The sequence below is a fragment of the Podarcis gaigeae genome (genome assembly GCF_964106915.1).
Source record: "Podarcis gaigeae genome assembly, chromosome: 2".
Lineage (NCBI taxonomy): Eukaryota > Metazoa > Chordata > Lepidosauria > Squamata > Lacertidae > Podarcis > Podarcis gaigeae.
Genome location: NC_139679.1, coordinates 14,578,392 through 14,698,818, shown reverse-complemented (window position 1 = coordinate 14,698,818; position 120,427 = coordinate 14,578,392). Strand labels below are relative to the sequence as shown.

At 46.6% G+C, this 120,427-nt stretch overlaps 2 protein-coding genes, 1 long non-coding RNA gene and 1 pseudogene across 8 annotated transcripts; 1 reads left to right on the top strand and 3 right to left on the bottom strand.

Moving 5' to 3' along the window:
- Nucleotides 1-6,034: 6,034 nt before the first annotated feature.
- AMHR2 (anti-Mullerian hormone receptor type 2) lies at nucleotides 6,035-33,876 on the bottom strand. 2 transcript variants are annotated; one of them, XM_083728914.1, is made up of 10 exons: nucleotides 33,259-33,876; nucleotides 26,520-26,669; nucleotides 22,822-22,902; nucleotides 20,487-20,626; nucleotides 19,491-19,718; nucleotides 18,730-18,844; nucleotides 17,284-17,444; nucleotides 15,898-16,045; nucleotides 9,157-9,293; nucleotides 6,035-7,381 (listed from the first exon to the last, which is right to left on the bottom strand). In XM_083728914.1, the coding sequence occupies exons 1-10, from the start codon at nucleotides 33,512-33,514 to the stop codon at nucleotides 7,253-7,255; spliced, it is 1,545 nt and encodes a 514-aa protein (XP_083585040.1). In that variant the 5' UTR covers nucleotides 33,515-33,876; the 3' UTR covers nucleotides 6,035-7,252. The 2 variants fall into 2 exon arrangements, with proteins under 2 accessions (XP_083585040.1, XP_083585041.1); XM_083728915.1 differs by having other exon boundaries at nucleotides 26,583-26,669; nucleotides 33,259-33,875.
- Nucleotides 33,877-37,206: 3,330 nt separating this feature from the next.
- On the bottom strand, nucleotides 37,207-67,549 carry SP1 (Sp1 transcription factor). 4 transcript variants are annotated; one of them, XM_083728859.1, is made up of 6 exons: nucleotides 67,377-67,549; nucleotides 64,813-64,901; nucleotides 62,546-63,983; nucleotides 47,741-47,909; nucleotides 46,066-46,265; nucleotides 37,207-44,443 (listed from the first exon to the last, which is right to left on the bottom strand). In XM_083728859.1, the coding sequence occupies exons 1-6, from the start codon at nucleotides 67,381-67,383 to the stop codon at nucleotides 44,130-44,132; spliced, it is 2,217 nt and encodes a 738-aa protein (XP_083584985.1). In that variant the 5' UTR covers nucleotides 67,384-67,549; the 3' UTR covers nucleotides 37,207-44,129. The 4 variants fall into 4 exon arrangements, with proteins under 4 accessions (XP_083584985.1, XP_083584986.1, XP_083584987.1 ...); XM_083728860.1 differs by lacking the exon at nucleotides 67,377-67,549 and adding an exon at nucleotides 66,823-67,052; XM_083728861.1 differs by lacking the exon at nucleotides 67,377-67,549 and adding an exon at nucleotides 66,913-67,006.
- Nucleotides 67,550-67,696: 147 nt separating this feature from the next.
- Nucleotides 67,697-89,215, top strand: LOC310840017. The gene is made up of 3 exons (XR_014561762.1): nucleotides 67,697-67,743; nucleotides 75,031-75,108; nucleotides 89,082-89,215. It is a non-coding gene; the product is annotated as an uncharacterized lncRNA (long non-coding RNA).
- A 3,778-nt stretch (nucleotides 89,216-92,993) lies between these two features.
- LOC310835532 (myosin light polypeptide 6-like) lies at nucleotides 92,994-94,539 on the bottom strand (annotated as a pseudogene). Its single transcript has 2 exons — nucleotides 94,215-94,539; nucleotides 92,994-93,565 (listed from the first exon to the last, which is right to left on the bottom strand). The product of its transcript is annotated as a myosin light polypeptide 6-like (transcript).
- Nucleotides 94,540-120,427: the final 25,888 nt, after the last annotated feature.

The following is a 120,427-nucleotide window of genomic DNA, read 5'->3' as shown; positions in this document are numbered from 1 at the left end:
TCTTACAGATGTTTTCTTAATTGCAAGCGTAAGCCTGGCAGCATAGACAATCTTTGAAGGTTAAAATGCAAGATGCCTGCTGAAACATTACTGGGAGCGCATTCCTCAGGACTGGGCAAATGACGCTAAAGACTTGGTTTTCTGCTGATGTGAAATGAGCTTCACCAACTTGTGGGATGGCCAATGATGCTCCAGATGGTTTCAGCAATTGAGCTAGGATATAAGGGCTCAGGCAGTCCCTAAGGTACCCCGGACCTAAGTTGTTCAGGGGTTTGTAAATTAATACAAGACACCCAATTGCAGGGCTCATGGGATGGCAGTTGAGCTACTTTGCATCTGGCTCAAAGCCCAGCCACTATTTTGCATGTGGGTGATGGGTGGATCTCTATTAAAAGAACAGGGACAAAACTGGTTTTGCAATCCTGAAGTCTATCCAACTCTCTCATGTTGCTTTCAGGATGGGCAGCTGTACACACCAATATTTGTTTGTTTCTTTCTTCGTTTAAAATATTAATAAACTACCTTTTAGAGTAGCTACCATAGAAGGTAGCTTCTAAAATATAACCTCACAGAACCAAACAAATAACAGGAAGCAGATAACAAAAAGCATTCTACTAATTATCCAGAAAAATAAACAAAACCAGTCATAATAATACTATTAAAAAAAAAATATTCCAAGTTAAAGCGTTACAGAACCACAGTAGCTTTTGCTATAAAGCCACCTGAAATAGATTATTTAATGTAGTGGTTCTCAAAGGGTGTGGCAGGAAAAGATTGCAAGTGTGGTGGGAATACTCAAGGACAAATAAATATTTAAATATTTCAGTTTAGTCTAGTATAGTATTGTGGGATGTGGGTGGTGCTGTGGGCTAAACCACAGAGCCTAGGGCTTGCCGATCAGAAGGTTGGCGGTTCGAATCCCCACGACAGGGTGAGCTCCCATTGCTCAGTCCCTGCTCCTGCCAACCTAGCAGTTCGAAAGCATGTCAAAGTGCAAGTAGATAAATAGGTAGTGCTCCGGCAGGAAGGTAAATGGCATATCCGTGCGCTGCTCTGGTTTGCCAGAAGCGGCTTAGTCATGCTGGCCCCATGACCTGGAAGCTGTACTTTGGCTCCCTCGGCCAATAAAGCAAGATGAGCACTGCAACCCCAGAGTCGGTCACGACTGGACCTATGGTCAGGGGTCCCTTTAGTTTTACCTTTAGTATAGTATTTTAAAAATTATTTTCAGAATATGGATAGATATCATTTCAAAATGAGGGCAAGAGCAGCACACTTAGCTCAGTCAACACAGTATGAAACTCTTCATCTCAGGGTTGTGGGTTCAAGTTCCACGTTGGGCAAAAGATTCCTGCATTGCAGAGGGTGGACTAGATGAGCCTCATGGTCCCTTCCGATTCTACAATTCTATGATTCTAAGTGGTACCGAGGACACTGACATTAAATGAGGAGGAGGAGGAGGAGGAAATGGCCTGCGTAAGTGGGAAGCATCCTCCAAATGCCCACACTTCTGCTCTCTCTTCACTACATACGAAAAAATACTGTAGCCAAAAATATCCACAACTAGAATTGAAGCTCTGGGGCCAGCAGGAGGTTGGAATATGCATTGCTGCTGCACTACCCCACACGCCAGCTATTAGGTGGGGAAGCACAGCAGCCTAAACCAGGTGTGCTGGTCCCGGGGGAGGTTTCCGTGGGGTGAGGTCCAGGACCTGAGTCGAGGTCGGCAGACAGTCCTCCACGGGCGAAGCGGGGTCCAAAGTGAGGAGCCGGGCAAGGACAGGAACTCTGGAGGAACCTGACTGGGTGCTGGCCGAAACAGCTCTTCAACGACGTTGCTCCCGCAACCTGGGACCGGGCTGACTGGCCTTTATCTTCTCTGAGGCCAGGGGCGGTCCCGGCCCCCAGGAGACCCGACTCTCCTGGCCTTAAGGCGAGCACTCCTCCTGGGAGAAACCAGTTCCCTCCGCCTCTCTGCCCTGAGCCTCTGCAGCTCAGGAGAGGCTGGAGGGTTACTGGACCCAGGGGGAGACTCACCTGTAGACACTGAGTCCTCAACCACCTCCGGAGCCAGAGTGGATTCACCTGGTGCCTGCTCCTGAGGATCCGGCACAAGTGCAGGCGCTTCAGAATCAAGGCCCTGCCCCAGTTCAGCCGGCCCTGGAGGCGGGGACTCCTGTGCAGGCTGGGATTCCTCTGATTCAGCCTCTGAATCGGATTCCCAGGCCATCACACCAGGCTTCCTCAACCTCGGCCCTCCAGATGTTTGGAGACTACAATTCCATCATCCCTGACCACTGGTCCTACTAGCTAGGGATCATGGGAGTTGTAGGCCAAAAATATCTGGAGGGCCGAGATTGAGGAAGCCTGGCCTAAACAAAACTCCACTGTACCTCTGGCCTTTTGGGGGTTTCCTCTGCCCTCACTGATGTCCTCTTCAGGCTCCTATAAGGGTCTTCTCATGAACCATGAGAACTCCCCAACTCTTTCTTGCCGTTTCCTGGTTTGAATTTAATTAATTCCCAGCACCAAGCGTATACGCAGTCGCACACCAGTTGATCACATGTAAGTTGGGGGGGGGGAGGACACCCCTGTAATAATAATGCAAAAGTGGCTCCCATGTTAGGAGAGGACTCAAAAGTGGGTCCCAAGTCTGAAAAGTGTAACAGGGTGCTGCAGGAAAGGTAACTCCAGGACAATCTTCCCCTTCCTCTATTTGTAATGACATGACATCATCACACTGTCCCAATTCCTTGTGGCCCACTAGGGCTGGGCGATATATCGTCTAAAACCAGTTTGAAGTCCATATTGTGGTATCAGTTTCATAATTTTTGACCTGGCAATACACCACAAATCATGGTTGGTATGTGTGTTTGTGTGTGCGCGTGCGTGCGTGCGCGTGCGTGCGTGCGTGCTATGCAAAAATGACAATGTGGGGAAAACCATACAGCCAGCCAATGCTTCCCTTGCCTTGATTCCTGCAGCCCCCATTAGCTCTGTCGACTTAGCTCCCCCCTGCCTTCTGCAGGGGCCGGTGAATCACAAGAGCAGGTGCTGGCAAAAATCACAAAGCAGGGAAAAATATGAAGCCACCCATGCCTCTTCTTGTTGTTTAGTCGTTTAGTCGTGTCTGACTCTTCGTGACCCCCTGGACCAGAGCACGCCAGGCCCTTCCACTGCCTCCCGCATTTTGGTCAAACTCATGCTTGTAGTTTCGAGAACACTGTCCAGCCACCTCGTCCTCTGTCATCTCCTTCTCCTTGTGCCCTTCATCTTTCCCAGCATCAGGGTCTTTTCTAGGGAGTCTTCTCTTCTCATGAGGTGGCCAAAGTATTGGAGCCTCAGCTTCAGGATCTGTCCTTCCAGTGAGCACTCAGGGCTTCAGAATGGATAGGTTTGGTCTTCTTGCAGTCCCTGGGACTCTCAAGAGTCTCCTCCAGCACCATAATTCAAAAGCATCAATTCTTTGGCGATCAGCCTTCTTTATGGTCCAGCTCTCACTTCCATACATCATTAGTGGGAAAACCATAGCTTTAACTATACGGACCTTTGTCAGCAAGGTGATGTCTCTGCTTTTTTAAAAAAAATTAAAATAGATTTTTTATTGGAATAATTCAACATTGATAGATTTATACATACATATTATGGATATACAAACAGACATACATTTCATACAATCCTTAAAAATATCCACACATACCCATATACAATCCCGCACATACTTCCTTTTCCCACCACCGTCCCTGACCCCTCACCCCACCCTGTGCTTGACTTCCAATCTACTCAGTTGCAATTTCTTTCCATTTCTATTACTTTCTTTCACACACTATTAAACCAACTTTCTACTTCTTTTTCTGTTACACATTGTTATCCATATTATTGGATATTTCAGTATTTATAGTGGAACTTGCTTATTCTAATAGGAGTTCTGGTTTTTCAATATGATTTTGCAAATATTATTTGAACACAAGATGTCTCTGCTTTTTAAGATGCTGTCTAGGTTTGCCATCACTTTTCTCCCAAGAAGCAATGCCTCTACATAGCTCCATCTTTATTTCAGACATTGTAATATATTGGCATATCACAACCTTTACCTGGTGATACATCACAATCTTGAGAACCAGATATCGCTCAGCCCTCCTCCACGTCATCAGCTGCAGAACCAGGTTGGGGGAAAAGAAATGGGTGACATAATGATGCCAATTCGCATGTTTCCCTAAGTTCACAGTGCGGGATGAGGAGGGAGAACATGACACAGGGCTGCCATTTTTAGTAGCAACCTTATGTTCGTTCGTCACTGCGTCTAGTTATGCCCTTAGAATATGCCCTCTACATCACTCTCGATCAACTTCCTTAAAAAAATGTCAATATACAACCTTTAAATAGTGTTTGCCAAACATCGTCCCAAATAGCAACCATTGGGGGGGGCGGAAATCACTGTGTAGAAAAGGCTCTAAGTCAAGTTTCGTTTAAAAAGTGACTAATCGACCTTCCCAGCTATAAATAAGACACCAGGCTCCAGTGTGCAGAGCCCAGCCTGTGTGTGCAAGTGAGCACCTGTGCCAAGGACACAGGCCATGCACTTCTGACAGATTCTGGCATGCAGCCAAGCAGCTTGGTGCATAATGTAGGAAAAAGCCACCCTTTCTCTTCTGATGAGGCTGCAGGAATGCAATTCCGCTTGACAGCTGAATGTCAAAAGGAGAACATCGCTGAGCAGCAGAAGCTTCTGCTCTCTTTATTTCAAGCGCTTGAAGGAGATCACAAACAGATCCTTTATTTGATTCCATTTGTACCCCCATCCTCCCACCAAGGACACATTTTTATTTGCACAACAACCCTGAGAGTCAGATTTATTGCAGATATTAATATTACACACTTTGATGCATGAAAACAGACTCGTTGTGGGGAAATAAAACATTGCCAAGGCCCATAAGTTTAATTAAAGCTTTATTTGCAGAACATTCTTCATAACATAACAGAAACATCCAAATACCTCCCTAAGACATATGCCAGTCCAAGGCATAAACTCAGCATCTTCTTACAAAATATGAAATAATTCCAACAGACCTAGAAGCAGAGGTCTGTCTCTCCCCACAGCCTGCACCTTGACTTAGGCTGTTTACCTGGAGAGCTTCATTTTTACCTACACTCTCACAGTCTGGGAACCAAGAACTCCTTCCAAGATGGCGAATTTGCAATTTAATACCTTTCATGTGATCTAAAGTTAAAACACCATGTCATAGCTACCCGAGAACAATAATAGTTAAGTATCAACCCATCAATGAGTTCAGAGACTCCTTTTTGTTCTTAATTTAGCTGCAATGGAATCTTCCAGTTAAACTCTTTCACCGATATACATAGCCATTCCCATTTCAGTGTGAATTAAACCAATTATACTTACCAAGATTACGTTGACCTTCCCATAGCTACTCCAGTGTGGTTCTTGAATGTGTGAGGATTCGAACCCAATTATTTCCTTTGCAAGTTTAAAACTCAATCCAGCACACCAGCTTTTACCCTGCCTTGTGTATGGACACAGGCAAAATAGATCCACTTCCATTAGAGTCCATCTTGAAAGCAACTGAATTTCCATGTAACAGGGCTGTCTTTGGGGAAATGCTTATTATATTTGGCCCACTTATTATGTTTATTGCAATTACTGTATGGAATAGTCTTGTACAAGTGCCGCAGCCACTTATTGGCTAGTGCCTGTAACATCAACATGACAAGTTAGCACATGCCCACACCATTTTACGTATATGTGTATTGTCATTGTGAATGTAGTATAGTGGTGGTGAGACTGAACTATGAACCAGTTCCAGGCTCATCTCTCTCACGAACCCATGAGCAGGCATTAGTCTCTCTGTCACAATCTGTATTATGGGGATAATAGCACCGACCAACCTACAGTACAACGCAAGGAATGCGTTGTAATTTCATTACTTAATTTCATTCAGGGAACATAAGCTACTATCTGGCCATAATATATATATATATATATACTTAAATAATTAAGATGATGCATGTGAAGGACTTTGTATATTTAATATTTTATTGATTTTGTTTTAAAAAGTGCAAACATTACAAAAAGAGAGAGAAAACAAAGAATAAAAAATGTAAACCATAAAACGTCACAGCCAGGAGGGACAAAAGCACAAAGATACAGCTCAGCTTCAGAGGGATAATAACAAAGTACTGACTCATAGAACGATTCCCTTTACAAGATATATAAAAATAAAAGTATTCTCCACCTGGGAGTTCCATCATTATTAAGAATAAAGATTCCACAAAGTCTCCGATGAGTCAGGCATTTTGCATATACCAGTGATACTGGGGGACAATGTGCCTCAATATTTGTGTAAGAAATAAAATCATGCCGTATAGCAAAAAATGGTCATTCAAGCTCTGCCCTTTGGACATGTTTAGTTTACGAGATACCTGTTCAAAGAGGGCAATTTGTCAAATCTTTGAGTACCAGCAATATGTGAAGGACTCTGAAGTCCTGGCAGCAGTTATCTGGGGTATCAGGCCAAATGCCTTGTATAAACTTATTTTGTTTGTGGCAAATGTGCATATATTTGTTTTATTGCTGCTGGACAAAGAGCGGCAAGTAGCTCCACTGAGCACTGAAGCCCACCCATCAGCCCTCCCTTAACTAGCCATTGCACATATCCTTTTAAGCCTATTTTTACTGCATAAAAGGATAGGGACTTGTCTTTTGCTTGACAGAAAAACAGACATTATTAGGATACTGAATTTTGTGCCCAGTACCAGTTTGGCATCTTACACGGCAGTCCTATGTAAATCTACTAAGAAGTTAAGTCCCAGTGATCCTTACTCCTAGGAAAATATGCCTGGGTTCCCAGCCCAAATCATAGTATATAAATGGCTTTTGCAGTGCTGCAGGAAGTGATGTAGGAATGGGAAGATTCAAGTGATGGAAAGCCCAAGAATGGCTAGATGAAACGAGAGGAAGGTGCAGGTTGGGACCCACTGGTAAACAAGTGCAATTCAAGTTGACTAAGTGGACAGAGCTCATTGAGTTGATTAAGTGGACAAGGTTTATAAAAACAAAGGAAACGAAACACATCTATTCCACTCTGATGAGGTCCAAAATCATGGTGAGAAGCCATGCATGGTGGGACTTTCCTTCATGGCTGCTTATTCTTGACAAAAGGCAAAAGAACTATTTAAGCAAGGGCTGATGTCTAGGTAAACAGACTGTGAAGCATGATGTGTTTCAGCCTCGTCATAACTCTTTCACGAGGCCCTCAGCATACAGCTTCTGCAGCCTCTGATGGGCACATTCAGCTTGCAAGCGAGCCTCTGGTTCAGGATCCCAGCAGTCCTCGAGGAGCTCCTGTAGACAGGCAGCAGCCTAGGGAGAAACACAGAGAAGCGGCAATGGGTGTCAGGAGACACAGAGAACTGGAAGATTCATTATAGTGGGAAGCTATAGCAGGGGCAGATGTTTGGAACTGTATGAAATGTTGGCTTTAAAACAGGTCTGCAAAAACAAACAACCCACTTGTCTGCAAGTGAGATGGGCCTCTTCTCATCCCTCCACTGGCTTTCTTCCTCCTCTCGCCTCTAGCTCTACAGTCCTTGCTTTTGCCTTCAAGGTTTTCCTCAGGCTCGCCCCACCCTCTTCCCATTCTTATCTCCTTACATATCCCTGCCTTAGACCTTTGCTCCCAGATCTCTGCCATCTTCAGCTTCCGAAAGGTCTCTGGCTGTCTTAAATGCTCTTATTCTCTTTTGCTGACCTCAAGCTGACTCCAAGGTTTTGTGTTGGCCCCCCTGCCAGGCAAAAGGCTGGAACAGGAGATCGCTGAAATGTCTGGGAAAATCTGGACATATGGCAAGCGATGTCAGAAGTCTAGATGTCTAGGCTTTGGCGGATTTCGAGTTTTGCTCAACAACTTTGTGTCCGGATTTTCACTTTTTGAAATATGACAACCCTATTTTAATGGCTAGCAAGCAGGCTTCTAAGTAACACAGTGGCTGCCATTTTATATATTTAAAAAGACTGGCAGCCATTTTGTCACCCCCTTTGCAGTACCATAAACGACTGACATACTTCCGTGTGGGCAGACAATGTTTTCATTTCAATCATCTGCTAATATCGGTAGGCTGATTCGCAAAGTTGCTATAAACTGCGAAAGATTATGCGTCTTTCTCCCTCCATATTAAAAACACTTCCCTCCCTCCTCTCCCACCCGCAGTTCGAGTTTTCATTATCATTCCTTAACCAAGAATGACTGCAGCACTGGGGCAAGATTTGTTGCCCTAGAATGGCAGAGCTCTTTGAATCCACTTTAACTGTGCAAACCCAAAGTTCTGGTTCGTGAGTGAATCGCTCCCACAAAATACTGACGTTTTGCAGGCGCCCCAAGATTTCAAAACCCTTAGCAGATTCTCAAGCAGGACCCTTTGGGAGAGTGTTGTAAACAAAAATTGCCCTTTTTCCTTATGGGGTATCCAAGAGCCCATATAGAGTCCTTAAATAGGTTCCCTATTGGTAGGAGAAGATAACAGAGGCCAACCAGAGAATATTGAGAAGCAAAGCAGCTAGTAAGCTTGATCTTTATTGATCTGTTGCAACAGAGGAACCCAGAAAAATGGAGCACAAGGCCTTATAAAGACTTTTGAAATTGCCACCCTGTAAATCAAGACCACCCCCAGAAACATCATACATACATCACAGAAGGGGTGTAACCTAAGACCACCCCTCAGATACATCATACCTACATTACAGAAAAGGCGGTCTTAAAACAGAAATTTGAATGTTGTTTTTCTCCTGTCCTTGTTTATCTCCTGTCTGGCAGGTTACTTGATTGGATTGCCTGGGTAGCCTGGCCAGTCTTTTGTAATGATAAATACTTAGTTCCTGGGCCAGGTCACAGACTCACACCCTATTCATATCTTAAATGTGCCCTTAAGACAGGATTTGTGAGGAAAGAGACAATGGGAGGTTTCCCACTTTGACCTTGCAGAGAAAACATTTGCTCAGTTTAGGAATCAAAATGGTTCCAGGTCAGTCTTCCTGTGCTGATCTATGTACGTGCTTGGTTGGTACGCTTATGAACATTTAACATATATCTAAGACCTCAAAATTCCTATCACAAGAGCAAAGACCTTTCTTCACCTTACCTGCCCAATTCTCCTCCAAGCAGCTGGAATGGCCGGCCGACCCCTTTCCACCACAGCCAGACTCCGCAGTTGACTATATGTAGGGTTGCTGCCCAGTTCTGCTTCATAGGCTAGCTGGAAGTCAGGGACCCTGTTTTCTGGAGAGAGGCAGAAGCTGGTGAGGTTGAAGATAGGGGATTTCCATCTTGTCAGCACAACAGGCTCACTGCACTACCAGCACCCCACAATCTAGAACCTGTTCCTACTTCAGAGGCCCCGTTCAGAGACTGCTAAATATTATTTCCGCATGGCAGCTGTAACGTCTGAAACGGCTTTCAGTGAGCTCAGCCTAGTTGTGTGGGGGCGAGTGTCCATGCCAGCATCTCTCAGCCCTGCTGTGAGTTAGGTCAAATCACAGAGATTATCCAGTGTTATAGTTACTGTGTTGAGTGCCACCAAGTGGATTTTTTTTTTAAGCTTTCATGCAGGAGCTCCATAAAGTGCCTGTAGCCTAGATTTGGAGGCTTAATCACTCTGCTAACCCAAACAGCAGTGATAGGTACAGGGCCGGATTTAGGTTTGATAAGGCCCTAAAGCTACTGAAGGTAATGGGGCCATTTATATGTCCAGCTGTCCTTTGTCAACAACAAATTGTGTTGAATACAGTGGTGCCTCGCAAGACGAAATTAATTCGTTCCACAAGTCTTTTCGTCTTGCGAGTTTTTCGTCTTGCGAAGCACGGTTTCCCATAGGAATGCATTAAAAATCAATTAATGCGTTCCTATGGAAACCGCCTTCAGACCAGGTCCGGGGACAGTCTGTCCCCCGACCTCTTCTGAAGGCCGACGGGGGGCGAAAGTCTTTGCTCCCCGCTGCCTGCCTTCCCGGGAGAGCGGAGAAACGCAGCGCTGTTTCAGTCCAGGACCTCTTCTGAAGTCCAGGACCTCTTCTGAAGGCGGGCGGGGGGTAAAAGTCTTTGCTCCCCCCCGCCTGCCTTCAAAAGCCATCCAGGATAGCGGGAAGCGCTTCCCTGCTATCCCGGACTGCTTTTAAAATGCTGGCGGTGGGGAGCAAAGCCTTTCGGCCCCCGCCGGCCTTCCTGGACCTCTTCTGAAGGCCGGAGGGGGGGGAAAGGCTTTGCTCCCCACCGCTAGCATTTAAAAGAGGTCCCCAGAGATTTCCCTATGGGCTTTCTTATTGCGAAGCAAGCCCATAGGGAAATTCGTTTTGCGAAGCGCCTCCAAAACGGAAAACCCTTTCGTCTAGCGGGTTTTTCGTCTTGCGAGGCGTTCATCTTGCGGGGCACCACTGTATATGCTATATGGTAATTTATGGACCTAATAGGTATCTAGAGCCATTTGCACACAAAAAATAATATGTATTTGTAATTGTTGAACTGAAATACAATTGGAAATGTGCATCCAGTTTCTTTTCCTTAATTTTTTTGGGGGTCCCCACGAGAGTGGGGCCTTAAGCTATAGCTGGTTTAGCTGATATGTAAGTCCAGCACTGGGTAGGTAGACCCAAAAAACAGACATCCCCTCACAGAAGCACTTCAGCTTGGAGGATACAGCATGTTCCCAGCATTCAAGCTACAACATATTGGAGAGGGGGGTTGGGGAGTCCTTCTTTGCCCAACTAGTGGAGCTGCTGTGTATTGCGGTTCCTGTCTTGAATATCCTTGGTGAGTGTCATGAACAAACATTGGATGGTACCTTTGATAGTTGTGGCCTGAAGCAGGGTGGTGTTGCTTACTGCTGGTAACCAAGAGGTAAGGAATCCAGTGCGGTGTGGACACAGCAGCAGACCCAACTAGGTACTCCTGCCACTGCGCTCACACCACACAGACACCCCAACCGCCACTGCTTTTGGGCCCTGATCCCTCTTAGCTACTGGCAGCAACCTGAACATGGGGAAGCTTGATGAGCACTACCATACGACTGGCCTTTGACATCACTGATGGCATCCCTGCCCCTCCTGGCTACACACTCTGGGCCAGCTCCAGTTTTGAGAGGACAAAGTGCTCTCTTGGGATCCCTCTGCTTTGCCAGTGAGCAGGCCCAATGGCAGGCTTACCTGGTGATGATGGGCAGCAGCTCATCAATGAGAACCAGGTAGTGTGGAGCTGCCATTTAAATCTGCTGCAATGCCCTTCCCATAGCAATCATTCTGGGTCATTGTTGGAAATTTAAGAGACCTGCAGATATAGGGCAGTATAGAAATTTAATAAATAATAAATACATTTAAATGGTGGCTCCACGCTTCCTGGTGCTCCCTGTGTGGGATGGGTTTTCATGGGCAGAAGAGGATCTCTTAATTGCAACTTATCCCTTCAGGCACCTATGTGTGTGGGTTGAATAGTTTCAAAATCCCATCCTTGGCAGCAAAATTAAAAGCACAGGAATTGTTTTGAGCACGTGAAGCTAAGAAAGTAATCTGGTTTCCTTCCCCCTTCTCACCCTGCTTAACAAAGAATCAGGCAAAAACTTGGAGGGACTGGATAATCGATTTGGAATTAATTAGAAAGGCATTATACAATGTATGGACTAGATACAAAGATCTCTTAGTAAGAAAAACACCAAAATGGATTTCACCAATGGAAGTACAGGCCCAAAAAAAGTTAAATATGGAAAACAAACGGTTGAGGTGTTCAGATTTGTTGTTAGAGAATCAGGAAGGTTTTAAATTAAAACCATTTGAACAAATTAAAGATAAAATGAATTGGTTGCAATATTATCAAATTAACGAATTATATAAGATGGATAAGAGAAATGGTTTTGCAACAGAAAAAACCAAATTGGATACGGAGTTGTTAGATACTAATGATAAGAATATGTCTAAAATGTACAGTTTGTTGTTGGAGTGGCATACAAAGGATGAACAAGTTAAATCGGTCATTATTGATTGGGCAAGGGATGTGGGACATAATATAATGATGGAGGACTGGGAGAGGCTATGGAGGAAAGGGGTTAAGTTCACTGCATGTACGATGTTAAAGGAAAATATTATGAAGATGATGTATAGATGGTACTTGACCCCTGTAAAATTAGCAAAGATTTATCACAAAAGTGATAATCTTTGTTGGAAATGTAAAAATGTAAAATGTAAAAAAGAAGGTACTTTTTTCCATATGTGGTGGACTTGTCCCAAGGTGAAAGACTTCTGGGAGAAGATTTATAATGAACTGAAAAAAATGTTGAAATATACATTTATTAAGAAACCAGAGGCCTTTCTCCTTGGAATAACAGGTTTAGAATTGCCCAAGAAAGATGTTAAATTATTTTTGTATGCCACAACGGCCGCTCGAATATTACTTGCTAAAAATTGGAAAATACAAGAACTACCAACAGTGGAAGATTGGCAGATGAAGATGATGGACTTTTCGGAGCTAGCTGACCTGACTGGAAGAATCTGCGACCAGAAAGAAGAGGAGTTTCAAGAGGACTGGAGGAAATTCAAGGACTATTTGAACAAATATTGTAATATAAAAAATTAGAAATTACTTGAAAGAAACAAATAGGCCTAGGACAAATTAAGTTATAATTAAATAAATGGGATTCAGAATGTCAAGAAAAGTGAATAAGATGACTATAATTGGAAATTGTTTTAGTTTAATGATGATATTGGAAAGCTGTTACTTTTAAATTACAAGGAAACTCAGAGGGGCGGGATTTGAGGAAGTCAATCAAGATGTTTAAAAAGTTGGATTTGTGAAGAATTAAGTTTGTTATTATTGTTTATTTGTTTATTGTCCCCCCTTCCCCCCTCCCTTCCCCCCTTTCCTTTTCTTTTCTTTCTTCTTCTTCTTCTTCTTCTTCTTCTTCTTCTTTTCCTTTTCTGTTTCTGTGTATTATTCTGCTTTGTGGCTTGTGTTATTATGGTGGAAAAATGTAATATAAAATTATTTTAAAAAAGAAAAAAGAATCTGGCAAAAACTTGTAAAGTAAGTTTAAAATTGAGATTTACTTACTAATGTTTTTAGAATGTTGAACTATTTTGATTGTTGTTAGCCGCCCTGAGCCCAGCTTCGGCTGGGAAGGGCGGGATATAAATAAAAATTATTATTATTATTATTATTATTATTATTATTATTATTATTATATGCATCGGTTCACAGAAATGGCAGCAGTAAAACCTATGCGGCAAAATACTTATGTTTACAGTATAACCAGGGTCAGGCATGTGCCAGGAGATGGAGCAAGCACAAAACATGGCTGCCCTCATGGCTGGTCAAAAGGAAGTGAGAGAGGAACAGGAAGCACTATATGCTCCTTCTTTTCCAGGAGAGAAGGGGAAATGACATCACACAGAGCCCTCTCTACCAATTGTATTTCTATAGTCTGAGTCTATATATTATAGTCTGCCTATCAGCAATACAGCTCTGTAGAACTAACTCCACCTCATGCTAACTAGCAAAAATATGCATTTCTTAGGTTTGGCTGCTTCCACACTTTAAGCACTGTAAAACTGTTGCTCAGGGCAGGCTTTAGCGGTGGGGCCCCAGGGCCCCGGGCCCTAGCAACAGGCCGGGGACTCCAGGTGCCAGCCATGTTGTGACTCAGCAAAGCCATGACTCACAAGGCTGATGAACAGGACAACTCTCAAGGCAAAGTGAGAAGGCTCTTGTCAGGAATATAAATGTCTGAAGAACAGAAAGAGGGAGACGATCAAGGAAACTGTGCGAGAATGGAAGATAGCATGAATACCAAGATACAGTCATACCTCGGGTTGAAGTTGCTTCAGGTTGAGTGCTTTCGGGTTGTGCTCCGTGGCGACCTGGAAGTAACGGAATGCGTTACTTCCGGGTTTCGCCGCTCGTGCATGCGCAGACGGTCAAAGTGACGTCACGCGCATGCGCGGAAGCGGCGAATCGTGACCCGTGCACATGCAGATGTGGGTTGCGTTTACTTCAGGATGTGAACGGGGCTCTGGAACAGATCCCGTTCGTATCCAGAGGTACCACTGTATAGGGTTGCCATATTTCAAAAAGTGAAAATCCGGACACAGCTATTTTAAAGGAAATTCACCAACTTCTGACATGGTGATTTCCGATTTCCGCCTGAACACTGTTTCCGGCTATGTCCAGGAAATTCTGGGCATATGGCAACCCTCCCAAGATACCCTCATGCCAGGAGCTCAATCTCACCCCAAAAGCTGAGTGCGTGAGCAGAAAACGCTTGTTTTTCATCAACAGCATGCCATGCCCTGGAACTGTCACCAGGTGGTAGCACAATCCACACCATCACCCTCACTTCAGAAGCCATCCTGTTTCCCTGCATCTGGCAGTGGGACCTTGAGGTGGAAGTTGAGGCCACTGTCACAAGGCGGGAGCATCTGCAAACCAGGTGGCAGTATGCCTCAGGGAGCAGAACCACCTTCTAACAGTGCCAGCGGCTCAAATAGCTATAGATCAGGAATGAGGAATCTGTGGCCCTCCGAGTGTTGCTGGAGCCCATCATTCCTGCCCATTGGCTCTGCTGGCTGGGGCTGATGGGATAAGGAGCCCAACAGCATCCGGAGACAGGGCCGGCTCTAGCTGGAGGCAGAGTGCGGCAGCTGCCTCAGGTGGCAAATTTTGAGGGGTGGAAAGTCTCTAGAAAGGTGCATCATTGTGGTCTGCCCTGCAGCCCCTAAGCTAGCTTGCTGCCCTGGCATGGCCAGTGCACCAATGAAGCAACCCTCCTCGGGCAGCATACTGCTCTCACCCCACCAGGGCGTGAGCCCAGATCTTGGGGGCACCAAAAGGTCTCAGGCCGACCCTGTCTGGAGAGCGCACAGGCTTGTCACTGACACTGCTGACGGCCAGTGTGCAAGAGAGCCAGACCACTCTGCAGCCATGGGCAAGGGCTTTAGGAGTTAAAAGAGCACTTGTCCCATGAGAGCTTTTTGAACTCCCCAAGGTGGAGCAGGAGGGGAGTGAGCCAGAAGCTGCCAAAACTGCAATGCTCTGTGTTCAGCCTCACCATTTGTTGGCTTGTTGCATTTGTGAAAAGCTAAAAACATTTTTTGTGGAACGACAGAGGCTGCTTCCAGATGACCTGTTCATTGGGCCTTCACCCAGACTTGTTTGCAGGGAGATTAGACAACAGTCAGCTATTGGATTTATTTGCAGTGAGGTTAGACGATGTGTTATCCTCCTTATTGCAAAATGTCTAGTGTTTTGGTAGCTCTGTTGTGACATACCCTCCTCCCCAACTCTAACTGCACAACCCGAATTTGGCGGTATGTGACCGAATCCCACCCCAAAATAGAGACAGCCTGGAAGCGCCTAGAAATGGGAATAATGTTGATAAAAAGATGCATGGGGTGATGAAAAATGGTAAAGGACCCCTGGACGGTTAAGTCCAGTCAAAGGTGACTATGGGGTTGCAAGGCTTTCAGGGTGAGGGAGCCAGTGTTTGTCCCCAGACAGCTTTCCAGGTCATGTGGCCAGCATGACTAAACCTCTTCTGGCGCAACGGGACACCGTGACGGAAACCAAAGCACACAGAAATGCCATTTACCTTCCCACCGCAGTGGTATCTATTTATCTACTTGCACTGGTGTGCTTTCAAACGGCTAGGTTAGCAGGCGCTGGGACAGAGCAACGGGAGCTCACCCTGACATGCAGATTCGAACCGCCAAACTTCTGATTGGCAAGCCCAAGAGGCTTAGTAGTTTAGACCACAGCGCCACCCATGTCCTATAATGGGGTGATGACCTTTGGGGCTGTGGATGAGCAGTGCTAGGCTGCCTCTTTCATCCTCTCTCTCGTTTGCTCACCTGGGAAGAGTGCAGAGCATCTCATCAGGCTTTCCCACAGCACCAGTGCCATGGAGTAGACGTCAGCCTGCCTCAGCGCCGAGCCCAAGTCTTGCAGGTTCAAGCTCTCGTCCAGAATTTCAGGAGCCATGTAGCGTGGAGCCCCTGCCTAGGGAGAATGTGGGTGAATTATGGCACCAGCTGCTTAATGCAAGCTTTGGATAGGAAATGGTTATGCTCAGAGTGGGCACATCCTGCCTTTGTACACCCTGGGCCAAAGCTAAATGGAAAGAATTGAGGGGATGCTCATCAAATTTGCAGGTGACACCTAACTGGGAGGGGTAGTTAATGCTGCAGAAGACAGAATTAGAATTCAAAATGACCTTAACAGATGGGAGAACTGGGCGCAAGCTAACAAAATGAATTTCAATAGGGACAAATGTAAGGTTCTGCACGTGGGCAGGAAGAACCAGATGCACAAATATAGAGTGGGGGATACCTGGCTTGCTAGCAGTACATGTGAAAAGCATCTAGGGGGTTTGGTGGACCACAAGCTGAACATGAGTCAACAGTGTGATGCAGCAGCAAAAAAGGCTAATGCTATTCTAGGCTGCATCAACAGAAGGATTGTGCCCAGATCAAGGGAAGTAGTAGTACCGCTCTATTCTGCCTTAGTCAGACCACACTAGAAATACTGTGTCCAATTCTGGGCACCACAGTTTAAGAAGGATGCTGACAAGCTGGATCGTGTGCAGAGGAGGGCAACCAAGATGATAAAGGCATCGTGTTTTAGAGTTCTGTCTTCCAGCCAGAGAGAGACTTGACTTCAAACCCCTGCTGAAATGAATCACATGGTGATGATGGGCTGTTCTGCTCTCTCAGCCTAAACTACCTCACAGGGTTGTTGTTGTTGCTGTTATCACTACAATTTATTACCTGCCCTTCACCCTAAAGTCCCTGGGCAGGTTGCAGCAATTAAAATACAACAGGAGAGAAAACTGAGTGGCTTGGAGGAAAGTTGGGGTGTAAATGTGAAAAGGAAATACATTCTGTGAACTGAATAAAGGAAGCAGACTTTGCATATTTTGAGCAATTTCCTTAGCCAGAGCAGCAGGCAGTAAGTTTTGCAAAGCACTGAGGACTCCCTTGCCCTACGCAGCCCAGTTCCAAGGCAGCTTATAGAATCAATATTTATGTCACGTGGCACATAGCTGTGTCCTCTATCGCTCTGCGGCTGCTTCGTCCCCACAACATCTCCCGCATGAAGCAGCTCCCTCTGTCTAATGGTTGAGCAGCCCTGCAATTGCCATCCCCACTATCTTCTTGTGTCCCGATATTGCCAAGCCTTGGTGCTACCCCTCTCCAAACTGCTTCTTGTTCTGTTCAGTCCCTTAGCGATGCAGGTACCTTGCGGACAATGCCTTCTGTGGGACCCTCTCTCCACGCCTCGTGGCGCCCAGGCAGAGTCATGGCGAGGCCGAAATCCGTGATGACGCAGGTCCTGTCCTCCCGCACCAGCACATTCTGGCTGCTCAGGTCTCGGTGTGCCACCCCAGGTTTATACAGGCCTGGTACCAAGAGGAAGAGCGTTAGCGGTGGCATGGCTGACCCAAAGCTCAGGCTTCATCCACCATGAACTTATCAAGACAATGAGCAGCGGGGAGAAAGCAGAGAGAGGAAGAAACAGAGCACAGGGTTGCATGGGAAAAGGTTTGACCCCCAAGCAGATCTCAGGTAGCAGGGGAGGGGAATTTTCTTTCTCCTAGATGGGCTACTTTCCCAGGTTGACGAGTCCCATCCGACTGTTGTAAGAATTTTAAGGTCCCAAATATAGAATATTCATAAATGCACACATATCTAATAAAATGAACCATGTTTTTGAAATAGCATGGGAGAGCAATCCTGAAGCCATTTTGACTCTCCCAATGACCTCAAATATTCCTCTGCAGTAAGGGAGGCAAATGGGGAAAGCCTTCCCATTGTCTTTTTTGCTTTTGTTTTAAGGGCGTATTTGCGTATGGGTAAGGTGAGTCTGTGACCTGGATTCAGAAGCTAAAGTATTAGACATCACAAAAGAATGGCCAGTCAGCCCAGGCAATGCAATCAGTGACCATTATCAGGTATCTTGGCAAGCAGGATTTCTGCTGTAGACCGCCTCCTGTGATGTATTTCTGCTGTAGACCACCTCCTTCTGTGATGTATGTATGATATTTAGGGGTGGTGGTCTTGGGCTACAGGGTGGGCAATTTCAAAAGTCGATATAAGGGCTTGTGCACCATAGTTCAGGGTTCTCCTCCCTCCTGCGTGTGGTGAGTGGGGACCCTGTTGCAACAGTCCCTTGAGTAAAGATCAGGCTTACTAGCTGCTTTGCTTCTCAGTATATTCTGGTTGGCCTCTGTTATTTTCTCCTACCGATAGGGAACCTACTTAAGAACTCTATATGGGCTCCAGAATAGCCCATAAGGGAAAAGGAGCAGTTTTTCTTATAACATGACCCTCTACAGCTCGTGCAGAAAGCGCCTTCTTGTCCATTGGGCCCACTATTGGTCTCGCCCGCTCCTTCCACTGGAACCTGTCCTTGCATGCAGGGGAAGTCCCTAACTCACTGTTTAAGACCCATCAGCTGCCCTCACCTGGTTTAGCCAGCTAGTCACAGATGTTCCCACGGGGTGGCTGCTGTCGCTCACAGCTTCTTGGAGCCACAGATTAGAGCAATGAGAACATTGGTGGACGAATTACCCAGAAGGAGCACAACATGTTCCCCACCAGAGGTACCACCCCTTCCCATACATCTAAGGAACAATAAAACACATAATGGTGATGATGAGCACCCCTGAGCCCACTGCCTCTTACCTTCCTTCCACAGCTCCTTGTGTAAGAAAGCAAGGCCCCTGGCAAGTGAGGACCCTAGCTTGAGAGTGACATCCCAGGAACAAACATGTTGCATGAGGAAATGCCGTAGAGACCCCTGTGAAGAAAGCACTATGCAACTCAATGCACATAAACTAGAGCAGTCTGACAACTGCAAGCTTGTGAGAATTGCAGAACTGAGAAGACTGCTGACTGTGAGAATAAGGTCTTAGTTGTGGAGTACTGTACTCCTTTAGAGAGATGCAGGTGGCGCTGTGGTCTAAACCACAGAGCCTAGGGCTTGCTGATCGGAAGGTTGGTGGTTTGAATCCCCGAGATGGGGTGAGCTCCCGTTGTTCAGTCCCTGCTGCTGCCCACCTAGCAGTTCGAAAGCACGTCAAAGTGCAAGTAGATAAATAGGTACCGCTCCGGCGGGAAGGTAAACAGCGTTTCCGTGCGCTGCTCTGGTTCGCCAGAAGCGGCTTAGTCATGCTGGCCACATGACCTAGAAGCTGTATGCCAGCTCCCTTGGCCAATAAAGCGAGATGAGCACAGCAACCCCAGAGTCGTTCCAACTTATAGAGCAAGAAGGCAAGCACATAAAATGCACCGTGCTGTGCTTGTAATCAGGCAAATAATGTTTGTGCATTATTATATGCAGGCAAATATTTGCTCCAGACACACACGTATAAATTACCACTTGTGTGCACCATTGCCTGGGCACAACCTGAATCATATCACTAGTTCCTGCATGAGGCACTCACCAGAGGGTACAGCGTCAGCACCAGGAGGCCGCCCTGTTCCTTGTGTGGTCCTCCACACCCGGCAGCCAGAAACTGCACAACGTTGTCATGGCTCATCAGCGGGAGGCTGTGCACAGCCCACTCGGATGCAAATTGCCGGTAGCACAACGCAGGGAAGGCTTTGATGGCCACAGGCTGCTGGCGGAATGTTCCTTGCCACAGCTTGGAGAACTGCCCCTCATGAAGAACCTGTGGGGCAAAAAGAATTTGGGTGAAAGAGCCTTTCCCAACCCGGCGCCCTTCAGGTGCTTTGGAATACAATTCCCACCACAACCATCTGGCATGAGCAATAGTAAGAACCGATCCAGACCTTGCGATCATCATCGGAGGCCCTTCTTTGTGTGCCTCCTCCTGCCTTAGGGCAGCAACAAGAGAATGGGCCTTATCTGTGGTGGCTCCCTGGTTGTGGAATGCTCTCTCCAAGGAGGTCCACTCGGTGCCTTTGTTAGATATTTTTAGGTGCCTGGCAAAAATATTCCTCTTGAAGCAGTTAGGATTGTAAGGAGAAGGCAAAAACGACACAGGTGTGTGTGAGAGATGTAGCAAGGTCAGATGCAAAAGAGAAGCAGGGCCTGCCCACCTATGAAGCAAAGTGAGGCAACTGCCTCAGGCAGCAAGATCCACATGAGCAGCAGATCTGGCCTCCAAGAAATGCATGGTGCCAGCAACAGCTGCAATGCACTCCTTGGAGGCTGGATCTGCCGTCTCCTCAGTAGTGCTCCCTCCTTTTGGAAAAGAGGAGATGCTACTGGTCTGCTCCCACCCTGTTCCTCATGTTTATATTTACTGCGTGCTTGTTACTGACGTAGATCTTCCCTCACCCCTTCTTCCCCTGTGGGGAGGAGCGCCATTTTGTGTTTCGCCTCAGGTGCCCAAATGCACTGGGCTGCCTCCGAAACATAAAGCAAGCAAACTAGGGTGACTCTCAGTGGGCTCAGGGTCCCCCACAACTGATACCTGAAGGAACTGGAGATCTGGAAGCTCCTGTGTGGGCAGTTTCCTCTCGGTTTTTGGCTCCGAGCTCGTAGTGACCTTGGTGAGCTCACCGCTTTCTTCTGGGCTCAGGAGCACAGCGAGGACTTTCCACTGCCTTAGAACTGCAAGGAAAGAAAAATATATTTGCTCCTGCAGTAAGACAAGCGCCCCAAAATTATCAAAGTCCTGCAGAAATTATGCAGGTGTTCACGTGTTTGCCTAATTTGTATTGCTGGTCATGGGGAGGGGTGAAGGCAATGAAGAGGCACGATCTCTGGCCACTAGAAATCCTGCTCAGCCTTTCCTCACCCAAACTTGAAATTTCAGTGAGGTATGTAGTGGTTTCGAGATGCGGGTGGCGCTGTGGGTGAAACCATAGAGCCTAGGACTTGCCAATCAGAAGGTCGGTGGTTCGAATCCCTGCGACGGGGTGAGCTCCCATTGCTGGGTCCCTGCTCCTGCCAACCTAGCAGTTCGAAAGCACATCAAAGTGCAAGCAGATAAATAGGTACCGCTCTAGCGGGAAGGTAAACAGCGTTTCCGTGCGCTGCTCTGGTTCGCCAGAAGCGGCTCAGTCATGCTGGCCACATGACCCGGAAGCTGTAGGCCACCTCCCTCGGCCAATAAAGCGAAATGAGCGCTGCAGCCCCAGAGTTGGTCACGACTGGACCTAATGGTCAGGGGTCCCTTTACCTTAACTTTGATTATTGCTTTCATTTTATGGCTCAATGGTCTCGCTAGATAGTAAAATTGCTGTTTAATTGCTGTTTTAGGGGTTGTTTTTAAAAGCCTGGAACGGATTATTCCGTTTTGTATTATTTTCTATGGGAAAGCGTGCCTTGGTTTTGGAACGCTTTGGTTTTGGAATGGACTTCTGGAACGGATTAAGTTTGAGAACCAAGGTACCACTGTATTCAGAAGCATTGCTGCCTCCCATAGACTTCTCTTCCATGCGTTTGCCTAATTCTCTTTTAAAGCCATCCAAGTTGGGAGTCATCACTGCCTCCTGTGGGTGGGAGTTCCATAGTTAAGCCATGTGTTGTGTGATAGGAATTTTGAGGTCTTAGATATATGGTAATGTTCATAAGCGTACCAACCAAGCACATACATAGATCAGCACAGGAAGACCAACCTGAAACCATTTTGATTCCTAAACTGAGCAAATGTTTTCTCTGCAAGGTCAAAGTGGGAAACCTCCCATTGTCTCCTTCCTCACAAATCCTGTCTTAAGGGCACATTTAAGATATGAATAGGGTGTGAGCCTGTGACCTGGCCCAGGAACTAAGTATTTATCGCTACAAAAGACTGGTCAGGCTCCCCAGTAACCTGCCAGACAGAAGATAAACAATGACAGGAGAAAAACAACATTCAAATTTATGTTTTAAGACTGCCTTTTCTGTGATGTAGGTATGATATATCTGAGGGGTGGTCTTAGGTTACACCCCTTCTGTGATGTATGCATGATGTTTCTGAGGGTGGTCTTGATCTAGAGGGTGGCAATTTCAAAAGTCTTTATAAGGCCTTGGACGCCATTTTTCTGGTTTCCTCCTCTCTCCTGAATGTGAGGGGAGCACCCTGTTGCAACAGATCAATAAAGATCAAGCTTACTAGCTGCTTTGCTTCTCAATATTCTCTGGTTGGCCTCTGTTATTCTCTCCTACCAATAGGGAACCTGCCGTATTTTTCGCTCTATAGGACACACCAGACCACAAGACGCACCTAGTTTTTGGAGGAGGAAAACAAGAAAAAAAAATATTCTGAATCGCAGAAGCCAGAACAGCAAGAGGAATTGCTGTGCAGTGAAAGCAGCAATCCCTCTTGCTGTTCTGGCTTCTGTGATAGCTGTGCAGCCTGCATTCGCTCCATAAGACACACACACATTTCCCCTTACTTTTTAGGAGGGAAAAAGAGAGTCTTATAGAGCAAAAAATACGGTATGTAAGGACTCTATATGGGCTTTTATCCAGTCCATATCACCAGCCCAATTTGCATTGCTACGCAGGAGACGGCAAAGCCGAAGTCACTGTTTACATGTTTGGAGAGAGCTGGCAGGAGGAAGTGTAAGGCCAATGGGTTTGGGGGGTCATCATCGGAGCCCCTGCTGAGTTTTGGGCATCGGCTGGTGCCCAGCAATGCTGACTCCTGCCACCCGTTCTGTGTGTTTGGGTTTTCTATGCAAGGCCAGCAGAGAGTCTCCTGTCGCCGTTCTATGAGCAGCCTGCAGATGTGCTCCCTTCTTCCCTCGCCTCTAGCTGAATGATGCCGTGTAGCAACCCTTATTGCAAATGCCTTGCCCCCACCCCCAAAGTCACAATACCTAGAAACGCCAGACAGCCCAGGAAGAGCAGAAGAATGCAGGAGGTAATGATCCAGATGTTCCCGCTGGGCAGTGACGCAGCTGCAGAGATAAGAGGGGAAGGTGATCACAAACATCTCCACTGCAGTGGGAGAATCGGTTCAGCGCGTTCCACATTTCGGAGGAGGAGGAAGGAGAACAATCTCTTGCAAACCCCTTTCCCAGGGTGTGCACTCCCAAGCATCTTGGCTTCAAGCCTTGGGCTTGGATCCCACCAGCCACTCCTCCCTCCCTCCAGGTGCTCGCAGGCCTCTGGCATGTCCTTCTCCAAGACCTCTTTGCCCAACCCTGGCATCAGCTTCCCTCCATCTCCACGGCACTTTCCTCTGATGTTTTAATTAAAATTAAAATTGGGCAGGGGCGGGAAGGACATCTCCCACTCCATAGGCAGCCCCCTTCTCATCTCGACAGCCAACATTCCTGCATCCTCCCCGTTGCCTTCCCATGTTTGAAGGCCTTGCTGTGGTAACTGCAGTGTTCTGGCGGGGGGCGGGGAGGAGAACCGAGAAATGCAGTCACTGCAACACTTTGTGCAAAAATGTGCAAAAGAAGCAACAGTACAAGGCCCTTACACATTCTGTCTGGGGCTGGCGGGAGTTGCGCATGGCCCCAGATAGCTGAAAGGGACCTGCTAGCAAAGGCTGCAATCGATTGTAAAGCTTCGCGAGGGCAGGGACCTGCCTTTTCCTTGCGCTATTCTGCAAAGAGTAGAACATACGCCAGGGGTCAGCAAACTTTTTCAAAAGGGGGCCGGTCCACTGTCCCTCAGACCTTCTGGGGGGCCGGACTATACAGTGGTACCTCAGGTTACATACGCTTCAGGTTACAGACTCCGCTAACGCAGAAAGAGTGCTTCAGGTTAAGAACTTTGCTTCAGGATGAGAACAGAAATCGTGCTCCGGCGGCACGGGGGCAGCAGGAGGCCCCATTAGCTAAAGTGGTGCTTCAGGTTAAGAACAGTTTCAAGTTAAGTATGGACCTCCGGAATGAATTAAGTACTTAACCTGAGGTACCACTGTATTTTGGAGAGAAAAAAATGAACAAATTCCTATGCCTCACAAATAACCCAGAGATGAATTTTAAATAAAAGGACACATTCTACTCATGTAAAAACACCAGGCAGGCCTCACAAATAACCCAGTGATGCATTTTAAATAAAAGGACACATTCTACTCATGTAAAAACACACTGATTCCCAGACTGCCTGCGGGCCGGATTTAGAAGGCGATTGGGCCGGATCCGGCCCCTGGGCCTTAGTTTACCTACCCATGATGTACACTGTATAAAATAAAATGCAGCCTGGGTTGCACTCACTGCAAAGCTATCTTCAGTTTCGCAAAGCAATGCTTAGCTTGTTTCCTTTCTTTATCTCGCCAAGGCCTAGTGTAGCACTCCTGAGGGGGAAAGAGTGCCCTGTGTAGTCTAGTTTCTCTGAGGGAACATGGCTGTTTTCTTTTCTCATTCTTTTGTCTCTGGGGATGTTTGCAAAACAGATTGCTTTCAGCAAAGCTAAACCGCCAAGACGAGAGAGCCAGGTTCAGTTTCTCCCTCAGCCATGACACTCAGAGGATGGTTTGGGGTCAAATCTCAGCCTAAGCCAGGAGTGAGCAAAATGTCGATCTGCTGCTGACATATTTCAGGGTGATTCGTGGTCAGTGCTTTTTTTCTATGAAAAAGTGTTTAGGGGTACTCTCATTTTGACTCAAGAAGATCACCACTTTATAGTTCAAATTGGGGGAACATAAATACAGTAACTGGACAAAAGTACAAAGATTCACAAAATGTTTAGGGGTATGCGTACCTCTACGTACCCCCCGAAAAAAGCACTGTTCGTAGTAGTAACTGTTTCTGCACTCCCAATTGTTTAACAATAGCAACAACGAAAAGATTGTTTCCCCCCCGGAATTAGGTGGCTGAAAAGCAGAAAAAATGGGAAGTGGAGAGGGAGAAGCAGGAGTGGTTTGTGTGTGAAAGGGCTGGGAGGTCATGTCTGGTTGCAAAAATAAATTCCTGGGCTGAGCATGTGTTGTGAGACACCTTGAATTCTAAGCATGCAGAGCTCCCCTGTTCCATTGTGTGGCTTCTGTGACTGGTTAGTGGGTTTAAGAGTTTTAGTAAAAAAAAAAATGTAGGTACGTCAAGCCTGAAATCTGCCTACTCCTGGCTGAACCCACCTCACAAGGTTGTTGTGAGGATAACCATCCACCTGCTTTGTATCCTGCTGCCACACTTCACCTTGCCTCATGTCTGGGCTGACCCAACCATGGTTCTAGGTTCTAGGACTCAGGCTTAGAATGTGTGCTTTTGTTGTGCTTACCCATAGACACCCCTGTGCTTCCAGTGCTAGAAAACCAGAGAATTAGAGCCAGTTCTGCCCTCCCTTCCATTTGAACCCCCATTTGGGTTCAGGACATTTTTTGGAGGAGATGTTTTGGAAGGGAGCCCTAGTCCTGCAATCTGATAGTTCCCATCGGAGTAAGCAGCTCCTGCTTCTCCAAACTGTACTTATCAGTCTGACTCAGAAATGTGGTGTGCTCCCTCCCTGCGAGACTCTCAAGGTCTTTGCTGAGTGAGTGGGTCACCCCCACCCCTGATATGCAGGAGTGCACCTGTGGGTGGGATGTGGGAGGGGAGACACAACTCTTCTCACAGGGGTTTGGAGGAAGCCTGGGCAGGAAACAGGAGCGAAAAGAAAATAGAACTGTGAGGGAGGAAGAAAAGACATGGGAAGGGAATACAGTGGTTTTAAAACCACAGAGCCTAGGACTTGCCGATCAGAAGGTTGGCGGTTCAAATCCCCGCGGCGGGGTGAGCTCTCGTTGCTCGGTCCCTGCTCCTGCCAACCTAGCAGAAAAGCACGTCAAATTGCAAGTAGATAAATAGGTACCGCTCCAGCGGGAAGGTAAACGGCGTTTCTGTGTGCTGCTCTGGTTCGCCAGAAGTGGCTTAGTCATGCTGGCCACATGACCTGGAAGCTGTACGCTGGCTCCCTCGGCCAATAAAGCGAGATGAGTGCTGCAACCCCATAGTCGGCCACGACTGGACCTAATGGCCAGGGGTCCGTTACTTCACCACAGTATTAGAATTACACCCCTATGGTTGCAATCCTAACTTTTCCAAAAGAATTCTGGGAACTGTAGCTACAATGTCAAGCATTCTTAACAAAGTATGTTGCCTGGTTTTTTTTATAGGGTACACAATGTGCTTTAATGCATGTGGTTAGGATTGTGCTGTTAGTTTCTATTCTAGGGTTGCCATATGTCCGGAATTTAAATGATGGAAGTAGTATTTGCAGGAGGGGGGGACTGGGAAAATGTCTGAATTTCCCCCCCAAAAAAGCTCAGCAACTTCCCCCCCAAAAAGCTTCTTTTGTGCCCGGATTTCTCTCACTTTAATGGTCCTAACATTTGCCGATCAGTTGCGATCCATGCCCTGCCTCCTCCTCCTCCTCCTCCTCCTCTCGACTTTCTATCCCAGGCATCCCCAAACTCCACCCTCCAGTTGTTTTGGGACTACAACTCCCATCATCCCTGACCACTGGTCCTGTTAGCTAGGGATGATGGGAGTTGTAGTCCCAAAACTGCTGGAGGGCCAGGTTTGGGGGTGCCTGTTCTATCTTGTAACTCCCCACTGACCCCTGACCCCATAGACCTCCTTACCCTTCCTCTTTCCAGGCCCAACATGGCTGATGTTAGCATTACACAAATCAGATCTGCACCTACAGGACAAAGTAACCGTTTTGGCATCCTCAGAAGATCGAGACTCACAGGCTGCAGAATCGCAGGCATCTTTTTCACTGATCCAGCAACCTGGATGGGCAGAAGACAGGGATGGGGGACAGGGAAAGAAGGGAGTTCAGATAAACAGTTTAATCAGGGGAACATCGCATCTCCGTAACCTTGAGAGCTAGATTCCAGGCACACCCTCCTTGTGTGCCAGTTTTATCTGCTTTGTTTGCATAGTTTAAATGTTATTTTGTTTTTCTGCTTTTCACGGATTTGCAAGTGCCCCAGACAGCTATAAATTTAACAGATGGAAAGGGGGGGGGGGGGGGGAAGCAGCATACAAATGCAGAGAACAATGAGCAGGAAAAGAGGCTTTAAATTCAGCCTGCAGGTCCTTCAGTGTCTTAAAAATATATGTGCCACTATGAAGTTAACACCGTAGTAAATAGGAAAGGGACCAAGAGAGAACAGTTTCTTCAAGGCTGTCCCAGGAAGTCCATAATCGTGCTGGGATTTGAATTCAAGATCTGATTTCCACCGTTCCTCCCATTTTCCTCAGCCAACCCTCACTTAGTCCTTGTGGGACCTGGGGTCCTCCCCCCCCCCCCCACATATTTTGTAGGGACTAGAATTCAAATATGATGATAAATTGAATTTTTGCGTCTCGGTCCTGTATACCTGAAGGAGCGTCTCCACCCCCATCGTTCAGCCCGGACACTGAGATCCAGCACCGAGGGCCTTCTGGCAGTTCCCTCATTGCGAGAAGTGAGGTTACAGGGAACCAGACAGAGGGCCTTCTCGGTAGCGGCACCCACCCTGTGGAACACCCTCCCTTCAGATGTGAAGGAAATAAGCAGCTATCGTATCTTTAAAAGACATCTGAAGGCAGTCCTGTTCAAGGAAGTTTTTAATATTTAACGCTGTACTGTTTTTAACACTTGATTGGGAGCTGCCCAGAGTAGCTGGGGAAACTCAGCCAGATGGTCGGGGTATAAATAATAATTTATTATTATTATTACTATTATTATTAACCATTGGTCCATATCCTGATTCTCATCCTGCATTTGGACACTGCATTGTGGGCATGCGTCTCTCATCTCCAAGCATCCACACTGGTTTGCCCTGAATTAGTGCCCAGCCCACACTAAGAATCACGAGAGAAGCTTCCGACTTGAAAGAACCCATAGCAGCATTCTATGGTAACCAACAGCTATGGGCCAAAGAGCGGTGGGTGCAAAGTTGTGCTCAATATCGGTCTCCCCTGAGCTACTATTCTACCTTCCTTGGGTTGCTGCCAGGGTCTTGCAGAGACAGGCAGAGGCCCAGGCCAGGTAGATAATGTGCCCCCCCCCCTTTTTTTACCCTGGGGATAACTGAAAACTTATAAATAAGTAAGTACAGTGGTACCTTGGGTTACATACGCTTCAGGTTACACACTCTACTAAGCCAGAAATAGTGCTTCAGGTTAAGAACTTTGCTTCAGGATAAGATTAGAAATCGTGCTCCAACAGCACGGCAGCAGCGGGAGGCCTCATTAGCTAAAGTGGTGCTTCAGGTTAAGAACAGTTTCAGGTTAAGAACGGACCTCTGGAACGTTAAGAACTTAACCCGAGGTACCACTGTATATAAATAATTTCCACAAAAGTTATGCTAACAAATACTGTATTTTTTGCTCTATAAGACTCACTTTTTCCCTCCTAAAAAGTATGGGGAAAATGTGTGTGCGTCTTATGGAGGAATGCAGGCTGCGCAGCTATCCCAGAAGCCAGAACAGGAAGAGGGATCGCTGCTTTCGCTGCGCAGCGATCCCTCTTGCTGTACTGGCTTCTGGGATTCAGAATTTTTTTTTTTCTTGTTTTCCTCCTCCAAAAACTAGGTGCGTCTTATGGTCTGGTGCGTCTTATAGAGCGAAAAATACAGTAATTTTATTTCATGGCTTGAACCGTATCTGCATATAAAATGGAAAATATAGATATACAATAGGGCTTTTTAAAAATACATAGGGAAAATATTATTTTAAGTATTTACATTTAAAAATGCTTTCCTAGCTTTCTTTTCTGCGAATTCTTGAATTACACAGGAAAAATCAAGCAACTTCGTCTTGAATATGCTGACCGAGGCCCCCTTTGGAATCGGAGGCCCGGGCCAAGTGGCCCATATGCCCCCCCCTTTTTTTGGGTCTGGTTGCTGCTGGCCCATAGCCTGCAAAATCTGCCTGTACTTTTAAAATGTGTTGGGGAGGAGGGGGGATAACTGGGTGGTTCTTGTTCTTGGTCTTATTATGCATTTTGTGTTTTAATTTTGTGATTTTATCTTGTGAACCGCCCTGAGATCTGTGGGTATAGGATGGGATACAAATTAAATCAATCAATCAATTATAGTAATAATAATACTTTCACTACTGCCCCCCCATGGATGCTAACAAAAAACAAAACTAAAAAAAAGCTCAACAACTTTGGTGCCTCCCCAAAAGAACAAAAATCCTGGCTACACCCATGTTCCTCACTGGCCCTATTTTGCATTCTGTATATTTTTGCTTGGCTGGAATGCGCCCTTGAACTCTGATAGTGCCTTTTGCTTCTGTGGATGGAGGTGGGATGGAGGAAGAGAAGAGAGACAGAGAGTGGTACCTCGGGTTAAATACTTAATTCGTTCTGGAGGTCCGTTCTTAACCTGAAACTGTTCTTAACCTGAAGTACCACTTTAGCTAATGGGGCCTCCTGCTGCCGCTGCACGATTTCTGTTCTCACCCTGAAGCAAAGTTCTTAACCCGAGGTACTATTTCTGGGTTACTGGAGTCTGTACCCTGAAGCGTCTGTAACCCTGTAACAGTGGATGTACCACTGTAGTAGTCTACTGAAAAAAGATATAGAGCGGTACCTCGGTTTAAGAACACTCCGGTTTAAAACAATTTGGTTTACAAACTCCGCAAAACCGGAAATAGTGTCCCGGTTTGAGAACTTTACCTCAGTCTAAGAACAGAATCCGAACGGTGTAAGGGCACCGGTGGCAGGAGACCTCATTAGGGAAAAGTGCACCTCAGTTTAAGAACGGACTTCCGGAACGGATTAAGTTGGTAAACCGAGGTACCACTGTAATTCGCACCTAGTGCTTTGCCCACCGATTGCCTCTGGCCCCACTCACTACTGGCATGTGGCCCCTGGAAGGCTGCCTAGCAAGAAATGTGGCCCTCAGTTACCCAGCCCTGACGCAAGGTTTTCCTTCAGGCCTGCTCTGCCTCACCTGCCATCAGCTTTAGGGAGGTGCCCCTCTTTCCTTGCAGCGGTTCTCAACCTGTGGGTCCCCAGATGTTGTTGGACTACAACTCCCATTATCCCTAGCTAGCGAGGCCAGAGCTCAGGGATGATGGGAGTTGTAGTCCAACAACATCTGGGGACCCACAGGTTGAGAACCGCTGCAAGTCACATGCTCTCCTTAACATCCTTGGGAAGCCTGGGGTTGTGTTTTTTTTTTTTTTTTTTGCAGAGTTGAGCAGGAGAACATCACAGCGTAACTAGCCAAGGAGTGGAAGCGGGTGGGATTCTGTGGTGAGTTAGGGAATGCCAGGCTTCCAGTGGGGAAGTCTGCGACTGGTGAGCTCCCACTGTGAGCCACAGGTAGTTGCACGTGTGGCAACGAAAAGGTTCCTCTCCCGGCCGAACTGCAGAGGGAAAGGTGGGAGTTGCTGCTTTTTTGGTACACGCTCGCGCAAGGTGCACCCTGACCTCATCTTCCTCGTCTCTCCCCATAGCAACCGCCAGCTCCTCAGCCCTCTTTGGAAGGGAGGGAAGAAGGGTCAGCGTGTGTGAGAACGCCAGCCGGGAGCTTTCTCTTCGTCTTTTAAAACTTCATTTTTATCTTTTCAAACAGCTACAATGAGGGACTAAAGTCTTGCAGCGATACATTTAATAAGCTGGGGTCTGATATATGTTGGCTGGGAGCGATTTCTAAGGCAAACACCCCCCAGCTATCTGTTCTCCACTAGTTTTTTTCTTCTCTCTCATATTCTGAGGAACGCAGTAAGTGTGGCATAGTGGTTAAAGTGCTGGACTACAGCAGAGGAGAACCCAACTTCAAATTCTCACTCAGCCCTGAAGCTCAGTGGGTAACCTTCAGCCAGTCACTGTCTCTTAGCCCATAACAGGGTCGTTGTGAGGATAAAACGGAGTAGCTGAAGAAAAATGATGTTCTTGGAAAATAATGGGATGGAAAATGCAATAAATAAATAAATGAGGGCTCCAAGTGATCATTGGGCAGATCCACACCACACTTTTAAGGCTCCATTCAAAGCCTGTGACTTCCCACAAATATTTGTGGGAACTGTAGTTTCCCCTCACCCTCCCCAGCACCCTTAACAAACTACAGTTCACAAGATGTTTTGGGGGAAGCCACATGCTTTAAATGTGCGTTGAATGTGCATTAAATGTGTGGTGAAGTGCAACTCTCTCTGAGCATGACGTGGTTCAAGCAGTTTGTTTTGGGAAGCCTAGGTACCAAAATCACCACACAATGTAAAACTGAATACGCAGGAAATGTTTGGCATGCTTGTAAGGTAAAGGGTAAAGGGACCCCTGACCATTAGGTCCAGTAGTGACCGACTCTGGGGTTGCAGCGCTCATCTTGCTTTATTGGCCGAGGGAGCCGGCGTACAGCTTCCGGGTCATGTGGCCAGCATGACTAAACCGCTTCTGGCGAATCAGAGCAGCGCACAGAAACACAGTTTACCTTCCCGCCGGAGCGGTACCTATTTATCTACTTGCACTTTGACGTGCTTTCGAACTGGTAGGTTGGCAGGAGCAGGGACCGAGCAACGGGAGCTCACCCCGTTGCGGGGATTCAAACCACCGACCTTCTGATCGGCAAGCCCTAGGCTCTGTGGTTTAACCCACAGCGCCACCCACGTCCTTGTTTGTGGAAGCCTAGGTACCAAAATCACCATACAATGTAAAACTGAATACGCAGGAAACGTTTGGCATGCTTGTAACCTGCCATATGTCAGGGTGGGTGAGTCCAGCCAAGCATGTATACAAATTGAAAAATACTTTTCACATTTTTTGTTAAACTGAAGGCTCTGCCTTAGCCCCTCAGCTGTGTTCAGTTGCACCGGCAAGCCGTTATGTGACAGTACACATTCCTACATTGGATACTTTGGCTGAGATTCCTGCTTTGCAGGGGGTTGGACTAGATGACCCATGGGATCCCTTCCAACTCTACAGTTCTATGATTTCATATCTTCTCACTTATTATCAAGCAGAGCACTTCGACCAGGTGGTGGTGGAAGCAATTCACTCATTCGGCTGCAAATCATCCAGCAAATGAGACATCAGATGATGAATGTGCTTGCAAATCAGCCAGTAGAATCTACCGTGTACACACAGAAACAGGCTCCATACACACCATACATTTGAAGTGCATTCCCCAACCCAAGACACCTGGAAATTGTAGTTTTACACACAGACCTGAGCAGTGGCGTAGCGTGGGTTGTCAGCACCCGGGGCAAGGCAAGTAATTTGCACCCCCTAACCCATGGATTTGCGCCCCCTAACCCGTGGATTTGCGCACCCTAACCCCCAGATGTTGCGCCCGGTGTGGCCGGCCCCCCCTGCACCCCCATGCTACGCCACTGGATCCAAGCTACAGTTCCCAGCACCCAGCCACAGAGCTATGGTGCAGAGCTGTTCCTCCACTAGCCCCTCAACCCCTTCTCCAACAAATCAACCTGGGAAATCCATCAAACCGGATTATCCCGGAAGCAGAAGGCAGCACAACCCTCTGAAGTCACTGTAAAAACTCTCAGATCATTTGTGCTACACTCTATGCTGCTAGGAATCACTTTTGATGAATCCCCGTGCCTTTTAATTTGGCAGAAATCAACAGCAGCGAGTAGAGGCTGCTGCTCAGTTTCTCCCTTTCTCATGGTGCTAATTTTCCAGGCTTTGTTTCCACCCCGGTGCCAATATATTTCTGCTTGAACATTCAGTCTAGCACAGTAGTTTTTAAGGGATGGCAGGGAAGAGAGCTTGCATTAGGGACACTCAGGTATACTTGACGACCCTTTCATCTCTCTTGCAGGCTTATGGATCTAGAGATGAAATGTGTGCATTGCTGGGGAAGACTGTAGCTCAATGATAAGAGCATATGCTTTTATTGCAGAAGGTCCTGGGTTCAGTTTCCAGGATTTCCAGGTAAGACTGGGAGAGAACTGTGTCTGAAATCATGGAGAGCTTCTGCCAGGCAGTATAGACAATACTGAACCAAATGGACCCATAATCGGACATGGCATAAGGAAACCCCTTTGTTCTAAGCTTGTAGAGTCCCCATCATCTCATTCCCATGCAGCAGAGTCCTTGTCTCTAAAATCTACGTGCTCTAAAATCCCACCTCCCTTTGGATCCGAAATCATGTGAGCTTTGGGCGTTCCGTCTTCCTGCCAAACCACCACATCCCATCCTGCCTCCCAGTGGCGTAGCGTGGGTTGTCAGCACCCGGGGCAAGGCAAGTAATTTGCGCCCCCTAACCCGTGGATTTGCGCCCCCTAACCCTAACCCCCAGATGTTGCGCCCGGTGCGGCCGCCCCCCTGCACCCCCCACACTACGCCACTGCTGCCTCCTTTCCCACCTAACCCCCTAAGGAAGAATTGTAGCAGCTCCTCCGTCCACCTTTGGTCCTCACCTTGCAACTTGGCTTGGAGATGTCCTTGGGTCAGGTTCCAGATACCAAAGCAGCACTGGTTGTGAGGGCACTGGATGGTTCTGTTGTGGCCGTCCTCCGAAATTAAGCCCTTGAGATGCTCCATGCCTTCCATCAGGGCATTAGATCCATAGGAGACGCAGCTGCGGTTTTTACTCAGGGCACTGGTGCTCATCGCTTGGCATCTCAGTAGTATTAGCCAGGCAGACAATCTCCAAAGCAGCCTGCAGGGCCCCATCTACCCTCCAAGAGCACCTGAACTGGATATGCAAACCTAGCTTGCCCGCCTAGGAGTTCCTCCTCCGGGCCCAGGTGGGAAGGACTTGGCTGGCTTCAGCGTGTGGGATGGGGCTGGTTGCTGTCAGCGAGTGACCGCAAGCGCTGAAGCAGGGGAGGGAGACAGCACATCTAGGCAAGGAGGGACAAGACAGATTTCCAGTGGGTCTGCCTTCATGCCTAAGCAGATTGGGTATAACAGCTTCCAATGCCACCATACAAAAACACCTCCCACGAGACAGCAAAACAACTCCCTGCAAACTCCAGGAGGGAGATCTTAGATGCCCTAGCCTGGGGTGCCCCCCTAGGCAGCTCAAGGACAGAGTTTCAGATTTGAAGAATATTGTTATGGGAGGAGGGGGGAGGGGGAGAGACAAGGAGGTTTGAAGTGGGTGGAACAAGATTCTCAGCAATATTCATTCAAGGTCCATTCAAATGGGTATGTTCAACATCAAACTGAATATGTGCAAAAGCACTCAGCACTGCATGCCGAGATACTGTTGGGGTCATTTTTGTGCTTTGTTAAAAAAACACAGAAATGAGATCACATCAACACCCTCCTCCCCCACTCCAAGGGAAGGGATCTGTGCTATAGGCATTAATATATAGTGTGGGTAATATATAGTGTGGGACAGAGGTGGTTAATTGGCAGAATTGTGTACTTACATCCCATTGAATTTCCAAGAGGAGAAAAACTTTAAATAAGAACGGGGGGAAATAATATTTTATTTAAAGAGACCACTGCAAGCAGATGAAAACATTAGCAGGATTTTAATCTCACTTGTAATGTAACAAAATTATGGACAATATGGATTAATATAAAATATAGATTATGGAATAAAATGCAATTGTAAATGTTGACAATAGGACCCATGAAGGGGATGGGGGGAGGGGAGTCCCAAGATTCAGAGTAATCTCTGTATATGGATATGCATTTGGATAGTTATAAAATTATATTTGTAAAATCAAATAAAAGTGATTAAAAAAAATAATTTCCTTTTGTGGGGTGGACATATCAGCATCCTTGAAGCCTTCCTTCCAGATGTTCAGGAGAGGGTTTACTTTTCATTTGCGATGGTATGACAGCGCTAGGAGAGAGCGCATGCTTTGCATCCAAAGTTCAATCCTCAGCATCTGGAGTTCAAGGATCTCAGGCAGTAAACGAGGAAAAGATCTTGAGAACTTATGGGAACTGCTACATGTCTGAATCAACAGTCTGACTCAGCAAATCACAGCTCCATATGATCACAACACAACCCACTTGTAAATGCAACCCAATGAATGAGTGGGCTAAACGTTTGTGGGCTAAGGGACCCAGGGGGCAGTGGGGTGGGGGACTCACATGGGGCCCAGTAGATGGAAGCTTATATCTCATGCAAAGTGTCTTGCCCTCTATGTCACCACCCCTGGGCTGGCTGCAGGCTGCTGTTTTGTTCAGAAGACCACCTTAAAACATACTGGTGTCTCCACCAGACTAAATATCAAGCAGATGAATTGATAAAAGCTTCTGTTTTGACGGCAAAGATTAACAATCATTTTGCCAACTTTCTCACCCGGGGCAGAGCAATTGGAATATGCAAAAGCTCCTCAGCCTTCCGCTTGAATATAGTTCAGTTGGTAGAACATATGACTCTTAATCTCAGGGCTGTGGGTTTGAGCCCATTGGGCAAAATATTTCTGAATTTCAGGGGGTTGGACAAGATGAACCCTCATCTTCCCTTCCAACTCTACCGTTCTTATGATTCTATATTTAACTACCACCGGTACATGTGAGCAGCACTGGCAGTACTTGGATGCATACGGTAAACTGTTCTGCTGGTGGCATTGAGACTGCCAGCACCACCGCCAGGACTGCAGCTGACAACTTCAGTCTTGTTTTCAACAACCAGGCTGATAAAGGACTCTCTCTGTAGACATAGCAAAGTCCACTTCCTGGTTGCCTCTTATCTGCTCAGAAACAAGAGATGTCAAGTAGGTACAGCAGATATAGGCTAGACTCTCCCCCTTCATAGTCCATGACTGTGCTGTAAATTTCAAGCAGGAGTGTAGACTCAAGATCTTTGGTCACAGATTATCTATGCTTTAGCTCTTAAGTGACCTTGCCTGTGCATTCTTGCTTAAAAGCATTAGCACCATGCTCATGCATACGAAGACATCTCACATATTATTATTATTATTATTATTATTATTATTATTATTATTATTATTACCCAGCCCAGCTGGCTGGGTTTCCCACTCTGGGCAGTTCCCAACAGAACACTAAAAACAGAATAAAACTTCAAACATTAAAAACTTTCCTAAACAGGGCTGCCTTCAGGTGTCATCTAACACTCAGATACGGTAGTACCTTGGGTTAAGAACTTAATTTGTTCCGGAGGTCTGTTCTTAACCTGAAACTGTTCTTAACCTGAAGCACCACTTTAGCTAATGGGGCCTCCCGCAGCTGCTGCCACGCCTCCGGAGTCCGATTTCTGTTCTCATCCTGAAGCAAAGTTCTTAACCCGAGGTACTACTTCTGGGTTAGTGGAGTCTGTAACCAGAAGTGTCTGTAACGTGAAGTACCACTGTGGTTGTTTATTTCCTTGACATCTGATGGGAGGGCATTCCACAGGGCAGGTGCCACTACAGAGAAGGCCCTCTGCCTGGTTCTCTGTAACCTCATTTCTCGCAGTGAGGGAAATGCCAGAAAGCCCTTGGAGCTGGACCTCAGCGTCCAGGCAGAACGATGGGGGTGGAGACGCTCCTTCAGGTATACTGGGCCGAAGCAGTTTAGGGCTTTAAAGGTCAGCACCAACACTTTGAATTGTGCTTGGAAACGTACTAGGTCTTTAAGGACCGACGTAATATGGTCTCGGTGGCCACTTCAGTCACCAGTCTGGCTTCCGCATTGACGCTCAAATATTCAAACACGCTTTTGGGAACTAACGGCTTTTAATGGAACAGCTAAGTGGCTTGTTTTTATTGTAATTATTTATATAGTTTTATTAGTTTTTTGTGTATGTGTGTGTGAGTCGTTTTAATTCTATCAATGTTTAATTGTTCTTTAATGATCCCCCCATGTTTTTAGCTGTTCTTATTTTTATTTGTAAGTTGCCTTAGGTATAAAAAGGTGAGGTATAATTAGGGTTGCCATATTTTAAGAATTGAAAATCCAGACAAAAAAGTTGATCTTTTTAAAAATAGTAATAATAAAATGCTGCCCCTTTCAGTTAATAAGAATGCAGAGAAGCAGAACACAAAAAGGTTCCTGCTGAGTGTCCACAGATGTGGATACATTGTTGAATGCGGAAGGCCAGGTCGGAAGTGATTTACGTCAACTTTGTTTTGCAAGAAGGTCACAATCCGCCCACTCTCTCCCTGGATTTTCACTAGTCCTTTTAACACTACATGGGTCTGACAGGAGGAACATCAAAGGGCAAGGATGGAGCTAAAAGGATAGAGAGTCCTGCTGTCGACATGAATCTTGACCTAACACGTGAGGACTGGAAAAACAGGGCTAAAGAAGGCTGAGAAAAAGGTTAGAAACCAGAGTTATTCAAGGTGGAAAGTTTGGGGGGCTAAGCACGCATACCATAAAATATTAAAGAAGGCACATGTTTATGTCTGTGTGTGCAATATATACTGCTCGTGTGACTAGGCAGATTAAAAACAAACTCTGTAAATACTTGTTTTATTCCTTTCATTTTTAAAAAATTGTAATCAGTATACAAAGGAGCCAAACTACTTTAATCTTTGTACAAAAATAGCACTTTTAAAAAGTGTTTCAGACATCATTACATCGGGAATTGGATTTTTTTTTTTAAAAAAAAGAAGCACATACATTATTACAAGATAAAACAGTCTTTTACACAGCTAGACAAGAATTATTTTATTGCCAGTGTTACAGGTTGGCTTTAAGTGTCTGCAGAACTGTGCTGTTCTGCACCAAAGACAACTTAGATCGCTGTTCACCTTCCCCCTTCCTGGGAGAGGTGACAGAGGCAGCCAGGTTACTGCGGAAAAGGATTACAAGCCACTGAACATAATGAAAAACGTTTATGAAACGTTAGCGGAACCTGGGAATGGCAACTGGGCAGATACTCTCATTCCCCTCCACAACCGCCCCTTTCCATTGCAGAGCATGCAAAAAAGTCAGCCCTCTCGTCCTTTTACCTTTGGACCGGGGTGGGTCAGTGGGTGGGGGAATAAGTTACCTGCTGAACTCCAGCTGCCCATTTAGACTGGACTGTGACAAGATTAAAGCTAGACAAAGCTGTTCGAAGGCACAGAATGCGACAGAAGAGCCACTGAAGGCTGATGGCACTGGCTTGGCTATATAGAACCCTTGTATATAAAGGAAAAGGCACGTCTGATTCCAGAAAGAACATTGCAAGTTATTTTAAGAAAATATAAAATAATAATAATATACAGTCGTCCCCCCTCTCCTTTCGCTTTGCACGTTTCGGATTTTGGGCCACTTTACAAAAATCAGAGGAATCAAATAGTAAAGCTTTTCCTAGATCCACTTTGCAGTTGCATCTCTGAATGATTCTCCATGAATAAAGCCACCCGAACCTAAAATTTATTTAAAGTAACAAAGAAAAAGCCACAAATACCCCCAAACCCCAGCATGCCAGGTGTAGATTCCTCTCCTGGACATGCTAATTTCCTAAAGACATGGATCTTCCTCCGCCCTCAATTGGGGGAGCAATCAATAAGGCAATTCTCCAACACACCCAAACCCCATCAGCAGCTGAAGAGGCAGCCCAGGGGGAAAAACCAACCACTTGTGACTTGTTTCGAGTCTTTTGTTTTCAGTGTGCGTACAACAAAGGATGCTTCTATCCAAGTATGCCACTAGGCAGTGTGTGTATGGGCTCAAGCAGTGACAAGTCATGAGAGACCCTCACAACCGGCACAGACAGGCAAGGGTCACGGTGCCATTCTGGCATAGGTCATAATCCTGCACTAGCCATAAATCAGACACATGTGGCAATTTGGACTGGCGTTCTCCAGCCTTGAGGTCCCTAGATGATGTGGGGACTGCAACTTCCATCATCCCTGAGCGTTGGGCTATGCTCATCTGGGGATGGGGGGAGTTATAGCCCAATATTGTACTGGGGACCCCAAGGTTGAAGAACACTGGTGCAGGCGAATCCCTTTTTGAAACCTCACAGGAAGTTTAAGATGCTTCCGGTCTCTCCCCACCCGACCCTGTTGTGCCACAGAAGCAGGCGGAGTGAGCAGGCATGGCTAGGAATGAAGACTTCCAGAAACAGAGCCCTGACCTGTGTGGGGGACAGGGAGTAGACCAGGGGTCAGCAAAGTTTTTGTGGCTTGGACAGGTTCATGGTCCCGCAAACGCCATGGTAGGCCTGAGTGCGGGTGCGCGCAAATGCTTTTTCCAGCACTCCTTCCGGTGCGGAGGAGGCATGCGCAGCTTCCTGCAGCCAACGGGAAGCTGGCCAGTGTTGTGGAAGGCAGTCTCCGCTCCGCTCCGCGCCGGTTTAGCGTGGCGCACGGGAGCCGAGCGGGTGGGTGGCGGGGGTCCATGGGCTGGTTAAATGACCCCCATGGGCCGCTTGTGGCCCATGGGCCTTAGATTGCAGACCCCTGGAGTAGACACTAGGTAAGTATCATCAACTCCAGCTTGGCAACAGGAGAAGCAGGAGAGATGCGGAGGACACAGGTTGAAGTCCATATCCCCTGGGCAGCACTGGCATGAGGCAACCACAGCACAATGCTACTAAAATAGTGCCACTCTGTCCTTTACTAGGCTGTCTCAAAACAGCCACTTCCATAAGAAAGCTAAAAACTTTTTAAAAGTGTCATTTTAGAACTCCCAACAAAAGGCACTCATAGTATGTCTTTTTCCTTACAGTAAAACCTTTGCTGCTGCTTTGCTTAAAGATGGGGCACGATAACACATTTCAGATAACTTGCTATATTGAGAGGACAGGTAGGTGGGATACTACCTGAGTGGAGGGCGTGTTCTAGGGAATGGATGGATGGATGGATGAATAAAGGGTATTACTTGAGAAAAGCAACATAAGTCTGGTAAGAGAGCAACCCTGGAGGTTCTGCTAAATATTTGGAATACTGCCACAGATAAAGCCACTTTGGAAAATGCCTAGAACACCTCGGCTTGTTTTGGACTTGTTAAGGCACCGTTTGTAAAACATTGGGAGAAAATTAATACTGCATTCTACCAAGGGATCTAGAATTTCCGCTATTTCCAAAACATGACCCTTCCAATGCATCTAGTTTTGAAAGATAGTTGGTGTTTGTTTGTGTTTTTTTAAAATACAAATACTTTCAATAAAGTAGAGGGATTTATAGCAAGAGCTACTTCCCTTCCTTAGGGTTATAGCCAATGCCAATCATACTCAGAGCAGAGCCACTGAAATTCATAAACATGACTAATTTAGGTCTATGCATTTAAATGAGTGTACTTTGAGCAGGACTAGCATTGAACAAAACAACCCTTAGTGTTCAAGTTTCACAGTTTTCCTATACTTCTATCACGGGCTGAGAACACCTGGTTTCTACTTTGTGACCCCTGTAGTATAAAGTGGACAATATTGCTCTTTAAAAAGAAAAAAACACTGCGAAGATTCAGCAAGCAAGACCAGTATATCCTTTGGGATGGGCAATTTGCTACACAACACTCCTGATATAATTGACAACATGACAAAATTCTAGCTATTGGCTACCAATGGATTCTTCTCCTATGCCACACTGAGCCTGAGATTGAACAAACCACACTCAGAATAAAGAAGAAAATGTCCTATGGATTTTAAAAGAAAACAAGTTTCCTTAGCTGCAGAAAATTTGTACAAGAAGATGAATAGGCAAGATGAATAGATTGACAAGGCAGCAGACCTATAATGCAGTCCACAAGGATGACTGGGACAGACCACAGCGATGCTCACTGTTTTCTAAACAGTGAACATATGAAGTTCCATTAATTCCTTAAGGAAAAGCAACTTGAAAATGGGTGCTGAAGACAACTGATTAGAAACCAACACCTTCTGGGCATTCTAGAAGACACAACATGGCTTTCTGGCAAAAGGGGAAGCATTCAATGTACAGCGTATTAAAAAGAGATCCTTACCATCTCTGTCAATATAAATTTGAAGCACTGGGACTGAAATGGCAGACCCAGAGAAAAACTAAAATTAAGGACCAGAGGTTTCTGTATTATTGCTTATCATGTGGTATTTTACTTACCTAGGACATATCCTGTCTCCACCTTCCCAAAGTCTGTGTTCAGTCATTTCAGTAGCAACATGGTTAACCTGACTTTCATGGAACGCTTAAGATCCATCACTGTAAAAGCAGACTTGCTCAGAATAAACAGCCACTCATACTTTTAAAATCCTTACTTCCTTGGGACAATCTATCTCTGACCTGACTGTACCCACAAAGTCCTTTTGGCACAGAAAAACGTCTTGCTTTTGAAGCAACACTGGTTTGGAAAAGGTGCCATATAAGCTGATCTTGCAGCAAGATCAATCTGTTTGCCAGATCAAATCCAGCAGAGATACTAGAACGTTTTCAAGAGACAGTTTTCATTCACTCATGCTGAAATAAAACCCCTTTAAGCCATAACATTTACTACTTACAATTTCACTGGTCTTTCTACAAGTGAGTGAATGCATAGCGTGTACAAAGTGATAATCATACTTGCTTTCACACTGGGGCGCAGGTTTTACAGGTGCAATTCCGAATCTTATAAAGCTGACAGAAGGATGTTTCTAGCAGAGGCTCATCAATTTATTTTGATGTGCATCTCTGAGGATTTGGTGCATATACACCGAAGTGAAAATCTAATCAAAAGTTTTTCACTGGTATGGAGGAAGAAGCCAAGGTATTGGCATGCCAATGCCTCGTTTTCTATGCTGGCACAGGAAGTTCCTATTTAATAATGCTCAAAACACGCACACAAATTCTGGCATGAACTGTTTCGTATGGTACAACCCTGCTCTTTGCAACCCAATATCTGCATGGCAAGATATAGTGACTGAACTAAGAGCAAAATGATAAAAGGGGGTGCGCACCAAGCTTAACAGAACCATAAGCAAGAGAGGGGAGTCCTTAATACTTTTGTTTCAATGAAAAGAAAGCTAAACCGAAGAGCTAAGCTCACAGGCCAAAAAAACTGGATAATTCATCTGTGCTGCAGAACTCATAACATAATCTCATACCAGTTCCTTTTTTTCCTAATACGGACAGTTTTCTGTCTTATACCTTTGATCTAAAGACGGGTTCCCATTCTCCCTCAGCTCAACAAATATTGCAGGCCATGCAGGAGATGTCCTTATGTTCTGAAACTGCATATCATTAAAGCATGACTCTGGGCACCAGGGGCCTTGCAGACGCAGCCACCCGGTCAGCAGCAGCAACTACAAGCTTGATTCTGGCAAACTCCTTAGGAAGTGAGATGGCAGAGTCATTTCCTCCACCTCTGCCCAACAGAAACACAGCTCTATGCCAGTCTTGCTAAAAGAGGGCATGCTAGCATCAAGATCTGATGGCTGGAATAGGGACAGAAGAGAAACTGGCTGGTAATTTAGAGCATAGTGTGTATTTTCTGGTGCTACTGGTGTGCAGGGGGAGGTGGCAAAGTGAAATAAAGCTGGAAGACAGAGGTAGATCAAGGCAGAGAAAGGAAGGCAGCTGGGGGTGCCGGTGAGTGGAAAAGCAGGTGGAAATGATGTGACCTGGCCACTGCTCTTGAAAAGCAGTTTAGGCAGGACTTGGGGCCATGGCAGTGGCAGCCAAACATAATGGCTGGCTACCAAGTCACGGACTCCTGTGAGCACTCTAAGGCAAAGAAGGGTGGCCTAGGCACTGCAGTAAGCATCATTCTCCTGCTGAAGGATGTTAGAAAGAGACTGGATGCCTGTAAAAGCTGTCACCTTCCTGAAATTCAGTATTTGCTATTTCCCCTTCACTACTTAAAGCGAAAGCAGTTTGCTTCAATAGCCCAAGGGGAGAAGAGATGACTTTTAGTTAACAGCTGGGTAAGACAAAGAGGAAAAAGAAAGGGTAAGGCACTGGCGGAGTATGGCCAACTGTGGTGCTGCATAGAATGTCAGGCTGGTTCACACTGAAGCCCAGGGCTCTGGGGAAATACTGCTAAGTACAGAAGATCAAAAGGCCCTGTTGCTCCTCAAAAGGCACCCTCTTCCTTCTGCATTTATTTTGGCCCTCACACATCTTCTGCAGCTTGCTGATAGCCAACAACACCCAGTCCCAGCTGCTGCATTTCCTATTCATACTGCACCCACATGGGGATGCACAATATTGCAAGGGACCTGAATGCTACCAAAGGCAGTTTAAATAGAACTGGAGAAGTGCAATGCATTTGCTTGAGGTTTTAAGAAATAAACCCAAATCCAAGATACCCACATTCCTTTCCTATTTGGTATAGCATTCACCTACCAAACCGACAAAAACACAATGGGATACAAAGCTCTAGATCTATCTTGTCCCACAGTACACACTTCCTTGGTTGAGTAAAGAGCTCACCCTTTCAAAACACACACCACCATATATGTAACATGCTTGGCACATCATCTGCATGCGTTACCAGGTTACTTGGGCCTCAGTTCCATTGCAGGTTTTATCATATGAGATTTTGACTGATTCAAATCAGAAAGTGAATAGGGCTTGTGCCAAAGGTACAGGCCTAGAAGTGACTGCAGCAGCAGAATACATCTTAATTGCTTAACTCCCGCAACAAAATCAGAATAGAACATGTTTCAGGTCATGGACCCTACCACATGGCGGCGTGTGGGGTGGGGGGAATAGCTGATGTGCACAGATGCACTTCTCTCCAAAAGGAGAAAAAATAAGAATTAAAACCAAACAAAAAAACCCCAAGGAAATAAAGTTAAACAAACAAACAAACAAACAAACAAACAAAAAAGTACCCAAATTATTGTTTTTTTTTTAAAATGGGGGTTGGAGAGAAGAAAGACAAACCTAAAAGCCAAGCATACAAAAAGCTAAATTTATGTTTTTATACTTACAATGTAAAATGCAATATAGCATCTGAACATAGGCTTGAGCACCACCTAACAGCTCAAGGAGTTCCAAGTTAAGGCATCTGAACAACGACCAAAGACTTTGGTCACAGCAATTTTAACCTCTCATCAAAATGAACATATTTTATAGCTTTATATAATTACAATAATAATAATAATATAGATTTTTTTTCTGCTAAAAAGTATTTCAATGATCATATACATTTAGAACCAAGGCATGATGGCATCTGGGGTACCTAACAAGGGGGTGGACCTTTATGGGGGTGAGGGGAGAGCAAAACAAAATGAGTCAAACAGCTCAGGACCATCTCCATCATTTCCCCAGGTAATCACATCAGGCATCTGAGGGCTGACCTGGACAGCAAGCAGGCCTTATTTTGCAAGCAGTATTCCTGGGAGACCACAATGGGGGTTGGAGGCTGGGTGGTGCAGCTGAGTCCCTAATCTTTCACCTTTTGTCTAATGAAAGATCTCATCCCTTGGACCCATTGCTACCTTGAGTATCCCACGTTTGCACAACACCTCCACCACGCAGTCCGCGGTGCCTCAAAATCCATTGCCGCTGATGTTGATTGACTGGAGATCGGCCACTTGCATGACGTTGATGCCGCTGCTGGCAAGGCGCGCAATGCTTTCGGAGCAGATTGCCTCCATGGCCACCATGTTGGTCGCAATTAGGGTCGAAGGTGTTGCTCCACTGGTGCCCTCTGCTGAAGCACTGGTGTCCATGGAGACGGCAGAGACGTCCATGGCCACGTTGTTGGGCCCCTTCTTGTTTTGGTGGGTCTTGATGTGCTTGGAGAGGTGGTCGCTCCTCATGAAGCGCTTGGGGCACTCTGGGCAGGCAAACTTCTTCTCCCCTGCAGAAAGGAAATGAGGATGAGACTGCATAGACCCCCTCCACACTCAAAAGATCAAAGCCCTTCCACCAGCAAGCACTCCCTTATCGAAAATGAGCAAGTGGTGCTCCAAACCAGCTGGAATCTGGTCCCTACCACCATCCATGCTCTTGTGTCCTTTTCTGGATTACTGTAAGACACTCACAAAGTGGCCTTTGAAGATGGCTCTAAAGCTTCAACTAGTGTGGAATGCAAGTGCTTGTGTGTTGACAATGCCTAGCTATACACTGCACACAGCACCTATTTTAGCAGATGAAATTCTTGCCCATTTCCTTCTGTGCCCAAGTCAAGTGCTGGTTATTACTTTTATAACCCTAAATAACTAAGACCCAGTGCTGTCTCAAGAGAAGCCTTATCCCAGCAAACTTCCTTAAGATCTGCAGAGAGGGCTTCACTTTGGGGAACACCCATGTGCAAAGTGAGATGAGCTAGTACACAAGGCATGGCCTTCTCTGAAACAGCATCCATTCTAACTGTCTTTCTCGGTGATATCTGCCTTATGCCATCTGCATATGCCTGTTGCTGGGTGTGGTCTTTTTAAAAAAACACAACAACATATTTTCATAAGTTATTTCTAATTACGTTTCCATTATTGCTCAAGTTTATTTGCTGATTTATAGTAACTTTCATCTACCATTATAGGAAACATGTTTTTAGTAGCATTTATTTTAGCTTCAGCAAATTTTGGAAAGCAATTGTGTTTTTACAAACGATATGCAAAGCAGCATTTGAAAAAGAAGCTTCTAAACAAATGTGCGTAGTGCAACATATAAAATGCAATGCTCTGGCATACAGTTACTCCACTAGCTGTAGTTCTTAATGTGTTATATTTCTGCTCTAACTGGGACACAGCTGAAATGTGGAGTGAGCAAGGGTACGGATGCTATAAAAATAACATCTTCCCATTTCTTAAACCTGGGCAATATCCAACAAATGTGTTCTGTCAGCACAATGATTTCTGTTTGTGAAACAGAACTTCCACCAAATCTGTTCTAGGGGATCCCCCAAATCTTCCACAGCAGATTTAGGGAGCAGGCAGTGTATGGGGGGGGAGTAGGAAAGTGGGGGGGATTCCCCACTGCACAAGCAGTAATCTTTGTGCTGGCAGGACACATTTGCTGGATACTGTTCCTGTGTTTGTGAGACCATAGCCTGAAGACTCACTATATTTTAGTAAGATCTAATGTATATATTTTAACTGCTGCTATATCTGTCTTGTCCCTGTTATACCAAACTGCAAGTTTAAATATATCCCTATTGTGTTTCATGACTTCCCTGATTTTGTATGTGAGCTGGAACTGGTCTGTGACCAAAATAATTCATTCATTCATTCATAGCCTGAAGAAGGGTCTTCAATCCATAGCAGAGAGGATGACTATCTGCCCTTTAACAATAACTCTGTAGCAGCTGGAGTCCAGAGTTTATAAGAAACACATCACTAGGGAATTCTGGGGTTCTGCTGGATGAGATCAGCCTTGCATTCACGAAGGGCTCCAACATTCCTACAGCACTTGTTCCAATCATTCCTTTGCCCTGAGCTGATGGTGCTGCTTGTTCAAACCACACCAGGTCCTTGCACTTACCTGTATGTGTCCGCTTGTGTCGCTGCAGTTCATCACTGCGTGTGAAGCGCTTGCCACAAAACATCCAGGAACACACAAACGGCCGCTCTCCGGTATGCCACCGAAGGTGGGCACGCAGATGAGATGTCTTCCCATACACTTTCCCACAGCCTGGGATGTGGCAGATATGCTGCTTCTTTTTCCCTGGATCCCCAGTGCCCCTAAAAATAGTCCCATACATAGAATCCTTTTAATATTTTTGGAAATGCTCAGTGTATTTTCACTAGACATGCTTAAGTGAATAAATCCCAGTTATATTAATGTGCTTTCTCAGTCTCTTACGTCTTCTGAATCCCTTCCCAATTCTCAGTCTCAGTCTTTACCTTGAGACCAGCATCATGTTACATCCTGCACGTCTCTAACCCACTTTAAACCAATAAAATAATATAACACGGATCTCCCTTTAAAATTAGATGCTCTACAGCTACACAAATAATAAGGCCAACGAGTCCACTTACTATCAGCCTCGCTATCAGATTCCCACATTAGTGGACAGTTATTTTTCAGTTCTCTCAAGCAGATTTATAGACCAGCCTGTTCTAAGAGATCAGGAAGAGAGTCAATGGCTCCTGTAACTACAAGGAGACAATTCCCTATCTCCAATACGTGTGCTTTAATTTTTTCTTTGCTGGTTTAAGTGATGGTTATTTCAATTGCAAGCCACCTTGAGAGGCCTCTAGTGGACTGAAAGGCAAAATGCTGAACAAACATATCTAAGCAGGTGCTCTCTGCTCATCTATGGCTAATATTTTAAACAATGGCCATAAATTACCTCGTTCCCACCCCTACCTTTACTTTACACTAATTGCTTGTGCAAGTTTCATGTCCTGAATACAGGCAGTTTATGTTTAATTGCTACAACAAGGAAGTTGAGTTTCTGTAGCACAGTTAATTACGCTCATTCATTGGATTGGTATAGGCAGATGCTACATTATTCGGCTCTGGAAATGTGATTTATTTATTTTAAGCCCAGATCCATAATTGGGCGAGGAAATGTAGGAAATAAATGGGACAGCAAAAGAAATGCAGATGGTAATGGAGGAATCATGCTGGATAAGAGTTGGAGGAAAGAATCCATAGGTACTGCTGGAAGGCTCCCCATTGGTTCCAGGCACCCAGAAAATGAACACTTCATTTCCCATGAGCACCATGAGAAGCTTTGTTTAGTTAGTATTGCAATCAGAAGCAAAGGCAACATAAGCCTGATTGTAGCTCCCTGTCATGGAACCCTGGCAAAACTTTGGTCTACATGGAAGCACAAGATGAACAACTTCACCTGAAACCACCGACATCCTACCCAGGCAGCTCTAATCACTGAAATCTTGCAGCAGGGTGATTGTGGCTAAGACTCTTCTCACAGAAAATAAACTGGTTGAACAAATCATTCTCTCCCACCCCAGCTACATGGAACCCAGGAACTGTAATTTTGGGAGGGAACAAGGAGGGCTGGGTCCCTCCTGCAGATATTTCTCCACCTCCTCAAAACAATTCCCAGTATTCTTTGAGGATGTCTACTTGCTGCTATGAAAGTCCTGGATGCAAAAGGTGACAAAAGAACTCCAAGCCAACTCCATCCCTCACTTGCACCACAGCAGACAACACATTAATGACACATGCTATGCCTGCGCAACCTTACCTTCCTTCGTTGTCTTTGCAGTAGGGGCAAGTGCATGCTTCTCTGCGCATCCTTCGACCTTGCTGCGGCTGAGCGTCCGGGCTGGCCTCTCCTTCTTCAACGGTTGCCCCATCATCAGCCAGCCCGTCGCCACTGGTGCCGTGAAGGCTGAGGTGGGTGTTATGATCACCTGCGGGAAAACAATTTTGCTTTGGATTTCACTATCAAAATGGCAATGGTACACACAACCTACAGAAAAAGAACAATCCGGTTAAAACCAACACCGCATTTGGCTTTTCAGTTTAGCTGTCTGGGTGGTTTCTCTCCCCATCCTGCCCCAAAGGAAATGAGAAAATTTCTCTTTGGAGTAGTGAGCAAATGGAGAGCTTTCACATTTTCCAGTGAGGAACAGTTCTTGCATCTCCCACAGGCAACTTCCAAAAAAATCCCCATACGCATGTTGCCCAATGGTTCTTTCCCCTCCTCTCCCCTGCAGCCCCCTATGCACTCTCAAAATCTGCTCTAGGGACTTGGAGGTCCCTCCAGAGCAGATTCCGAGTGCCTGTACAAGGAGGAAGGCAAAGTCCTGCTGTGTGCACAGTGCTTCTCTGTTTTGACTAACTGCAGTTCATCATTAAGCTCAAAATGGTGGTTCATCTTCACTATGGTTTGTTGAAAGCTAGCTACCTTCATTTAAACCACAGCTGAGATTAACCGCAGCTTGTTGGGTTCAGAAGACACGAACTGCTGCTGATCCAAAACGAGGTGAACACTTCCTAACTCCTTGTAGCCACCCTGGAGGACAAAGTAGTACTTACTCAGTAACTGTTGTCTAAGAATATGAAAACTATCTGAAGCTACTAAATCCCCACTACTACAGTAGGGTGCACTGGGGCCTAGATTCTTTTGAAGTCTAAAGTTTTTACCTTATGTATTACACATTACAGCTTTGTTCAAGTTTCTTTGTTTGGGAACTTACAAAGTGCTGGGCTTAACAGAAAGATTTTTTAAAGTATCCGTTTAACGGGAAATGATTGTAGTAGCACCCGGGGAGCTAATCTGCAAAACAGATGTGAACCATCCCAATAATAGAGAGAGAAAAGGCAATAAATACAGCAGGCTGGGAGAGAGAATAGTTTAAGTAGTGCTTCTCCTAAGGAAGATATCAGGGGTATTTTTTTTCCTGGGAGCCTGCTAGCTGGCTAATTACTATGATCACAGAAAGCATACATAAAGTTGAAAAATCATCTGTTAACAGCCCATGCACCATATTCTCTCCTCTTTTCTCTCAAAAGCCAATATCCAATTACAAAAACCATAGGAATTATAGCACAACACTGATGAGTTTTCAAATGCAGGCAAGGTTATAAAACATTTTGTAAAGGGAGGGGAACCCTGAATGAGTGGGGCACTTTCAAGCCTATCAATTTTAGTTTCCATTTTATTGGGCCATTCTTATGCTGTCATCTAATTGCTTCTTCCATAACTCCCTGCTACACTTCCCAAATAGTTTATTTTCCTACAAGCTTCGCTGCTTGATTATTTTCACGCATTGGGGGGAGTGAGGCGGGGAGAGGAGTATCACGCAAATCGTAACAGATGCAAAACGCAGCAGGCTGAGCAATCTGTTTTCAGAGGCAATTAGCATATGCCAGTAGTATGGTCCAGCTCACTCATTTCCATCGGACCAAGGCATACATAAAGCCGTTAGGAGTCTGCAATACAAATTGTGCAGTTAGCTCTGCAACGCGGCTTCCATTTAAAAGAAGATACACAATCGCTCCTTAAAGCCATTGCTGTCAATCAACCTCCAATGCATATGCCATCGCAGTACTCAAGAGTATGGGACAAAAATGCACCGTTGTCTAAGGTGGGTGTGATTCTCAGGTAATGCTGGGGGGGGCGCGACTATGCCATAGGGGTTATCTAGTAAAACGCAAGCACCCTCTGGTCCCAGGTTAGACACTCAGCATCTTATACAGTGCTTTGAAGTTTTTGAAATATTTCACATGAATTACAGTGGTGCCTCGCAAGACGAAAGAATCCGTTCCGCGATTCTCTTCGTCTAGCGGTTTTTTCGTCTTGCGAAGCAAGCCCATTGACAGCTTAGCGAATTAGCGCTACAGCGGTCTAGCGGCTTCTAGCGATCAGCTGCTAAGCGGCTTATCAGCGGATCAGCTGTTAAGCGGCTTAGGAAAAGGGCAAAAAAGCAAAAAAAACCTGCGGGGACTCGCAAGATTTTTTCGTCTTGCGAAGCAACCCCATAGGGAAATTCGTTTTGCGAAGCGCCTCCGAAACGGAAAACCCTTTCGTCTAGCGGGTTTTCCGTCTTGCGAGGCGTTCGTCTTGCGGGGCACCACTGTATCTTGATAATCTTGTAACAGCACAGGCCAAGCCTAGTATATTATTCTACACTGAAAAGGGGGTGGAGGGCTGGACACCCTGACAAACAACTGGTGCATTATACGATTGTGAACTAGGCGTTAGGACACTCATCTCCACTGCCAGCTATCAACAGCTACCTCTGACAACCCTTTGTTGTGGAACAACAGAAAGAGAAGGCTGCTGCCCTCATGCCCGGGCATCTGAGCTTACTAGAGGCATCTGGTTGGCCACTGTGAGGAACAGGATGCTGGCCTGCATAGATCTTTGATTTGACCCAGCAAGGAGTATTTGTTTATGCCTGGGTTGCTGTTTTTTTGAGGGGGGGGGGTTTACTGAAAACAAGGGTGTGTTGGAAACATAGAATTGTAGCGTTGGAAAGGATCCCCTGAGGGTGATCTAGTCCAACCACACAGCACAAAGCACAGCCATCCCTGGGTGGACTCGAACCACCAACTTTCTGTTTAGTAGCCAGACACTGACCTATTGCACCAATGGAATTATTTTATCTCTTCACTGCATTTTGGTCTAAGTAAGATGTTCTCGCCTCCCTATTAACAAGCTTATGTGTTGCCCTGAGTAGTCACTTGCCGTACAAGGAAGTTCTGACATCGGTAACACCGGATAGTTGCGCAAACATGAGACCTGCTAAACCAGTATGTCTGAATTGTAAACTGGACCAAATTACAACTCTCAAGTTTTTGTTTATTAGATCACCACACTAAAGAAAAATCTGGTTCCAGGTGGAAATTTAAAAATGGTACAATACCAAGATTGTAAGCAAAGAGACATGGAATAAATGTGAGGAAATGACACATTAAAATAAATTAAGTACTGGTGATGAGGCAGAAGATTTACATTAATACATTAGCCGCCCTGAGCCCGGTCTTGGCTGGGGAGGGCGGGATATAAATAAAAATTTACTATTATTATTAATACACTATTTTAGGAAGATGCAAGCATATGAAAGAAATACTTATTGCTGTGTAAAACTTTATTCTGTTTACTTTGTGCTTGAAGTTAATAAATAGTAATAATGAGCTTCAAATCTAGTTTGATTCATGTGCCAAGCAAATTGCAATATTTGGTACTTGGATCCAACATGAGTTAAAATGTGCTCATTTTTTTTATTTGCTGTTTCTTGTAGCCATAGAAACAGCTGACAAAACTAGTGGAGCTGGTTCTGAGTAAGATTACTTCACTTTAGTTACTGAACCTTTTTTGAGGACTACACTGAGATTTGAGACCTACTGAAGACAGTGACATTGTCATACACCAGTCTTCAAAATCTGTGCTGGGGTTCTAGCCATTCTAAGCAGGGTTTTATCGCTCTCAATAAAACTTATTTGTGTCCAGATGCCTGACTTAATTTGCTTGCAGTTAGAACTATGAAGTTACTCAAGATTGCGTATTATTTCTAACACCAGGGGAGAGATTGGGGGGGCGGGAATCTATGGAATATGAGAACCCGACGCTGGCTTCTAGGAATCTGAATTCTGCCCTCCAGCGTCTGTTGCTGTACACTTATAAACAAGTTGCATTTTAAAGCTTATTTGCTTGCCTTTTGTCCCCACATTACCTTACATTAGAGGCAGGAACCTTTTTTCAAATTGAGGGCTGTATTTCCTTGTGGGTTACTTGGGGGGAGTGCATGCCAGTGGTGGGCGGGCAGGGCCAGAATAAAGGCTGCATTCCAGCCACAGATGTTTCTACACACCTCTCCACCCAGGAGAGCAAAGTACTTAAGGAGGGCTGGTAGCAGATATTGATTGGAGAGAATTCTAAATGACACATACAGAATTGTGGAGGGCCATGCCTGTCCCCTGCTCTTGCACCTAATGTTCTCAGTCCATGCCTTTGGTGCAGATGGTAGTTGTTTCTTGACAAATCCTCACTTATCTCTGGGCAAATTGCCCCAGATTGTCTCTTTCTTTAATTCTTATTTTGTCGAGAGTTTATCTTGAAGTCAAAACCGGCAATGCCCTCTAGCAGCCAAGGGATAAAGTGCAGCCTCTGCACAAGCCCTGGCATGTTCCAACTCCTGTCTCAATTTCCAAGCCTCAAAATAAGATACGCAAAGAGGGGTATAGAAAATTCTAGATCCCACTTACTCGACTACCTTCCAGCACTAAAGTAGAAGTCACAGGTGTTCTCTTATCAGCCATTTGCTCTTCTGCTTTTCACTTGGAATGCCTGTGTACCTCTGCACATTAATACACCTCACTTCCTTAAGGTTCCCTATACCAGCTCACAATCCAGGTCCAATTCATTGCAAGTAGCAGAGATGATGGCTGAAGAAAAAATATTATGAAAGCAAGCTTTAAACCGCAGATTAATCAAAGCTTTGGCTGATTCATCTGCAGGGGCAATTCTAAACAAAGTGAGGCTGAGAGTTAAGGGCACACACACTTTTATTTCTTAAGGCTATTTCCATTACATTGCATCATCATTAAATAGAATGGTGACAATATTATGTCCTACACCCCAATACTCTTTGCTTATAAAGTTCCCAGTTCCCTTCCTTTTTAATATCTCAGAAGGAACCTATATTGAAGTCTGACTTGTAAGAGGTAGATGACAGATCAGTTAATTTTTTGTCCAGGTGATAGCTCTACGGAAAAACTCCATAGTTTATAATCAATGAGAACGAGAGAAGCTACCAAGTCAATTCATGGACTTTTCAAAACCCTCTGTAGAATTCTGTGACAGCCAGAATACTCTGATGGCAGCAGATTTTCTACACCCATCAACCTTGAATTACCTGCACCATCAAGACAAAATGAGTCTTGATGTTTGCCACCACAGTTTGCCACCCAGAAACATTTAAAGAATAATGAAGCTAGGAAGTGTACCCACATGGCTATCAATTACATGCCAACTCTTCCAGCAACGTCATGGATAGTTTTTGGCTAGCTAGACCAGTGTTTCCCAACCTTGTGCCTCCAGATGTTTTTGGCCTACAACTCCCATCATCCCTGACCACTGGTCTTGCTAGCTAGGGATGATGGGAGTTGTAGGCCAAAAACATCTGGAGGCACAAGGTTGGGAAACACTGAGCTAGACCAAAGTAATAGCAAATGGCTAATTGGATAGAAATCAGATTCAATGCAACTGGAGCTGGAAGAGAAGCAGGATGCCCTAGGGAAGTCTGAACTCTAACCTCTTAGGGTGAGGTGGGGCTACGGTTAAATCCAACAAGGGCATCTCTAGAGTTGGCCACGGTGCAGGGAGGGCTGCAACTCGAGGCCTTCAAAGGCTACAGCTACTAGCTTGGAGAGGTCAGGAACAAGCAACTTCCCATCACTGAGGCCACTTCTCTTGTTAGGCAAGCTGAAACCAGCTAATCCTCAAAACCAAGAAGCCTAATTCAGCTATCCTCCCTCTCTCATGGTGTCTTTCCTGCTTATCATCCACTGAGTAGAGAACTGAAAGGCAGTTCTTGCCCAAGAATCCTCTGGTCAAAGTTCACAAAGTTGCTAAACACTGATCTCTCTACTTTATTGCATGCAAACACAAAATTAACACTTTCTTCTTTCTGAATGAAGTGCTAGACTCCAAGCCTAAAAGTTTGCAGAGTCATCAATAAGAAAAATTTGGTAACTTGGGACTAAAAGCCCAAAACCTGTCAACGCAGTGTCAAATGACTAGATGTTCTGAGAACCTCTCCTCCAAATAAAGTGAGTTTTGCTCAACTGCTTTATTTTAGGGTTGGTGCCAGCACACATGTTCACAAAGCAGACTGGAGTGTTACAACAACCAAAGAAGCCAGTATTGCCCCATACTTCAAGTATGAGTTAAGGAAGAATACAAGAGGAAGGATGATAAAGTGTCAGGTTGTTGTTGTTTTTACCATGTGTTACCAGGATTCCTTTAACTATTTGTTTAATGCGGTGATCACCGTCAGCCGTTTTGGAAAGTTTGCCATGAGCATAATAGCACAAATTAAGTGCTTGCTATGTTATATACGAACTTCCCCCCTGCCAACTGCCATCCAAGACATCAGGAGAGTAAAGGCAAATGTAAAGGGACCCCTGACCATTAGGTCGAGTCGTGACCGACTCTGGGGTTGCGGTGCTCATCTCGCTTCATTGGCCGAGGGAGCTGGCATACAGCTTCCCGGTCATGTGGCCAGCATGACTAAGCCGCTGCTGGCGAACCAGAGCAGCGCACCCAACTGCCGTTTACCTTCCCGCCGGAGCGGTACCTATTTATCTACTTGCACTTTTACGTGCTTTCAAACTGCTAGGTCGGCAAGAGCAGGGACCAAGCAACGGGAGCTCACCCCGTTGCAGGGATTCGAACTGCCAACCTTCTGATCGGCAAGCCCTAGGCTCTGTGGTTTAACCCACAGCGCCACCTGCATCCCTATCAGGAGAGTAGGTGGGGGCAATTCTGTGTCAATGCAAAGCTCCTGGGTCTCTCTCCTGCACTCCAATCCAAGGGAACCATGTGGCTTCCCATTGATGAACTCACCCAAAGCACATCCCTTACAGAAAGCATAGAATCATGGCGTTGGAATTGACCCTGAGGATCATCTAGTCCAACCCGATATGCAGCTGTTTCATATGAGGATCAAATCTATGACCTTGGTGTTATCAGCACTATGCTCTGACCCAGAGGTATTCAACCTTTTTGAGTCCACAACTCCCTTTACCAACTGCATTCTTTCTGTGGCACCCCTATGGGGCTCAGGAGTCCAGTTATGCCACCCCTTGCCTGCACAGCTGGCAGCCTCTCACCCTTTCTCAAACACCCTCCCTTGTAGAATGTTCCCTCAGCCTCCTCTCCCCTTTCATTGGGAGTCCTCTGGGCAGCTGCTGCTGCCACCCCTGCTCTCTGAACTGCACCCCCACCCCCACCCCAAAGAGAAGTGCATCCCAGAGACACCATTCGTCTGTGGAGCTTATAGCCAGGGCTGCTGCAATAAACAGCTGTGCAAGCCTTTTGGAGGTAGAGATGTGAGAAGGCATCAGAAGAGGGAGGGAAGGAAAGAGGGACAGAGGCCAGTGTTGCCCATGGCACCCCTGACCATCATTCAAGGCACCCCAGGGTGCCACGGCACACTGGTTAAAAACCACTGGTCTAACCAACTTAGCTATCCAGCTGTGAAGAAATATCTATGCCGAGATAATTTTTAAAAGTCTGCACAGCAGTTTTACAAATAAATGTCTTCCACTGGACTATCAACACAATCAAATGCCAACATACCCAAATGCCACCTATAGTTAAAATGCAGGCGTGGGCCTTCAGCTGTTGTTGGAATACTTCTGACTATGGGCCATGCTCACTATAGATGATGGGAGTTGCAGTCCAATAACATCTGGCGGGTCACAGATTCCTAGTCAACTTTGGGTTGAAAGGAAGCAAGCACCCAAACTAGAACACAGTCGTGCAATGTGTCTTAGTGCCTTCTTCATGGCCTAACGGCACAATGAACGTTTGTGCAGAGCCACTGAAAGAACAGAGTTGTCTTCGGGCCTAGACATTCTGTGTACTCAAACACTCTTTCATTATTTAAAAAACACTTCACTTATTAAATATCTTGTGCACTAAAAGCGGCAAGAGCCCCACATCTCGCCACAGAGCAAGTTGAAAGTTGCACTGTTAGCTCTTGAACAAACAACTTGATTTCAGAAGCTTAACTTTCTAGTTTGCTTTATTTGAAGAACCATGCCAGAAAGAATTAGGACACAATGCATATGTGTTGTGATCTGCAAAACTTACTTATTTTTTCACAAGCATGATGAACTGCGGCTCATATATATGCTCCCTTTGATGTTGTTTTTTTTTTAGTTTTTAAATAAAACATAGTAATTGTTCTAAACAATTACACATGGCTACCATGAATTATCCCTTAGAATACATTTGCTCTCTAGTTGAGCAGAATGAATTAAATATATTTTTTGCCTTTTGGTTCACTGCTCTTTCTTTAACTGACATCCTTGTCTCTCGTCAAACTTGCTATTCAGTGTGTTTTAATTTCTAGCTCAGTGTTGGCTAATCACCATGCCAAATATTAATAAGCCATACTCAATGTGGTGTTCTATCACCGGAAGTGGCCTGGATTACACTAAAACAGTAGTTTGACTAGTCTCACCTACATGACGAATCACACCTTAAGATGGCCAAAAGTGACAGGTGGATGGGACCCCAAATTTGGGCCTTCAGCTGTTTCTGGACTACAATTCCAATCACCCCTGCTAGCTACGGATGATGGGAGTTGTAGTCCCAAAACAGCTGGAAACCCAAGTTGAGAAACTCTGCATCAGGGCAATAGGATGCTGGCAACTCCAATGGAAGTCAGAGAAGAGGAAAGGAAATGAACGGCTAAAAGCAGCTATAAACATGAAAGACTGTGTCAAGCATTCAAAGAAACCAAAAGAAGGCATGTACTGGAGGCACAACAACCATGCCCTGTTCTCAACTACCCCATACTCTATCATCACATTCAGTAGGCTCAAAACGGGCTGTGCACATGCAGGAATGCAGAAAAGTGACAATGTGGCACTGGGCATTGAATTCAGCTTTGTAGGGAGCTGAGCTCCCCCCCCCCTTTTTTTAAAGAAGGTGTTTTAATCTACCCCTTGCAGCTGTGAAGATATGTTTGAAGTGTGTGGGCAATGCCTGCTGAAATCTCAGCAGCCAGAGGAATTGCTCAATATGGCTTCCTGTGGTCAGAAGGCAGAACTTTACTGCCCTGGAAACATCCTTGCCCACGATTTGCAGAATGAGAAACTGCTAATCAAAAATAAATTAAGTAAATATGCCATTTTTGTGGGCTACAGAATTTCACTTTTCTTGGTGCAGAGTTCAGACTGCCTCAACATATTTTTGAGGACACAATATTCTTATAATAATCTGAATGTGATCTAGCCCTCTCAGCATGAAAATCTGATACACCACAATGTGAGAGGAGCAGGATGTACACTAAACCATGACTACTAATGAGGGACACATTTGCAAACAAGCGGCTATGTGGAAAGATGCCAAGAACAAAAACCTCACCTGCAGTTCTGCACGTTACAAAAACAGTTTCCCCAAAGCAGTTTAATTACCCTTTGTGAAAGAAAGAGAAGCTAAACTAGGCAACACTTAAAAATCATTCTCTGGTTCTCCAACTCACTGGAGAGACTTCTTTTCAAATGCACTACTTAATGTTTAAACATGCACCATTCCCAGAAACCAATGCAAAATAGGAGCAAGAACAAACAAGACAGGCTTTCTAAACAGAATTACTTTTCCCAAGCAGTATTAGATCTCTTTCAAAACAAGGCTGCACATTTTGAGTGCCAACAGCTAGTTTTAGAGTACCTTTATACAAATCTATGGTCTTGTTTTTAATCTACTGTCTTAAGAGTAGACTGTTTGCAACAGAATCATGTTTTTTGCTCACCAGTGGCCCTTTGTAACAAATGGCAGCCTTTGTGCCATTCTGAATGCTACACATTTCAACAGTGATATCATAGCCATACTGCATCCTTCCTTTGTCTTTCTAAATATACATTCTAACTACCTCCAGACTATATAGCTGCGTAAAAATCTCCTTTATCTTATTAATTTACTTAAAGCATTTGTACCCCATGCCCTACCCACAGGCTTACAATAAAAAAGTGACACTAAAGGGAAGAGGAACAGGGACGGAAGAAGAAAATCTAAACCTGAACTAAGGTACCAGTTATTCAACAGTTGTTCCTATGATGACCAGCTGTCACAGTTCAGGGGCAATGAGGTCTCTCACCCCAGAACTGATAGAGTAACCAAGGAGGCCTGATGGAGTTGGCCTGTCCAATATGGTTCTGGGGCTGATAGGAACTGTAGTTTGAAATATCCGGAGGGCACCCAGTTGGCAAAGGTTGCTGTATGCAATGCCTTGTCTCTGCTGGACTGATTATGAATCTGAATGGTTAATGTCACCAACTGGTGGGGGGTCAGCTATGAGTCAGCCATTACTAGTTCAAATCTCAATTTAGCTCACACAACTATCCTTTGCCCAATTGCCTAAGAGACTTGTAGGAGAAAGAGATGGAAACTGCACAGCTCAGGACCAGTGGTGTCCAAACTTTTTAAAAAGAGGGCTAGATTTGATGAAGTGAAGGGCTCGGAGGGCCAACCAAAGTTTTTGACCTTTTTTTTTAGGGTTGAAGTTGTTGAGGGTTTTTTAGGATTTTACCCCAGGAAATAAACTGCCACAGGAGCCGGATTAAACTGACTGGCAGGCCGGATTAGGCCCCCCGAAACAGACTTTGGACATGCCTGTACTACTGGAAAACGTAAGGTCAGACACTTCCGTGGTGGCCAAATTTGGTGCTCCAGCTGTTTTGGACTAGAACTCCCAGTGGCTAACAGGACCAGTGGCCAGGGATTATGGGAATTGTAATCCCAAAATTGTAATTGTTGGGACGCAGGTGGCGCTGTGGGTTAAAGCCTCAGGGCCTAGGACTTGCCGATCGAAAGGTCGGCGGTTCGAATCCCTGCGGCGGGGTGCGCTCCCGCTGCTCGGTCCCAGCGCCTGCCAACCTAGCAGTTCGAAAGCACCTCCGGGTGCAAGTAGATAAATAGGGACCGCTTACCAGCAGGAAGGTAAACGGCGTTTCCGTGTGCGGCTCTGGCTCACCAGAGCAGCGATGTCACGCTGGCCACGTGACCCGGAAGTGTCTCCGGACAGCGCTGGCCCCTGGCCTCTTGAGTGAGATGGGCGCACAACCCCAGAGTCTGTCAAGACTGGCCCGTACGGGCAGGGGTACCTTTACCTTTTACCTTAATCCCAAAACAACTGAATGGCCAAGTTTGGTCACCACTGCTTTAGGGTTTATTTTGTCTACAACCAAAAGGGCTAAAACACTTTATTCTCATTTTTAAGAAATGCAAATGCAAAACAAGGGTTGTATTTGCAGATAACGTGACACAAAAACCCACAGTTATTAACCACAACCTGACACCTATCATATGTAACAGGCAGGCTGAGGCTGGGCTGCATTGCAACTGTGATAGGAATTTTATGGTCTTAGATATATGGCAACGTTCATAACCACACGTACATAGATCAGCACAGGAAAGCCAACCTGGAACCATTTTGATTCCTAAACCAGGGGTCTGCAACCCGCGGCTCCGGAGCCGCATGTGGCTCTTTTACACCTTTGCCGCGGCTCCGGGGCGGATACTAGCGAGGGGAGGAGGCGCATTGTGCGCCCTGACACTCCCCACTGTGACGGGCGCTGTACTGGCTGTGATGTCGCATGGGGGCGGTGCGTGCGTTAGTCACGCACTGTCCCGACGTCACCTTCCCACCCGCTGTCAGATCGCGGCTCTGGAGATATATTTGTTTTAAATGTCGCAATGGTTTTGCGGCTCCCAGTTTTTTTTCTTCTTCGGAAATGGGTCCAAGTGGCTCTTTTTGTCTTAAAGGTTGCAGACCCCTGTCCTAAACTGAGCAAATGTTTCTCTGCATGGTCAAAATGGAAAAGCCTCCCCATTGTCTCTTCCTGCACAAATCTTGTCTTAATCTGTGTTTGAATAAGGGTGTGAGCCTTATCATTACAAAAGACTGCCCAGGCTCCCCAAGAAATCCAATCAAGTAACCTGCCAGACAGGAAATAAACAAAGCGACAGAAGAAAACAACATGCAAATGTTCTGTTTTAGACCGCCTTATCTGCGGGGTGGTCTTAGGTTACACCCCTTCTGTGATGAATGCATAATGTTTCTGGGGGTGGTCTTGATCTAGAGGATGGGAATTTCAAGTGTCTTTGGGGGGGGGGGCTCTTCCTCTCCTGCGTGTGAGGGGAGCACCCTGTTGCAACAGATCAATAAAGATCAAGCTTACTAGCTTGCTTTGCTTCTCAATATTCTCTGGTTGTCCTCTGTTATTTTCTCCTACCAATAGGGAACCTATGTAAGGACTCTATATGGGCTCTTGGATACCCCATAAGGGAAAAGGGCATATTTTTATTTACAACACAACCTAGTGTTATTTATACCCACATCTGCATTCATGAGGGCAATGCACCTACCAGCTACATCTTAGCAATAGCAACCTTCCTTGATTTCTATGCATGTTTCAGAGCAAGTGTACGGAACCTTTGGCCCTCCAGATGTTACTGGGCTCCAGCTCCAATCAGCACTAGCCAGAATGGCTAACAGTCAGTGGCGATGTAAGTTGGGAGTCCAGAAACATCTGCAGATGCAATGATTCCCCATCCCTGTTTAAGCATTACAGATCCTGGGAGTAGTCATGGCCAAGGACAATGAGCTGTTGGTTCACACATTATTTTGTTTCTATGACTGAAGACATAGGTCAGACATCTACAACAACAAAGAGCATCACAGTGACATGTGGTCTATCCTTGGACTATCTGACTATCAAGGTCTGGTGAAGGACATAATCTTTTTTCAGTAAAAGCAGCACTCCCCTCCAATCGTGCCCCTGGAGCTCCTCCTCAGAGGGGAAAACTTTTTGGATTAAACCACTTGAAGTCCACAAGTTTTTCCACTTATAATCAACAGCAGCTGAGGTGTGTGAGTAATAGCTGAGTAGCACTAAGGCAGGCACCCCCAAACTCAGCTCTCCAGCTGTTTTGGGACTACAACTCCCATCATCCCTAGCTAACAGGACCAGTGGTCAGGGATCATGGGAACTGTAGTCCCAAAACATCTGGAGGGCCGAGTTTGGGGGTGCCTGCACTAAGATATAGGGGAGATTATATCCCCCTCTCAGCAGCCCATACCTCAGACTTTAGAAAAGGGGAATTATGTTAGGAACTCTAAATACTAAGCTTCACTGTAACATGAAGTTTAGCCCTGTGTCAACAGCATACAATTTATTCATTTTAAAAGATACAATTCTGCTCCTTCCAAGTCCCAGAGGTCTCATCCTAAAGTTAATGTAATAAATATCTATTATCTTATGGTTTCAGATCTTTTGAATTCCACATCACGTCACAAGAATGAATGTAACACAGCTAGGCTACAACCCTGGACACACTTATTTGAGTGTTACTCTGAGCTCATTGGCATTTGTGACTCAACACAGCATGTTTATTCTTTTCCCCCACCCCTCCTCTTCAGCTTCTGGAATTTCTCTTATTCCTATTCCCTATGTGCAATCCTGAATTCCCAGGCCACAATGGTTTTACTTGCACATTCTTTGCCATCCACTGATATCACTGAGCAAGGGAGGAGTTAACAATGCATAAAGCATCCTCAGTGAACTTTGGAAACAGTGATCTCAGAAAACGGGAACACAGTGACTGGATCCCTAACCAGTGGCTGTATTTATAAATATTGTGTTATACTGTTACGTTACATGAACAAAGGAAGGGAAATTCCACATTTAAACGACTGATTGTACACAGGGAGCCTCAAAAAGAATAAATAAACCACAGCTTGGTTAATGCAACCAGGCGGAGAGCCAATCACTTATGGCATCAATTTCTCCCCATGCCCTCAGACCCTCCAAACATGGCGAAGCCTAAGACATTGAGCCATCTCTGTAGATCTTGGGGGCAGGGGTTTACTTTGGACATTTTCTGCAGCTGGGCGGAAGGTGTTTCCCTGTAGCACTACTTAATCATACTGTGGTGTGTGTGTGTACGCGCGTGCTGCAGCTTTGTGGATCCAGCCAAACTTGCGGGTCTTTTCCATCTGGTCATCACTCCACCAGGAAGGAGGGAAGTGACTGGATGGAAAAGATCTAGGTGTTGGGTTCAGATTTGGTGTTTACACATTTTGCAGCTACGAGATCATACTACACAAAAGCAGCTTCTGTGGAGAAATAAATAAGAGAAGCATTTTTCAACACTCCTCCACAACTCCACAATTATTTCAAAAATGGTTGCTGGGAGTGTGCCGGATCTGCTTTGCCACTTAGCTGGTCACTCCAGAAATGGCCAGCTCTCTACACAGTCGCAAGCATTATAAAGTATATTTATAGGCAGGCAGCCATCATAGCATTAACAGCCATCTAAATCTACCTAGAATATTACTGGGGAAACCCAGCCAGATGGGCAGGGTATAAAGAATAAATTATTATTATTATTAGTGAAAGAAAATGAGAAGTAATAAATTGTCTTCGGTATGGGGTGTCCCAACGTAAATTTATGATGTTATTATAACTGGCATTAGTGCCATAGTATACTGCAAGATATGGACATTCTACATTTTTAAAACTTTCTGAAACAGTAGTCCTCAAATATGAAACAACCCTCAACTGGGCATATCATAATAATACGGCAAAGTCTTGAAAATTCTAATACATTTTCAGAACTGGAAATGCAACTGTAAGTTTTGTAGTTTGTGTCCTCATTTGCAATCTTCAGCATGTTTGCACTGACGCTTCCAATGCATTTCTACTAGCAATGAAGGGCAGAAACTTGCCCTTCTAAAATAGAAACTGATTTCAACCCCAACCTTGCTTTAGCAACCTTGCCTTGCTAAAATCTCCCACTTACCTGTGGCATTTGTTATAGTGAGTGGAAGCCCTTGCAGCTGATGAAGCTGGATCCCAGATCCCAGGGCCCCCAGGTTAATGGTCTGAAGGCCTGGCACAGAGGAAAGCTGAGCGGCATTTACAGTGACGGTGCCACTGGGCAGAGAGGCAGAAGCGATGGGGGTCAGTGTCGTGTTGGTGCTCCCTGTCTGCCCCAGGGAGACTCCTTGCACGGGAGCCAAGGCAATTGTCTGAGCTTGAGGGTTTTGAACCTGAAGATTCTGCAGCTGAATCGTCTGCCAGCTCACCTGCCCGTTTGGCCCCATAGTGGGTGTTCGAATAAAGATTGGACCAGCATTGGGGAGAGCCTGGATCTGCAGGTTCTGCAAGGCATCTTGGGTAGTAAAAGTCTGGCCAGCTTGCCCTCCTTGAACAAGCTGAGGCTGCACCAGGATCTGCTGTTGCTGCTGCTGCTGGTTTTGATCAGCATCTTTCTGCTGCCCTTGCTGGACTGTCACTCCAGCCAACTGCAGAGCATCAGTATTTTGAGCACTTCCTGTCCTCTGAGGCGCCTGCACCTGAACGTTTGTTCCCAGAGTGCCGCTGGTGGAAAAATTCATGATGCTCAAATTACCTGTTGTGGTAGTGGTATTGTAGCTGTTGGCATTGGTAAAGAAAGCGGCAGAATTGGCCTGGGACACAGCCGTGCTGGAGGAACTGACAGAGGCGCCAGATGTTGCTGGTTGAGAGCCACTCTCGCTAGAGCCAGAGGTGCTTAGAGTAACTGACTGAGAAGTGGGTGCCATACTGGCTGCAATGCTATTGACAGGCAACAAAGTGATATTGCCATTCAAAGCCAGTGGCACATTAGTGACATACTGAGTCTGGCCTGACAGGGCATTCACTCCCTGAATGGGGACAGCCTGCTGCAGAAGATTTGGCATGGCAGCCAGGATATTGCCTGTCCCCGACTGATTTGCAATGAGCTGCTGGTTCGTCCCAGGGATGATCTGCAATTGGCCATTGGCATCCTGTTGGACGCTGACTTGGGTAGGGGTGGTGGCAAACTGCAACTGTTGGCCATCCACAGTTTGAAACTGGGGAATCACCCGGTACTGAATACTGGGTATCATTCCTGGCAAGCCCGTGAGGACTTGCTGGCCCTGCATGTTAGGGGTGGTAGTAACCACATACTGCCCTGTGGTAGCAGGTCGGTTTTTGGATGACGAATCATTCTCATCATTGCTTGTGTTCCCTTGGTCTTTGGGGGAGTCAGAAGTCCCAGAGGGAGTAGAAATTAGTTGCCAACCATTTGCATTCTGGGAGATATGAGTTGCAGCAGTGAGGTCCAGTTCATTTGAGCCTCCTTGTTGTCCCTGTGATCCATCAGCATTCTCATTGGGAGATTCAATCCTGCTGCATGTTGCAGCCAGCAGAGCCAGAGGGGAAGGCTGGGACTCCTATCAGGAAACACAAGACAGAGAGAGGAGGAGTCAGGCACTTGCCTCACTTTCCGGGGGTTTGTACAAAACAAGGAAAAGCTAAGGAGGAGCATACAAGCAAGACAGCCTATTGGAAGCTGTTGAACCACCCACTACAAGCAGCAGAGACTGCAAACATCGGACTCACAAGCACAGTACAGATCAGCTGCAGTGAGAACAGCTTTCACCTCCAAGAAGATTTCTAACAAATACATCCTCCACCACGGTGTGACTTTCAATCACAAACAGCCTTCAAAACCCACAGGAGGCAGTCATGGCCACCAACCTAGATGGCTTTAAAAGAGGATTACAGTAGGTAGATTCATGGAGGATGGGGACTATGAAAGGCTACTAGCCAAGATGGCTATGCTTTGCCTCCACAGTTGGCAGAAGCAATACTTCTAAATACCAGATGCTGGAAGCCATCTTCTTGTGCTCAAATCCTGCTTGGTCTCCCACAGGCATCTGATCAGACCCACAAACCAAAGGCAAGACAGCTGCACAGTCCAACAATTCTTAAATGAGGAAGTTCAAATTATAAAGCTCACAGGGGCACTGCTAGAATTTGGAGGAGCAGCCTTTAATTAACCCACCATCTTCTATGACTGCAAACACTGCTCTATTTCCCCCCCTACTCAGTCTCCAAGCACAAAAGGCTGCAAGAATTCTAAGATTTTAGAGCATGTTCATGAGTAACTGAAACGGTTACATCCAATGAAACTGAAAATGAGAACGCTTCATCATAATATTCTTCAAAGCTCCCCGCATACAAACAGAAACCGTTGCCTATTTTAGAACCCACACTTACCTGGCCCTCACAGTTCCGTCCATCATTACTGCAGCTTTCTTCTACCTTCTCAGTTTTGACAATAACCATTTCTTCTGAAATATCATGGTCTGCATGGGAATTGAGGGTGCAGGAAGGAAAAAAGAAAAGAGTGAAGACAGAATGGTCAAACACGTACGACAAAGCAAGCAGCTCTACCAGGAGGAAGAACACAGTTTGAAAATACAGATTTAAAAAATAGGGACTTTGAGCATTCTTAGTTACTGTTAAGTAATTCACTTCACTGCAGACAACTCAAAGTATTATGGTTAAGCACCTGGTGTTGTATTGGATAATGGAAAATATAAGTACCTTGCCTATGGAAAATGTGCTGAAAAGCATCTAGCACCCTGAAGAGCTAATCTTGAGTTAAGGTCTGGGGGCGGGAGAGCAGAAGGAAGAGAGTGTGTTGTGGGGCAGATGTTAGAGAAAACAGACGGCACTAGTGTAGTGAACAGTGCTGGGATTGGACCAGGAAGACCCATACTCCAATTCCTGCCTAGCTACAAAGTTTATGAGCATCCCTGAACAAGTCTCAGCTTGACATACCTCACAGAACTGTTCAGAGGATGAGAAGGAATGATATCATGAACTCCTTCAAGAAAGGGCAGGGTACAAATACAACAATAACATCTCAGTTAGCCTTTAAAGGGCACCAACCAACATACCAGAAGGGGGTGATATGCATCATGTATCATCAATGAAAAATTAAGTCAGATGGTGGTGGCAGGGTAGTGGGAGGAGGACGTGCTGTCACATATGTGAAAATAAGATGGTTTCTCCTCACTGAACCAAGCTGTTGTTAATCATAATTGTTGGTGTACAAACTCACAACCACCACATAAAGCAGGCTAGGCAAAGAAATGGTGACTCAAGGATTGTCATATCTCTTGCACCACAAGGATCACTTCCTCCTCACTACTGGTATAGAAGCAATTTTTCAAGCTCTAGAGACACACATTAAATAGCAAATCTGGCAAACAACTCAGGCTGAAAGCCAGGTGGAAAACAATCTTAGCAGATCCAATAGACTCTGTGCTCCCATACTACCATATACAACATGAACAGCTTTTTCCATGGTTCAGTATTTAAAACTCAGTTGGAAATACCACCCAGTATTCTCAGAGTGCTCTTTACATCTGCATATTGGGGGGGGGGGTTGCCCCCAAGGGGAATTATCAAGCCTATTTTTAACAGCCTTCCTCTCAACATGTCACTAAAATTTTAATTTTCAGTGGCATGCCACTATAAGAAAAAAGGTATCCCCCTTGCTGAAACACACTTCTTTATTTGGTAATGATGTAGCAAGATACCCTGGAACCCCCTTCATACCTTTCAGGTATGAAGCCATTAAAAAAAAAAATCTGTCTGGACCTGGGGAAGCAGCTGCATGAGTCAGTCCCAAGTGGCGCAGGAGTTATGCAAACTTCTGACTTGCAGTTGATCCAACAAGGAGCTCTGCACCGCTCTAAGCCTTGCATACTTAGTGTATAGCAAAGCTTGCCAAGCAAAGTTTCAAGTCCTAATCATTGAAGAGTTCCAAGTGAATACAACCTTATTTTAAGGCCCCAAACAGTTTATGGAAAAGACAGCACAGGAGAAATTATCTGGGAAATCCAAGTGTGCGTGGGATCGTTTTAAAAAAGAACCAGCAGTAAGTTACTGAAGACTGCCTTCCTATATTTAGGAGATGTGTGTCTGGCATATGGGCCTAGGCCTCTCTTGAGTTTCTGTCAACCAAATCGCAGAGTTGGAAGGGACCACGAGGCTCTCCAGCCCAAACCCCATTGCAATGCAGGAATCTTTCGCCCAACGTGGGGATCGAACCCACCACCCTCATGCTCCACCTCGGAAGCAAAGTGCTTAGCCCAGCTATACTTCCTCCTGCCGCCCTCCCCCCGCCCCATGCGGGCAACCTCGTAAGGGAAACCCACGCGCGAGGGAAAGCAACTCTGCACATGCTCAGGAACGCTCCGCCGCTCCTTCACTAACCTCGGTTATTCTGAGAACTACCGCAGCTTGAGCCCTAGCTCAAGTGGCGCAGTGAAGGAAACCTATTTCCCCTTTCCTTTAAACACACACCCCGAGGGACAAGCGCCTGCTTCTGCCTCACGGCTTTGGGCCGCACGGCGACGGAGGCTCCTCCGGTGGTGGAGGAGGAGGAGCGGCGGCGGCTGCTGCTACGGCGGAGGCTGCTCCTTCCTTCCCGCCGGGAAATTCCCACCCCCAGCCGTATTCCTGCCCCCACCTGGTCCCGCCCTGGACACCCCCCCGGCACACCCGCTCGCTGGGCCCTGCCCTGGTCCCTGAGGCGACTTGCCGCCCTCCTCCTGCTGCGCTTCCTCCACCCCCCAATGCACTAGCCCCGCGGGCCCCTCCCCGAAGGGCTTCCCCTGCCCTCGGCGGCTCCCGCCCGGCTTGCCCTCCCCTCAGCCGGGCTCGTTACCCCTCCCCCGCCCGGGTCCCTCCGCCCGGGGGGCTGGGCGGGGCGGGGCGCGGGGAGGGAGGCGGCGCCCCCCGCCCGCCCGCGATGGTCCCGTCCTTACCGCTCATGTTGGCCGACGGGGGGAGGCGAACCCAAGTGGCGCCAGAGGGGTGGGCGGGGCGGGGGGCAGCGAAGTCGGTGACGAGGCAGCCTAACCCCACCGGTGACCGCCAAAGGGTTGGCGAGGGGAGGGAGCTGGCGCCGACACGGCCCCGAACTCGAGGGCACGCCTCCTGCCGCGGCGCCCAATCACGGAGCCGGGAGGGGATGGCGGGAGGCGGAGGTTAGGCGGAGTGGCGTGACGCCCGGCCATTAGGGCGGAAACGAGGCGGGGTTTTGTCGCGGGGCGGGAGGGGGAAGTGAGAGACGGAGCAGCAGTAATTTACGAAAAGCTCCGCGGCGGTAGGCCTTTCGGGAAACGCCTCTAGGTGAGGCCCCACCCAATGGCGGGAGTGCTTGGGAGGCGGGGCTTGGCCGAAAGCTCTTGTGAACTAGCTGTTCCGAGTGGGGCGGGCAGGAGGCAAAATAAATAACAGGCGGCGCCGACGGCCAATCGCGGGAGGGGGGGTTCTGATGCCTGAACGGGCGTGATGAAATTGTGCGGCTTAACTCGTGATTGAATTGCCTATAATCCAATCACGGCTGAGGCTCTCCCCTCCGCCCCCAAGACCGTTTCGCAAAGTGGGTTTGGGGAGGCCTGGGATAATGCCGGGAATGACACGGAATGTAGCCAATCAGCTTCCGCAGAGAGAATGGTGAGGGAAAGACGCGTTTCAGAGTGATGGAACGCTGAGCCAAACAGCGCCAAGAAGAGACAGGAGAAAACCAGTCTGCCCCAATGAGGAAGAGGGACCTCCTTAAATTGGCCAATGGGCGAGGCGGTCCCTGCGGTGTGTGGTTGTTTTTTAAGGAAAAGGTGACGGATGTTGGCGCCATTTTAGCTCAGGCGCAGAGGGCGACGTCCCGCCTTTTTCCTCCATTTAATGAAGCGGTTATGTAACAAGTGACGCGAGTGGGTTTTTTTTTCTTCCTGGGAATTGGCGAAAGGTCTCACATCCGGTCATAACTTGAGTGGCTGGGCGAGACGGGTATTTTTTTTTTTTTGCGCTAATTGCCAGCGAAAAGAAGATGGAGACACGGGGAGGAGGAAGGGTCAGGTGTTGTTCTTTTCTCACGTGTTGCGCATAACACGCTTTTTAGAGCAGCCACAGAAAATAGAAACGCTGCCCTGCAGAAAAAAAAAACAGCTCAATCTGCACGTGCTCAGAGGCACGTGAGTTTAAGGGCCAGGGTTGCTAGGCGGATCTGTTTCTTCTGTATTATTTTTGTTACCAAGACCAATAGTTAAAGGTGTTCGTTTTCCCCCACAGCGTCTTTTTCTCCGGGTTTCATCCCTGTGCTGGTCTACACTGAAACCCCACTGTTGTCAGTGGAAGCTGAATTTCAGTTCCACACATGTTTACCCAAATACGCAGTGGGTCAGTTACAGACACTTCTTACAGGTATCTGAAGAAGTGTGCATGCACACGAAAGCTCATACCAAGAACTGACTTAGTTGGTCTTTAAGGTGCTACTGGAAGGAATTTTTTTTTTTTTTTTGACTATGGCAGACCAACACGGCTACCTATCTGTAACAGACACTTACTATCTGTCATGCAATTGAAAAAACCAATCTTGTAGTGTGGCAGCACCTAAACTTTGGAACTCGCTGCCGGTATTTTTGGTTAGACAAACCAGCATTGCAGGGGATTGGACTAGATGACCATCAGAATCCCTTCGAGCTCTACAACTGCTTCTACACAGATGTCTGTTTTGATTTGATTTTAGTTTATCACTGAATGTTGTTTTGAATAGCTGTTTTTAACCGTTTTGCCAATAATTAATTTCATTTGAGGTTTACCATCAAGTCATATCCAGTCAGAGCTACCTTGTGCAATAAATTCCTTTTGGTCATAACTCTGGCTAATGCAAACTGGTCAGTGTAGGGTGAAAAGGTCAGCAAAATGAAATCCACCTAAGCAAGTGTTTAGATAACCAGACTCTCAAGGATTGCACAGAGTTTTCCATATAATAGGAACAATCTCTTCCCATAAAGCTTTAGGTGTTGGTCAGATAACTCATGTCTGAATCCTGTATCTGTTATCTCACGTTAAGAATGTAAAAAAGCTGCTGCTGGACCAAAGACCCACCCTGTTCTCAGTGGCCAGTCAGGAACCTATAGGAAGCCCAAGAGCAGGGGCTGAGTGGAATAGCACCCTCTCTACTAGTAATTCCCAGCAATTTTTGTCCAGAGATTGCCTCTGGCACTAGACATAGAGCCATCATGACGAGTAGTCATTGATAGCTTTATCCTCCATGAATTAGTTTGATCCTCTTTTAAAGCCATCCAAGCTGGTGGCCACCACATCTCATGGAAGCAAACTCTAAATATGCACTGTGTAAAAGTACCTTCTTTTGGCTGTCCTAGATCCATACCATGCATTGTCTTACAGACTTCTCTCATGTCTCACCCCCTGTTGTTTTCCAAACTAAAAAGTTGCAACCTTTCCTCTAGGGAAGTTGCTCCAGCATTCCCCCCCCCCCCAACTTTTCTGAACCTGGTAATCCCTTCCTCCTCCAAATTGAAAGGAGGATCTGACCAAATGTCCTTCGTTAATCTGTAGCTGGGATTTCCCTGGTTGGACCCACTTTGCCTTCCTCTTTCATTCCAGGGATGGATAAATCATTTCACATGGACTTAGAGAAACTTTGTATACCACAAGGTCAAATATTTTCATCCCTGGATAAGTTAAGGGAGGAAATGTTGAGCTAAGAAATAAGTATCCATGCAGGCCTTCATTTGCACCCATGTGAACCAAATGTAAAAAGACGGTGTAAAAACAAAATAAAAGTGAGGCTCTGGTGCCCTGCAGCAAAAAGAAATATAAGCAGGATAGTCACTGCTTCATAAACTTTATAACACAGATGAAGTGAAGTTATTTTTCCCCTTGTAAGTGTTGGAAGCTTCAGGAAAGACGCAAAGGATAGGACATAATTCTGCTATTCTTTCATTGTTGCACTGGATATCCTCTTGGAGAAAGCCCAAAATGCAGCGTGAGAGCAGCTGCTGTCTATGTTAACCCAGCAGCTGGAAAATTCTGCCTCTACTAAGTATGACCTCACGCCCCCATTCCCATCCGAGGGAATTGTTTTCATTTCACTTCTGGAGATCAGAGGGCAACCAAAATAACAGTGTTTCTTAGTCAACCATTCAGGTTTTGAAGAGAAGGAAAAGCCTCTAGACAGAAATGCAGAGGATGCAGAACCCATAAAAGCAAAGAAACAGCAGCTACAAAAAAACAATATGGAAACTTCTGCTGCTGCCTAGTTTCATATCTAAGTGCTTTGAAGAGTTGCGAGGGGCAGGGCTATAGTTGCTGATCCAGAGACACCATCGAAAAGCTCTGCAGCAGGAACTGGAGCCACTGGTTAAGTGGATATAAGCAGATCTGCTTGAGCCGCAGGCCAGCGTGATATTCAGGATCCACTTTACCCTGTTGGTTTCCTGGGTAGAGGGCCCTGTGGCACAGTTTTACTGTTCCCAGTTTTAAGATTACCCAGCCCTCCATCATGTATAAGCAAAGCAGAGGAGTCAAGTCAGTCAAGTTCCCAATACACAACCAGAAGAAAGGCTTCTGTCTCACACAGTGACAGCCCCTACCTCCTGGCATTGTCACCCTTCTTGCTTCATCCCTGAGCACCCCCTGGACATCTTCCTGACTAGGTGACTGCCTGGAAAATGACACCTGTCAATCAGCACCCACCTGGGCCATGGATCTTGAAAGTCACTGATTACCAAACTACCCATATTCTGGTACTGTGTTTTATTTCAGTTTTTATCTACATACTTGCTATTTTCCCCCATCTTCCTTATTACCTATACTTTTGAATAAACTGATGGATTGGATTCTCGGGGTGTACTGGTTTCTGGACACACTCAAGAGCTGGTTGTCCTCCCACATTTGTTAGACATCTTGGGCTATGTAACTGGTAGTCACACAATGCTGGGAGAACAGGAGGGGAAGCAGACTGAAGTTGCTAAGCAGGAGATTTGGAATTCAGCTATCTGTTAACCTACTATAACCCCTTGCTGTGTGAGACATAAGCAGGTAGTGGCAGTAGCAAGAATATGATGGGCTACCCAGTGCTGCTAGGCTACCTTTCAGGGTTGGTGCTGGAGCGGGGCCACCCTACCATTACAGCGCAAACACAATGAGCACTCAAGTTGGTTGGCCAGCTGGCATCCCATTACCATGCAACTCTGGTTCAGTAACTGATCTTGCTAAACTTGTGTCTGACAGACTACAAAATGCATGATTTCTTGCAAAGGGACTTAATAGCTTTTCTTTATTAGCTTACTTTGGACTCTCAGCATCTGGTAGGATTGCAGTTTTTAAAAGATTTGGTAGAATGCTTGTGCCAAAAACAGCATTGTAGGCAAAAAAGAACAACAGCTTTTCCTGGCATTGCATGAGGAAGGGGGAGTTCATGTTGGTCTGTCATGCAGCTTTCAAAGGCACAGGACCCTTGTTTTTCGAAGGAGATTGCCAAGATGGTTTGTAACACTTCAGGACTACTGCCACAAGAACTATTGAACCAGTTGCTGCATAATCCTGGGCTGAGGCCTAACCCAGGCAGCTACCTAGAAGCAGCTGTGCTTTGGTCCCAGAGCTTCCTGTGGGTACAGAAAGGAATATAACATCATCCAAGAACTGGAAAGGAAAACGAGGATCTAGAAATTGGAAATGCCTTATATAAATAATATTTCTTCTGCCCTTTGCTTATCAAAATGGCAAAGAGTTCTGCACTTCAAGCACCTAGAATGATGAATGTACACCCTAGGTCCAATACCTGGTATGGTTGCCTATGGCCCTAGCTTGGACTGGCCTGGATCTCGTCCAAAGTAACTTCTATCCAAGTTTCACTGGCTGCAACTAGATTTTTGCTTGTTTCATAAGAAGAGCCCCACTGGATGAGACCAAATGCCAGTCGAGTCCAGCATACCTTCCTCAGATGAAAACAGGGACATTCTGTTCTCCATCGGTAATACTGATGGCATCCTGATTTTATGGTGGCCTACCAGATATGTACGTCAGTTGTTCCCAAACTCCCCTTTCCCCACAGGCCACCTGAAAATGGCTGACGAACCACTTAATGGTTTTCCTGCTCACCATAGCAATTGCAATGTGCTCTGCTAGACGTTGCATGATTTTTAATTGTCTTTTAGCGGACATGCTGCAAACCACACAAATGAAGCTCATGAAAGACCAGCAGACCACAGTTTGAGAGCCCTTCACTGATGGGAAGCCTGCAAAGCAGAACATGAGCACAACAGCAATCTCCCTGCTGGGATCTCCCAGCAACTGGTATTCAGCAATATAGCAAGCAGCAGAAGGCATGAGAACAGATCATTCAAGCACCAGGACTGGTGGGCTATCTCTTGTCTCTGGGTCAGATCTTGTAATTCTGCTGTAGAACTACCCCATTGACAATTCCAGCTTGGGAATGAGACGCTTAAAGAACATTTTGTCATCTAGCTTGCGGTTAAGTAGCTTTTTGATTAGTCTGGAGCCGATGAGTCATAATTACAACTAATTGCCTGTTTACTGAAAATGCTGATTTTACTCAGCATCTTCTTCAGCAACTAGTTCTCACTGGGGAGGCGGTTCAGAAACTTAACTGATTTCAGTTATCTTCCTCTGTTATTATTACATTAAATAAATATAATTGAGGAAAGGAAGGATGCCGTCTGTGTAAAAGAAATGAGAATCAGCGGACCACATCTTGTTCATTTTCATAGAGGTGAGAGGGAGATTAACACATGTATCTATTTTTATTTAAGTTGTATACCAACTTTGTATTTCAGGAAATCACAAAGCAATTTACATCTCAACAAAAACCAAAGTAGATTACATATATAAAAATACAGATTCTACACAGCAGATGGCAATAATAACAAAAACAGCATTATACATTTTAAGTAACAAAATTGAGCAATAAATCTCTAAACATTGGGCTGTATCCAACATTTTCTGTCCACTAGCATGGATAGGTGAGTTTTAATGTTCTGCTAGTGGAAACTTGTTGTGCAACAGATTGCACAATTTATTGTGCAACAGAGTTACCAGCAAACTGCTTATGCAGTCTCTTGCACAATACCATTCTGCTGGCGCAAAAATCCATAGAACGCGTTTACCATTAAGTGACTTTAATGTAGCACTACATTGGATACAACCCAATATTCATGAGTATGCAAGTAAAATGAACCCCAAAGTGAATCATACCAAATAAAGAAGCAAGAGCGTACAACATAATTACAATAAATAGCTTTTAAAAGTCCCTGAATATTGCAAAAAAGCATCCTCGCATTTAATAATACAAATCAGGAATTCAAGAACCCTAGCAAGAACCCACTCATTAAACAATCACCTTTCACCCACTCACATTTTATTCACTTATTTATCGCTCCTCTCAATTCTCACTTCAGCAAACCTCTCAAAGATTCAACAGCCAATGAGCATGTCCAAATCCAACAGGTGAAAACAACTCTCACTTAGGGAGATCAGGAGAAGAAGAAGAAGAAGAAGAAGAGTTTGGATTTGATATCCCGCCTTTCACTCCCCTTCAGGAGTCTCAAAGCGGCTAACAACCTCCTTTCCCTTCCTCCCCCACAACAAACACTCTGTGAGGTGAGTGGGGCTGAGAGCAGTGGCGTAGCGTGGGGGGTGCAGGGGGTGCGGCCGCACCGGGCGCAACATCTGGGGGTTAGGGTTAGGGGGCGCAAATCCACGGGTTAGGGGGCGCAAATGACTTGCCTTGCCCCGGGTGCTGACAACCCACGCTACGCCACTGGCTGAGAGACTTCAGAGAAGTGTGACTGGCCCAAGGTCACCCAGCAGCTGCATGTGGAGGAGCGGAGACGCGAACCCGGTTCCCCAGATTACGAGACTGCCGCTCTTAACAACTGCACCACACTGGCTCTCAGCCCTTCCTCCTTCAACCCACTGTCACCCCCAGGAGGATTTAGGCGTGGCCAGCAACAAATTTGTGGGTCACAAGCTCAGGATGAGCATCTCAGTTGATCAAACAGCAATAAAGCATGTCTCTCTTCAAAGAACGACAGTGCCCCAAGGAAAAAAGACATTGGCAAAGGACAAATCCTAGCAGGACTAATCTTCACGCCATTTATAATCCTTTTTATCTTGTCTATGACTAGAGACTGGCTGTGGTTGTACTAACTCAGAAGCTACTTGTAAAAATTAATGGAAAATACAGAACTACATTTATTTAATTGTAAATAAACGTACAGTGGTACCTCGGGTTAAGAACTTAATTCGTTCCAGAGGTCCATTCTTAACCTGAAACTGTTTTTAACCCGAAGCACCACTTTAGCTAATGGGGCCTCCTGCTGCCGCCGCCACACGATTTCTGTTCTCATCCTGAAGCAAAGTTCTTAACCTGAGGTAATATTTCTGGGTTAGCGGAGTCTGTAACCTGAAGCGTATGTAACCTGAAGTGTCTGTAACCCGAGGTACCACTGTAATTGCAACTTGAATTGTCCTATTATTTTTGCTTAAATGATAATGTGGGTGTCTATACCGGTTCTGGATCTCACCGCATACAACTCCAGCATCTTCCCAGCTCCTGAATCTAACCCAGATTTTCTTCTTTCACAGTGTGGTTATGCAGGGTCATTAAATAAGAATAAACAACGTGACGTGTGTCTGGGTGAGAGAGACCTGTACTGTGAAGTGGTAAGTGAATGCCCCACTAAAAATTATGAGAACAGCTTCAGAATTTAATACGCATTTCATTTATTCATCTTAGGACCAGTACACAACTTTTCATTTTTTTTTAAATGAAGACTGAAAAAATACTTTAAATTCTCAGTTATGGTTTTACTTCATAGCAATCACTCCCCTGTGAGATAGGTCACTGATATTCCCATTTCACAGATATGTGAGGTTGAGAACCAATTGTGATGTAGAGGTTAAGAGTGTTGGACTAGGACTAGGGAGGCCAGGATTCAAATCCCTGCCCAACCGTGGAACTCACTGGGTGTTCTTAGGGCCAGTGGCAATCTCTCTGCCTAGCCCACCTCACAGGGTTATCGAGGAGATTAAAATGGGAAGACAACCATGTCACACACCACCTTGAGCCTGGAGGAAAGGTGGGCTAGGAATTCAATAAAGAAAGAAACAAACAAAAGATGGTCTAACCTAACCTGGGGAGAAAACAGCAAAGACCTGATGAAGAGAGCACAGCAGAGGTAATATTTTCTGAGATTCCTCCAGAAAAACAATCTCTCAAAGGACCTGTTGATGGCATTTTACCATTGCACTGTGGAGAGTGTATTAACTTATGGTCTGTGTGTGTGCTTTGGGAGCTGCATGGCCAGGGAAAAAACAATGCTGTCCAGGGTTGTAAAGACTGCAGAGAGAATAATTGGGTGCACTCTTCCCGCCTTAGATCAAATCTATGCTTCCAGGTGCCATAAGAAAGCTGCAGAGATAGCACATGATAGTACGCACCCCGGAAATGATCTCTTTCAGCTTCTGCCTTCTGGAAGAAGGTACAGGGTTATAAAGGCCAGGACTAGCCACCTGAGAAACAGTTTCTACGCAAATGCAATTCCGGTACCTCTTAGGTGGGCGGCATTGCCATTATAGGATAGCAAGGGAGGCGTTCATGTTCTAGAAAAATAGCACTGGATCAATCAATGGAAAAAAGCTACTCTCCATGAAGTTTTAAAGAGTTTGTTGCCTAGGGCAGCACAATAGCAACCCCTTCCCATGATCCAGGCAATCAGTGACCATTGTCAGGTATCCTGGCAGACAGGATTTCTGCTGTAGACCACCTTCTCTGCTGTAGATCACCTCCTTCTGTGATGTATGTATGATGTTTTAGGGGGTTGGTCTTAGGCTACAAGGTGGGCAATTTCAAAAGTCTATATAAGGGCTTGCACACCATTGTTCAGGGTTCTCCCTCTTGTGTGCGGAGAGTGAGGACCCTGTTGCAGCAGTTTAATAAAGATCCGGCTTACTAGCCGTTTTGCTTCTCAATATACAGTCATACCTTGGAAGCCACCTTCCACCGTGTAGAGATGGGACAAGAGAGTGGACAAAGTCTATTCCAGTATACCTGAAGGAGCGTCTCCACCTCCATCGTTCTGCCCGGACACTGCGGTCCAGCGCCAAGGGCCTTCTGGCGGTTCCCTCGCTGCGAGAAGCCAAGTTACAGGGAACCAGGGAGAGGGCCTTCTCCGTAGTGGCACCCGCCCTGTGGAACGCCCTCCCACCAGATGTCAAAGAGAAAAATAACCAGCAAACTTTTAGAAGACATGTGAAGGCAGCCCTGTTTAGGGAAGCTTTTAATGTTTAATAGGTTATTATATTTTAGTGATTTGTTGGAAGCCGCCCAGAGTGGCTGGGGAAACCCAGCCAGATGGGCGGGGTATAAATAATAAATTATTATTATTATTATTATTATTATTATTATTATTATTATTATTATTATTATTCCACCTCCATGCATGATGACAGAACTGGAGAAGAAGACTAAGTGGTCAGCTTTTGAGATGGCACTTGTACCCAGATCTTTCAGATACGAGCCCAGCTTCCTGCCTCTTCTCAGATCCTAGAGAAATAAATTCTGAATTCTCCCCAGTCCAAGGGAACACAAACCAAGCTGCTGGCTTCTCCCTGTGAAGAGCCTGTAATTTAAACCAGCAGTTCAGATCTATGGCAATTCTTTGCTAAGGAAGAAAACAAACCCATGTCAAAGCAGAGCCAGCCCACAGAGAGGAGGGCGGCCTCGTTTAGGGGTTGGGCTTTCTCAGTCAGCTACCCTGGTGTGCCCTGAGTTGCGTTTAGGAACGTCCCTCTGGGGTGTGGCTTGTTTGCCGGATCTGCTCCAACTTGCCCAGAGAGAGGCTTGCAGATGCGGGCCGGCAGCTACTGGGTGGCCTAGGAGCTATTTTAGGGAGGCTGTTTTGTTAATGTTACCTTTCAGAAGGAGGGAAGGGCGTAGACAGCACGCCAACCCCAGCAAAATGCAGGCATAGAATGTGCTTGGCAGCCAAGCTCGGATTCCTATCTGACAGGCATAGGCTTGTGTTTGTCCCCATCCACGAGACTAAAGTTACCAGATCAACAATTTGAAATAAGGGAAGTCAGCGAGCTGCGGCTGCGCCGTGACCCAGCATAGCATTGCAGGAGAGGTTCTGTAGGCAGCAGTCCTAACCCCACTTCCCTGGGAGTTAGTCTCCTTGAATTCAGTGGAATTTCCTTCTGAGTAGGGCACGTACCCTTAAATTCAACTGGGAATCACTGGGGTTCGGCCTGGAACAATTCCTTAAGGGCCGCAAGCTAACAGAGGCACGTGAAAAGTCACGGGATTTTTCATTTTGTGTGGAATATCTTTTCTGCTCGCCTTAATCACACATACAGCAGACCCACCCGCTTGTATTGGCTCCTGGGCCAAGTAAAACAAAGGTTGCCTCCTTGACTCTGGCCCCTTACTCCAAGGGCTGCATTTCTGAAACGAAGACCCAGCTGCCCTACTAGCAGCAGTGGTGTTAAATTGTGGGTGAACATATCAGACGACACAGCGATTCTTCCAAAGCAGCTCTTTATTTGTAAGCTGGAACAGAACTGAACTGAGGAGCTCAGTCAGCCTGCTTATATAGAGCTCCAGAACAACGTAACTGTAGCAAATTTCTAAAAATATCCAATCACTGAATGTCACTTTCGATCCTTCATTTGCATACAAACTATCCAATCACTGAACGTCACCTTCGATCCTTCATTTGCATAACTATCTACAGTATCCCCCTGCTGGCCCAGGGTGAGAACTTCAGTACATAACAGGTGGGTTAGCAGTCAGGGGATGGAGATACATTTGGGCTGGTGGAAGAGAGTGCAGCCAAACCCCCATGGCTTGGGGAAGGGGCTTGTGCTGGGCTAGCAGGGGAGCTTGATACACTCAATTTTAGCTCACTGGTAGAGCATGTTTTTCACACAGTAGGTACCAGTAGCAATCCCTGGCATCTTCAAGTAGGGCTGAGATGGACTTACATTGTGCTTTTCAGAATTGTTCACGTTTTGAACCAATGCTGTTTTTAACACAGTAGCCTACTTACCGTATTTTTCCGTCTATGAGAAGCCCCTATGTATAAGACGCCCCCTATTTTTGGGACTCCGATTTAAGAAAATGGGGGGGGGGGAGATACTATCCATGTATAAGGCGAGCCCAGATTCTGAACGTTATTTTAGAGTAAAAGAACATAGTCTTATACACGGAAAGGTACAGTAATTGTTTTTTTAAAAAATATTTACAACTGGTGTGTTTTTAGTTCTTAAAAAGGTAAAGGGACCCCTGACCATTAGGTCCAGTTGTGGCCGACTCTGGGGTTGCGACGCTCATCTCGCTTTATTGGCCGAGGGAGCCGGCGTACAGCTTCCGGGTCATGTGGCCAGCATGACCAAGCCGCCTCTGGCAAAACAAGAAACACCGTTTACCTTCCCGCTGGAGTGGTACCTATTTATCTACTTGCGCTTTGACATGCTTTTGAACTGCTAGGTGGGCAGGAGCAGAGACCGAGTAACGGGAGCTCACCCCGTCGCAGGGATTCGAACTGCTGACCTTCTGATCGGCAAGTCCTAGGCTCTGTGGTTTAACCCACAGCGCCACCCACGTTTTAGCTCTTATCTGTTTTTAATTCAGGTTGTCAGGCACCTTGGGTCCTCCTGCACAGGGAGAAAGGCAGGATGTAAATAAAAACAAAAAACAAAAGCACATACTGAAAATGCAGGTTTCGGTTTCCCCCCTTTAAAAAAGAAACACTGGTTTGAAAATTGTGGGGAAATACACTGAAGCAGTTTGGAAAGGATGGGGAAATGTATGTGGGCAAGCAACTAAGAGGAAGTCTATATATAAACACCCTGCAAGCAAATCAGAAAGAATGCTCAGTAAATAGGTCATCAATGGTGCTTTAGCCGAAGGCTTACAGAAATGACCCATGTTGTTTTGGAGGGAGTAACTTATCATAAGAGAAGTGCTGGGGTTTAGCCTGCATGGACTCAGGTGCACCCTGACTGCTTTGAGGTGAGCTTCACTCCCAGTCTCCTCCTGCTCCCAGTTCAGGCAGGGCATTTGCCTGGAGTTCAATCTCAGCCTAAGGGATGTTGCTGATGGGTCCTGGGGCATCCCCTCTTCTGGAGCTGTGATATTTTGTGGGTTGGCCACTTCACTGTGGTTTGTTGCTCAGAAGCCCCTGACATGAACCACTCCGGCAACTTTCTCACTTTATAGCTCTCTCTCAGCCACTCCTCTCTCCTGTTAATCAGCAGCAGGAAGGGCAGGCAAGAGAACGGATCCAGCGGTCTTATCTTCCCCCAGCACAGGACCAGGGTGTGGCATGGACTTCCCCCTAGGCTGAACATGCACTCCCCCTGGCCTGAAGAGAAGGAACCAGGGAGGCTGGATCAGAAAGAGGCGTCCTGCCCAACAGCCATGTGCTGTTCCTTCTTCTGCGCTCTGAAAAATGGCGAGGCCTGCTCACACTCCCTGCTGGATTTCAGAATCTTTAGCACTGTTGCTCTGCCAGAATATCAGGCTCTCTGTCCTTGAAGCTTGGGTGCTTGAGCTGGAAAGGGGAATGCAGGTGCCCAGCACAAAAGCACTCCAGGCATGCTCAGAGGAGCTGGTTTTTTTGGGCAACTTTGCACTAATTTTTCAAGGCTGCTCCTAAGATTGGAAAAGAGGTGTGGTGGTTTTCCAGGAGAACTCCTTCTTTGCATACCTCAGCTTCAGCTGCAAAGTGGGAAGCCAGGCAGGCTTTGGGAGGGTGGCAGGAGGGCTCTTGGACCCTGTCAGAGCATCGCGCATCCCTCCCGAAGCTGGACAGAAGCTTCCTGGGCTTTGGGGAGGAGGTGCCAGGGGAATGTTTAGGGGACTAGCCTAGTCCCCCCAGGTCCACAGCCTGCACACCACTGTTTTAAAGGATGATATGCAAAGTGGAGTGGATTGTGTGGTGGCAAGAGACATTCCATGAGGTTTAGTTACCAAAAGGTTATAAGAGTACACCCTAAAGGCAGATGTACTTTATAAGGTGTACAGGGATGCGGGTGGCGCTGTGGTCTAAACCACAGAGCCTAGGGCTCGCTGATTAGAAGGTCGGCAGTTCAAATCCCGGCGACGGGATGAGCTCCTGTTGCTCAGTCTCTGCTCCTGCCAACATAGCAGTTCAAAAGCATGAATCGCAAGTAGATAAATAGGTACCACTCCAGTGGGAAGGTAAACGGTGTTTCCATACTCTGCTCTGGTTCACCAGAAGCGGCTTAGTCATGCTGGCCATATGACCTGGAAAAACTGTCTGCGGACAAACGCTGGCTCCCTTGCCCAGTAAAGTGAGATGAGGGAGTCGTCAGCGCCTGGACTTAACGGTCAGGGGGCCCTACCTTTACCTTTAAGGCAAGGTAACCAATATGGTAGTTTGTTTTTTTTTAAAATATTTTTTATTGCTTTTTAGAAATACAGAAATACAGAAAAAAGAATAGAGAGTGGTTATAAGAAAGTAGAGTAGAAAAATAACAAATTTCCATATTCTTTTTCCATCTAATCTATAGGACTTCCCCACATCCTCCGAACCCTGCGTTCTCTGTCTTATAAAGCATCAGCAATTTGTTAACTTATTTCAAAACTTATTGTAACTTCCATTTTATCATGTTCCCTATTTTCAATTTTACTGTAACTCAATTCTTATATACTTTGTATTAAACACAATAAAGTTGTTTCATTATTTTACCTCTAAATTCTTGTGTCTTAATTTTCATTTCATTAACTTACATTTGCTGAAGCTAGAATTTCCTGAAAGGTGCATTTTTTAACATTCATACAGCTTATAGTGTTTTTTCAAATAGTCCTTAAACTTTTCCCAGTCCTCCTCAATTGTTTCTTCTCCCAAGTCTCGGATTCTGCCAGTCATTTCAGCCAATTCCATATAGTCCATCAACTGCGATTGCCATTCCTCCAGCGTGGGTAAATCTTGTGTCTTCCAATATTTTGCAATCAGGATCCTTGCTGCTGACCAATATGGTAGTTTGGAGCTGCTTTGAATTACCACTTCTATTTGCCCCATTCAGCATGACCAATGATCAGGGGTGTCTGGAGGGCAACATGCCCTGAAGCTTCACCTTGCTTTTTTGCTAGAAACCACCAAGTCCGACAACTGGAGCCAGGCTCCTTGGCCACACCCCTCACACAAGAAAGGAACTGTAGACCTGCTCCATCCAACATCTTTAAGAAAAGAGGTATTTCCACTTTGAATGGCAGACTATTATTATTATTATTATTATTATTATTATTATTATATTATCAATCACCTCTCCTTATTTCAATTGTGCATCTTCCAAACAAAAAAACCTTTAATCTAACTTGCTCCCAAATCTCTGTTCTCTGGATGCCGGCCATTCCTATTCCTCCCCCAATTCCATGTCCTCTCCAAAACAGTAATCATTGTTTGCGACCATGGAATGCCAGGTGGCCTGATTTGTTTTGCCCCGCGAATGCTCACACAAAGCTAGACTCTAGCTGAAGCCACCACAGAGTTCCTGGTCTGGAGCATCAGTGCGTTGATGGGGGTCTCTCTGTGTGGGGGGTGATGGCAGGGGAAGCAAGTTCAATGCGAAAAGGATGAGCCTCCCGCTTTGATCTCTCGCCAGAGTTGTAAAGCGTCTGGGGCTGCCTTGTCAGCTTCCTCCTCTCCCCCTACCATTTTTTGTGTGGCTCTGTTCAGTCTCAACTTAGTTTTGTAGCCACAAACATGCTGGCAATATCAGGGGAAGTTGCCCTGGGACTGAACTACGCGTGATGGCCTTGGCAGACCTGTTGTGTGTCTGCATCAGTTAACGCTCAGTGATGAGGGGGTTTCATTTAAAGAACAGAAGGGGGGCATTGAGTTCTTGAGTTAAGGGGGGGGGCAGAAGTGACCTGGCTCCCTTATTTTTTTTGCAGTGGTACCATCAGGGCAGGAGTTTGGAGCAGACGTCCAAGGCAGAATAACAGGAGGGGCCCCCAAACACAGCAGAGCTGGCTTAACAAACTGTGAAGAAGTACACATTACCATCTAAAGAGGGTGGCCCTACAGGAGAATTAAAAACAGGGGTTATCACTGTTCCCATAGGTGCTAGGGTATTCATGAGCACCTCCTACGGCACCTGCAAAATGTTTCAGTAAAGATCCTCTCAAAAAGCCACAATGCCATACCCCACAACATTTCTCCAATGAAAATTGGGACATCCTATTCAATCACCACCATTATTACCCTGCCCATCTGACTGGGCTGCCGAAGCCACTCGGGGCAGCTTCCAACATACAGTGGTACCTCGGGTTACATACACTTCAGGTTACATACGCTTCAGGTTACAGACTCCGCTAACCCAGAAATATTACCTCAGGTTAAGAACTTTGCTTCAGGATGAGAACAGAAATTGTGCTCTGGCGGCACAGCGGCAGCGGGAGGCCCCATTAGCTAAAGTGGTGCTTCAGGTTAACAACAGTTTCAGGTTAAGAACGGACCTCCGGAACGAATTAAGTACTTAACCCGAGGTACCACTGTATATAAAAACATAATAAAACATTAAGCATTAAGAAACTTCCATACACAGGGCTCTCTTCAGATGTCTTCTAAAGATATAATGGATCTCCTTGGCTCAGGGGTCACATAACTCCATACCTTCCAACTTTTCTCCAATGAAAACGGGAAAGTGGGGCATTCTGGGATCCAATCAGAAACCGGGATGGCTTCTGTAAATCCGGGACCGCCCCTGGAAAACAGGGACACTTGGAGGGTCTGCAGTGCATGAGAGACTGTTTGCTCTTTCTGTTAGCTTAGCAGCAACTCAGTCTCTCCTACATGGAGCATGCTCCTTTAAACATGGCCACATTCCACTGGATGCCATGATTGGACACCCACCTTCTGAACAGACGAGAGGCACAAAGAGCTTCTCTCTGTGAGCAAGTGTGGTGATAGCTGATGTTGGTGCCCTTCTCTGCATTGGCTGATGGGGGAACGTGACCATACAATGTTGTGGCCTTGTCACTTCTTTGGCTCTTTTTAGATGTGGCATTCATTTTGTGTTATGCCACAACCTCCGCAGCAGCCATTTCGTGACTTGCTCCCATGGCACATTCCCCAAATTATATACAGTATGTCGCCATTGGCCCAAAAGAAGGTTGGTGACCAGTGATCTGAAAGATCACTACTGGTATGGCTTTCAAAAGCTACAAGAGAGACACGATTTGGACAAAATTGCAGGAACGATGCTTGTAGATTTAATTACGAGTCCCCTCCCATCATAATTTGAACACAGGACACGTGGGTGAGAGCTTCTGAAGAAATGCAGTACATTAGGGCAAACAGAGCACTGCCCCATAACCTCAGACAGCCTCCACATGCCTGTCTTCTTATTTACCAATCCAGGGGAAGAATCTGTCTTGCATCATACTTATGCTGTGTCCATACCACACCTTTACAGCACATTCAAAACACTTTCTTTCCTTCAGAGAATTCTGGGCACTGTAGTTTGCTGCTGGGAATTGTAAACTACAGCATCCAGAATTATTTGAGTGGAAGAATGAGCTTTGAATGTGCTTTAAATGTATAGTGAGTACGCAGTCTCAGACTCATCTTTCCCATTGTCCTCTAAACATCAAAGCTAAGAACACAAAGTTCATACCACATGAGTAATGTAGGTTGCAATCCTAATTGTGCTTACTGGTAAGGAAGCCCCAGTGGATTCAATAACACTTAGCTGTGTGTAGTCGTGATTAGCATTTCACTGTTACTTATACAGGTACTTAAAAAATAATAATAATAGCAGTACACCAATTCTCATATATGCCTGTTGTCTTTGTCCATGGAGTTTTCTTGGCAGGGATACTGGAGTGGCTTGCCGATTCCTCCTCCAGGTGGATCACGTTTGGTCAAAACTCTCCACTATGACCTGTTCATCTTGGGTGCCCTGCTTGGCCTAGTTCATAGCTTCTCTGAGTTATTCAAGCCCCTTTGCCACGGCAAGGCAGTGATCCATGAAGGGAAGACAGGAGTGTCTGGCGTGCTCTGGTCCATGGGGTCACGAAGAGTCGGACACGATTAAACGACTAAACAACAACAACAAAGCTCTAATGATCACCTTGCCAACAAAGGTCCATATAGTAAAAGCTATGGGTTTCCCAGTAGTGATGTATGGAAGTGAGAGCTGGACCATAAAGAAGGCTGAAGAATTGATGCTTTTGAATTATGGTGCTGGAGGAGACTCTTGAGAGTCCCATGGACTGCAAGAAGACCAAACCTATGCATTCTTAAGGAAATCAGCCCTGAGTGCCCCCTGGAAGGACAGATCATGAAGCTGAGGCTCCAATACTTTGGCCACCTCATGAGAAGAGAAGACTCCCTGGAAAAGACCCTGATGTTGGGAAAGATGGAGGCACAAGGATAAGGGGACGACAGAGGATAAGATAGTTGGATACCGTTCTTGAAGCTACCAACATGAGTTTGACCAAACTGCGGGAGGCAGTGGAAGACAGAAGTGCCTGGCGTGCTCTGGTCCATGGGGTCACAAAGAGTCGGACACGACTAAACAACAACAACAACAATTCTCATATGCTATTAACATCTCCTAAAAATAGCAGCTGCAAGATTATTAAATGACACCCTCATTTGCCAGCTGAACACATCCCTCAGTTAAACCCTCCCTGCTAAAAGGGGGAGCCAACACATTTCCAAAAAGCTGTTAAATAGATATGTCATTCTTCAGGTAGCTACATGCCTGCATTCTAATTTCCATGTATAGCTAATAGATTGCTGTTAATTTTGCATCTAAAAAGTGTGTGTGTGGTTATATTCCATATGCTCAGTTGTGGGGTGTCAAAACATACATACACACAGGGCTTTTTTCAGCTGGAACTCACCGGAGCTCAGTCCTGGCACCTCTCAGGTGGGTGCCATTGCCATTCTAAGAGAAGGGAGGCGTTCAGGGTGAGTTCCAGCACCTCTTTTTTTCTAGAAAAATAGCACTGCATACATATTAGTTGCCCCACAAGATGCATACTATAGAATCTACTCACATTTTTTCCTTGTTAACTGCATTATGAAATAATCTAATCCATGGGTAGGCAAATGAAGGCCCAGGGGACGGATGCAGCCCAATTGCCTTTTCAATCCGGCCCGCGGACGGTCCGGGAATCAGCGTGTTTTTACATAAGTAGAATGTGTCCTTTTATTTAAAATGCATCTCTGGATTATTTGTAGGGCATAGGAATTCGTTCACCCCCCCAAAAAAAATATAGTCCAGCCCCCCACAGGATCTGAGGGACGGTGGACGGCCTCTGCTGAAAAAGTTTGCTGACCCCTTATCTAATCTGTGTTCCACAGGAATAATGCTCCAGGGCTGAAGCAGACATTGTGAAAACTAATTTTCCCCTCCCACATTGGTAAAGAGTAAATTCAATTAACTGTGGGTGTAGCCATGAAAACACGCCATTTAAATGTTTGGTCACACCTTGAAACCGAGCAAATGGGTCAGCTGAGCCTGCAATTATTTTTGTCCAATGGGAGGAAGCCTCAAGACTTACTGGCTGGCACCCTAGGAAGGTACACAGAAGATTTGTCTCCTTCACTGAAGTGCTGGATGGCCTGGGGCTTTCCTCCTCCTCAGCTTATGCTTCTCACTACTTTTATATTTGTCACTTCAGCTCTGCTTTCGCGAAGTGAACAGGCTGCAGATTCATGAAGCTGAATCCAAACAGCTCTGGTGAAGACAGATCTGAGTTAATGGTTCTCCACAGTTACCTTTCCTCTGCTCTTTCCGGTCCATGATTTAAAGCGCGCTTCACCCTTCTCTCTCCTTCCCTCTCCCCCTCTCTCTCTCTCTCGGGAGCTTTCCCCACAAAAACCCACTATCTAAAGCTCAGTCGGAGTTCACATCAGTCCACGGACACCCGAATAGACGTTTGCTCCGATTCAGCTTTAAAGAGTAAATTTTCGCAGGGAATGCTTCGGGGCAGAAAACCACACGCTCGGACATGGAGTATTAAAGTGCAGGCCCCTGCCTGGAAAGATAGGGGCAAATGGTTAGTGTGAATAAGCCCCCTCTTCTAGGCATGAGGGACGCGGGTGGCGCTGTGGGTTAAACCACAGAGCCTAGGACTTGCTGATCAGAAGGTAGGCGGTGTGAATCCCCGCGACGGGGTGAGCTCCCGTTGCTCGGTCCCTGCTCCTGCCAACCTAGCAGTTCGAAAGCACATCAGAGTGCAAGTAGATAAATAGGTACCGCTCTGGTGGGAAGGTAAACGGCGTTTCCGTGCGCTGCTCTGGTTCGCCAGAAGCGGCTTAGTCATGCCGGCCACATGACCCGGAAGCTGTACGCTGGCTCCCTCAGCCAATAAAGCGAGATGAGCGCCGCAACCCCAGAGTCGGTCACGACTGGACCTAATGATCAGGGGTCCCTTTACCTTTACCTTACTTAGGCATGAAATGATTTGCTGCCACCTCGGGTACTGTATGTTACTATCATAGGCTGGCGGCTTCTGGCGCCTGACATTTGGGTATGGCTAATGCTCCCTTCCAGAACAGACTGAGTGTGGGGGAGCCTGAAGGAAGAAAGAATCATCACCCAACCATATTTATAGCGTGTCCTTTATATGACAATCACAGGGCAGAAATACATAAAAACAAAGCAAAATGTGCTGGACCCGGGGGAAAGGTACCGTGAGCGTAGTCTGAGTCCACACGAAGAGGGGCGAGGTCCGAGGCGGAGAGCCGGGCGGGGAACAGGAACGCTGGAACAGGAGGCCGAGCAGGGATCAGGAACAGAGGAAGGTCCGAAGCCAACAACGACGTTGCTCCCGCAACCTGGGGCCGGGCTGACTGGGCTTTATCCTCTTCTAAGGCCAGGGGCGGTCCTGGCCCCCAGGAGCCCCGCCTCCTCTGGCCTTAAGGCGAGCACTCCTCCTGGGAGCAACCAGTTCCCTTCGCCTCTCTGCCCTAAGCCTCTGCAGATCAGGAGAGGCTGAAGGGTTACTAGGCCCTGGAGGAGGCTCACCTGTAGGCACTGAGTCCTCAAGCACCTCTGGGGCCAGAATGGTTTCACCTGGTGCCTGCTCCTGAGGATCTAACACAGGTGCAGGCTCCTCAGAATCTAGGCCTTGCCCCAGTTCAGCCGGCCCTGGAGGCGGGGACTCCTGTGCAGGCTGGGATTCCTCTGGTTCAGCCTCTGAATCGGAATCCCAGGCCATCACACAAAATGGTAGTACTATTAAAACATGCATAGTAAACATGAATTCCATACAAAACAGCATCAGGAATAAAAAAAGAACCCAACAGTCCTATATACCTCCTATGCCTGCATGCCTCTTTGTCATTTGCATTTATCCTTGTTTCATTGTTCCTATTATTTTTTAGCTGCCTTGAAGCACTGCCTAGCCTGTCTAGATGTGAATGTAAATTTCTATAAAGAACAGTTAACAGCTTAGATCCTGAGCTATTTTAGGAGAAACAATCAAAGAACCTTACAGACTAACACATTTTGTTGCCTAACCTTTGGAAGTGGACAGTGTCTTCGAAGCTGCCAGCATGAGTTTGACCAAACTGTGGGAGGCAGTGGAAGACAGGAGTGCCTGGTGTGCTCTGGTCCAGGGGGTCATGAAGAGTTGGACACGAGGAGGGCAACCAAAATGGTCAAAGGCCTGGAAACGATGCCTTATGAGGAACGGCTAAGGGAGCTGGGCATGTTTAGCCTGGAGAAGAGGAGGTTAAGGGGTGATATGATAGCCATGTTCAAATATATAAAAGGATGTCACAGAGAGGAGGGAGAAAGGTTGTTTTCTGCTGCTCTAGAGAAGCGGACACGGAGCAATGGATCCAAACTACAAGAAAGAAGATTCCACCTAAACATTAGGAAGAACTTCCTGGCAGTAAGAGCTGTTCGACAGTGGAATTTGCTGCCAAGGAGTGTGGTGGAGTCTCCTTCTTTGGAGGTCTTTAAGCAGAGGCTTGACAACCATATGTCAGGAGTGCTCTGATGGTGTTTCCTGCTTGGCAGGGGGTTGGACTCGATGGCCCTTGTGGTCTCTTCCAACTCTATGATTCTATGATTCTATGACTAAACGACTAAATAACAACAACCTTTGGGAGACATAAGCCCAGGCATATAAAGGAGGTGGGAGTTGAATGGCAATGAGATGCAAATATTACAGCCGGTGATCATTAGAGCTTTGTTGTTGTTGTTTAGTCGTTTAATCGTGTCCGACTCTTCGTGACCCCATGGACCAGAGCACGCCGGACACTCCTGTCTTCCCTTCATGGATCACTGCCTTGCCGTGACGAGGGGGCTTGAATAACTCAGAGAAGCTATGAGCTATGCCATGCAGGGTCACCCAAGATGGACAGGTCATAGTGGAGAGTTTTGACCAAATGCGATCCGCCTGGAGGAGGAATCGACAAGCGACTCCAGTATTCCTGCCAAGAAAACCCCATGGACAAAGACAACAGGCATTAGAGCTTAAAGATATGTTAAATAGGTCCACCTTTGACCTTTTATGTTGGCTGATAAGGGATGATTGTTGACTTGATTGTATTAACACTTGTAAGGAGTCAGGTAATCATCTGCAGGAAGCAGTCATAGATAGTAAAATGCTGACTGAGTCAATCTCATTTTTCCACCAGGACCAAGTTTGAAGGGGCTCTGGACAAAGGGGCTCCATGAGTGCTGTGCTAATTGATTCTTGCCAGCAGAGATGGGCTTCCCTAGCTGCAGCAATGCAGTAGCTACAAGCATCTATTTAAATGAGAGAGGGAGAGAAGGAGGAGGAGAAGAAGAAGAGGAGGAGTTTGGATTTGATATCCTGCTTTATCACTACCGTAAGGAGTCGCAAAGCGGCTAACAATCTCCTTTCCCTTCCTCCCCCACAACAAACACAAAGCTGAGAGACTTCAGAGAAATGTGACTGGCCCAAGGTCACCCAGCAGCTGCATGTGGAGGAGCGGGGAAGCGAACCCGGTTCCCCAGATTACGAGTCTATTGCTCTTAACCACTACACCACTCCTTCATGACCTGCACCCTAGTACACAAACACAGAGTAAAGACTCAGGCAACAGCATCCCTTGGCATGCCCCCTTTGTGGACCCAGGAGTGAAGGTGCTCTGTGCTGATCTGGAGATCAGTGGAACAGGGCAGCCTCAGCACACAAGAGGTCTTGGTTTTGACCCCTGGCTAGGGTCTCCCAGAATGTGCACACCTGAGGCAAGGCAGTGTGATGACAGCCAATCTCCCGAGAGGTCTGGTATGAAAGCAGCAGAGTGAACTTTCCAAGACATCAACTGGAGTGTTTATGCCAGGAAGATCCAACCCTTTTGGATCCAGGGTCACCTTTGGGAATCAAAGAAACTGTCATGCATGGACATAAACAGGATTTATGATAGGGAGGGCACGGGACAGGACACCCGCCCGTCATCATCCTCTGTCTGGCTCTGCCTAGCAGATTCGGAATAAAATGTCTCAGCGACGGTTGTTTTAAATTGCTTTCTTTTGACCCCAAGTGCTCAGAAAAATCTGTCAAAATCTTTCTACAATTTCTACTTTAGTTAAGTATTTTTATTTACTCACTTGATTTAGTGGGGGCAGCTGCCCCCCATTCCCTCCTTCCCCCCCCCCCCCGGCTATGGCCATGCTGTCATGGACAGCACAGAACGCATGTTTCACAGAAGAAAATCAGGCGATGCTCAGAACCCCACCTCCCCCCCCCAAAAAAAACCCAGGCAAAACACCTCTACCTAACAAATAAAACACAGACAAAAAAAAGGGGGGGGCAATACTTGACAAGAAACAGAGTTCCCCAAACAGGCAACCAGAAAGGGGAAATTGCTCATTTAAAAAAAGAAAAATGTTGAGCAGGAAAGCAAACATATGGTAGCCAACCCCTAGGGGCTGAAGTCTCACTCCCCCCATAAAATGTTTGAGGTGACTGCCCCACAAAGTTGATGGGCATTCCAATGGTGTGAGTGCTGTGTCTTGCAATCAGTTATGCAAGGCAGGGCTTCCCTCCCCCCCCCATACTTTATTAAAAGATGGCACCTCTGAAAGCAGATATCGCTAGGCACCAATTAGGGGGCATCTGCGGATGCCATTGTGCCCACAGGTACCATGCTGGGGACCCTCAGTTCAAGTTGTGCCTCTGCCTCACCTGTATTTTTGTGAATGAACTCAAACGTTACAAAATGCCTGTAAACCTGTGAGCGAACTCCTTCCAAAGGGAACCGAACCTGGATGAATGTGACAACTTCTCGGGGCTTGGAGATGTGAGGTGCCAAAGGTTTCTTCTGAAATCTGTGGGACTTAAAAGCGCTCGTGCGCTATGAAGAATTGTGTTTCTGCTATGAACAGATTTGGCTAGAGGCTGGTGTTTTCCTTCAAAGCTGAGAGTGCCTCCCACTCTTCTCCCCCTGTTAATTTGAGGAGGGCATGTGCACATATATATTTGCATTGTTTGATCTCTAGCGTCATCCATTTTTTAGTGTTATCCACTTCATCTCAGAAAATCCTCCCCCCTCTGACCAAAGAGTTTTGGAAGAGTTCTTTGAAAGCTGCTTGCTTGAGCTCCCAGACACTCCTCCCCAAAGCTGGCAGGGGGATCAATGAGCTACTCAGCCCTGCCAGATCGATGGTTGCATTCATGTGTCGGTGCTGGGACGGAGGCCCGCTTGCACTTGGCTCACAGAGTGGCGCCACAGATGGATCCTCCTTCAGAGCTGTCTGCGCACAGCCAGTGTTTATGAAAGAAGGGGGGAAAGTCTCCTGGAAATAGTGCAGAAAATGAATTTGGCGCAAGAGGATGTGCCACCGTGCTTCTTCCAAGCCAATCCCTGGCTCACATACAAAGTGGGCCGTGCGGTGCTATCCTCCAAATTGCCAGGGCAACCCATAAATTCATTGGCGGGAAGAGAATTGAGCACCTGCCTCTGTTTCCCCCACTTTCCAAAATGCTGACCAAGTTCAGGGGAGAAACAAACCAACCATAGGAAAGGCAGGTCAACTGAGCAGCGATATTCCTCATGCGACAAAATGGCAGCTGTCATACAACAGCTTGGTTGTGTGAAATGGCTGCCACAGATAAACCCTCCTGGGCAGAGTTTTCTTATCAGGGCAAACGTATTCGCTTTATTTGTCCTAAAGATCTAAGAAGAGTCCTGTTTTCTGCCAGTGGGCCACCAGACAAGGGTTTCTGGACAGCTTACAAGCAGGACATAAAGGTAGCTGGTTCCCCCTGTTATTTGTCTCTTGTGCCTGGTATTCTTCTCTTGAGCATGGAGGTTCTACACCATGAGGCCAGTTGCTGTATCATAGCGATTGGAAATAGCTGGGTCCAAATTTGGACTCAGCATCCATGAAGCACACTCAGGAAGACATTATCTGCCTGAGCCACCATGCCACGCTTCATCCTGTTCCCGTTAAACAGAGAGATGGAATATGTGACCTTCCAGCTGTTGTTAAACTCCAACTCCTATCTGCCCTGGCCAGCATGGCCAATGGTCAGACATGGGAGGTTGGACGGCCATCTGTTATGTATGATCTAGCTGAGATTCCTGCATTGCAGCGGGTAGGACCCTGAAGACCGCCTTCCAATTTTACAAGTCTGTCTTGAATTTGTAGTCTAGCAATGTCTAGAGGGCTACAGGTTCTCACTCCCTGCTGTTAATGTCTGGGGCCGCCTCTAAAAGGGTTAGTTCTGCCAGATTCCACAATGTCACAGAAGACTATTAACACTTGTAGCATAAGCTCTTGAAATGTAACTTCCTATATGGAAAGCTTCTCTATAGGGGTGCCAGTGTGGTGTAGTGGTTAAGAGCTGTGGACTCGTAATCTGGTGAACCAGGTTCGCTTCCCCGCTCCTCCACATGCAGCTGCTGGGTGACCTTGGACTAGTCACACTTCTCTGAAGTCTCTCAGCCCCACTCACCTCACAAAGTGTTTGTTGTGGGGAAGGAAGGGAAAGGAGATTGTTAGCCGCTTTGAGACGCCTTCGGGTATTGATAAAGCGGGATATCAAATCCAAACTCTTCTTCTCGTGTAAGTAGACTGTTGTGGCTGTTTGCTTTTAACCATTTGACACTTGATCAAAAAATCCCTGCCACCAAAGGGCAGCATAATCATTTTGAAGAAAGAGAGTAATGAACATAGTCTAATGGGTTTCTGAAAACTGTACAGTATTTTGTTATGCGTCACATTGACGACAGCCTTGCCTTCAGATCAGTAAAATTTGGCAACCAGGCGCCAACATGAGTCCTAAACGTGGTGCTGGCAGTGCTGTGCAATGGTGGAGGCAAATAACATTTGACTCATACTGCGTTGGGCTGAGGAAACAGCAGTGCATTTTGAAACAAAAACAGAAGCAAGGTCTGGTGGGGAAATATGATTTTCTAGCCATATCCCATGGTTTCGGTGACATCTACTGGTCAGGTCTAAAACTGGCTCTGAACAATTGAACGTATCTGAAATTCCTTTTTGTTTATCCATTGTGGAACTCGAATCAAGAAAAATAAAAGAAAGAAACAGAGAGTGCCCGAAACAGAAGGTCAGCATTTGTTTTTGTTTTTAGTAAGACATTTTTGGGAACAGTTTATTAAAGCAACCAAGAGGAAATAAGCAGAACACTTCTGGAAGTAAAGTGATGCAATACAAGCCAGCGGTTTGCTTCCCTGCCCTTCAGGAGAACCTACTATAGACAAATTTTTTTTCTTCCTTTCCTTAGCTCCCGCCTCAAGGACTAAACCAAGAGGTGGAAGAAAGAGGGAACCAAAAGTAGTTTCAGACACAGATAAAAAGGCACAAACATTTATAAGGATAAACTGGAAAAGGTTATCGGGAGAAGCTAGAGGTGATCTTCAGCTGCTCAGAACCATCCGTACCAACTCTTCATAGTGAATGCAGCCATTTCTGTCTTCATGGCCGGCCGCAAGCATCTCATCATCTTCTCCCCTAGGGTGACAAGCACATGGAGTATCTCCGCTCCCATGACCGTCCTGTTGCCCTCCTGGTCAAGGACCCTCAGCCCCTCCACATAATCCTCAAAGCAGCCTTGATCCTTGTTCTTGGCAATGGTTTGCATCATGGGCAGTGAAATATACCCAGAGTCGAGTGTGGATTTCATGCTCTATATTCCACTCATAGTAGTGAGGAATGGAAGTTTCCCCGAACTGTCTGCTTTATATACATTATTCACACAATGGGCCCCACGTGATTGGCTAATTCCGGGATTCTCCTGTAGGCCAATCAGGTTGTAGATTCACTTCCACCTGGAGTTGGATTGGGTGGTTCCTGCTGCATTCTGGATCCTATTGCTCTAGGACAAATCAGACTGCTGCATTCTGAATCCTATTGTTCTAGGACCTATCAGACTGCTGCAATTTGGATCCTATTCAACTCAGTACATAACAGCAGGAATTGCTTGAAGCTCAGGGCCTTTACATTCATTTCATCATTCTTAAGGTAAAGGTAAAGGTAAAGGGACCCCTGACCATTAGGTCCAGTCATGACCGACTCTGGGGTTGCGGCTTCCGGATCATGTGGCCAGCATGACTAAACTGCTTCTGGCGAACCAGAGCAGCGCACGGAAACGTCGTTTACCTTCCCGCCGGAGTGGTACCTATTTATCTACTTGCACTTTGATGTGCTTTCGAACTGCTAGGTTGGCAGGAGTTGGGACTGAGCAACAGGAGCTCACCCCATCGCGGGGATTCGAACTGCCAGCCTTCTGATTGGCAAGTCCTAGGCTCTGTGGTTTAACCCACAGCACCACCCACGTCCCTCTTAGGATTCTTAGAACTCTTAGGGTTCCCCAGAACTTTCATGACTTCAGCATTGGTAGGATTCTGGCCCAGGGCTCTCATGACATCACCAAACTGGCTGTACAGGATCTTGCCATCTTCAGTTCTGTCAAAGAGCTGGAAAGCCGCCTTGAGCTCAGCGGTCTGATCTTCCGAGAAGTCACACATAATTCCAGCTGCTCGCAGTTCTCTCAGCCTGGAGCTCTGATGCTTCCCTCCTTCTACTCTGAATGCGTGCAAAGTCTTTCTGCTGGTTGGGTTCTGAGGTCAGCAGGCAGACACTCGCCCCGGACTGGCTGACGCGTAGCAAAAATGGATCGACTGAAGGTCAGCCTTTGTGTAGTCGTAGAGAACGAAGAACACAGCAGCACAGCGCAGAGATAACACCTTCCGTTTGGCATCCTGATGTCGCTGAACGCTCGGCTCCACGTTCGGCCTGAATAGTGGGGGGCCTTCAAGAAAAGATTAAGGGGATCTAAAGAGCCTCACTTCCCTCTCTGAAATCATCCCCACTGCTTTACAGCAGTTCAACACAGCCTACATTTTAAGAGACATTTCCTGTGACGGTCATGTATATTGGTTACCCAGCTTTTCTGACCCGGACCAATAAGACACGATTCCCCTGTGTCCTGAACTAAGCATCCCTAAGCATCCCTTTACCGCCCCGACCTGGCCACAGTGATCCATGCGACGGTCACCTCCAGGCTTGACTACTGTAATTCGCTCTACATGGGGCTGCCCTTGAAGCTGTCCCAGAAACTCCAGCGGGTGCAGAATGCTGCAGCGAGGCTCCTCACGGGGTCTCTGCCATGGGAGCATATTCACCCAGTGCTTTTCCAGCTGCACTGGCTCCCGGTGGAGTACAGGGTCCGATTTAAGGTGCTGGTTTTGACCTTTAAAGCCCTTCACGGCCTAGGACCCTCATACCTATGGGACCGCCTCTCCCGATATGCCCCACGGAGAGCCTCAAGGTCCATAAATAGCAACACCCTAGAGGTCCCGGGCCCTAAGGAAGTCAGATTATCCTCAACCAGAGCCAGGGCCTTTTCAACACTGGCCCCTGGTGGAACTCTCTGCCTCATGAGACCAGGGCCCTGTAGGATCTGATTTATTTCGGCAGGGCCTGTAAGTCAGAGTTGTTCCACCTGGCCTTTGGCTTGGAGCCAATTTGATTCCCTCCCCCTCTTTCTTTTTTTTTTTTCCTTTCTCCTCCTGCGGTGAGGCTACATTTTAACATTTTAATGTTTCAATATTTTATTGTTGTATTTTAATTTTGTTTTTAAGTTGTAGTCATTCAACTTGTTTTTATTATTGCTTGTTAGCCGCCCTGAACCCAGCCTTGGCTGGGGAGGGCGGGGTATAAATTATTATTATTATTATTATTATTATTATTATTATTATTATTATTATTATTATCCCCCCATTATTTTGGGGACTACATATCAAGTGCCATTGGGAACAGGCGCATGGCGACTCCAAGCTTAGACGCACCTGAGAATAGGGCCTGTGGGGCAAAGTGGGACTTACTGCTGAGTTAGCAAGGATGGGATCAGGCTGCACAGCTTAACTATTTGGTCTGGTAAATAGAGATTTGGGTTCAAACCCCACCTCTACCCTGGGCCTCTTAAGCGCTCTTGGGTAAATCGTAGCTCCTCGGTTCCCCATCTGCAAAATGGGAATAATGGTGATCCACCTCAGGTAAAAGCGATAAAGATCGCCAAGTATCTGTGGGATTAAAGGTTCTATATATAAATGGCTAGAAAGGATAGAATTATCCCAAACTTTATCCTGCCAATATTTACAATTGGAGAATGGGTTGAAAAGTAAGCCTTTGCTGCCACCTAGTGTACAAATCCTCTTGTTTTCACTTGAGAGCATACAAGACTAGAACACTACTTTGCAGACGTTGTTGTTGTTTAGTCGTTTAGTCGTGTCCAACTTTTCATGACCCCCTGGACCAGAGCACGCCAGGCACTCCTGTCTTCCACTACCTCCCACACTTTGGTCAAACACATGCTGGTAGCTTCAAGAACACTATCCAACCATCTCGTCCTCTGTCGTTCCCTTCTCCTTGTGCCCTCCGTCTTTCCCAACATCAGGGTCTTTTCCAGGGAGTCTTCTCTTCTCATGAGGTGTCCAAAGTATTGGAGTCTCAGCTTCAGGATCTATCCTTCTAGTGAGCACTCAGGGCTGATTTCCTTAAGAATGGATAGGTTTGATCTTGCAGTCCATGGGACTCTCAAGAGTCTCCTCCAGCACCATAATTCAAAAGCATCAATTCTTTGGCGATCTGCCTTCTTTATGGTCCAGCTCTCACTTCCATACATCACTACTGGGAAAACCATAGCTTTAACTATACAGACCTTTGTTGGCAAGGTGATGTCTCTGCTTTTAAAGATGCTGTCTAGGTTTGCCATTGCTTTTCTCCCAAGAAGCAGGCGTTAGAATGTTATAATTAAACTGCTCATCATTTTGATAAGTGGAGCTTGCAGGGGAGAAAGTCCCGGGTATTACAGTGATTCCTGGAGGGTTGTTGCAGTGCCTAGGAAGACACCCCAAACCCACTTGCAGACAGCTCAACAATGTCAGGGATGGAAAGCACATTTTGACCTTACTGCAGTGCAGTGATCTATTTACCACCACCACCCCCGGCAACAAACCGATACCAGTCAATATGAGTGGCTGTACACACACTCCATATTTAAAGCACATTTAGGCTGTGTGCACACTGTATCTTTAAAGCCCACTCAAAGCCCATTCTTTCCTGCAAAGAATTCTGGGTGCTGTAGTTTGTTAAGGGCTGCTGGGAATTGGAACTCTGTCAGGGGGGAACTACAGTGCCCAGAATTCTTTGCAGGAAAGAATGGGCTTCTTTAAAGGTATATCATGTGTAGACAGCTTAAGGACAGTTCCCAGGATTTGAGGTGTGTTCTTTAAATGTATGGTATGCTATCAGAGTCGAGTCTGCTTCTTTTTACATAGCGGCACCCCAGATTCTGGTTTGCCAGAAGGTGGTGGCACGTTGTGGAAACTAGCTTTAGATAACAACCACCCTACTAGTTGCAATTGAAATAGTTTATTGTCACTTGCACAACTTGTATACAGTGAGATTACACGAGCACCCCCCACTCAGCTCTCTTAGTCTTAATTCCCCTCGTTTACTGACGCACACCCACCAAACCCGAAAGTCAGTTGCCCTGCTGTTATCTTTTCATTCAGCAGCCTAATAGACCACGGATAGAAGCTGTTCTTTACCCTGTTGGTGTGACTAATCATGCTGCTATATCTTCTGCCTGATGGCAGGAGATCAAGAAAGTGCCGGCCAGGGTGTGAATCATCCCTGAGAATTTTCCTCACTCTCCTGAGGCAACGTTCTTCCGCTATTTCATCCAGTGGATTCACGGGACAGCCCATAATATCTTGTGCTGTATTCACCACCTATCAGATGATGTCAAACCAGCGTACCACACCGTGATGCAGTATGAAAGGACACTTTCTATTGTTGACTGGTAGAAGGAGATCATCAGATGTTGATTGACATTGTTCTTCTGCAAGACTCTGAGGAGATGGAGTCTCTGTTGGGCTTTCTTAACCACCAGGGTTGTATTTATTTTCCAAGTAAGGTGTTCACTGAGATAAACTCCTAGGAATTTAAAGGAAGAGACTCTCTTCTCTATAGTACTAAGTTCTATACCACCATCAACATACCTTTGCTTTACAGAGCAACTTGAACTAAAAAAGATGCACGTTCCCTTGCTCCTAGGAGCTTCCAGTCTAAATTTTGCCATGAGGGAGGCAGCAGTGGCCGAGTAGGGAGATGGACAGTCAACAGTGGATATTCTGTGCACCTCTCAGTTCAATAACTGACTGACAAGGCCTCATGCAGGCCAACTTCAGGGCAATGCATTTGCCATACAGCAAACACTGGATTGCTTTTAGGGTTGCCAACTGTCAGGGAACTGCCATCGGAGCCGAGAGTGGAGGTAAGGCTCCCCAACGATGCAGGAGAAGGGACCAGCAGGGGGAGAGAGAACGGTTCCTTTGAGGAAGGAAATAGGAGTGACACCAGGAAGCAAGGGGAAACTGCGGAGAGAGGGCTCCAAGACTCTTCCACAGAGACCAGCGGGGAGAGCACAGGACCTCCGTTGGGCATGCCCACTCTGCGCAGGAGACTTCCACGCAGGGAGGCGAGGAGGAGACTTGGTGTCAAAGAGTTTCTATGTTGGAAGAAGTTCAGGAAACGCCCACTGACAGATTCTGCCAGCGACTGACACAGCCATGGAGAAAGGGCTGTGCAGCCAGGGAAAGGTTTTGCCAGGCTACGTTGCCGAGAACAGTAGCCCCCTTTACACACAAGCAACTCCAATATCCTTTACACCAACTGACTATACAAAAACAGGCCCGGCCTGTGCTTCTGCTTTTAACAGCAGCTTGATCTGGGGTGGGGTGGGGAAATAAAAATCCACAAGACATAGTTTTTCACAGCCTGGAAAGAAACTTTACTGCCTGCTGACATCTATAGCCATTCAGCAACTTTGAGGCAAGGAAGACGCCGTTGGTAAAAGCCACACATTGTTTCAAGCAATCAGAAAGTTGACCTGGAATCCTCTTATGCGGGTCGGAGAATATCGGAGCAAGGAAGTTTGCTGGGCTAATATTTATGCCTCGCCTTGCAGTTTAGCATGGGCTAAATCCTGTCTGTTCCTCAGGAAGCTCAGCTCCTGACATCAAGAAGTTAACATCTCAAGCTTCTCTTGGCCTCAGACGGTGACCAGAGAAAACAGACTGAGGTTTCTCTAGGATGTAAAGATGATCTAATAGGATTAATCCCACAGGCTTGGGGGTTATGTCACTGTTCAGCAGCTGGAAGGAATTCCCAGCCGAGGCCAGAAAGATTAGGCCGCAGGGCAGACTTAGGGGAGAAATGAAGTGGCCCTTGGCCATCTCTGAGTTGTCCTCAGCAGTGGAATATGTGAAGCTTGTCTTCGTGGAAATCAGGATGCTGAGTAGGGAATTGAGAAATGTCAGGACCTTGCTGAAGCTTTGCACTTTTTAAAGAAAGTAGAGACCACCCCGGGAAACTGTGAGATGCAGAGCAAATAGGGTAGCTAGCTTTATTTGCTGATTTTTATGAACAGGGTAGCCAGGTGCCACACTTTGTGTAGGACAGTCCTCTGTGTTGATGGCCAGTCAGAGGTGCATTCCTCTGTTTGAACACACCCTCTGTTTGAGGGCTATCCAGTCCAAGTCTGTTTTAAAGATGAGGAAACGATGCCTTATGAGGAACGGCTAAGGGAGCTGGGCATGCTTAGCCCGGAGAACAGGAGGTTAAGGGGTGATATGATAGCCATGTTCAAATATATAAAAGGATGCCACCTAGAGGAGGGAGAAAGGTTGTTTTCTGCTGCTCTAGAGAAGCGGACACGGAGCAATGGATCCAAACTACAAGAAAGAAGATTCCACCTAAACATTAGGAAGAACTTCCTGGCAGTAAGAGCTGTTCGACAGTGGAATTTGCTGCCAAGGAGTGTGGTGGAGTCTCCTTCTTTGGAGGTCTTTAAGCAGAGGCTTGACAACCATATGTCAGGAGTGCTCTGATGGTGTTTCCTGCTTGGCAGGGGGTTGGACTCGATGGCCCTTGTGGTCTCTTCCAACTCTATGATTCTATGATTCTATGAATGATAGAAAGTGAGAGCAGGAGCCACGAAGCTGCCCACCGACAGTAAGGCTGCGTAGACAGCAGACATTTTATTCTAGAATCAATGGAAACTTCTTGTTTTGTGTGTGTAGTCCACACACGATCTAGATCCATTGGGTACCCTCCAACATTTCTCCAATGGAAATAGGGACGTCCTATTCAATAGTTATCATAATAATTTTACTCTTTATACCCCAGCCACTCTGTGTGGCTTCCAACATATATAAAAAGATAATAAAACATTAAACACTAAAAAAGCTTCCCTAGACAGGGCTGCCTTCAGATGTCTTCTAAAGGTTGTATACTTACTTATCTCCTTGGCTTGGGGTGTGTGTGTGTTTGTGTGTCACATAACTGATATATATAATTTAAAATCCAGGAATCATAGGGCCTGAAATATACTCGGAGTCGAGAGTGGATTTCATGCTCTTTATTCAGCTCATAGTGGTGAGGAGGAATGGAAGTTCCTCCAGATTGTGTGCTTTATATACATTATTTACACAATGGGCCCCACGTGATTGGCTGATTCCGGGATTCTCCTGTAGGCCAATCAGGTTGCGGATTCACTTCCACCTGGAGCTGGATTGGGTGGCTCCTGTGGACCAATTGGACTGCTCCATTCTGGGTCCTATTGTTCTGGGACCAACAAGACTGCTGCCTTTTGGATCCTATTAAACTCATTACATAACAGGGGATATGAGTTTTAGAGGAGGCAGCAGCTATAATGGCTTTATAGAGCAAGACTGTGATAGGCTCTGCTGCCATCTGCCCTGGGGGGAGGGGAGCCCTGTCCCATAACACTGGGCTTTTCCAGGTGACCTTTTTAGGGAAGAGCTCCCGTTTCAATTCCTGTTATCTCCAGGTAGGGCTAAGAAAGATTTCTGCCTGAAATCCTAAAGAGCTGCTATTCGTCATTGAAAACAGTATGGACTTGGATGGTCCCAGTGGCCCGACTCTGTGTAAGGAAATTCCCTGTTATTATGTTTATAGAGCTTTCAACCTGATTTGCTTACTTGAAGGATACAGTGGTACCTCGGGCTAAGAACTTAATTCGTTCCGGAGGTCCGTTCTTAACCTGAAACTGTTCTTAACATGAAGCACCACTTCAGCTAATGGGGCCTCTTGCTGCCGCCGCAGTACCCGGCGCCCCAATAGTACCTGAGTACTATTTCTGGGTTAGCAGAGTCTGTAACCTGAAGCGTATGTAACCTGAAGCGTTTGTAACCCGTGGTACCACTGTATATCCTTCCAATATTCCCACTGTTTATCCATTCATTCCGCACTTTTCAGTGTTTCCCCATCACTTTCCGAACCTCAAAAAAGTCAATTTTTAGTTTTTTAGTGGATTTGTTGTACTGAGGTGGCAGATCCCTTTAACCCACATCAACTGCACAAACGTACATTTCCAGTATGTGCATGTATCCCTCCTGCAAAAATAACGGTCTTCACGCGACCTCTTAAGGGTATGGGGACTGCCTGTAGTAGCTCAGTGGTCAAGGGAAAGCCACTCTGCACATGCTCGGAAGTACTTTTCCTCTATGTAAAAGGAGGATCTTGTGCTTCTTTCTTTCTTTATGGAAGTGGTGCACCCGCAGATGGGATTGAGTTGTGATCAGTGGGTGTGGCTAGAGGAGGAGGGGCGGGGCTACAAGACAAAGACTGACAGCCCTTGACAGAGATGCCCCCTACCAAACCCACTGGTTGCAACATGGCATGTATTCTGTATATATCACAAGGAATGCACCTCTGATTAGAGCGCTCTCTGCAGAGATTTCTCCCGCTGGCTGCCTTTGCATTAGCGATTTCCTATGCGTGTCGGATATTAGTGCCTGCCTTTGTGTGTGTGTGTGTTGTCGTACAAGCATGTCCCCCTCCCTGTCGTCTCCCTGCCCAGCCCACCATCTGGCTTTGATCACTCTCCCCTCCCCGCTGGCGACGGGGGCCCTCTCCTGTGGTTTCGGATGTAGAAAATGTTCCAGGAAGTGGCTTCTCTCTTTGGATTGATTCAGGCAGCCCAATCGGAAATTGTTACAAAGGCAAAGGGGTGCAGAGTGTGGCCTGCTTGGCGGCTATCCCCGGCTCATGCACTCCCCATGGCTTGTGGCCTGGGCTGCTGGTCTTCCCCATTTGCCCAGGGATTGTGGCTCTGGAAAAAAAGCTATTCCCCTTGGCGTCAGTGCAAGGGAACTCAGGGGAAGGGAGCAGAATATGGTTGCAGAACCCAGACCAAGCGTGGGGTGGGCAGCCCTGGGTGGCAGTCCTCCCTGCTCTCCCTCTTTGGGTGGCAAAGCAACGCTACAAGGCCAATCTGTTCCTTTACCACGTTTGGATCTTATCGGCTACCTCCCAGAAGATCTCCGGTCAGCAATTTATTCTGCTGGCTGGCCATTTTGCATATTGTTATAGATTGAAGTGGAGACGACCCCTAAACCAGGGGTAGGCAACCTAAGGCCCGGGGACTGGATGCGGCCCAATCGCCTTCTCAACCTGACCCACGGATGGTCCGGGAATCAGAGTGTTTTTACATCAGTAGAATGTGTCCTTTTATTTAAAATGCATCTCTGGGTTATTTGCAGGGCATAGGAATTTGTTCATATTTCCCCCCCAAAAATATAGTCCGGCCCACCACATGGTCTGAGGGACGGTGGACCGGCCCATGGCTGAAAAAGGTTGCTGACCCCTGCCCTAAACCGCAGAAATTAATACAGTGGGACGCGGGTGGCACTGTGGGTTAAACCACAGAGCCTAGGACTTGCCGATCAGAAGGTCGGAGGTTCGAATCCCCACGACGGGGTGAGCTCCCGTTGCTCGGTCCCTGCTCCTGCCACCCTAGCAGTTCGAAAGCACGTCAAAGTGCAAGTAGATAAATAGGTACCTCTCCATTGAGAAGGTAAACAATGTTTCTGTGCACTGCTCTGGTTCGCCAGAAGCGGCTTAGTCATGCTGGCCACATGACCTGGAAGCTGTATGCCAGCTCCCTCGGCCAATAAAGCGAGATGAGCGCCGCAACCCCAGAGTCGGCCATGACTGGTCCTAATGGTCAGGGGTCCCTTTACCTCTGGATATGAAAGGGATCCGTTCCAGAAGGCCGTTCGCATCCAGAAGTGAACGCAACCCGCGTGTGCGCGTGTCCCGCGATTCGCCGCTTCTGTCTATTCGTGTGACGTCATTTTGACTGTCTGCGCATGTGCGAGCGGCAAAACCCAGAAGTAATGTGCTCCGTTACTTCCAGGTCGCCGCAGAGCGCAACCCGAAAATACTCATCCCGTAGCTACTTCAACCCGAGGTATGACTGTAAATGCTAGGATTTTGAGTTTTGGGGATATGAAGGAAGGAAAGAATCTGCAGAGGAATTCCTGGGCTAGCCTATGCAAAATGACCTGGGCAAGCTAGGACCATTAAGGGCCACCGAGAGACAATGGCAATGCAAGAGAACTGTCCTTCCCCCCTTTTCCTGAAGTGTGAACAGAGACTCAGTTTGGAAGGTTGCCAAGGTAACTGAGTGTGACGTGACAGGAAAAGAGAGTTTTGAGGAAGGGTTGCTGGGAAGAAGAACGAAGAAGGTATGAGATCCATGTTGGGCAGGCTGGCTGAAGGGCTGGCTGCACAGCTTTGAGGGACAAACCCCTCTTGAAACGACCACGCTGTAAGATGGTCTGTTTGTGGTCTAGGTAGCTCTCTATAATCGGTGGTCTTATGAAGCACCCATTATCCTAGGTGGCAGGCTATGAGAGTTCACCATGGGTATGAGAGTTTCCAATGTTACAAACTGGGCGAGTACTCTCAGAAAGTGGAATTGCTTTTTCTGATTTATAACCAAGGTAGATGGTAAATGGTGAGCCAATTGCAGGTAAGCCAAGAGGAATTCGCCCACCATCAGGTTTTAGTTATAAAAAGTAACTGCAATGCATTGAAGAGTAGCTGATTGAAACTGACTGTTTCATTGTAACAACAACAACATGTTTTGCTACTGCTACTTCCAGCATGGATTCAGGAGTAGCTATGCTGCAGACTGCACAGGAAAGAAGGTTTCAGGCTGAGTTACGCCATCAGCAAACTCAATGGATGTAATTGTTGCTAGACTCCTTATTGCTATTGCTATTTATTACTATTATTTCTTGCCCACCCTTCTCAGTCCAGCCCAACGAATAAAGGAATAAATATAGTTTATATACAAATATAATAAACAAGTAAAGCAATTCCAAACAAAAGCAGCAAAGTGTAGTTGAACCAAAACGCAAATCTGCTCTTGACTGCAGGTGTCAGAGTCCAGGGAGTCAATAAATACATCATGAGATTTTGCTGATTGTGTAGCTCAGGTCATATAGCCCTCCATAAGGATTTGTTAAAATGTTTACAACAGTCCATCAAGCCCAGATTCAGCTTAGAGAAGTGTTTTCATGTGCGAGGGCTTAACATCTCGCTTACTGTTCTTTGCTTTTCACACAGAAAGTCCTTTCATACTGATTGTCACGTGGATATCTAATATGCACCCTGCTCCCCCATGCAGAAACACTTCAAATGAGAGTGCTTCCAGACTGTTCCTACTTTCGGGTGGGATTAAGTAACATACAGTGGTACCTCGCGTTACATACGCTTCAGGTTACATACGCTTCAGGTTACAGACTCTGCTAACCCAGAAATATTACCTCGGGATAAGAACTTTGCTTCAGGATGAGAACAGAAATCACGCAGCAGTCCCCATTAGCTAAAGTGGTGCTTCAGGTTAAGAAGAGTTTCAGGTTAAGAACAGACCTCCGGAACGAATTAAGTACGTAACCAGAGGTACCACTGTACAAAGATTTTGGAGGGTAGCTGTGGACAAAGTCAAAGAAAGGCCAGACTATGATATTCCATTTGGTCAAAAGATACCCCTTCTGTTACTGACTTTCTTTTCTACTGCTGCAATAATATAGGTAAAGGTAAAGGTACCCCTGCCCGTACGGGCCAGTCTTGACAGACTCTGGGGTTGTGCGCCCATCTCACTCAAGAGGCCAGGGGCCAGCGCTGTCCGGAGACACTTCCGGGTCACGTGGCCAGCGTGACAAAGCTGCATCTGGCGAGCCAGAGCCGCACACGGAAACGCCGTTTACCTTCCCGCTGGTAAGCGGTCCCTATTTATCTACTTGCACCCGGAGGTGCTTTCGAACTGCTAGGTTGGCAGGCGCTGGGACCGAGCAGCGGGAGCGCACCCCGCCGCAGGGATTCGAACCGCCGACCTTTCGATCGGCAAGTCCTAGGCGCTGAGGCTTTAACCCACAGCGCCACCTGCGTCCCCTACTGCAATAATATAAATCCACACAAATTCCTGCAATCTCAGTTTGAGATTGTACTGTACTGGCAAATGCAGGCTGTGCAAGTAGAGTGGACCGAGCCTGGGGGTGATCTTGCGCAACAAACCCACATTCCTCCAAAGACCGGACTTTTTGCGATAAAGGAAAGCGGCAGAAGAATGCGCTGGAAATTGTGGGGTTGCGCTTGCTTCAATGGGACATCAGCTGACATCCTTGCAAACAAATCAGAATGGGATGGTAGCTCAGAGGCAGAGGTCTGCTTCGCGTGCAGATGGCCCTGGGTTCCAGCCCTGGTGGCTGGGTACTTGCCCTACCTGAAATCCCGGAGGGCTTCTGCCAGTCAGAGTAGACATACTGAGCTAGGTGGACCAATGGTCAGATGGATAAATGCTCAATAAAGAGGATGTTTGGAAGTGCCCAGACTGTGGCCTGCGACCAGAAGTACCAGAAAGGGTTACTTCTGGGTTTTGCTGCTCACGCATGCGCAGAAGCGCTACATCTTGCTTTGCACATGCGCACAAGAGCTAAATCATGCCACGCACGTGCGCAGATACTGCGCTTCAGGTTGTGGGCTTTTCATATTCCAAACGTACCTCCGGAACGGATCCTGTTTGCAACCAGAGGTTCCACTGTAATTTCTTCTGCTCCTTTGGTATCTCTGCACCTAAAAAGCCTATAAAAAGGCCCCTGGTTTTTCGCAAACATTATTTTAAACATTTATTTCAACTCCTTGTATATCATTTCCCAGAATGCTTTTGTTATCTTGCATGTCCACCACATGCGGTAGAACATGTATGCTCTTGATAGCTTTGCATCTGCAGTGCCCAAAGGAAGGAACTCTTAGCTTTCTTGGTCTAGCTAAGCAAATAAACAAAGAAGGATCATGTGCAGACTAGCCAATCCCCCAGGGAGGCGCATCACTCACAACCACTCGATTTTAGGCTGTTAACCTATGACCCTCCAACTCTCATCAGGCCCAGCCAGCATGGCCAATAGCTGGCGGGAGTTGTCATTCAATGGGAGTTGTCATTCGACAGCTTGGTAGCCACCCTTAATTCACAGAATATACCTGCACAGCTGGAGAGGCTGTTTGCTGTCATGTGCCCTTGAGCTGCTTCTCTGGTGCTGCAACGAGAGGCAAACAGAGGAGGATTCGCTGTTGCAAACTGGGGGGACCCTTTCCCGTTATTTGAAAAGGAGCCTGGGGGTTGGGAGGGAGGGAGGGAAGGAGAATGCCTGGTACTGGGGCTGTAACCACCAAAGGCTGGGCCATGGGAAAGGCAGCGCCATTGGGCTCCGCCACTTGGTTCCAGCAATTTTGGTTAGAACCACAGAAATGCAGTTCCTGGATATATCAAGAGTCAGAACCCCTCCCCTGTGCTGCTGTTGGCAAGAGTTTCGCAGGGGGGTGCGGAGAGAGGCAGCCTTGAACCAGTCACTTTAACTTTCTCGTGAGCACAGAGAGAGGACAAGGACTCTCGCACATCTGGAGACCAAAAAACCGTCTAGAGAGGGAACACCTCTCCCAGGTTGGGGGCCCGTGGGAGCAATAGTCCCTGTTGCTGCATACGCAATGGAATTTAGATATGTGCATCTTTAAAAGGACGGAGGGGAGATAGCTCTGCTGGTTAGTGTGTGGTGCTGATAATAATAAATAATAATAATAATCAATTTTATTTATATCCCGCCCTCCCCAGCCGAAGCCGGGCTCAGGGCGGCTAACAACACTAAAACAGTACAACATTATAAAACATTATAAAAATGAATTAAAATCAAAATTGATGGCAACCATAAACTAAAGTTTTGTAAAGATTGCCAAAGGAGGGAGTCAGGCTGCGCCCTGACCAAAGGCCAGGTGGAACAGCTCTGTCTTGCAGGCCCTGCGGAAAGATGTCAAATCCTGCAGGGCCCTTGTCTCTTGTGACAGAGCGTTCCACCAGGTTGGAGCCGCAGCCGAAAAAGCCCTGGCTGTAGTTGAGGCCAGCCTAACCTCTCTGTGGCTTGGGACCTTCAAGGTGTTTTATTTGAAGATCGTAAGTTCCTCTGTGGGGCATACCAGTTCCTCTGTGGGGCCCTGGTCTCATGAGGCAGAGAGTTCCACCAGGGGCCAGTGTTGAAAAGGCCCTGGCTCTGGTTGAAGCTAATCTAACTTCCTTAGGGCCCGGGACCTCTAGGGTGTTGCTATTTATGGACCTTGAGGCTCTCCGTGGGGCATATCGGGAGAGGCGGTCCCGTAGGTACGAGGGCCCTAGGCCGTATAGGGCTTTGAAGGTTAAAACCAACACCTTAAACCTGATCCTGTACTCCACCGGGAGCCAGTGCAGCTGGTATAGTACCGGATGAATGTGATCTCTAAGCGAAGACCCCGTAAGGAGTCTCGCTGCGGCAAGTTTGCAGGTTTGATTCATGTATGGGACAGCTGCATATTCTTGCATTGCAGGGGGTTGGATAGATGACCCTCCAGGTCCCTTCTAATGCTACAAAAACAGCACTAATTATTATTATGGCATAGGACGTTCCTATTTTCATTGGAGGAATATTGGAGGTTGTAGTCAAGCCTCGGTTCCCGAACGCCTCCGTTATTGTATGCTTTGGCTCACAAACGCCGAAAACCCGGAAGTAAATGCTCTGGTTTTTTAACGTTTTTCGGAACCCGAATGCCAATGCAGCTTCTACTTGAGGGCAAGAAGCTCTTGCAACCAATCAGAAGCCACGCCTCGGCTGTTGAATGTTTCGGAAGTCGAACGGTCTTCCAGAACATACAGTGGACGTTCGGGTTGCAAACGTGATCCATGCGGGATGCACGTTCCCAACCCACAGCGTTCCCAACCCACAGCAGTGCGTCTGCGCATGTGTGGGTTGTGATTCGGCACTTCTGCGCATGCGCAAAGTGTGATTTTGTGCTTCTGCACATGCGCGACCGCCAAAACCCAGAAGTAACCTGTTCCAGTACTTCCGGGTTTTGGTGGGTCCGTAACCCAAAAAAAAACACAACCTGAAGCATCTGTAACCTGAGGTATGACTGTACAGTGGTACCTCAGGTTACATACACTTCAGGTTACATACGCTTCAGGTTACGGACTCCGCTAACCCAGAAATATTGCTTCAGGTTAAGAACTTTGCTTCAGGATGAGAACAGAAATTGTGCTCCAGCGGCACAGCAGCAGCAGAAGGCCCCATTAGCTAAAGTGGTGCTTCAGGTTAAGAACAGTTTCAGGTTAAGTACGGACCTCCAGAACGAATTAAGTACTTAACCTGAGGTATAACTGTATTACGTTTGACAACCGAGTTTTGACTGTATGCTGAAATGGCCTTCTTGCTGCAAAGTTAGCTGAGCACTTCTTCGCTGCTGAGATCTCGCCATGCACGCTCCCTCCTCTTCCTCCTCACCCCACACCATCACTGTCAGACCCATCTTGGGGGCTTGAAGAGTTGGGAAATGTGCTTCCTCGAACGTGAAAGCTGAGATTCTTGAGATGCTGGGTTTTGCACGCCTCCGCACCCCCCTGAATCCCAGTTCCTCCTGGGAAGGGGCCTGGCTCTTGCTGACAGGCTCACAGAAGCAGCCCATTGTCAGAAGAAAGGGTGGAAAGCTGCCAAGGGAATGCTATCTTGCGAAAGGAAAGTTGCAAAGCGTTGGGATTAACACGCTGGAGAGGGACACGCACGTGCAGGAGTCTCTGCCTGTCAGCATGTGGCTTATAATTGCAGGCTTCGCTCTCCTCCTGACATCGGCACTCCTCTTAGCCGAACCCTTCAGGCTGGCTCTCGATCCAATGTGTTACAGCGCGAGCGTGCCTCAGCTGGTGAAGGCAGCTTCAGATGAGAAGGGTGTCAAGCCTTTGATCACACGGCAGTCGTAAATAAATGCGGGGGCACTGCAGAGGGGCTAGAGAGGCTCAGGGGTTTTCCACGGTCAGGGCCGGCCCTACCATTAGGTAGAGTGAGGCAGTTGCTCAGGCAGCAGATGCTGCAGGGGGAACAGAAACGGGGGGACACCTGAGCACATCACACAAACAACCCTAATCTAGCCAGCATCTCTTGGATGTAGCGGAGGACGCTGCCCCTTCGACGGTGTTGACGTACAACACCGCTGCTTGGCTTTTGCACATGGGCTAGGGTTTGCACATGGACTAGGCCGCCCTGCACCTCAGGCGGCAAAATATCTTGGGCTGTGCGGAATTGGTTGGTATGAAGAGGCATATATAATGTCTGATAAAGAGTCCCTATGGCCCTATGGCCGGCTGAAGGTATTTTGTCGCCTGAGGTGGGAAAACACATGCCTTCCCTGAGTTTAGGTGCATATTGTTGCATGTGTTTATAGATGGCATGTGTTTATAGGCATGTGTTTATTTGTTGTTGTTGTTTAGCCGTCTAGTCGTGTCCGACTCTTCGTGACCCCATGGACCAGAGCACGCCAGGCACTTCTGTCTTCCACTGCCTCCCGCAGTTTGGTCAAATTCATGCTGGTAGCTTCGAAGACACTATCCAACCATCTTATCCTCTGTCGTCCCCTTCTCCTTGTGCCCTCCATCTTTCCCAACATCAGGGTCTTTTCCAGGGATTCTTCTCTTCTCATAAGGTGGCCAAAGTATTGGAGCCTCAGCTTCACGATCTGTCCTTCCAGTGAGCACTCGGCTGATTTCCTTAAGAATGGAGAGGTTTGATCTTCTTGCAGTCCATGGGACTCTCAAGAGTCTCCTCCAGCACCAGAATTCAAAAGCATCAATTCTTCGGCGATCAGCCTTCTTTATGGTCCAGCTCTCACTTCCATACATCACTACTGGGAAAACCATAGCTTTTACTATACGGACCTTTGTTGGCAAGGTGATGTCTCTACTTTTTAAGATGCTGTCTAGGTTTGTCATTGCTTTCCTCCCAAGAAGCAGGCGTCTTTTAATTTCGTGGCTGCTGTCACCATCTGCAGTGATCATGGAGCCCAAGAAAGTAAAATCTCTCACTGCCTCCATTTCTTCCCCTTCTATTTGCTAGGAGGCGATGGGACCAGTGGCCATGATCTTCGTTTTTTTTTATGTTAAGCTTCAGACCATATTTTGCGCTCTCCTCTTTCACCCTCAATAAAAGGTTCTTTAATTCCTCCTCACTTTCTGCCATCAAGGTTGTGTCATCTGCATATCTGAGGTTGTTGATATTTCTTCCGGCAATCTTAATTCCGGCTAGGGATTCATCCAACCCAGCCTTTCGCATGATGAAATCTGCATATAAGTTAAATAAGCAGGGAGACAATATGCAGCCTTGCCGTACTCCTTTCCCAATTTTGAACCAATCAGTTGTTCCATATCCAGTTCTAACTGTAGCTTCTTGTCCCACATAGAGATTTCTCAGGAGACAGATGAGGTGATCAGGCACTCCCATTTCTTTAAGAACTTGCCATAGTTTGCCGTGGTCAACACAGTCAAAGGCTTTTGCATAGTCAATGAAGCAGAAGTAGATGTCTTTCTGGAACTCTCTAGCTTTCTCCATAATCCAGCGCATGTTTGCAATTTGGTCTCTGGTTCCTCTGCCTCTTCTAAATCCAGCTTGCACTTCTGGGAGTTCTCGGTCCACATACTGCTTGAGCCTTCCTTGTAGAATTTTAAGCATAACCTTGCTAGCGTGTGAAATGAGTGCAATTGTGCGGTAGTTGGAGCATTCTTTGGCCCTGCCCTTCTTTGGGATTGGGATGTAGACTGATCTTCTCCAATCCTCTGGCCATTGCTGAGTTTTCCAAATTTGCTGGCATATTGAGTGTAGCACCTTAACAGCATCATCTTTTAAAATTTTAAATAGTTCAGCTGGAATACCATCACTTCCACTGGCCTTGTTATTTGCAGTGCTTTCTAAGGCCCATTTGACTTCACTCTCCAGGATGTCTGGCTCAAGGTCAGCAACCACACTACCTGGGGTGTACGAGACATCCATATCTTTCTGGTATAATTCCTTTGTGTATTCTTGCCACCTCTTCTTGATGTCTTCTACTTCTGTTAGGTCCTTTCCACTTTTGTCCTTTATTATGGTAATCTTTGAATGAAATGTTCCTTTCATATCTCCAATTTTCTTGAACAGATCTCTGGTTCTTCCCATTCTGTTGTTTTCCTCTATTTCTTTGCATTTCTCGTTTAAGAAGGCCTTCTTGTCTCTCCTTGCTATTTTTTGGAAATCTGCATTCAATTTCCTGTATCTTTCTCTATCTCCCTCGCATTTTGCTTGCCTTCTCTCCCCCGCTATTTGTAAGGCCTCGTTGGACAGCCACTTTGCTTTCTTGCATTTCCTTTTCATTGGGATGGTTTTCGTTGCTGTCTCCTGTATAATGTTGCAAGCCTCCATCCATAGTTCTTCAGGCACTCTGTTCCAGCAAATCTAAATCCTTAAACCTGTTCCTCACTTCCACTGTGTATTAATAAGGGATTTGATTTAGATTGTATCTTACCGGCCCAGTGGTTTTTCCTACTTTCTTCAGTTTAAGCTTGAATTTTGCTATAAGAAGCTGATGATCTGAGCCACAGTCAGCTCCAGGTCTTGTTTTTGCTGACTGTATAGAGCTTCTCCATCTTTGGCTGCAGAGAATATAATCAATCTGATTTCGATGCTGCCCATCTGGTGATGTCCACGTGTAGAGTCGTCTCTTGATAGATGGCTATAATTTCTGAACCCAGAAGTGGGGGCAGTAGAATTAGGGCATGATAACTGTGGCATACTTTTCAAGCCTTTTATACTATATATATATTTGCATCTGCTTATTTAATGAGCAGGGACGCGGGTGGCGCTGTGGGTAAAACCTCAGCGCCTAGGACTTGCCGATCGTAAGGTCGGTGGTTTGAATCCCTGCGGCGGGGTGCGCTCCCGTTGCTCAGTCCCAGCGCCTGCCAACCTAGCAGTTCGAAAGCACCCCCGGGTGCAAGTAGATAAATAGGGACCGCTTACTCGCGGGAAGGTAAACGGTGTTTCCGTGTACTGCGCTGGCTCGCCAGATGCAGCTTGTCATGCTGGTCACGTGACCAGATGCAGCTTGTCACACTTGTCACGCTGGTCACGTGAAGTGTCTTCGGACAGCACTGGCCCCCGGCCTCTTAAGCGAGATGGGTGTGCAACCCCAGAGTCGGACACGACTGGCCTGTATGGGCAGGGGTACCTTTACCTTTTTTTAATGAGCATGGATGCGGGTGGTGCTGTGCTCCACAGAGCCTAGGACTTGCTGATCAGAAGGTCGGCAGTTTGAATCCCCGCGACGGGGTGAGCTCCCGTTGCTCGGTCCCTGCTCCTGCCAACCTAGCAGTTTGAAAGCACGTCAAAGTGCAAGTAGATAAATAGGTACCGCTCTGGCGGGAAGGTAAACGGCGTTTCCATGCGCTGCTCTGGTTCGGCAGAAGCGGCTTAGTCATGCTGGCCACATGACCCGGAAGCTGTACGCCGGCTCCCTCGGCCAATAAAGCGAGATGAGCGCCACAACCCCAGAGTCGGCCACGACTGGACCTAATGGTCAGGGGTCCCTTTACTTTTACCTTTAATTAATGAGCAAATAATAAAGCGATAAGCTATCATGTTCTTATCGCAATCATGTGCAAGCATGCATAAAGAAATAAATAAATCTAAGAACTAGTAGCTGATCAAAGCAGAAATTGCAGAACATCAGTCAGCCTTCCTGCAGCAATAGGAGTCTTTTGTTGTCTGATTGTCCCTGGCCCAGTCTTAAGGGAATGGGGGCCCCTCTGGAGTTCACGGCTCTGCAATAACATACGCAAAATAATTGGTGCCCATGTATTGGTATTCTGCATACGCCTCTCATTTGAGAAAGATTTTTGGTGCTTAATCTAGATAGGGAGATAGAAGGGGAGACACAGGATGAATCACAACAGCAAGAGTGTAAGGGAACCCAATCATTTAATGTACCTACACCGTCTAGATGAGGACTGAATAAGCTTTGGCCCTCTGGATGTTGCCGAACTACAACTCCCATCTGATGGGAGTTGTAGTGCAGCAACATCCATGAAATATACTCAGAGTTGAGAGTGGATTTCATGCTCTTTATTCAGCTCATAGTGGTGAAGAGGAATGGAAGTTCCCCCAGAATGTCTGCTTTATATACATTATTTACACAGTGGGCTCCATGTGATTGGCTGATTCCGGGATTCTCCTGTAGGCCAATCAGGTTGCGGATTCACTTCCACCTGGAGCTGGATTGGGTGGCTCCTGTGGACCAATCAGACTGCTGCATTCTGGATCCTCTTGTTCTAGGACCAATCAGACTGCTGCATTCCGAATCCTATTGTTCTAGGACCAAACAGAATGCTGCATTTTGGATCCTATTCAACTCAGTACATAACAATCCAGATGGCTAATGCTTCCCTGCTTCTCATCTAGACGGTGTAGGTTCAAAGCCATATGGTGCAGATTCAAAACCAGCTGGGTGCAAATGAAGCAGGCAAGCATGCCCCAATGTGAGAGACAGTGCTTTTGTGTGTGGGAGTGGATGTCTAATTTTTTTTGTAACAAATAGGGGTCCGCCCAATGAAGATGCAATGTCCCTTTTTGCAGGCGGTCTTGGCTCCCCATGCAAATAGTTTGCCAAAATGAGCCTAGGTGTGCCTGGCCACATGGGGTAGGACAAAAGGCTGCAGACTCAGGAAACGCTGTGTGTCAGATGTGCACCTGGGCAGGTGTGCAGAAGCTAGTGAGAGGCTTGCTTGCCCCGCCCCACCCCCCTGCAGCAACAGGCCCAGGACCCAAATACATTGGTACCTCGGGTTCCATACGCTTCAGGATACATACGCTTCAGGTTACAAACTCTGCTAACCCAGAAATAGTACCTCGGGTTAAGAACTTTGCTTCAGGATGAGAACAGAAATCGTGCTCCGGTGGCGCGGCGGCAGCGGGAGGCCCCATTAGCTAAAGTGGTGCTTCAGGTTAAGAACAGTTTCAGGTTAAGTACGGACCTCCGGAACGAATTAAGTTCTTAACCCGAGGTACCACTGTACAGTAGGAGCAGAGAATGGCCAAGACAAGAGGCAGGAAGAGGGAAAGTGGCGTCGAATGTGAAACACCCATGCCAAGAGGAGATGATTTGTTTTGCTTAGGGAAAGCTTCGCATTTTGCCAGGGTATTTGACTAGCATGCACACAGAAGCACTTGTTTCTTTATAGCTACTCTACCCTCTCCAAGATACAGTGCGTCTTGCTCTAGTGAGAAAGGCAGCGAGCAAACAATCTCCGTGGGTCGTTCAGGCACCGTTGATGGGCAACCTCAAGATCTCCCTGTTTTCTCTTTGTATGCTGTTGATCTTTTAACTGGACTTGGACTAGTTAGGCAGCCCTTGAAAGGGAGGAAAGCAGGGCTACTTTATCTTCCTTGCAAACATTAAAAAAAGCCCAGAAAAACTGCAAGGAGAGAAAGTTCTGTCTCAGCCCTTTTGCTTAGTTGCTTTTCTATCTGCAGAGCATTTTTAACCTAGTGGGGAATTAAAACAGGGTGAAGGAATTTCACCCATTCCGCCAGGTTAACACTTTACCATGTTGTCGGCTTTGCTGCTGATATTGTGGCAATTTAATGTATTTAATGTATTTGTTTCATTTAAAGTTGCGATCGTTACCCCCTTGCCATCAGTCCATTAGTGCCGGATTATACCCTCTGGAGGCCCCTAGGCTAAGGTTACCAGACGTCCCCGTTTCCCGGGGACAGTCCCCAGATTTACAAATCAGTCCCAATAGAAAAACCATTGAAGTTGAAAAGTTTCCCTGGGTTCATTGAAAAAAATCTGGTAACCTCACCCTAGGCAGTTGAAATCTCAGGGGAGTGTGGCTTGCAAATTATCTCCTAATATGTTTGTTTAAATCAACAATAAAATAAACTACCGGTAATTTCATTACACAAAACAAACATTAACAACCATTAATGTTATTAAACAATTTGACATACAGTGATGCCTCGGAAGTCGAACGGAATCCGTTCCGGAAGTCCATTTGACTTCCAAAACCAAGACGCGGCTTCTGATCGGCTGCAGGAAGCTCCTGCAGCCAATCGGAAGCCACAGAGGTCACATCAGATGTTCGGGTTCCAAAGAACGTTCGCAAACCAGAACACTCAAACCAAAACGTTCGACTCGCAAGGCGTTCGGGATCCAAGGTACGACTGTATTATGTTATTGAACATAATTGTATTGTAATTTTCTTTCAAGATCAAATCAATATTATTTTGATCTGTTGCCACGGGGCCCCTAAAAGGCCCATACGTCTGTGCCTACTTTGCCTCTTTGATCATCCAGCACCAATGTCCATGTTTTGGAACAGAAATGCTTTAACAAATAAAGAAATATATGCCTCCACATTCAGTTGCATGGGTGGAGGCCAAGTTCAAAGGATGGCATTCATGCTCATCAGAGAGGCTGTGTGCTACTAGAGGCCTTCAGTGCAAATTCTGCTGGGCGTCTGGTTTAGAGGTCAGTCTGATGTTACTGAGCTCAGCAGAAGGATGGCAATTTGCCCTTCGGAGGACAGTTTAGGACATCAGGGGTCAGCAAACTTTCTCAGCAGGGGGCCGGTCCACTGTCTCTCAGACCTTTTTTTGGAGGGAGAACGAATTCCTATGCCCCACAAATAACCCAGAGATGCATTTTAAATAAAAGCACACATTCTATGCATGTAAAAACACCAGACAGGCCCCACAAATAACCCAGAGGTACATTTTAAATAGGACATGGGTGGCACTGTGGGTTAAACCACAGAGCCTAGGACTTGCCGATCAGAAGGTCGGCGGTTCGAATCCCTGTGACGGGGTGAGCTCCCGTTGCTTGGTCCCTGCTCCTGCCAACCTAGCAGTTCAAAAGCACGTCAAAGTGCAAGTAGATAAATAGGTACCGCTCCGGCAGGAAGGTAAACAGCGTTTCCGTGCGCTGCTCTGGATCACCAGAAGTGGCTTAGTCATGCTGGCCACATGACCCAGAAGCTGTACGCCGGCTCCCTTGGCCAATAAAGCAAGATAAGCGCTGCAACCCCAGAGTCGGCCACGTCTGGATCTAATGGTCAGGGGTCCCTTTACCTTTACCTTATATTTTAAATAAAAGGACACATTCTACTCGTGTAAAAACACACTGATTCCCAGACCTTCTGTGGGCTGGATTTAGAAGGCAGTTTGCCCACCCATGGTTTAGGTTAAATCCAGCTAAGCCACTGTGAAAGCAGAATGAGTTCTGCAAGTGCATCAGAACTCCCCCTTCTTTCCCTCTCCTCCTCTCCTCTACCTGCACCTCCCCAAATCTTCTCTGGGTTTTCCACCATCCCTCCAGAGCAGATTTTTTTTGGGGGGTGGGCACAGGGGCACATAGAGGGAAGAGACAGAAGGCAAGGTCCATAGTGCAGGCAAAAGTTATTCCGCTTTCACCCTGACTTAGCTCGATTCAGTCCTCTTTGTGTATGTGTGTGATCACAACATAAAAACACATTTTAAAAGCCATAGAATGTTAATCGGCGAAAGGCCTGGTTATCTTCACTTGGCACCTGAAGATATGTAATAAAGGTGCCAGACTGGCCTTCCTGGGGAGAGCATTCCACAAACAGGGAGCCACCACAGAAAAGGCCCATCTTGTGTTGCCACCCTCTGGACCTCTTGTGGAGGAGGTCCATGAAGAAGGGCCTCAGAAGATGATCTGGGTTAGTTCATAAGGGGAGATGCAGTCTTTGAGGTTGTGTGGTCCTGAGCCATTTAAGGCTTTATAGGGTAGAATTTACAACTACACATTACAGGCAACCAGGCAGAGGGCCTTCTCGGTAGTGGCACCCGCCCTGTGGAACGTCCTCCCACCAGATGTCCAAAAAAACAACTACCAGGCTTTTAGAAGACATCTGAAGGCAGCCCTGTTTAGGGAAGCTTTTAATGTTTGATGGACTACTGTATTTTAATATTTTGTTGGAAGCCACCCAGAGTGGCCAGGGAAACCCAGCCAGATGGTCGGGGTATAAATTTTATTATTATTATTATTATTATTATTATTATTATTATTACATATAAAAAATGCTGTGAAAATGCTTTTTTAAAAAACATTTTGAAAAAGGCATTAAATTTGGCACAGCTCGCTCTCGCCACCTAGTGTCACATTTGTATACTGCACTCTACAACACATTTAAAACATTTTATTTGCAGCTGTGTAGCTGAGTCCTAGGTCAAAAACAGCACTTTGAATTGGGCCCAGAAACTAATTGGCAGACAGTGCAGTTGGGCCAGGATCAGCATAATACGCTCCGACTGTCTTGCCCCTGTGAGCAACCGGACCGCTGAATTCTGACCAGCTGAGGTTTCTGAACCATCTTCTGAGGCAGCCCTACATATAACACGTTGTTACATGTGAAGCTCCTTTCCACATGCTTTTACAAAGAAGCTGTTACAAGAATTCTAAGGTCTCAAATATAAATGAAATGTTCATAAATGTAGAAGGCAAATACATACATAAGTACCGTATATAAACCATGTGTCTGAAATAGTATGGAAGAGCAATCCTGAAGTCATTTTGACTCTCCCAATGACCTCAGCTATTCCTCTGCAGTAAGGGAGGCAAATGGGGAAAGCCTTCCCATTGTCTTTTCGCTTACAAATCCTATCTTCAGGGCATATTTGTTTATGAATAGGGTGAGCCTGTGACCTGGATTCATCAGCTAAAGTATTCACCATCACAAAAGAATGGCCAGGCTGCCCAGGTAAAGCAATCAGTGACCATTCTCAGGTATCCTGCTGTAGACCCGCCTCTTTCTGTGATGTATGTATGATGTTTTGGGGGGGTGGTCTTGGGCTACAGGGTGGGCAATTTCAAAAGTCTATATAAGGGCTTGTGCACCATTGTTCTGGGTTCTCTCCTTCTTCCTGCCTGTGTGGAGTGGGACCCTGTTGCAGCAGTAATAATAATAATAATAATAATAATAATAATAATAATAATAATAATAATTTATTTATACCCCACCCATCTGGCTGAGTTTCCCCAGCCACTCTGGGTGGCTCCCAATCGAGTGTTAAAAACAGTACAGCATTAAATATTAAAAACTTTGCTAAACAGGGCTGCCTTCAGATGTCTTTTAAAAAGAAGATAGCTGCTTATTTCCTTCACATCTGAAGGGAGGGCGTTCCACAGCGCGGGCGCCACTACTGAGAAGGCCCTCTGTCTGGTTCCCTGTAACCTCACTTCTCACAATGAGGGAACCGCCAGAAGGCCCTTGGTGCTGGATCTTAGTATCTGGGATGAACGATGGGGGTGGAGACGCTCCTTCAGGTATACAGGACTGAGGCCGTTTAGGGCTTTAAAGGCGAGCACCAACACTTTGAATTGTGCTCGGAAACGTACTGGGAGCCAATGCAGATCTCTCAGGACAGGTGTTATGTGGTCCCGGCGGCCACTCCCAGTCATCAGTCTAGCTGCCGCATTCTGGATTAATTGCAGTTTCCAGGTCACCTTCAAAGATAGCCCTATGTAGAGCGCATTGCAGTAGTCCAAGCGGGAGATAACTAGAGCATGCACCACTCTGGCAAGACAGTCTGCGGGCAGGAAGGGTCTTGGCCTGCGTACCAGGTAGAGCTGGTAGACAGCCGCCCTGGACACAGAATTAACCTGCACCTCCATGGACAGCTGTGAGTCCAAAATGACTCCCAGGAAACGTACGGGGAGTCTATGCAGATCTCTTAGGACTGGTGTTATGTGGTCCCGGCGGCCGCTCCCAGTCACCAGTCTAGCTGCCGCATTCTGGATTAACTGCAGTACTGGACATGTGTGGCGTTGTGGGTTAAACCACAGAGGGGTTAAACCCACTCAGGGCTCCATACCCTCCAACATTTATCCGATGAAAATAGGAACATCCTAAGGAAAAGTGAGGGATGCGGGTGGCGCTGTGGGTTAAACCACAGAGTTTAGGACTTGCCGATCAAAAGGTTGGCGGTTCTAATCCCCGCGACGGGGTAAGCTCCCGTTGCTCGGTCCCTGCTCCTGCCCACCTAGCAGTTCGAAAACATGTCAAAGTGCAAGTAGATAAATAGGTACTGCTCTGGCGGGAAGGTAAACAGAGTTTCCGTGTGCTGCTCTGGTTCGCCAGAAGCGGCTTAGTCATGCTGGCCACATGACCCGGAAGCTGTATGCCGGCTCCCTTGGCCAATAAAGCGAGATGAGCGCTGCAACCCCAGAGTCGGCCACGACTGGACCTAATGGTCAGGGATCCCTTTACCTTTTTGCTTTCTGTTACAATAAAGATCAGGCTTACTAGCCGCTTTGCTTCTCAATATACTCTGTTATTTTCTCTTACCAATAGGGAACCCACTTAAAGGATTCTATAGTGGCTCTTGGGTTCCCCATAAGGGAAAAGGAGCAGTTTTTTCCCCCTTATAACAAAGTGATAGTGGCAGATAATCCCAGTTCCTAAGAATGTGGATGACAGTAGGTCCTTTAACCCTTTCAACTGAGCTGTCTGGATGTTGTAGTCATCTCTCTCTCTCTCTACCCCCGCCCACCCCAGTTCCCCCCCCCTCTGCTGCGTATGCAGCTTGTTGTGCACGGGGACCGTGGCTTTGATGAGGTCTCTCAACCACAGCTCAATCACTGCCACATGACGTCTGTGATGGGGGTGGGGTGGGGGCCGCGAGCCAGACCCGGAGAGCCTCCGCTTACCCCGGTGTTGCTTCTCATGTGGCTTGCAGAAGCCTGGCCCGGCCGCCTCTCTTTGGAGCCTGCAATTAGGGAACCATTCTCAGCATGCGGTGAACCCTGAGACGGGGCTGAATGAGTGTGGCTTGGAAGCCTTTTTTTGGGGGGGGGGAGGAAGAGAGAGAGAGATTGCCTCAGCTCTAACTGACATGATCTCACTTCTGCTCCCCCTGTGTGTTCGCACCTTTGGAAAGTTGATGGTCCTAAGTGTGTCGCACGCACAAAAGAATTGCAGCGCATTTAAAATCTGTTGCTGGTTTGTGAGAGATCAGAATACAGTGCATACCCTCCAATATTCTATTCCATAATAATAATAATAATAATAATAATACTATTTATACCCAAACCATCTGACTGGATTACCCAGCCACTCTAGGCAGCTTCCAACATATTAAAAAAAACACACATTAAACATTTTTAAAACTTCCTTTGGAGGACTCAGGAGTCCATACCCTCCAACATTTCTCCGATGAAAATAGGAACATCCTAAGGAAAAGTGAGGGATGCGGGTGGTGCTGTGGGTTAAACC

Excerpts from the sequence above, each read along its gene's own strand:
- AMHR2 (XM_083728914.1), bottom strand. The coding sequence starts at position 33,514 with ATGGGGCCCTGCAGGCTGCTTTGGAGATTGTCTGCCTGGCTAATACTA. Across the intron at positions 17,445-18,729 it reads CAAGGAGCTGTGGAAGGAAG|GCCTGTATAAACCTGGGGTG; the intron begins GTAAGAGGCAGT and ends TCTTGGTACCAG. Across the intron at positions 7,382-9,156 it reads CTTGGAGGAGAATTGGGCAG|GCTGCTGCCTGTCTACAGGA; the intron begins GTAAGGTGAAGA and ends GTTTCTCCCTAG.
- SP1 (XM_083728858.1), bottom strand. Across the intron at positions 47,910-62,545 it reads CACTATAACAAATGCCACAG|GTGATCATAACACCCACCTC; the intron begins GTAAGTGGGAGA and ends GTTTTCCCGCAG. Across the intron at positions 46,266-47,740 it reads TGCAAAGACAACGAAGGAAG|GGGCACTGGGGATCCAGGGA; the intron begins GTAAGGTTGCGC and ends GACTATTTTTAG.